At 53.4% G+C, this 140448-nt stretch overlaps 3 protein-coding genes across 5 annotated transcripts; all 3 read left to right on the top strand.

Annotated features, from left to right (window-relative positions):
* Nucleotides 1–22725: 22725 nt before the first annotated feature.
* DTX2 (deltex E3 ubiquitin ligase 2) lies at nucleotides 22726–86767 on the top strand. Of its 3 annotated transcripts, none has more exons than XM_065418101.1 (11): nucleotides 22726–22818; nucleotides 23415–23477; nucleotides 31926–32315; nucleotides 38635–39229; nucleotides 54104–54162; nucleotides 76873–76959; nucleotides 79211–79281; nucleotides 81332–81490; nucleotides 81645–81806; nucleotides 84892–84981; nucleotides 86006–86767. In XM_065418101.1, the coding sequence occupies exons 3-11, from the start codon at nucleotides 32009–32011 to the stop codon at nucleotides 86228–86230; spliced, it is 1755 nt and encodes a 584-aa protein (XP_065274173.1). In that variant the 5' UTR covers nucleotides 22726–22818; nucleotides 23415–23477; nucleotides 31926–32008; the 3' UTR covers nucleotides 86231–86767. The 3 variants fall into 3 exon arrangements, with proteins under 3 accessions (XP_065274173.1, XP_065274172.1, XP_065274174.1); XM_065418100.1 differs by lacking the exon at nucleotides 76873–76959 and adding an exon at nucleotides 63490–63621; XM_065418102.1 differs by lacking the exon at nucleotides 76873–76959.
* Nucleotides 86768–96113: 9346 nt separating this feature from the next.
* On the top strand, nucleotides 96114–105587 carry LOC135891076 (uroplakin-3b-like). The gene is made up of 6 exons (XM_065418566.1): nucleotides 96114–96171; nucleotides 98893–99042; nucleotides 101552–101774; nucleotides 104141–104217; nucleotides 104871–105000; nucleotides 105425–105587. The coding sequence occupies exons 1-6, from the start codon at nucleotides 96114–96116 to the stop codon at nucleotides 105585–105587; spliced, it is 801 nt and encodes a 266-aa protein (XP_065274638.1).
* A 10406-nt stretch (nucleotides 105588–115993) lies between these two features.
* LOC135890685 (uroplakin-3b-like) lies at nucleotides 115994–124235 on the top strand. Its single transcript, XM_065418076.1, has 6 exons — nucleotides 115994–116195; nucleotides 118787–118939; nucleotides 120131–120356; nucleotides 122252–122331; nucleotides 123174–123303; nucleotides 124130–124235. Exons 1-6 carry the CDS (start codon nucleotides 115994–115996, stop codon nucleotides 124233–124235), a joined length of 897 nt encoding a protein of 298 aa, XP_065274148.1.
* Nucleotides 124236–140448: the final 16213 nt, after the last annotated feature.

Here is a 140448-nt window from a genome sequence, read left to right as displayed (position 1 = left end):
CTGCTTTGACAATCCCAGCGCTACCTGGGAAGTTAGAATGGTACAGTAGCACTAGTATAGCTCTCTGTGTGGACACTCCTGTTCCCAAAGAAGAATGGCTTTTCCCAGTTTAGCTTAAACCCCTTCCAAATTAGCATAAGCTAGACAAAAAATAAAAATAAGAACATCCATATAGGGAATACCACTGCTAAATCAATATAAATTCACACTGTAGCAGCTTGTACTAGTATAGTTTTCCTGTGTAGACAAGGCCTTCGTGTTTAGGCTGTGCCCATCATTGTGGTATCTGAGCTGGGTTCAGGTGCACATTTCAGATCTGAATTTTATCTCCTCCCTGCAGAGGCTAGGGCTGTAGGCTGCTGGCCTCTCTCCCTAGCCCAAAAACTCTTATCAATCCCTTCCCTTCAAAGCACGGTTTATTCTTCAAACACAACAGTTCAATGTTAAGTCTATGTATAAACCTAGTCACTCCCCCAACTCAGGTCTTCCGCTAAGGCCTTTCCGCTTGTATCTATGTTCATATCCCAGTCTCCTCCCTGCAGCTCCTCTTTATAACTGAGCCACTGGGTGGCTTTTATAATCACTGGATCAAGCTCAGCTGGGAAACAGCTGATCAGTCATAGGTGAGGCTGGGCCCAACGCCCCTTAAAGGGCCAGACACCACGTGACAGGAAGTGTTTGGATCTTAGTTCTGGACCAGCTGTAACCAAAACCTCTCTTCATCAGTGGTAAAATGCACCCCCTTTGCAGAGGAGCCAGCAGAGATAAGGCCTAGGCACCACTTCAGTCCCACCTGAACCCTTACAAGGTGCCTACGGCTAGCGTAGCCAGGGGGTGAATTTTTATTTTACCCACTGTGAGTTTTTTTCTGAGTTTTTGGGGTGGGTGGGATTCAAACCCCCCAACTCCCTGGGGGAGACCTCCATGTGCCACAGTGAATGGAAACAGGCATATTTCACGCAGCTCTGTGAGGCTGGCAAGCAAATACTAAAAAGAGGAGGACTGAAGATGAAATACAGTGAGCCCCATGGTTCCTGCTGTATTCACTGCAATGCTGGGGGGCAGCAGGGACCCAATCTCAGCCCTGCTGGAGCTGGTGGTGAAACTCCAGCTGACTCAAGTGGCATGAGCTCAAACCCTTTCAGGCCATATCTACACGGGGCATTTTCAGGCATTTCTCCCGCCACCAGACTAACTCCAGTGCAGCTCGCCGGGTGCTAGCAACAATGTAAACCAGGGGACGGTGTTTTTCTCGCCCTGCCCGTCAGCTCCTCCACCACATGAGCGTCAGGAGAACCCCGTTATCTGCTGGATGGGGATGAGAGGTGTTTTATAAAGGGGGGGGGTAAGTCTCATTAGCCTCCCTTTGCAATTGGAGAGACTGAGGCCTGGTCACGCACTGAGTCAATGGCAAAGCCGTGAATAGAATCCAGGTGTCTTGGCTCCCTGTTCAGTGCTCTCCTTCTCTGTGGGTCAGCCAATACACGCACGCACGCACACACACACACACACACACTACAGGGTAGTGACTGGGGTTTACGGAGGAGCAATATCCCCTGGAACAAACGAGCATCTGGCTCCGCAGAGAATCACATCACTCAGAGATGGACGGAATCTAGGTAACTTTCCCTCGGGGGCTGAGCCAGGATTGTTCCCTGCCTCCCTAGCTGTGGGCCAAGCCCTCACCCTGGCTGGACCCCGTGCAAAGAAAGGGCTCACCGCTGGGGCCGAGGAAGAGGAGCAGTGCTGCTGGGAGCAGGAAGGCAGGGAAGACCCAGAGGCCCGGCCTCCACACTCTGAGCTCGGTAGCTGGGCGGGGACCAGTTCTCATCGCTGCTTTACACTCGTCAGCTGGATGATCGTCCGGTTGTCTCTCACGGAAGCAGATGAGAAGCCACACCTGGAAAGTTCAGAGACAAGCATTAGGGATTATTCATTGTTATTATTTCTGCAGTGCCTGGGAGTCCCCGTCGTGGTCCACGAGCTGTTGTGCTAGGCCAGGAAACGGACCAGTAAAATAGTGATAATCTTACATGTATACAGCACTTTATATCCCGCAGGACACAAAACCTACATACCGGAATCAGTTTGCCTAGCTCTGAAATGCAGTCACCTCTGGGGTGGAACCCAGCAGCTGTTGAACAGCAAAGAAGACCAGCTTAGGAGAGGAAGTGAGGAATAGTGTAGCCAGGCGACACTGCAGGAGGAATCTGAGCAGGCAGAACGTAACAACCTCCAGCGAAGTTTCCCTCACTCCCTTGCTGCGGCCAAGATGGGCCAATGCAATGTTTTATGACCCTATGTGGGCGGGACCTTACATCTCACCGGAAAGACAGCAGCTAGCCCCGTGCCGGGACACTGGTTCTGTGCTGACTTATCACCAACATTTCTCCTGCAGCACCCGGCATTTCTCTTGGGAATCTCCCATCCAAGTACTGAGCAGCCTGGACCCTGCTGTGCTCCTGGCACAGGACCAGCACACCCAAGGCAGAATGGAGACTGCCTGAGATGTAGCCAAATGTCAGCTAGTGCGTCCTACAGCATGAACGGCCCAGATTGTCCCCCAGCGCTCTGTGCACGGAGGGATCTTCTCCCCCATGTAGATCTAGATGAATGTGGGCTCAGCTATCTGAACAGCGCATTCCCCGGGTCTCTGCGTGATCCAGTGACCAGGCTGGGGAATGGGAAGGATCTGCCCCAGGGTGGCTGCAGGAAGTTCTGGGTGAACCACATCAGGGGGATCCACCTCCCCTTGACTCTCCTGGCCCCATGGAAATTAGTCAGAAAAGATAATCCAGCCCCAGGTTCCCCACCCCCTGTGTGGAGCATCCGTAGCCTGGAGCCAGCTATCCCGGCAACACGGCTCCAGAGGAGCGCCTTGCCAGGGAGCAGGAGGGATGGAAGGGGCAGAGAGCCAGAGCTGGGGCAAAGGTACAGGGACCCTGTGCTGGTGGCCCAGGCTTCTCCAATGTCCAGGCCTTGGGGTGGGCCCTACAGCCTTTTCTATGGAGAGCAACAGGACAGTGTGGTTGTGGGGGTCCTTTCAGAGATCTCTTCACCCCAGCCCTCTCCCATGGGCTCTTCCACAGGGCAGGCTGACCTGGGCCAGCATCGGTCATTTCTTTGTGCACACTCCACTCAGTAAAATAACTGGCCAGGGAATCCTCAGATAATTGCAGGTATCCAGGGTCCTGCCTCAGCACAGGGCCGGACTAGCTGACCTCTCGCAGTCCCTTCCAGCCCTGCATTTCTATGAGTCCCCGATGTTCCACCTCCTTGGCTCTTCTACCTTCTAGGCCCAGCTTGGCTCTCGCTCCCACCAGCATATGGGCCTGACCCAGACCTCATTGAAGTCAATGAGAGTCTTTCCATTGACTTCAGTGGACTATGGGTCAGGCCTTAAAGTAGTAAGTGACTGAAGTCAATATAGTTGTGTTTGCATAAGAGAATCAAAGCCCACAGCATTCAGCCTCTGGGCGGCCACTCAGCAGCTGCTCGTAGAGGCAAATTCCCCAGGTCTGTGGGCTGTGTGCTAGGGAGGTCATTGACTTATGGGAATATAGGACTGGAAGGGACCTTCAGGTGTAATCCGGTCCACCCCCGCTCCTTCCCAATGCTGAGGACACCATCCCTGACAGGTGTTTGTCCAACCTGGCCTTAGAAACCTCCTGTGACGGGATTCCACCATCTCCCTTGGAAGCCTTTTCCAGAGCTTAACTACCCTGAGAGTCTGAAAGTTCTTCCTAATATCTAACTTCAGTCTCCCTTGGTACAGATTAAGCCCATTGCATCTTGTCCTCCCTTCAGTGGACATGGAGAACAATTGATCACCGTCCTCTTCAGAACAGCAATTAAGATGTGTGAAGACTGTCATAAGCAAACCCCTCATTCTTCTTTTCTCAAGACTAAAAATGCCCAATTCTGTCAACCTTTCCTCATAGGGCAGGCTTTTTAACCCTTCCCTCATTTTTATTGCTCTCCTCTGAATTCTCTTCAATTTGTCCACATCTGTCTTAAAGTGCGGCACCCAAAACTGGACACAATTCTCTAGCTGAGGTCTCAACCAGCGCCAAACAGAGCGGGACAATTGTGTCTTACCTACAAAACTCCTGTTAATACCCCCCAGAATAATTCCCTCTTTCACTACTGCTTCACATTGTTGGCACATATTCAATTTGTGATTCGTTGTCACCCCCAGGCCCTTTTCAGCAGGATTACCGCCTCGCCAGTTAGACCCCATTTTGCGTTTGATTTTTCCTTCCTCGGTGTAGCACTTTGCCCTTGTCTTTGCTGAATTTCACCCTGTTGATTTCACACCAATTCGCCAATTTGTCAAGACCATTTTAATACGGTCTTCCAAAGTGCTTGCAACCCCTCCCAGCTCAGGGTCATCCGCCAACGTTCTGAGGTCTGGAGAGGTGCCCAGGGCGGGGAGGTTGAGCTATCCCCTCCCACACCAATCTGTGGCCTCTACTGCAGTGTAGACACACCCACAGAGTGCAGGGGCTGTGGTTTCCAATGACAGGTTCCACACATCATGGTCTTGCCCTGCTTAACCAATCACGCCACGTCCATTGCATCCACTCCAGGACCTTTCACAGCTGCGGAGGTCGGGTCAGATTTGCCGCTTAGTGAAGCTAGAACAGGGGAAATCTGCAGCTGCCCCCTCAGAAACGTGGACATGAAGTGCAACTGGATAAAGGGGACTCTGACCGAGAACACCCTGTTTGCAAAGAACTCCCTCCTACCGCCAGGATCTTGACATGAAAAGGAACATAAAGATATAGATGCCCAAGCTGGACCAACATCTAAGGAGCTTTCAGTAACCATGGCAAGAGCCGAGGCATGCTCATAGGTTTGAACCTCCTGAGTTTCCCTGTATTGCAGGACAGTGCCCGCTTTATACCCAGCGGGCAGAGTTTGGTGGGTATATAAACCCTGTCTCTACATTTTCTGAGGGCATCAATGGACTAATTCATTGGGTCCTGCATGAAAAGTCTTGGATTGGGTACCTGCTCCCCTTGGGAGCAGATATTAACACATCCCCCCATCTAGGCCCTATGACCTCCTCTCACACGGGCTCCCAGATGCCACGCACCGCGCAGCCCATGCCATGTAACCCGCTGCCCCTCAGCACACGGCTACGATATGCAGCTTTCCCCTGTCTGTGGCGGCCCCTGGAGATAACCCAGAGAGATGCGGACGCAGTCTGAACTCTGACACGGTTGGCTGGGAGACGTCTGAACTCCCCCTGCAAGATCAATGGCTTGTCTCCTTGTCAAACACAACGGCCACGTGACCAGCCAGAGACGACTGGGAAGCACGTGACCATCTTCACCCAAGCTGCCCCCAGAGAGAGACTTACAGCTCCCACTTTATTCTCCTGGCCCATAGATTGGGAAGGGACACCCTGAGGCCTGGCCCCCTCCCCATGATGGGCCCCACTCTACACCATCCTTACAGTGTACTGATCTTATCTTGGTTTATGAGCCACAAGGCCCAGTTCAGCCCTGCTCAGAGCGCCGCTGACTTTCCGTCCATCTAAGGCACTTACGTTGCCCCATCACTGTAATACTTGAGCACCATCTTTAATGTATTTCTCCACACACCATCCCCGCATGGCAGGGCACTGTCATGATCCCCATTTTACTCATGGGGAGATGAGGCTCAGAGAGCCTAAGTGACTTATCCAAGATCACACCGGGAGTCTGTGTCATAGCAAGCACTTGAACCTGGGTTTCCCAATTTCCAGACTAGTCCCCTACCCACCAGTTTTATTGCATCGAAGCCATCAGCAAAGAGCATGGCTGCTGGGGCCACATACCGTTAGATGTCAAAGACCAGCCTGTTTTGGCCGTCAAAGACCACTTCCCCTGTGAAGAGCGTGAGGTAACAAGGGGGAAAAGGGAGCCCATCTGGATACAGCATCAAACAACCTGATGCTTCACGCACAACTCACGCGCAAACCTTCCTTCCCACTTCCATGCTCCACTGTGCTTCCCGGCCTGGTGGGGCTGGAAGAGTGGTAGAGAAATACTGCAAGACAGGCTGGTTTAGTGAGGGCTTGTGGCCCAGCCAGAAGTGACAAGCCCCAAACATCTCACCAGGAAACCAGACTGGGTGAGATCACAAGCCCTATGGAGCCAAGAGGCATTCAGAAAAGCTTCAAATGAGCAACCGAGCTTCCAGACCGACTTTGCTCCTCACTAGTCAAAGATCGATTCAAAACCCCCTCCCCAAACCTGAATTCCATGAGCTGCCTTGGAAAGAAGCCCCGATGTGGTACAACCAAAGCCTGGTGTACGTGTGTCATGGGCGACCTCAGAGCTAGGTGCTGCATTTGCACTGTGGAGCTAAAGCCGCTGGCGACCTACAGACAATAGAGCGAGCGCTTTAGACCTCTCGGCACGACGGAGCAAGCGCCGTAATGTGGCTCTGTAGAAAATGGAGCGAGCGTTGTAACGTCCGGGATGTGCCACCGTGGAGAATTCCCGACTTCCTGCGCTCTCCCTGCCCGGACGCTGCTCCCCGAGCTCGCAGCGGGGACCCGCCAGCAGACAAACGGCTCCGTTATGAAGGGATGAAAAATAATCTAGTCCGCACTGGTGTGGTTTTCAATACTCCATTCATCCCTAATGTGCCAAGGCTCCCTTCCGAATAATGGCGCCTTTTGTCCTGCACGGCCCGCCCCACCCTCAAGCCTAGACTGGCTGAAAGAGGGCCGATGAGGCTCTCCTGGGCCAGTGGCACATACCTGTTCCCTACCAAGGGAGGACGTGCAGCCAGGCTCAAAGGAAACCATCCCAGCCTCCCCCCAACAAGCACAGCTCCCAGTGCCACCCGCCTTCCCTGCCTCCTTTAATGCAGGCAGACAGGGGAGGAGGAGCAGCCGTTCCTAATCGCCTTCGCTACAAATGAGCATCATCGGTGACTTTTGTGAAAGAGCCGGAGAGCGATGGACAGCCCCTGGCAGGGGCACCGGCAGGCTTTAACCATTAAAACGCCACCCTCCGGTTCCCAGCCTGCAGCGGCAACACCCAGCCTGCGCTGTGTTGCTTGTGTGTGTAAAGTGCCCAGCAGTTAATGGATCCCTGCTCCCAATCCCTCTCCACCGGCACCAGCCTCCCAGCCCCCGATTCAGGATTACACCCGCTCATCTTGAAACCCCTTCATGAATCCCCAATGATCGAAAATTAGCTTTAATCCATTATTGGTTACCACAACCCTGCAACAAGCACCCTGTACATCCAGGAGGCTTTTGGAGGCCAATGTGTTATAGAACCATATTTAAAAAACTAGCATGCATTCTACAGCCAGAGTAGATACATTGTCACAACCTGTAGACTCACCGAAATATTGGAGTAACCAACATGCAAAGCAACATTGATATTACACAGGGCATAGAAAGTCCCTGCCCTGTCGTTCCCCAATTTCATAACTATAGTCTCAAACAAACGGAGCTTTAAAATAGCTCATTTAAAAATCCTGCCTTCGGCTTGAATTGGAAATGCATCGGATACAGAAATGAGCCTCTGCTCCATTGTTCTAGGCTTGGATCCATCTCTCTTCGTAGCCATGCCTCTTCTCGAAACTATTTAAACATGCTTATGAAAAACGAAACTCTTTCAAGCTCTGTTTCCCTGCCCGAGCGCTATGTATGGGTAATGATCACACTGATAAAAAAGGAAAAAGGAGTGCCATAAAAATCACATACCTGCTTGGTATTTTCTTTCCAGTGCAGTGATGGTTCTATAAAATCCCACAAATAAATCTCTTCTTTTGAAATAAAGAAAAGAGCTGGCTAGTTAATGAAAGGAACAAACAAAAAAAATACAGAAGTCACTATTCCCCCCACTCTCCGGCACCAGGAAAACAGGAGGAAAAGCAGGAAACTTTGGGGAGAATTTTTTTTGCAAATGAAAAAAAAAGGACGAAGAGGAAAAAAAATGTTTCACCCAGCAACCTACGAGCTCCAATCTGTCATCTCGTTCACCTTTCGGGAATAGATGTTGCTGCTGTTGGACGTGAAGTTGACTTAAAGCTCTATGGTATGGAAATAGCCCTGCATTGATAGTATCACATCCCGGGGTGGGTTTTCTCAAAAGGAAAAGAAAAAGAAGAAGAAGAAGAAGAAAGAGAGAAAGAGGGGGAAAGGGACACGTTTAAAGAGACATAGTGGGGTGGGGAATGACTCGGGTTTCAGGCAGGCAGGCAAGAGATACACTCTTACGTTGGGTTCTAGCTCTGGGTTGCTGATGAAAAGCGGAGGCTGATTTAGCGTCTTGGAGGAGGGGAGACCACATACTGAAGGCATTTCTATTTGTGTGTTTTCTCCTCCTACAAAATGCCTCCACTGGTAGTCTGCGCTAACCGTTCTGCTTCACGCACGTTGGCCGGATCCCTCGGGATGGCCAGCGGCTGTGATGCACCAGCAGGGAAGGGGTCCCAGAGTCAGATGACCCCTTGGTTAGTGGGAACACCGTATGCAGGATTCCTGGCTGAGAACCTTGCACTACTCGGAGTCCAGCCCATTTACGCCGGGTAAAAGGGACAGAGCGGGCATAAAGGAGCCCTAAAAGTCTCCGTTCCAGCTGGGGGAGGATTCCCCTGGTGCAGGGACTGTGGAAGACAGGTTGTCCTCCAAGGAGCCCCTTGTAAGCTCTGCCACAATGGTCGTGCCAGGGGTGAGGATGGGGGCTGCGGGGGCATGAGGAGGATATGGCCACACCACATGGCACAGAGGAGATTGCGGGCAGCACTGGGGCCCATACAGCAGCCTAGGGAGGCTGTTGCCTTCTGAGCTGTCTAAGGCCTGGTCTACACTAAAGAGTTAGGTTCATGCATATTTAAAATCCGCACCCCCCCTGAGCAATGCAGTTAAGCCGACCTACCCCCGGTGTAGACAGTGCTGGACTTCTTCCATCAGCCTGTCTACCGCCTCTCGGGTACCTACACAGACCCACTCTTGTCGCTGTAGGGAGTGGCTACACTTAACACCGCGTCGCTGTCACATTTCAAGTGCAGACAAGCCTGAAGTTACACGGACGACCTCTACAGCCTCCGGAATAGCCCAGTATCAAGAGGGCACAATGGTGACTTAACACCGATTGCTTCTCCCCTTCCGCCCATAGTTCTGCGCTGTACTTCGTCCCCCCGGCTACCGAGCAGGGGGCAGTCAAATTCCTTAGGCGACTGGTTTTCATTTGGCGGCACCAAGTCAGGCATATTCACCGTGTACATTGAAGTGTTACATCCTTTCCTCAGCCACCCCCATTCCATTGCATGCGATATTTCTGCTTTTTCTCCTTAAATGATAGTCGAGGGCCAACTTGCGGAATTAGGAGAATGGGCAGGCATCTAAACTGGTTTCATTCAAGCACAAAGGGGCCAGAAAAATGTGCAAGTGGAGTGTATAGGAACTGGGTCGTATCCCTTTAAATGGCGCGTGAGTCCGCTAGCGGCGCTCACTGTGTTCTGTTGAGGAAGCCGCCCCAGCAGCAGGGCTCTATGTAGCTAGGCCTTGTATATTCGTAGAAAGTTAGGAACCATGGTTATTTGGAACCCAGCTGTGCTACTGTGGTTTCCTCAGGTTCTGAATGGTGTCTAAAGAGCAAAGAGGAATCCTTAATTTCACCCTTACCCCATTGGCTGGCATCCTTGCTATGTCCCTCTCTTGTGGCCCTTCAGTATGCACCTTACAATAGCTTAGACTTCCCTGGACACAAGCACACCCACGTGTCACTTACATGTCACCCTCTGCGGCTGAAGTATTGTCCCCCCGCAGCATCTTCCAAACCAGTGAATAACAGGGAGTGGAATCACTTCCCCTTGACACGCAGCCTATCCAAGCTTCCCGGCTTTAAACCACTTTTGGAAACCAGTTTGGTTGAAAATTTTCTGTCAAAACTGGTTTTGGACAGAAAATTGGGATTTCCATTACATGATTTTGTGTGTGTGTGTCTGTGTGTATGAAAAGTATCTGCCTTCCATGGAAAAATTAGATTTTTAGTTTAAAAAAAAAAAAAGCCTGAAAACCAAAATATTTCATTTTGGAAATGCTGACACTGTGCCCCAGGGGAGTTGTAGTTTAGAGTGCCTAATGCTGCCATTCTCTTCTATGGGGTGGGCTACCCAGCAAGACTACATCTCCCATGATGCACCCACCCAGTGACTCCCATGATGCATCACCCATGCTGTCCAAGAGAGAACCCCGTGGTGCATCATGGGTGATGTAGTCTAACCAGGGAGCCCAGGCTATAGAGGAAAATGGGAGTATGAGGCACCGTGGCAGAATTGCCAAATCGAAATATTTCAGTTTTCAGCTGAAATTTGCTAGTATTCAAATTAAAAAAAAAAATCCATAGGGTTGGGAGAACCCCCCGCATTTTCCAACCAGTGCTATTGAAAACCCATTTATTTCCCAGAGCGTTGCCGATGGATTCATTTTTGGGCCCCTTCTTTAACGGGGCCAATGTGCTTATTTCTCATTTTATATATAATCTTTGAATTCCTACAGCGCTTCTTGAGCATCTTGCTGGGGTGGGAGATGGGGTACGGGCCAGAGAAAATGCTTTACCAACAACACTGTTGTGATTGTGTTACAGATAATGGTCACGTCCAGCCCTGTCCATGTATCTGTGCAACGTGCAAGGATCACGTATGGATGATGCCAACACATGAAACGTGTGTCCTGCATGGAAGGTGTCCTCAGCCAAGCGTGCTCCTGCCACCAACGCTCCAATGACTGATCCCTACGTGCCTTGCACTTTTGTCAAGCTGATATAGAGGAACGACTCCCATTGCCTGCACTGAGAGATGCGCTGCTTTACCCCAGGGCTGAATTTGGTCCATTCTTGTCAAGAAGCCAAAGGGCCAAATCCTGAGCAGTGAGGAAGGTGGGATCGGACGTTCTGAGAAAGATGCAGAATATCTGAAGTACCTGCTCTGTGCACACTCTGAAATACGGATCCTTAAAGGACAGGAGAGGCCCAAGATCTGGGGGATGTTATGAACCCAAACTGACCAGTATCAAACTAGCATATCCTGAGTACAGGCTGTGAACACAGGGTCTGCTCCTAGCCCCAGTGCAGTCCATGGGAATTTTGCCACTGTCTTCAATGACACAGGAGCCATCCCCTAGAGTTCTCTCTTTAAACTCCTTTGTTTTGTTTTCAAGCCGGGCTCCGAATACAAGTGTCACTAATTGCACTGTTAACCATCTGTTATGACTTTCATCGCTGGACTCAGTAATTAGCAATTAGGCATTTAACGGCTCTTTTCCAGTAACATCGGAGTTTTAATTAGGCAGCTGACGCATGCAAAAGCATTGCATTCTAAGTCTAGTTTGCCTCAACTTTGCTACACGCCTGGCCATCCTGGCCCTTTGCCGGGGGCGTCAGGGCTATAAATAGTCTATATCAAAACTGGATCGAGATCCAAATCCCAAGTTTGAACACCCCACACCAACTATCCTTAAATCCAGAATTCAGGGATCAGTCCAGCAGCCCAAAGAAGCCCTGGGCACTAGACTGTTGATCATATAAACTATTGGGGGAGAATTTCAGGATGAATCAAGACTGTACTATTTTTAATCTCTTTACTTCCATGGTGTCGGTGTCACCTTGCTTGGCAGTGCCGGGCCATGCACCAAAGCTGGTCTGGGGACCAGTGAACACCCCCACCCCTATCCTTGCATGCTCAGGGGAGCATGATCAGCAGCTACGTCAGCAACACTATAGATTCCAGGTGGGATAAATGTATTCTGTTCGCTGGAGTAGAGAAAGACCCTCACTTGCTGGAACCTGCTGGCTAGGGAATCACAAGGACTCTGCTAATATTCAGGGCGCTCGCACAGCAAGAGACGTCTCTGGCCTGGCCAGGATTCTGCTGACTGGTCAAGTCCATTCTCACGTCCAGCACAACAGACTAGGGAACGGAGCACCCCACTGTTTCCTCCGGCGGCTCCAGCAGACCACTCCCCTAGTGGTGTGAGTGGGAGCCAGGGCTGCTGTCTTGAGGGGTCTTCTACAGGGGCAGTCCCCACAATGGGGAGGAGGAGCAGTAGAGAACAAGCTCTGGATGCAAAGCTACCAGGAAATAGCATGGTGATTTATCGCAAGGGGATAGCGCAATATAAAGAGCCAGGCAGGTTTTTGCTGAGTGGGGAGGAGGACGCTTACCACGGTGTTCTAATGAGCTCTAGGTTTCCCCTGTTTGCTGAGCTCAGTGATCAGGCGTTTTGGAGTTTATTTCTAGCTGTCATAGGCAGTTTGGAGAGGCTGCGCCTGTAGCGGAAGAGACAGGAAGGGAGCTGCCGTGGAGGGGGGATTGCCTGGCTCTGGCCATTGGTCAATGGCTTAGAGCCATCCCTGGTTCCGACCAAGGCTGAGCCAGCTCCCCTCTGACAGCTGAGTGGCGGCTGCCTGCCATAGTATGAATTAGTTAGTGAACAGCAGAGGGGGGCCTGACCTACATACCCCACCCCAGAGTCTGGGAGCATTTGTAGTGGGGCAGAGGCTTGGTTCAGGCCTTGGGCTAGTGAGGCAGGTAGCCACACCAAAAGCCACCATCACACGGGGACCAAACACCTACAAGCCCAGGGAGTTACCCCAGAGTCCCCAGCTCAGGAACCAGCCGGAACGACTGGGGGAGGAGGACACCTGCACTTACCCAGATGGACCAGGCACCGGCTGCTGGGGTTCCCACTGCAGCAGGCTGGCTCTGACGCCCAGGCGACACTTATCTCAGAGGTTGTCACGGGGTAAGGACTTAGGATCTGTATCTGAGCTGTGGTTCTTTGCCACTGCTTAGCACAGTGGATGGCCCATCGCCATATGGAGTAAAGGACTGATGTTCTTTGAGCTCCTTTTTCGCTTGGGATAGTTTTCCAGTACCTTTAACCCCATCTTTTCGTTTCTGTCCCTTTCGCTTTTCCTGCCCGGAAAGATAAGGCCCAGTTCTCCTTTCACTTGCATTCGTGCGAGAGCAGGATCAGGGCCAGGGCTAGTTATTCTGCCTCTGCACAACGACACTCCACCCAAACAGCCAAACTCCGTCCTTCTTAAGTCCCCTTTGGCAGCTGCTGCTGATTCCCTAGTGTAGGACAATCCTCAGCTGGCACAGGGCGCGTTCTAGGAGTGGAAGGGACAAGGGTGTAGCACAATGCACTCTGGCAATCCTGGCCAGCTGAATAGCTCCTTAGGAACCATTCTCTCCTGGTGCAAGTTAGAGCAGCCCTGAGACTGCTCTAACTTGCACCAGGAACTGATATGTCTCTCAGCAGCTCCAAGATGGAGGGGAAGGGAGCAGAAAGGTGGTGTGAAGCCATCAATGGCCGCCCCCCATTCAGGTTTACCAAGCACTGCCCAGTGCAGCTGAGGGGGCTTTTATTAGATATTTGTGAATAGATTCATTTCCATTTTTTACATGTTTTCAGAAAACTTTGAAGGAAGGAAAAGGGCAGGGGAGAGGAAGGCTGGAGCAGCAGCTGTCGGCTCCGTAACGTGCCCACGAAATGGTGCTGGCAGACAGCTGCACTCAGAAGCATCTCAGTCAAAGGTGCCCATCCCCTTCCTAAACAAAATCACCTTTGTTTGTCCCTGGTAATCTGCTTCCTGCTGCAGAAGCCACCCTGGCCCGGGGAGAAAGAGCAACCCAAGGACGCCTTGTTGAAAAGGGGCTGCCTGGATGGGGCTCCGGGGAGTGCCAAACAAGCCGTGCTACCGACCCACGTGGCTGCCAGACTGTGATCTTGCGTGGGAGCATAGAAACTGCACACCACGGGCTGGAAGGGGACAGGGAGCAGCAAGGGTCCCTTCCCACCTGCCAGGCTGGGGATCAAAGAGGCAGCGCAGCAGGGCCCCGCAGAGGAGAGTCCTTGACATAGGGGGCATTCTGGGGACCCTTCGGCAGCCCTTCTATTCGGCAGGGCTGGGACAGCCCCACAGGTGCTGCCACAGCGGAGTGGAAGTTAGAGCTTCCCCTAAAACTGCTCCAGCCTGTGCCAGCCCCTGGCAGGGCCAGCCTAGGGGAGGTGTGTAGCCTCCCATCTCGGATGCATCAGCACAGGCCTGCATTCATCCGTATCTCCACGGCCCCCCATCGCTGAGCACCGACAGAAGGTCTATCGTTTAAAAGCCCCATTTCCACGGAGAACAGGACAGCTGGTGAAGAGCCAAGCTGCTGCCCCTTACCCATCTCTGCCCTAGCATCCAAGTTAACTCCCGAGGGGCACTAGGGGGGATGGAGCCCCTGCCATACCAGCCGGTGCCAAGGGGGCGTGCCCAGGCCCCACTGCTTTTGCCCCTGTGCAACCTGTCATGATGGCAGGGCTAGTGGCAGCTCTGGCCTCTCTCTGTTCTCTGAGCGCACCGCATCAGGTATCATGCCTTTACTTCTCCATTCTCAGACTGGGCTACAGCACCCTGGGGACTGACCGTTCTGACCCAGCAGGTCCCTTCGGGAGGCTGGGCGGGGTGAACAGGAGCAGACAGCCTTCTGGATACCAGAGTGTCGTTGGTCTGAACCCTCGGAACAAAGCATTTAGAGAAAAAGGATTTTAAAACAACAGTCTACGGATTCTACACCCCTCTGTCTTACCTAGAAGCTTCCCATCCCCTGCTGGCAACCCTCATGTTCAGACACCCCAGCAGGTCCTGTGTGTTGAGACCTGAACAACTCCCCCTCCGAGAGAGCCTGTTCCTTTCCAAACTGCTCCAGCCTTTTGATCGGCTGGGTCCCAGGCCTTGGCCCTGCTCATCAAAACCAGTTCTGTGAGCTGGATGGAACCCAGAGACGGACTCTTCAAAGCAGCTAGTGCAGACGTCATCTATCTCTTCCCAACCTTGGAGGAAGGAAGCAGCAAAGTGGCTCGCCACAGGCTGGCTGGCCCTTGAAGGGGAGCTGGTCTGAGCCTCCCCTGTGATGGATCAGTTACCTCCCAGCTGAGGCTGCTTGGCTAGGGATAGGGGATTAGCAAAGCCGGTGGGGAGAGAGGTCTGGTAGGTGGCTCCCAGGGTCAGGGGAAGGCCTGAGAGGTGGAACTTGTGTTACCAGTTTTACATGGAAGAAATAAAGCTGAAGCTCTAATAGCCGGAACTAGACCATCTATTCAAACAGAAAACGTCCCCAATACCAGGTCAGCCTCCAGCATGAATGAATACAGAGCTGCTGTCACGTACTCCACACCCCCTTAGTGTCGTGGCTGGGCCACAAAGCGAGGCTGATAGCCTGTGGTGTACCTCCCCTCTGAATTCCCCGCCCCAGTGGTCAACGCCGCTCTCATTTCAAGTGAAGCGTGAGGGCTGCAAACTCACCTCCCATGAAGCAAAACCAGGAAAAGGCCCGTGTTTCATCCGGGCCTAACGATAACACCCTGTCCTGCCCCCGCCCACCCCTAGGATCTGCCCTACTCTGCCAACTACTTTTGTGTGGGTTGTTTTTAGCAGCCATGCAGAGCTCTGTACACTAGGTGGCACCTGTTTTCAGGGAGAGCCTGGAAGGGCTCCAGCAGGATTTAGTTTAGGAAGAGGTCCAACCTGAGCTCCACTCCAAGTTGTTCCCGGGCCCTGAGACTGCCAGGCTCCCTGCTCCTGGGACGTGAAAGCAACAGGCAAAGCGTGCATGAGGCAAGCTCAGCAATATCTGCCTTTAGCCGACCACGGAGTAGCAAACGAACAACAAATTAAAACAATAGAGGTGAGGAAACACCCTAGGGAAAAGCCGTTGTGAACTAGAGTGTCACTCCAGAACCACCATCCAGCCCAGGAGAGCTAGAGCACAAAGGAAATTTACCCCAGCTGAGGATCTGCCCTAAAATGCTTAGCTCTAAGATCTTTCCACCCATACATCTCCAAGCACTGTCCAAAGGTGGGGAAACTGAGGCACAGAAGCCCTGGGTTCTATTCTTAGCTCGGCCATTGACTTGATGTGTGACTTTGGCCAAGTCACTTATGCCACAGTAGTCAAATTATGGGGATACCGATTTGGAATGTCTGCGTTTTTAGGCGCCCAACACGACACCCTGGGTAGCTTTTTAATGGTGCTGAGCCCCCTGCAGCTCCCACTGACTTCAGCTGCAGTTGATGGGGCAGGGGGAGGGCTCAGCATCTCTGAAAATCAGGCCCCGGGTGTCTCACGCTCAGCACCCGCAATCCAGGGCCATTTCTGAAATATTTATCCTAGGTGACTCAGCCATCGATTTGGCAGCAGAGCCAGGAAGAGAAGCCAAGAGGGCTGCAGGCTGGCATCTTGCCCACCACAGCACAACAGCCACTTCCCGGGGACAGAGGAGATGTAGCCCTTCTGCAGCAGCAAAAGCATCAGCTGGTTCCTGGGGGCCAGAAGACAAGACCATCTTAGCAAACCCCTGATCCGTCTACTCCAGTATTCTGTCTCTGAGCAGCACCAGAGGTGTCAGGGAAAAGTACAAATGTAATAACCTGCCCACGGGGGAAGTTTCTTCCTAACTCCTATCACTTAGGACTTGTTTGCATGGGAAGTTATGCCAAAATAAGATAGGGTGTGAATTTAAAGTGCTCTAGCTATCCCGGTCAATATCCCTCTACAGCTGGAGGGAGGGATAGCTCAGTGGTTTGAGCATTGGCCTGCTAAACCCACAGTTGTGAGTTCAATCCTTGAGGGGGCCACTTAGGGCTCTGGGACAAAATCAGTACTTGGTCCTGCTAGTGGAGGCAAGGGGCTGGACTTGATGACCTTTCAGGGTCCCTCCCAGCTCTATGAGATAGGTATAGCTCCATATATTATTATAGGCCCTGTGTGATTCATTTCCTCCCTGAAGTATCGACCTAACCCCCCTCACTTAGCAGAGCCTGAAGCATGAGGGTTTATATCCCTTAGTACAGGTCCTTGATTCAATAACACATAGGAGGTGGTCATCCTGGAGAAGTTAACTCAGCCCCTATGGCCCTGCTGCAAAAAAAGAACCTGGGCGAGGACAAATCTTGAGCTAGCCAGTTCCTGTCTACTGACTATGCTAACAACAGACTGTTCCCCGCTGGTGCTTGCAGTCTGCGCTTTGGCATGGTGATTTGGATAGCTGGATATGTGGTATCGGGAAGCGTCCACTCACGGAGCAGCATGGGAGGGAACACTGCGTTGTGCTGGCCATAGGAAGTCTCTGCAGCCCACATCCTCAAAGGTGTTTAGGCACCCATCGCCCACTGAAATCAATGGGAGTGAGGTGCAGATCTGTGCCAGTGCAGCTCTGTGCACTTTACTTCCTCTCTTTCCCTGTGCTGTAAGATTTTGCTCTGAAAATCCCCCCCCACACACACACATGCTCTTCTCCTTTCTCTCAAAAGTTGAGCTGCTCCCTTACCTTATTATTATATGTATTACAATAGCAGTTGCAGGGCCCGACCTGAGACTGGGCCCCATTGTGCTGGTGCTGTACGTACCCATAGTGCTAGACAGTCCCAGCTCCCGAAGAGTTCACCTCCTAAACATCTAAAGGCAATCCCAAAGCAGCATCCGTCTCTCTCCGCTACCTCTCAGCAGGCTGGAAGGCTGGCCTTGTGGTTAAAGCCCTCAACTGAGACGCAGCAGCCTAGCGTTGCTGCAAACCTCCCGGGTGGCCTGGGACAAATCACTTCCCCTCTTTGGCCTGGATCGTCAAAGGCTTTTAGGCTCCCAACTCCCAGTGATTTCACGGACGTTCGGAGCCTAAGTACTTGTCAGGAGCTGGGCCTTTGTGCCTCAGTTTCCCAGCTGTAAAACAAGGATAAAAATCCTGCCTTGTCAATGTAGAGGCTCAGCTCTTTGAGGCAGGGGCTGTCTCTTATTGTGTTTGCACAGCGCCCAGCACCATGGAGACTCGATCTCATCTGGGACCTCTCCGTGCTTCTCTAATACAAAGGCGTCGTTGAGACTCTTGTGCTCCAATACAGTGTTGCTGGCTATTTTACCTCGACAGTGTATGCCCAGGAGTCAACGAAGATGTCTCATGTAAACACCGTCTAGCACTTTGATCGGGCTCGGGTAGCAAGTGCATGTCCCCGCAGCACACAGAAGGGAACCCTGTTTGTACAAAAGCAGATCTCACCCTGCTTCAAACCCGGTTCTGCTGACGACCAAATGCAGAACTTGTTTTCTGGATACGCAACGTAACTTCTTCATCTGTTAAAGGGTGGTTCAAGAAGATTCATTCTAAGGTTTGTGAACATGGCCCTGGTGTGGAGAGCCACACCTTTACAGCTGTTTGGGTGACAAGCTGAACGCTTGGGCTCTGGTTAGTGCAACCCGTCTTTGGAATGCAAATTGTCCTGCCAAAGTTCAGCGGGAGATGCAAAGTGAGACATCACATCCTTATCTGTAGGCCCTGCTGTCAGCAGGCAGCAAGTTGAGGATTATCACCAATGAGCTTCCAGGGTCTTTGTGGACGCACACAAACATAATAGATTAGAGCTTCAAAGAACAGTCTGATGATTTCGCAACAACCACATTTATGATGTCAGAGTGATCTGATATCATTCCATCCAGCCATGTCTTCACAGAGTGGTCAGATAGTGTTACCTGGGCATCTCCGGAGCCTCCAGAAACAGGGCCCAGATTCTCACCTCAGTTACACTGGTGTGAATTGGTGGTAACTGTTCAAGCTGATTGAATCTGGCCCAAGGACAGTTGATCATAACCAAGTCTTTTGTCAGGTCTACTGTTTTGTTCCCTGGGCTTTTCTGGCAGTGGTGGAACAGTAGATATATCCCAGGGTAGATCCTCGGCTGGTATGAATTGTTGGTTCCAATGAGCAGCTGCATTGTGACAGAAATCCACATTAACCCCAGGAGTTCGTAGGTGGTGATATTGTCTCCTATCAGATAGAGAACGCTCGCCAATATTTGACATGCTGTGGACAGTTTAAAAAGATACCTCTTAAATACCAGTCAGGTTTTGAGCCCTTCCGTCTCTTGTAACGGTGTCAACTTCTAGTGGTCCTGTTTCCTAGTCCCAGATATTGCAGGGATGTGAAGTTAGTTGGTTAGATCTCAACAGACATTCATTCCATTAGGCCCAGTATTCAAATTGTATTTGATGGTGTGGCTTTGCTAACAACTAGACAAAGTAGAAGGTCTGTTGAGGGCATTGACTGTTGTTTCACATCAGCAAGTGGCTACAGTAATACATTTAGGACCGGCAGCCAGCAAAATGTTCATACTACTGACACAGTGGATGGATACGTTGTCTGTACAAAATCCACTTTGATATGAAGAGGAGCAGTCCTCCTTGATGGACCAAAACCAGCTTTGACTGCATCACAGAACTTCTCTGTTGGTCTGACTCAGGCCTGGTCTACACTAGGAAATTAGGTTGGTAAACTCCATCGCTCAGGGGTGTGAAAAATCCATACCCTTGAGTGACGCAGTTAAACTGACCTAACCCCTGGTGTAGACAGCACTAGGTCGATATCACCTCTCGGGGAGCTGGAGTGCCTACTCCGATGGTAGTGTCTTCACCAAAGCACTACAGAGGTACCGCTGTAGCATGTTAAGTGTAGACAAGCCCTCAAGGTCTTCTAATAACCCAGCCAATGCATCTTTAGTCTGATCTTTCACAGCCCTGCACCCAGATCTGCTAAGACCTCTCCATCTCCATCTGTAACATCACCCAGGGCTTTTTAGTCCAGAACCCCCTTACCTAGCTCTGCCAATGCACCTCAATGCTGACCCTCTTATTCCAGTCACACCCAACTGTCCTAGACACACAGCTCAGCCAATGCACCTCAGTTTTGACCGACAGCCTCCTTATTATTCCAGCTCTGACCCGTGCAGCCTCTTGAAGCCTGCACAATAATGCCGTAGTATGAATTGAACCTGTACCCTGTGCAGTGTTTATACACCCCCTCTGGCCCCCCGCTGCCCACACCTGGAATACTGTGTGCAGTTCTGGTCGCCTCATCTCCAAAAAGATGTATTAGAATTGGAAATGATATAGAGAAGGGCACCAAAAATGATTAGGGGCATGGAACAACTTCTGTATGAGGAGAGATTAATAAGACGGGAACTGTTCAGCTTAGAAAAGAGATGACTAAGGGGGAAGATATGATAATGGTCTATAAAATCATGAATGATGTGGAGAAAGTTAATAGGGACGCGTTATTTATTCCTTTACATAACACAAGAACCAAAGGTCACCCACTGAAATTAATAAGCAGGAGGTTTAGAACAAACATAAGGAAGTATTTCTGCACACAACACACAGTCAACCTGTGGAACTCATTGCCAGGGGATGTTGTGAAGACCAAAAGTAAAACTGGGTTCAAAAAAAGAATTAGTTAATTTCATGGACAGGTCCATCAGTAGCTATTAGCCCAAGATGGTCAGCTGTCCCTAAACCTCTGACTGCCAGAAGTTGGGACTGGATGAAATTTTCACCTGAAAATTGCCCTGTTCTGTTCATTCCCTGTGTAGCATCTGGCACTGGCCAACGTCAGAGACAGGATACTGGGCTAGATGGAGCATTGGTCGGACCCAGTATGGCCGTTCTTATGTTCTTTATCTTGCAAACTTTTCTAAATGTTTTGTAAACTTGCAGACACATGTGCACGCTTGGTGAATCTGTAAAACATTTAAAACTTCGTCCCCTGTTCCGGAGATCAGAATCTGACCCTCACTAATTCCAAAGAAAAGAGAAACCAAAGCAGTTCAAAAGCATAGAAGAGCGCTAGAGCTATAAATCAATTGCTAAGCAACAGCACCGGTATCTCTCCGGTCACATGCAAGAAGAAGATTTCAACAAAAGGCATCATAATAAAAAACTACCAAAGACTCAGAAGGGGGAAAAGAGCAAAGTCATGTTGGCCACTGCTCCCCCTACCCCTGTAGGACTGTTCCGTGCAAAATACTTTATTTAGTCTTTTATAGCTGACCCTGAATTTTGCAGGGGAGAAAACTGACACACTCCACCCCTCTGCTTTTCCAATTTTTCCTTTGGAGACACAAATCTTTTTCTCTCTTTGCCACTGTTGTCTTCAAGGCTGGGAACAGAAAGATTCTTTAATCCTCCAGGTGATTCTCTTCCTTTGTGCCGCTTCCATAATCCTGCCTTTATCACCCGCAGGCAAAAATGTAACGATTAGTGTTCATCAGATATTGGCGTTGGAGAAGCCCCTGGTTCTCATTCAGTCCTATTAAGCCTGTTTGATGTCAGAGGGCTAAAGAGCTAAGCAGTGCAGAAAATTTAACAGGGATTGGGGATTAATCTGCATAAGTAAATCTTCTGTAAAACACCAAGTGACTGACGACCGATTACAATTTTTTTTAAACTAGATTTTCTGTGCGGGAAGCCCCAGATCATAAAATACCCATCTTTAATCCCATTTTCCAGCCTCACTAGCTGCCTCTGTAACAGGTTGTTTCCGTTAGGCCTTGATAAGACAATAGAATCTGATAACATTTTGTATAGCAGCTTTTATCCAACCTCTCTCTGAAAATGCTGTAGGACAGATGTCATTTCCCTCTCCTTGTGCCAGTAAGAGGTGCAGACAAGGGAAGAGACTCAAAGAAGATTTGAACGAGATGGTGAGTTTACGAGCTGGGGAGATCCAGGGAGGCTATTCCAGGTGGCAGGAGATGCAGAGAAGGCTGTTGCACTAAGAGAAAAAAGGATATGAGAAGGAGCAGGGCTGTGATAATTGAGCAGCAGGGAAATGGAGTGGCATAAAGGTGCCTGGAAGTGGGTAGAAATAGCCCCTATGCAGTATAGACATGATATAAGGGTTCTGCTCTCAACCCCTAGGGTAGGGACCAGAGGTGTAGCCCTAAAGCACTGCACTGCAACTATCTCCGCTTCCCAGATAAGGAGCCATGGAAAGAGAGGTAAGTTAGAGCAGCTGGGAGGCTACGAGTCTCGCAATATTTGTTGCGTTTCTTAAAGCCCCAGCCGCCAGAGTCATGTGATTATGAGAGAATCTCAGCTGTCATTTAAATCAAAAGTGAGTCGCTAGCCTTCCTGGGTGCAGAGAAAAGCTTGAAAAACGGGATCAGCGTGTGACCGGAAGGCAAAGAAATAACCCAAGTCTCATGATTTTTAAACCAATCTTATGATTTGAGGGGGGGGGTCGGGGGTCGGTTCATGGCTTTGGAGCAGCTGGGGTCAGCGACACTGGGCACCTGCCTGTCCTAAGCACAGGAAGGGGTGGCTGAGAACTGGGTCCCGCTTTCATAAGGCGGCAGCCGGGACAGAGTGTGCGGGGCCTGGCCGCATGCGCTCGCCTGAAAGGGGCTTTGAACCGCCTCCCACCTGGGCAGGGATGGGTCTGTCAGCAAACTGCCTGTACACGTGGATTCCAAGGAGGATCAGGCCAATGAATTGGGGGGGACAGCGGGAGGGGGGGTTCAAAGGCCCAGAAGGTGCCAGTTGGGCTGGGGGAGCCCCAGTAAGGCCTCAAAGAAACTATAGGGGGAGGTTGGGTGTGGCACATTAAGGCCCCAAAGCTGTGGCAGTGGGGGGGGGGGGTTGGGGGACCCCCAACAAAATCCCCAAAACTGGGGGGCTGGGGAGCCCCCAAAATGGGGGGCGGAGTGGGGGAGCCCCAATAAAGCCCCCCAAGCTGTGGCGGGACTGGACTGGGGGATCCCCCCCGAGCCCCGGGCAGGTGGCTGCTGCTGCGGCTGGGGCAGGGCGAGCTAGAGGCGGAAGGTGGGGGAAGGCCGATGGCCGCCCCGGACTACAAGTCCCAGGGTGCCCCGCGCGGAGGACGCATGCGCGCTAGGCCCGCTGTCTCGGCTGCGAAGGAAGGCGCTGCCCGCAGCTCTCGCTGCTCCTGCCCAGCGCCGGCCGGAGCGGAGCGGCGCCGGAGTGACGGTGAGGGGCGCCCCGGGCCTCTGAACGGCGCGGGTCGGGAGCGGGTGACTGTGGGGCAGGAGGGAGGTGGGTGCCTGGGGGTCTGGCACCCGGGGGCGGGCGGACAGGCAGGGGGGAGGGGGTCTGGCCCCTGGGGGGGGGAGTAGGTAGGAAGGAGGGCGGGGGGTCTGACCCCTGGGGGGGTAGGTAGGAAGGAGGGCAGGGGGTCTGACCCGGGGGGGGGAGGTAGGAAGGCAGGGGGGTCTGACCCCTGGGGGGGTAGGTAGGAGGGCAGGGGGATGATGGGGGGTGTCTGACCCAGGGGGGGTAAGTAGGAGGGGGGGGTCTGACCCCGGGGGGGGGAGTAGGAGGGCAAGGGGGTGATTGAACCCTGAGGGGGGGGTGGGTAGGTAGGTAGAAGGGCAGGGAGGTGACGGGGGGGGGGTGTCTGACCCCTGGGGGGGCAGACAGGAGGGTGGGGGGGTGAGGTCTGGTCTGTGGTCTGGTCGTTGTGGGGTATCTCTGGGAGGGCAGGGAGGTGATGGGTGGAGTAACTTGGGGTTCCCTTGGTGATTTGAATGGAGGTAACTGATCCCTTCATTTCTTCCTTTCTTTAGTGAGAAGTGCGTCTCTGCGATTCAGGGGATCTGTCTGCGCCTAGCGCTTGAACCGCTCCTCAGGTTTGGTCACGTCTCATTACTCTGGGTGGGCCCTTCACTTACAGCCTCTGTGTGTTCTGGAGATCTTCCTCCCACTTCCCCCTGCCCCCGTCGCCCCATCCCCTCGGCTCTGACCGGGCTTGTCCAGCTCCAGGGGCATGGAGCCCCGGTGCCCACTCTATTACCCCTCTCTATCCCCCTCCCTAGAGGGCTGGGGTGTCTTCCACCTGCAGCCTCCTCCAGCGTGGCACACCCAGCTTTGCAAACAATCTGTCAGTGTTATTCCCCCTTGCAGAGCGTGCACGTCCAGTTCATCATCACTGCTTTCATTTTCGATATCGACTGTCTCCACTCAAATAGGACCCTGGTCTCTGGCAGGTGCTCATGGCAGACTGGGGGGGGAGACTCAGTCCACTCAGTCCATTCCCAAATAACTATACCCCGAGAATGTAAAGTGGCACCAATTAAAGCTAGTCACTTTTAAAAGAATGAGTAATAGTTTCAGATCTCACACCTGCCCAAGTCCGCCTGCCAATATGTGTGGGTTTAAAATCACATGTTCCTATTTTTTAAAATGTTTCTCCCTCCCTCGCCCATTGCTGTGTGCAAAACCCCCACAGGCAACAGGGGAAACTGACTAGACTGGAAACCGTGAAACTGACTATGCCCAAGGTGCTGTCAATGTGAAAGCTGTAAAACTAGAGAGAGGCTTTGTCCTGATTACAGCGTCCCTATAGCTGCACCTGGGCAGACCCCACGGATGGGCAAAGCTGGACAATGTGAGCTGGTGCAGCGTATCATTGGGGCTGGGGTAAGTGGCACTGATGAATGGAGCTAAGGCTGTCGTCTCTCTCATCCTTCCACTATTGTAACATTTGGCCCAGCAATTCCACTGGCTGAACTAAATGAGTTCATCTCCATTGCGAGCTAACTCTCAATCAGCTCCTCATAAGCTGATGTCCACATTGCGAGGCGGAGATGAATTTAGCTTGCAAGGGGTTTGTGCCGACTTAACTAAATCTGTTTAGAAACCCATTTAGTTCAATCAGAGCAATTTGGGTGTGTAGCCCAGCCTTTGCTTGTTCCTTGGGAAAGCACTTTCAGACAGATGCCAAGTTTTTAAACTGATGGGGTTGTAACCCTTTAAGATAGCAATTTATTTTCATTCTCAAAAGTTATGAAATGTCTAGGCCCTAAAGATTTTTTTTAATCTTGCATCTTTTAAAGCAGTTTGCTTAGATACTTAGAAGGAAGTTCTGTGGGAGCTGCCTTTTACAGAAATGAGAGGGGTTAGATTAATTTTGACTTGGGGTTAACTTTTCAAATGCCAAAGGCCCATTTTCACTTAGTTTCAATGAGGAATAGGGCACTTAGGGTACGTCTACACAGCAAGCAGGATCCTGTGGCAGCTCTGAAGACCCCACTCCCTAAGCTTCAGGTACTGAACGTCTACACAACTAGACCCGGGCTCTGAGACTCGCTGCTGCGGGATCCTGCTTGCTGTGTAGATGTGCCCTAAATGCCCAGGTGACTTTTGAAAATGGGACGTAGGCTTGTAAGTCACGTAGGTACTTTTGAAAATGTTACCCTTGTCTTAACTGTAGGACTTTTCTTCCTCGGGGTCTGATCCTGCAAATGCTACCAGTAGTCCCATGGTACTGTTTCCTGGATGAGGCCCTTGGGTCCTGCTCCTGCATTTGGACCCAGTTGTAGGTTCTGGACTTTAGACTGTCACCTATTCCTGGCAATATCTGTGGTATTACATGGCCGTCCATTGCCGTAGTAACTGAGGACTGTGAGGTGTTCAATGTGTGTATCCTCACAACACCCTGTGCTATTCCCATGTTACTGCTGAGAAACAGAATCAGAGGGTTCTTTCCCAGAGTCATACATGAAGTCTGTGGCAGAGAAGAGAATTCAGATCTCCAGATTCCTAGGGTAGGATTCCATCACGTCTCCAGATTCCTAGGGTAGCACCGTAACCACTAGACCACTCTTCCTCACTAACAGTGCTATTTATATGGCTCGACCATATAAATAGTCATTTCTGAGTTTGAGTCTTTAAAAGGACACTGACCACTTCTTAATAATATTTCCAATCAGAATTCCTGCCCCATGTTACGAAGAGCACTTGGGTTTACTAAAATTGAACTAGTGTTGAAAATCTAATTTTCTTTTTGCTGTTCATGCTGATTGTTTATTGTGATTCTCTCAGCCAGGGCAAATAAATATTTGTTGAGATAATATAAACCAAAAAGTGGAAACTTCAGTTTCGCTTTCAGGCTCTCAGTGGAAACCCCGCCCGCAAGAGAATGTGTGCTTAAAAGCAACTGTTTCTTGTTTTGCATTTGAACAGCATCCTAAAATATCTGTATAAAAACCTTTTCCACTGGAATGAAAAGAAATGAATGGCTGCATGTCTGTTGGGTTTGGGATGAACATGTTTATACAGAATCTGAAGTGTTGGCCAGCTTTGAGTTGACATTGTTTCTTGAGTGCAAACCTTCCTGATGAAAGGTCTGATCCTGGGAGGTGCTGAGTGCTTTCAGCTCCCCTTGGCTTCAGTAGTAGTTGAGAGAATTTCGTCTTTTGCAGGCTGGTCTCTGGACTGGTATGATCTGAGGGAGCGCTCTGTATTAAGTATGTCTACACTATGAGCGTGATTCCCCTGCTCATGTACACACACTGAAACCCATGAGTGTGTACTCAGCTGTGGCTCTGCTGCTGCTGTCCGTGCTACCGTGGCTACATTGCTAGTAACACGTGTGATAGCTCTTATTGAACACTGCAAGTATGGGTGTGACGGGGTCCCCCCAGGGTGCCACCTGGAACTGGGGTACCACTGAGCCCTCTGATTCACCAGCCTGGGCTCCCTCTCATACTGTACTGCTGTCAGAAGCTGCACTCATGCTACCGGTCCTACGCTTCCACCAGCAGTCACACAGGTAGGGACACACCCAGCTGCAGTAACACGTGGGCTGACCAGCCACTGCATGAACCAACAAGAGAGAGGCTACAGCCAAATAACCACCAGCTTCTCAGCTTAGGATCCCAGAGCTGTACCGTCCTCCCCTGGTCCAAACCCCAGTTCGCCTCCCCCTCAATGTGGAGAGGAAATGCCCCTGCCCCTTGAGCTAAGATTCCCAAGCACTTCATTCAAACTCACTGGTTTCGATGAAAACATAAAATAAGTTTATTAATTACAAAAAAGATAGATTTTCCGTGATTATAAGGGATAGCAAACAGATCCCAGCAGATTACCTACTAAATAAACAAAAACGCAAACTAAGCCTAAGATACTAGAAAGGTCGGATATAAACTAGCAAATTCTCACCCGGGCTGATGATACAAGCAGGCTTGCTAATTCTTAAGGGACAAGTTGCACTTGCTTTGCAGCTTGGGATTCCCGCCCCCGTTCCAAGTCCTTTTCTTTAGGAGCTTCTCTTAGGAGTTCAGCTGGGGGGGAGTGAAGAACAACCAGTGAGGTCACACTCGGCCTTGTATAGCTTTAGCATATGGCAGGAACCCTTGGTCCCAAACTCAGTTCGTGGAACAACACTGGTATCCGAGCTGGAGTTCCGTGTCAGGTAGCCTGGCCACATACCTTGCTGGATTATAGCAGCCATTACTTACCAGGTGTGCCTACAGATACATAGTCAATAGTCATAACTTCAGATAAAAAAATGATACATGCATACAAATAACATAATCGTATTCTGCAAAATCATAACGTTTCCAATGACACCTCCTTGTACAAAATGCATCATAATTATGCCGTGATCATATAATAATATCACTGAAGAATATGGGGTACAATGGGCACATGAGCACGGGACTCAAACCCCAGCTCGCAGTGTGTGTAGCCTTAGTGTCTGTTGAGCTTGGTTGAGGCCTCTTCTGTAAATACTAACGATTCATGATGATGGTGAAAAGGCTCTGGAGCTAAAAAGTCATTCCGATGTCCTTGAATCAGGTTGCAGTCTTAATTTTGTAATTGTTGTGAAAGCGCTATCATTGCATAGCGTGGAGAACTAGCGTACAGTTCAGTTCTCTCTTGTCTGATTTCCTTCTCTACGTTCGCTAATAATACTTTCTCTAGTATCCAGGTGGGTCTGCATTTCTACCTCGGAAACTCCCTTTGGTATTACAGCTGGAGATTAGCTCTGAAAGGAACCTTGAGGGTAGCGAATTATCGACGGATGATTGTAAATGCCCAGTGGTATTTATGCAAGTGGATATGAGCAATGCGGTGTTCATCTCTTCCGATGCTCGAGTGTCGCTGATGGCCAAGAGAAATGTAGACACAAATGCTACCCTAGAATTGACCAAAATCCTTCTATCTCGTCTTCTATCCTCTTTGCTCAGGGTCTCTCACCCCTCGTTCTGGCTAATCACTTTACTGGTTCTGTTTGCCTGTTGTGCTAGGTACTGGACAGAAACAATAAGGCGCTTATAGTCTAAGCAGACAAAGGGTGGGAGGGGAAACAGAGGCACAGAGAGGTAATGAGTTGATCAAGGTCACACTAGAGGTCAGTGGCAGAGCTGGGAATAGAACCCAGGTCTCCTGATTCCTAAGCAAGAGCTATAGTCATTTCTCGCCCATGAATCCCAGGTCAAGTTGGGGGTACAGGCCATAGCATTCCCTGAACTCCAGAGCCCGGGTTGGATATCTTTCTGCAAGATATACCGTAGCCCACATAGAAGTTAAGGGTTTGATGCAAAAATCACTGGATGAGGGTCCCTGGCGAGTGTTATGCAGGAGGTCAGACCAGGTGATCAGAATTCTGGCCTTAAACTCTATGAATAAAACGGATATGATCCTAGTAAATTTCACCGGGCTGCTCCAGGTGGGATCAGGCTGGGCCGGATTTGGCCTGCAGTGCCCAGGAACAGCGCAAGTACCTGAGATTTCTCTACAGCTGTGGAGACTCCTGTTTCTTTCCCAGTATCTCCCCCGGCACCCACAGAGAGCCCTGAACAATGGCTGATGGTCATGGTAGTGCCTCTCTTGCTTCTGTAAATTCACAGCAGAATGAAACTAAAATTTCAGTTGATTTGCTGTGGGGCTTGGCAAGCACCACATGTAGCAGCCGGGCTGTTAGTTTGATCTTCCCTTTGGGGTTTCCGAATGGCAGGGGGTATGGGCCGCCTGCAGTCCTGTAACAAACGCGCCCTCCTGATGCTGAGTTGTAAGCCCGTTGCAGACCCCTGGCTTAGTGTAACCTAGACACCTAGGAATCTTTTAATTCAAATATAATCCATTCACTGTGACGATATGTAGTCGCTTGTTTGCAGACCTCGCGTTTCCTAAGTGTGGTGTTAGTGATCCTTGCAAATCTTTCCTGGGCATTGTCCTGTTCGAATAACATGCTGAAGAGCCCTGTGCTTTAAAAGAATCCCACTCTGTCGGCACTTGAAAACTGCCTACGTCCACAGCACAGATCTAGGGCTCCCTGGCCTTTTCTTTTCCACTTGTGAGGCAGGCTACATTGTCATTGAGGTTTTATTACCACTGATGAGTTCAATCCAGACATTTTAAAGGCACATTGTCAGCTGGATTGTAGAGCCAAAGTTCAGATTTTTATGTATTTAAAAAGGCTTTTACACAACTGAATAGTTGTTGGGTTTGTTTGTTTTTCTCCAGCTTTTGTTTTAAATTTCAGTGGAAACAGACTTTTGGCTTGAAGGCTGCATGGTAATGCTGTGAACCCAGCTCTGCTGCTCTCTCCTAGGGCTTGAGAAGCAGGAAGTGACTGTGAAGAAGAAAAAAATGGAAACTTACCAAACTTCTTTTGTTGTCAGAGTCCCCAGTCCTCCAGTCAAATCCAGGTGGGTGGATCCTTACATGGGGCTCTGCCCCAGAGGCAGAGATCCACCCGTGCGGGTCAGATTGCTGGATGGGAGCCCAAGTTAATAATCAAGTAGTATAAATGGTGAAAAATACACTAGAAACTTACAATCTAGAGTGCTGTTAACAGGGGAGAAGGTATTTTTTAAAACTAAAAGCAAACTTGTCGGTGCTAAATCTCACAGCAGAACATGTAGCAGCTACTAGATTTGGGCCTGCAGATCTCTGAAGAGCTGGACCATTGAATTTAGTAGCTGACACAATAGGCATGTGGGTTTGTGGGAGATCTGTGGTAGATATGTTCATACAAAACCACAGCCGTATTCTTCACTGTTCCATGACTCTACAGGTCAGTGACACACATGCAGTGGATGTTAGATACCAGACTGAGAAGTTCATAAAGTCCTTATCACAATTTACCTCAAACTGTTTCCATCTTACACGCAATAATGGTAGATATGCAAGGGGTGAGGATCACAGTTCAGGGTGTGGGTGACCTTAACTTTGGATTTCCAGGCTTTCTAAAATTTGTGTGTCACTGTTTGGGGGGGGGGAGGGGGTGGATTGAGTGTAGAGTTGAGTGTTTTGTTTTAATGAAAACAAAAAGGAAACTACAGATTTCTCTTAGGAATCCCCTACCCCGATACCCTTCAGTAACTAATAGAAACATACAGCCTTAACTTCAAGTTGCCAAAGCGCTTTGCCCAAGACGTGGAACTTGCGTTTGTTATTTCACAATCCTTGCAAACAGCTGTAGGCCAGAATTCCATTTAGGTGCATAAACTGGGAAGCCCCCACCCCTTTAGATTGTCAGTTTTCTGATCCAGGAAACAGTATCACTTACCTACTAGGAAGTGAATTTTCATTTAGACTGAACTCACTTGGAGCCAATCAGGATGTCCTGATTTGCATATTTAGTGTTGATTGGCAGCTGCTGCTCCTCAGGATAGCTAAGTGTTGTTGACCTCCTTGGAGGTCAACAGTAGACCGTTTGTTACATGACCCTTTTCAGCCAATCATGACCCAGGATTTCATTGTACAGTAGGTAAGGAGGACGTCTACCCCCACCTGGGTTTTGAGGCTGTAGTGCTTTGGGGGAAAGCTACCACGTAAGATAAAGTGTTAATAGATCTATTTCTGCTGTGATCTTTTTTTTTTTTTTTTCCTTCTGCTGCCACTACATTTTAAAAGGAGCACAAACCAATTGTGTGACCCCCTCCAAAGCAGCGCCTCCCCCTGATGGCCTGCTTTGCTGATGGGCATCCAGGCCACTGTATATTTGGAAAGGCAGGAGCCCTTTATGTACGGGGGTCCCTTTCCTGTGGGGTGCAGCATACCCCCTGCTTGCAAACGTTGTGCACCAGATGGGATAGAAAACTCTGCAGCAGAGCTCTGAACTGAGATGATCCAAGCTGAGCTCGGCAATGCTGAGTAGTAGTGTGTGAAATCCAACGTAAAAATAGCGCACGAGGCAGGTGTCGAGATTTTGCACCTGGGGTTTGTTGAAGTGACTTGTAATTCCAAGCTGTAAAATAACCACCCCTGGGGCATTGGGGGGTGCTAAGTGATAGCAGCAAATGTCTCAAGATTCTTCTTCTTTTTTTTTTTTTTGTAATCAAATGATCGGGGGGGGGGTCTCATTTGCCGGGGGCGTTGGGTAGAACTGCACAGGAATGACTCATTAGCTATCGTTTTCTTTAAAATGCATCGCTCTCCTCTTGTGAACGCAGCCATCTGGGTGTCCATGCTTTATTCCATATGGATGAGTTGGAAATAACAAACCACAGCACCCACCCCTCAGGGAGCCTGGGCTGCCCTACATCCCAAATTGCTCTGCAGAGCCTGTGTACACCAGTGGACGCTCCGTTGCTACCTGCATCTCACCGGATACATGCCTCTGATTGTGATGGAAGAAACCTTCCAGCCGACTGATGGCTGCTCTGTTGGTTAAGTTGTGCCCTGCTCTTGAGCTCTTCAGGTCCCATGTTGTTTTAAGAAGGCTGTTAGCATACCGTGTGATACACAGATTGACCCTTTGACTGCGGCACTGGGGGGAGGGTAGCGATTGGTTTTTGGTTGTGTGCGCGCACGTGCAGAGCCTGGCTAATGGGGGTCTGATCCCAGATCAGGGCCTCTAGATCTATTGCAACACCCATAACGAATAACACTGGAACTCCTGGGTTCCTGTTACGCCCCATGTTGGCCTGCTTGTCAGTGCTGACGACATGTGCTTGGGGTCTAACACTGAGAGTCTTTGCCCCCAAACGCTTACGCTGTCGGTTTGATTGTAAACCCCCCAATGTTGGCAGCAGGATTCAGGCCTGGGTAGGACCCCAAACTACATTTAACCTGCTGGTTTTGAAATTGATTTGCTTCTGAGTTACCACTGCCCCGTGAATTGTTCAGCGATTTCACCTCCCAGTTATCTTTCATGGAGAGACACATGCATTTCCTCCCCCCGGGTGCGTAGACTTTGCCACCTACCTGCAGGATTGCCTGCTGTTAGCTCAGGGCTGTCATTCTTCGCTCTAACAACGAGGAGTCCTGGTGGCACCTTAGAGACCAACAAATGTATTTATTAGCTCTGTATGTCTTGTCTCTCTCTCTCTCTCTCTTTGCAGGCCTGACATCCGCCCTTGAAGAGGATGGTTTGAAGGTGGGTGAACAACGCGCTCTGACTTGGCTTGCTTTCAGACCTTGGAAAATGGCAGCAGCGCTGGGTGCTGGAAGCGGTTCTGCTGGGCCACCTGGGCTCCCCAATTCCGTGCCAGGGCATGCCGCCCTGCCCGCAGTGGCTGTATGGGAATGGCAGGACGAGTTCGGCAGGTGGAGGCCATACAGAGGGAGCGTATGCAGCTTTATCGAACAGGCTCTCCAGGCCCCTGCGCAGAAGGGGAGACGATCGGGAACCGGGCTGGCCAGCAGCAGTATCCCGTTGGGGCAGGCAGATGCCACGCTCGCCCCTTATGTCATCGACATACCAAGCCTGATGCAGTTCCGACAGGACACAGGTAAGAACCCTCTTTCCCGGCTGTATTCAGATCACTGTGCACTTAAAGCTTCACTGGGATCACTCGTGCTTAAAATTGCACGTGTGCTTAAATGCTTTGCAAGGTTGGGATCTTAGAACCGTATGCCCTCTTCCCCCCCCGCCCCCCCCAGGATGACCAGATGTCCCGATTTTATCGGGACTGTCCCAATATTCACTGGACAAACAAGCAATTTTGCCCTCTGCTCCGGTGCACAGGCGGAGCCCGGAGGGGCTCACGCGCTCCCCCCACCCACCCCGACTCCGCCCCCTCCTTCCCCCATTGGATCCCTCCCCAAATCCCCGCCCTGGCCTGCCTCAAGCCCCGCCCCCTCACTGCCCCATTGGATCCCTCCCCAAATCCCCACCCTGGCCCTGCCTCTTCCCCAAGCACGCCGCATTCCTCCTCCCTCCCAGGCTTGCTCTGATCAGCTGTATGGCAGTGCAAGTGCTGGAGGGAGGGGCACCCAGCACTCCCCCTGCGAACTGCTCCAGCTTCTCCAGGAAGGTGAGGATGGCCCGACAGAGATCCCGCAGTGGCTCCCTCCACCCGAGCCCCCGGTAGAAGGCGAGGCAGGCCTGGGCCTCCTGCGCCGCGCCCATGGCTCACGAAGCGGCCCGGCCCGGGCGGGGAGGGCGTCTGGGAAGCGAGCCAGGCTGCCCCGGGGATCTAGTGCAGCACATGGGCTTGGCAGCTCCAGGCCGGGGCGCGCTCAGCTGTTGCGGCCACCATAGAGTCGGGTGGAGACGGGGCTGTGCCGCCTGGCGGCGGCCGTCACAAAAAGACTCTGCCCTGCAGGCGCGCCAGCCCCCCATCTAGTGCTGCAGGGGGTCTAGCCGGGCTGCAGGGAGCTGCCGCTGCTCGCCCGGCCCAGCTCAGCTCCCCCCAGCCCGGCTCCCACCCACTGCAGCCACCGCTGGAGAATTCCGTGGGCGCAGCTCCGCTGCTGGGACCCCGTTTCTGCTCCTCTTTGCACTGCTCGGCTGTGGTCCCCGTCATGCCTGTCCCTTGCTGGGCTCCCCTGACACCTGCGGTGCGGTTGGAGGGGCTGGCTGAACTTGTCATCTGGTCACCCTACCCCCCCCCCCCCCCTTCCTGTGCACATCCCTTCAGAGGAGTTGCATAAAAAGGCCTTTTTGTGATTAAAACACTCATGTTTGATTCCCTTGTCCCCCCCTTCCCCGGCTGCAGCACCAGCCGCTCTGGCTTGGCCTAGCGCCCTGTGGACGCTGCTGAGCTAATACCTGCAATCCCCACAGAAGGACGTAGGGCAGTGCTAGAACACTGCCCCTTCACATTGGTTTTCCTTTCCTGCTTTTTTTCCCCCTTTCTTCCAGGGAGGAGGGAGGTTGGCTTTTGAGGGCAAGGTGCAGGATTAGTTGCCAGAAAATCTGGGTTCTGTTCCCGCCTTTGCTCCTGACTCACTGCACAACCCACGGAGGTCACTCAGGCCAACAGTTTAGTGGCCATTACATCTGGATGATCACCTTTAGCACCTAGGGGCTGACTTTTTTCCCCCACTGGAAGTAGTGAGCACCTACAGCTTCGATGGGGTTTTTGTGTGCTCATCACCTCTGGAAAATCAGGCCTGGGTGTCTCAAAGTGGACAGCCAACATTTGTGGCGCCTTCTGAAAGCACAAGCCTATCTGTGCCTCAGTTTACCCATCTGTAAAATGGAGCGAACACCTGCCTCCCGAGATGTGGCAAGGCTTGGTTCGCTCTGAGGGCCTTAGAGAAGGGCAGAAGTGTTCAGATTTCTTGAATATAGTAAATCAGCTGTGTTCGCAGAGCGTGAGGGGTGATAAGATGATTCCTAAATGACAGGACTGTAAGCAAGGACGGACATGGCCTTCTTGATCATGTTCCCGGCTCATATTCCTACTTTCTTGCTCTAATGTTAGGGTGAGTAGCACACAGCTGGGCTGGGCACCGCTCTGGAGGGAAGGACCTGGAGCTTTGAAACCTGGCTAGGAAGGTGTCCCGGGTGAGAGATTTCATCAGCAAGATGAGTGTGTTTGGGAGTGTTTGTCACTGGCTTAGCACTAGTAGCTTTGAATATTCTTTAGGCACCCAGCAGCCTTGTTTGGATGGGGCTCATAATTCTCTGAAACCTGCCGTGGAGATCACCAAGCAGGCACCAGGACTGCCTCTTTCCATCCTGCTCAGTGACCAGGCTGTGAGTAGAACCCAGAAGTCCTAACTCTCAGGCCTGGCTCTCCGCAATAGTCAGGGGTCCCCTCTCTCTAGGCCCCCCCATTTACTCTCGGAAATTGGCCCTTTTTCTGACAAGGGCTACAGCAGGGTGATTGAATCAGTAAAAGTGATGGGCTTTGTCCCAGCTATGTGATGAGTTAGAATGGTCTCGGCACTCAGCAGTGGATCTGGTTCTTAGTGTAGGTGGAATCTTGTGAGCAGCTGGGGTGGAGGACCACCTAGGGAGCACCATTCTGTCCTAATGGCCAAACTGTGAATGGAATATCCTCCCCCTGGAGAGGGGCAATCTCTCTGAATGCAGCTACTGATGCTCTATATTATCTTGCGTCTCTTTAGTCCCTTTCACTGGAAAAGGTTCCACAGCGCTTCACAAATTATATTCATGCCAGCTCTGGGGTGGAGGGAGGGGAGCTGCTAGGGTGGCGGAGTGAACGTTTTAGCAAAGGACCCTGGGGTCAAACCTCTACTCATATGAAACTATAATGGAACCTTTAATGTTGGGGCTGCTGACTCAGTTTTGAGGATCTTATCTGAAAGTCCCCTCCCCGTGAGTGCATGGGGCTCAGTAAATTGATCTTGAAGGGGTGATGGACCGAGATGGCCTGGCTGGGATTTGGATCTGTTGCTGCAGGGACCGCAGACACGTTGCCACCTGTTCAGTTTGCATTTCAGTATGATCCTTTAAAACTCTCTTGTCCCCACTCCCTCCCCTTCTGCTGGTGCAGTTATATTCAAAGCTCCCCCGTTTGAGCAAGGCTCCCTGCCTTTAGACATGAACGTTTTGTAAATGATCAGCCAGCTGACCTTTGTAATGCGCTAGAGATAAAATAAACGCCGCAGGAAACGTTCCTATGAAAATCTTTAAACAGAGCGAAAAAGAGGCCACTGCATTCTCCCTGCTGCTATTAGACAGACAAGCAGGCTCTTCAAAGGAAGCGAGGAAGAATAACAGGAAGCCAGTGTTAACAGGTCTAACATCCCCATAGAAGGGGAGCGACAGCTGCAAAGGCGGATCTCAGGCGCTGGATTAGAAGCGAGCCTCAGCTGCTGGTCAGCGCAGCGTAGCTAGAAGTAAATATCGGGCGGCTTCAGGAACCGTCCTAAAGCTACCACTGTCTGTGTGGCCAAGATAAGAACGGCCAATGCCCCGCCCGCTGGGTATCCCAGGGCGGTACCACCTCACACTGTATGTTGAGCCCCAAAAGCCACCTCTTCCCACAGCTGGGGGTAGTGGGTGCTGCGGTTGCGTGCTCTGAAACCCTTGTGCTGCTTTTATCCTGCAGTCTGCTAGGACAGTCGGATGTCCCTGCTGGCTTTGAACGCTAGCCCCCAGCTGAGCATCTGTCTCCCACCATCGTTTTCCCACAGTGTCCATGTCCCCCCCCACGCATTCCTTCACCTGTGTGTCTCGCTGCGGATCCAGGTGTGCTGTAAGGTAACACCCCCTCCTTCGCTTCGTTTTCAGGGAGCAGGTCCTGGAACTTGCTTTGGGGCACGTACTCGAATTTCCCATCCCAGAGCCGGCTCCTCAGCTCGTGGACGTCAGCCTATCCCTTGATGTCAGCGATACACTGATTTACACCGACTGAGAATCTGACCCACTAGGACAGGGGTCCCCAACGCGATGCCCGCGGGCGCCATGGCATCTAAGTGCGCCTGCGTACTGGCCGGCAGATGAGCATCCGCCGAAATGCCGCCGAATTTCGGCGACGACGCCTCTGGATGACGCCGCTTGTCGGCGGCATTTCAGCGGATGCTCGTCCGCCGCCACAGTCCTCCGTGGCTCGTCTGGCACCCGCCAGACAAAAAAGGTTGGGGACCACTGCACTAGGATTTCCAAGCCTGATGTTTGAGCTACAAGGGCTCAGCCTGGATCTGAGGATAGCCCTGGGGAAGATACTAGAGCTCCTTTGCTTTCAGTAGCTCTTAAGTAGCGTTGGTCACGTGTTTTCTCTTGTCATGGGTCAGTATTCTGCTGCTACAGCAGAGTAAACCAAGAGCAGTCAGTGCTCTTGTACGGAGCAGGTCACTTGCTGAGCTAACCTCTAAAGCAATGATCTGTAACTTTCTAAGCCCCCAGAGCCACATAACCAATTTCCGTAATATGCTGGAGGACCACAAAACAGCCATTATATGAGATACTGAGGTCGTATTAATTGGAGATGGTGCTTTACAGTAATTATGAAACTCTTCTTTTCATGTGGACACATGTCATGGGGTATGTGAGGGGCCATGTTGTTCAGTGGTTGAGTGAGGACTCCTGGGTTCTTTTCCTGTCTAGTCCTGTCATTGACTCACTGGATGGCTTTGGGCAAGTCACTTTGACACCGTGCCTTAGTTTCCCCATCATAAAATGGGTACCTCACAGGGTCATGAGGCTTAGTGTTTGCAAAGCGTCTGGGCATTCGTGGATGACAGGTTCTTGTAAATCAGGGAAGTCCCCACCCCACTCTCTCTGCAGCACTCTCAATAGATTATGCTCCATAATCTTTCTTTATTTTTAACTTATGTAATAGAACCCTGAGGCAGGACTGCACTTACAGACATAAGCCTTCGCTTGAGCCATCTGTTCCTAGGGATGTTCCTTGACCTGCCTGACTCTTTTACCTTGAAGGAATTCTCAGCCTATTCTGCGTCGGAGTTGGAGCTAATGAGACCCTCCTGATCTGGTTGCCATAGTGAGTCACTAGAACAGCTCTGCCCCTTTACAAAGGGTCTTGAAGTCAGACGCCTGAAAGTCAGATCCCTACAGCCCAATACTGGTCACAGTGCCGTACCCAAAGAGCACAAAATATGATTAACCAAACACATTATACCAGAATCCAAACCAAACCCACAGAGTAATGTAGGAAGAGGCTGACTCCAGGGGAGTTCCCAGGAGACTAAAATGTTCAAATGCATCTAAGTGACTTAGGCTCCTGAGTCCCATTTTCCAAAGTGACATAGGCACTTAGGAGGCAGTGAAAGTCATTGGGACCGAGGCTCCGATGTGCCTGCGTCACTTAGGCTTGTGAGCCACTTGGGTGCTTTTGCAGCAAAGAGTCCTGTGGCACCTTATAGATGTATTGGAGCAGGAGCTTTCGTGGGTGAATACCCACTTCGTAAGAAGCATGTGACGTCTGCGTCTGACGAAGTGGGTATTCACCCACGAAAGCTCATGCTCCAATACGTCTGTTAGTCTATAAGGTGCCACAGGACTCTTTGCTGCTTTTACAGATCCAGACTAACACAGCTACCCCTCTGATACTTGGGTGCTTTTGAACATTTTCCCCTGTACAAGCTCTGTAGCTGCAGAAAAGTCTTCCGTGAAGGTTTGCTCATGCCTCCCTGGTCCTCCCCCTTAGGTGTGCATCCCCAAAGACACTAGCACCATGGAGGAGCGGAGTTCTGGGGGCCCCTCTGATGCTGCCGGTGCCTGGGCTGGTTCAGTCCCTGCTGGGGGAAGACATTTTTGCTGACTTTTAATTTCCCCTTTTATTGGTTGGTTTCTATCCTCCTTGAGCAGGTTTTAATAAAAATAACCAGGGGAAATGTGCTTCTCAGATCACTTTGCTGCTGGGAAGCAGAGCCTTTGATATGTGAGCAGGCTTTAGCTCCTGCTGCTGGTCTAGAATAACCCTTGAACCAGCAACTCTGCTGTGGTTTTGTTCCCCTTCCCTCTGTATGAACAGCTGCTCTCTCTAGACTTTTCAAACTGCTTTCCCAGCTTTGCCTCTGCCTTTCCTCCGGACTGTTGCACACACGTGTGTATGTGTGGGTGCGGTACCTGGCAAAGTGGCCATTTCAAAGCATCTCCCAGGATTGTTCAATCTCCGAAAGACCCACATTTACTAAGCAACCAGACCTGGGTGGTTGGCCCTTTGGTGGTCACTTCAGAAAAGTTCCACTGTCCCTTTTGCGTGTGATTTCCTACAGTGCCCTAAGGAAGTGGATGCAGAATTCCCATGGAAAGTCAAAGGGAGTTGGGTGCTTGACTCCCATAAGCACTTTTAAAGCACCCTAGGGTGCCGCTTCTCCATAGATACTGCATTGCCATGTTTTTGCGTGGTTTTGACTGACGTCCAGTGTCTGTTTCTCTTGAACCAGGAACCATGCGATCCGTCCGCAGACACCTCTTCGCTCAAGACTCCGCGGCCGGGCAGGGCATCGTGTGGGAGTGGCAGAATGACGAAGGCGGGTGGTCTCCATATGAGATGAAGGTCTGTGTGTTCCTGGAGCAAGCCTTCACGCATGGCCTTCGGCATGTAGACCTGAGCTCCTTGGGCTACAACTACGACATTGATTTTGTATCGCTGGTCCAGACCAACAAGACCTCCAGGTTCCGACGAGGTATTCAGAGGCGCATGGACACCCCGTATCCGGTGACCACGGCCACGGGGCCCCTTCACACGGCAGTGGCTTGTTCTTGTCAACAGTGCTTGTTGAATAGTGGAACTGGCCCCATCACTACGCGCTATCGGCACTCCATGATAAACCTCCCCAGTTCATCGGCCGTGCCGCAGGTTTCCAGTCGGACAGCTGCACTAAGCTCTTCTGGTCTCAGCTTTGTGCCCTATAACAAACCAACCTTGTCTGGAGCCAGGTCAGCGCCGAGACTCAATACACAGAGTGCATGGGCGCTGCCTCAGCCTGTGGGAGCCGGAGCCCCGAGCCCAGGACTGTCGGCGTCGAACGGAGTCAGGTACAGAAACCGATTGCATTTAGGGCCTTCGAGAGAACATAGTCTAACCTGCTAGAATTTGCCATGTAGCAGGCATTTGAATCCAGACCCACATAACAGTGGTTGGATATGATAAAGGAAAGAAAAAAATGGAGTTTGTTCCCTGTCTGGCTGCTTTGTGATGGATAAAGGCGGCCTGGAAGGAAGCTATTGCGTTCTCCTTCCCCTCTTGTTTTTTCACATTAGAAATCCAGGCCAGGTCTTCTCTAGAAGTCTCTATGGGCTCCTGGAGAACGTGGTCGGATTCTGATGTGGCGCATTCCAGGAAGGGGGAGGTGGTTAATGGAAGGGACAGGGTTTTATTCAGGCAGTTTAAAACTGAGTTAACACAGAAGCCCCCCCAAACCAGCCAGCTGTAAAAAGTTCAGAACCCCGTCCCTTCAACGAAGGGCCGAGAGTGCTCCCGGCATGCATCTGAGACTGACAGTAAGTCATCCAGGAAGGTCCCTCCTTGACAGCTCTAAGTTTAGTTTTTATGAATCAAAAGACCTTCCAAGATTTTTTTTAATCAGCACAAAGAATTTTTAAAAAAACGGAAACAGCATAAATCCAGCATTGTTTTTCTTGTGCTGCTCGCCTTTGAAGGCACCGAGCCAGATTCACCTCTGGCGTATCTGAAGTCAGTGGAGTGATGCCACTGCCGAATTTGACCCATTCTATTGGACAGAGCCTCCAGCTTTATAAGGTTAAATGCTGAGGTGTGGCTGGATAATCGGAGACGCAGTTCGTTCTCCATGTGCTCTCATGCCGTGAGTAAGGCCAAGATTTTGTCACGGAGGTCACGGAATCCATAACTTCGAGACTTCTGTGACATTTTCCGCTGGAGGTGTCAGCTGGCAGGGGCCCAGCAGCTCTCAGCTGCCAGGAAGCAAGGGACCCCACAGCTCCCAGCCGCCGTGGGTAGCGGGGAGACCTTGCAGCTCCGAACCAATGCAGGCAGCAGAGAGCCCTCCCTGCAGCTCCCAGCCACCACCAGCGGCAGGGGGTGGGGCTTGCACCAAGGGGTCCCCCTGCCGCTCCCAGCTGCCTTGGGCAGCAAGGGGGACCCCGCAGCTCCCAGCTGGCAGTGGCAGTGGGGGGACCCAGAAGCCCCAGCGGCCGTGGGTACTGGACCCTCCTCACTTCCCATTTTGTCATAGTTATTTCTAATAAAAGTCAGGACCAGGTCACGTGGATTTTTGGTCATTGCCCATGACCTGTCTGTGACTTCTACTAAAAAATAACCATGACAAAATCTTAGCCTTAGCCATGAGCAGCGTCTGTCTGACGTGGCAGGACTGAAAGCACAGCAAAAACGTCATTTTTTGCAAACACAGTCGGAGGCTTGCCTCGTGAAGGCTGGCTGCTTGGGGCTTCTGTTTTCTCCCCTTTCCACTGAGGTCACTTTCTGGTGGGGGCTTTTGGGCAGCTTCCGAATGTTTTCAAGGGAGTAGCCGAGGTGGAGCAGAAGTGCTGCACTTGGTCCCTTGTTCTATCAAGGGATTTGGCCTCTCTTGATTCTGCTTCACCCCGTTGTAGAATTCTGTTCATGCTACAGCCATCACTTGTTTGGCTGTTCCCTGACACAGGTGAGACAGGTTTCCATCTTGTGGTGTAAGTGGGCTCTTAGCTGTGTCTCCTGAACTGGGCTACAGCCCGACAAAGAGCAAAGGGATCCGTGTGGGGGACATGTTTGGTTCCTGCCTACGCTACAAGAGAAGTGTTTCAATGAGTGTTGCGGCTATGTTGGGGAGGGGGCGACTGTGTTGTAACGGTGCAGAGGTGGGTGCAGGAGTTCTTATGGATCATTTCATTGTTCTGCCTTTAACAGCTGCCCCACTTCTGTGTCGTGGTGTTACATTTCTTGGAGTGGCTCAGCTGGTCGTGTTCATGGCCCTTCCCCAGGAAAGCAATGAAGCTGAGGTGCTCTAGGGAGGATACTCCAGTGTGTACCTGACCTGATAAGGCTCTGTAAACTGCCAAGCCCATGTGCACCTCTCAGCCCTGTTCTCCTTCTGGGTTTTAGTTTGATACGGCTCTTTTGTGCCACATCCCGTTTTTGCTCCCTCCCAGCAGCAGAAGTGTCAACCTGACTCAGTTCCACAAGTGGAACAAGCTGATGTCCAAAAAACATTCCAACCTGCACAGGATTCTGTCCCTTTACAAATATTCACAAGGGTAGCAGCAGTAATAGGTGGATTGTTAGTTGTAAAGCACCCTTCATTCAAAGTGTTTTGCAAACAGCGAAGAGCTAAGACCGCAAACCCCTCCCACCCAGGAGGTAGATGTACGTTCCATTTTACAAATGGGGAAACCGAGGCACAGATGGGCCTTCTCCAGGGTCACACAGCGAGTCAGCCACAAGAGTCAGGAATACACTCTAGGGGTTTATCAACACTTGAAGAGAGGGGGCGGGGGGGGGGGGGCGGGAAGCCTGCAGTAGCGAGACTCATCTCAGAGCCCCAGTTGTCTATCGGGCTAAAAATAACAGGGTAGACGTTGGACCCCGGGCTCTGAAACCCAGTGAGCAGGGTGGGTCTCCGAGCCCAGGCTCCAGTCCAAGCCTGAATATCTACAATGCTATTTTTAGCCCAGCAAGCCCTAGTCAGTGGATCCAGGCTCTGAGACTGTACCACCAGTTGTGTGTGTTGTTTTGGGGCTGGCGTGGTTTTTTGTTGTTGTTTTTTTGCAGTGTAGACAAACCCTGAGACGCGCTGGCTGGGGGCATATTTTTCCAGTGTAGAGGTACTCCAGATCTCCTGACTGCTGTTGCTCTTGTATGTAGCTTGTGTGCCGCCTTTATGGTTCATGATACTTCAGGTCCATCAACAAATAACATCTCCCATCCTCTCTCAAACTACAGAACAAATGAAGCGTTGAAAGTGGGAATGATTCCCTAATTCTCTACACAAAGCTATTCCTGATGGACAATCAAATTGAGTTGAAAGGAAAACTCCAATGTAATGTGGTCACTGCATCAAACTGCAGAGCTCAGTTGATCACTAAATAATGTTTCTTTAAAGCAGGGGTCGACAACCTTTCAGAAGTGGTGTGCCGAGTCTTCATTTATTCACTCTAATGTAAGGTTTCGCGTGCCAGTCATACATTTTAATGTTTTTAGAAGGTCTCTTTCTATAAGTCTGTAATATATAACTAAATTATTGTTGTATGTAAAGTAAATAAGGTTTTTAAAATGTTTAAGAAGCTTCATTTAAAATTAAATTAAAATGCAGAGCCCCCCGGACTGGTGGTCTTGACCCGGGTAGCGTGAGTGCCACTGAAAATCAGCTCGCGTGCCATAGGTTGCCTACTCCTGCTTTAAAGTCTCCGAGGTGCAATTAACACTCCTAGAGGAAACTGCTGTCTCAGCAGCCTTGTTGTGGTGCAAAATCGGATTGAGAGAATTCATGTCCCATTGGAAAGCATTCGGAAGTCAGCGGGCTCATTTCCCAGCTGTTCTGATCTTGGAATTGTTCTGGTTTCTCTGCTTTCTAAAGAGCTGAATTTTCTCAGTCCTACTATGCATCATTTGGCCGGGCCTCATGCGGAGAAGTGCAGTGTGGTATCATGCGCACTCCCCAGTAGTGGAGAGGACGGCTGAATAGAGATCCCAAAATAACGGCAGGCAGTGATTTCTGAAAACTGTTTCAGAAATTCAGCTGTTTCTTATCTGTCCAGCTATTTTGGGCATTGCCCAGAAACCTCTGCAGGTTTGCCGTTTACAAGTTGTCATGTATCTATTGTATAGCCAACAATTCATTTTTTACATAAAGACTTGTATGTCATTTTTTTACATGGTTTGTACACTTTGCTGCAAGGACTACTTCAATTCATAGGCCAGTTTGTTACCGTTGCATTCCATCTCTCCGCACTGCTTGCTTTCTGCTCAATAAAACCGAAGACACCTGCTTGGCCTGCTCAGTCAGTTTCAGATGCTTGAAAGGTGCAGTCTGCATGGTCTGCCGATCACAATGCCAGGACCCAGGCAATGACTCCAAAGGGATCTCTTTGGCTATCTGGGTGCTTTCTTTCCTTTCTCTGCAACTCCCCTGCCCCCAGCAGAATACAAAGAACTCCTTTGGGACTGGGTTGGAAGTCAAGAGACTTTGGGTCTTTCCCCAGTTCTGCCATTGAGTTTCTGTGTGGCCTTGGGAAGTCACCGCTCCACACCGTGCCTCAGTTTCCCCATTTTCCGGGTGGGGATAATATTGACCTTCCTCTGTAAAACGCTTGGAGATATAGAAATGAAAAGCACTAATTATTGTTGGCTCTTAGATTTGTGGTTTAAAAAGGACATTACCAGAACTAGGACTAATGGAAATGTTTTTGTGACTGTTTTTGTCTGATTTCCAGTGACAACAATTCCCTGTTGCGGATTGAAACCTCCCCTAGCAGTATTTGCAAAGCTGTTTGTGGTTTATCTATGGGCCCGTGATTTATCTATGGGCCTGATCCTGCAAAGTATTACTCATGTAGCTGTTACTCATGTGAGTGGCCTCCTGGAGAGAAAGTGGGAGAACTTCATCCAGTGAAAGTTTGCCTGAGCCCATGTGTTTGTAAAGTGCTGTGTACGTCTACAGAGCTAGGTGTGTTTCACTGTAATAACCCAGACATTGGAACATCGTATGTGTGCAGGAGAAGCTGAACACGAACTTGCTAGTTTAATTGTCCAGGCTGATCCAGTGTAAAAATATAAACAACATGAAGGTTGAATAGTCTATAGGACTTTTAAAGTGCTTTGTATTGTTAATACAAGAGGATGGTAGTAAGGGGAATATGAATGTTTTTTAAAATTATTTTTGAGCCTCAGTGTCCTGATTTTAAAAAGAAACATTTACTCTGATTTCTAATAGTGCAGTATTCTAATTTACATTCAGACGAGACACTTACAGGTGAAGCCCTGTCTGAACATTAAATATCTCTAGCATTTTGCATACGAGGAAAAGATTCTTCCTGTCCCAAATTCCCCTTCTCTTTCCAAACTACTACACAGAGCTCTAGGCTATTGGCCTAGTTGGCTGCTGACTTTCCTCCCCAGAGGTGGCTGCGTTTCAGTGGTGCATTTATATATATATCGTTTGCGAAGTGCGTACTGATCCTTGTGGAAGGAGGCTTTAGGAATGACCAGAGAGGTACTGCAGACATCACCTGAAGACAGACCTTCCCTAAGACTAGGTTAGGTACTAACAGTAGGGTGGTCAAGTATCAGGGGGTAGCCATGTTAGTCTGTATCCACAAAAACAACAAGGAGTCCGGTGGCACCTTAAAGACTAACAGATTTATCTGGGCGTAAGCAGGGGGTTGGACTAGATGATCTCCTGAGGTCCCTTCCAACCCTAATAATCTATGATAAGCTTTCGTGAGTAAAACCCCTCACTTTTACAGAACTCCATGCATCTGAAGCTTTCACTCCATGCATCTGAAGAAGTGAGTTTTTTTACCAACAAAAGCTTATGCCCAGATAAATCTGTTAGTCAGTAGGGTGGTGTGAGCTCTTTGTGGGATAAGGGCTGCCGTGAAATCAAGGAGGGGGAGTAACTGATTCCAGATCAGCCTCATTTCTGCTACCTCTGTGGATTTGTGCAAGCAGAAGACAGGCATTCCTCTGGAAGAATACAACCCCTCTCATATGTCTCGTGGGCTACTGTTTCCTGTACTAAACACACAGCCGGTTTGGAAACACTGGTTCACAAACAGAACCAAACTGTTCTGTCATCTCAGGAGCATTAAGGGATGCTCAGATAAGCTCGCTCCTAACTAATGTGCTTTGTCACTGATGCTGGACTGGATTGATTCTTAATCCACACCTAGCAGCATAGTACCAGAGCGCCCTAAGAGCCATTGCATTGCCTTCTCTTGCCCATGTGGACTAAGCTTTTGGGACCGAGTGGGCAGTTTTCAATAGGGCCCTGGTTAGGATTTGGACTGAGAGTCCCACATTCCTGGAGGGCCCAAGGGCTGTGAGCTGTTAGTATATTGAAGGTGACTTTGGAGGAAGCTGGTCCGTAGCTTGGCAGACGAGGGTGCCCATCAGTGAAGTCATGAAACTTGCTGACTTTGCTTGCAGACAGTGTGGTGCCCACTACATTCACAGAAATCCATGGCCCATTAAGCCTTTTAGAGGCTGCGGAGGGGTTACTTGATCAGGCATCTGCTGGGAACAATGCAACACCACAGGGAATATGGCTTATACTCAGGGTCATTGGAGGGGTGTGGGAGAGACTAGACACACCTGCAAATGGTGAGACAGGAGTGGTCCTACGTGCAGACTATGAAATCTGCCTTTGTGGCTTGACCCTCCTGGCTGCTAGCTCCATTCCAGATCACCGTCTGGCTGTTAGAGTCAGTGCATGGCGCAGGAGAGAGCCACTTGACATTGCTGTGGGGAGATTGTCAGACTAACTTTCTGGGGGACTGGAACTTGGTTTGGAAGGTGAGAGTTTTGTTGGCTTCCTTTACCCTGTGAGCATCTGGCTGTGGAGGTTTCTGCCTTAGCTGTGGGGTTTTTTTGGGGGGTGGGGAGGGCAATATCTAATATTAGCCTGTATCCTAGCCATACCCTTGTCATTTGTTTCCGGTGCACTCCATGCGAAAAGCTATTCCTTTATTTGATGCTGGCAGATGTCTATCAGTAGAGCTGGGGGAGACTTTGGGGAGGGGTCCAGAGACCATGCTCTTGCACTGATGGGGGGAGGACTGTAGCATTGGAGGAGCAAGCTCATACCCCGTGATTCAGGCAAGGATGGGCAGTGCAACTCTTTGTCAGAGGATGTTTCTGGAAGCCTTGTGGCATCCTCCTAACTCTGGATTTTGAATCTCTGTGGGGTTTTCTTGTATTCCCCCTCCCCCGTCTGACCCTACACGCAGGGATTCAGAGGGAAGGGGGACAGTGAGGGTAATTTGGGCCTCAAATAGCAGCAAATGGAAAAGGGACAATTTCACCCCAAGCAGACAGCCCTGGATGGCTTTTCCCTTTCTTTCCACATGATGGACTTGAGTCGGAAGCCCAGTTAATTATTCCTGTCTGGGGTTCTGTTCTCCGGCTTGTGAAATTCCATTTTCCAACAGAAAATATTCTAATACCCATGTATTAGAGGAAACCTGAGCAGCCGACTCTCACAATGTGTTTCATTTTACTTCTAGCTGTGACATTCCTGGGTTACTTTATACACTAGATTCCCCCTCCTCCCCTTTCCCTCCTCAGCTAGGGTTTGTTTCTGCAAAATGTTTCTTCTTTTCTTCCCTCACAGTCCATATGCGTCTCCTCCTTTTGTCGCTTGTACATTTCAGGGAAATGTTAGTGTTTGTGGCTGATTCAGTGTCCGTGAACATAAGGGACTAATTACCCTGGCAAGAGCTGGGTGTCTGTGTGAGCTTCCAACACAGAGCTCTGCTGATGCATCTCCGTTGTGACGTACCCTTGCCAGTTTTGTGGTCCAGGCTCAGAGCCCCGACTGTTCTGAGGCTGGGTTTTGTGACACTGACCTGTGTGTACAAGGGGCAGTGAAGAGATTTCGGTCTGCAGAGCAGCCACCCAATGAACAGCTTTGCCCCCCTTTCATCTCTGGGTATTTCCTGTCCAAAGACTTGTCTACACAAGGAGAGGGGGGCCCTCAGGAAAGTTAATGCGAGTGAACGAAAGTGGATTAGTTAAATCGCATTAAACCCCTGTGTGGATGCTCATATTCAGAATTAAAGTGGCCACAGATCAGTGTAGCTTTAATTGAATGTAACTGAATTAAGGAATAGGCAGGGCTGCAACCGTGCATCACCCCCGGAGGATACCTAGGTCTGAAACACAATTATAACGTGTATTTCTCTCTACACTGGCAAGAACATGCCAGGTTATAATATGGTTTGAACATGGGGTCTGCTCTTTTGCAGCAGCGGAAGCAGTTGAACGAAATGCATTAATTTTACATTTATCCCGGGCAGGGCAGGGGGGGGGAGGGATAGCTCAGTGGTTTGAGCATTGGTCTGCTAAACCCAGGGTTGTGAGTTCAATCCTTGAGCGGGCCACTTAGGGATCTGGGGCAAAAATCAGTTCTTGGTCCTGCTAGTGAAGGCAGGGGGCTGGACTCGATGACCTTTCAAGGTCCCTTCCAGTTCTAGGAGATAGGATATCTCCATTAATTTAAATTTAAAACACATTTTTCAAAGGTCGGTTAAATTCCGGATTCCCTTGAATCATTGATAGATCAAGGTAATTACAGAGAGGAGCAGGAAACAGTGTGGCCCAATGGGTAGGGCACTGAATTGGAACTCGGGGCGGGGGGGGAGTCGATTCTTGGCCCTGCCACTACCCCGCTGGGTTGACTTTGGGAGTCATTTCGTTTCTCTGTGCCTTACTTTCCATCTGTAACATGGGGGTGGGGACGCCAACCTTCTTTTGCAAAGCACTCTCCGTAAGAACGGTGTATTTATTATTCCCACTGCCAGCTGGATGTGTAGCAGAGAGAAACTACAGTGAAGTCAGCACCTTACAATTGCTGGTGCCATGGGCCTGTTGTGAGCTTAGCTGCTTTCTGAAGATAACACCAGGAGTGGGAAGGGGTGGATTTCTAAAGCGATGGGAACCGCAGCGTAGTAATGCTCTTTGCATCACTCTAGTTAATTACAGAGAGGGATAAATCGCTGAAGTTTGGTAAGAAGTGTCTTTGATGTAATAAAGGCAGATCTAACACTGCTGCAGGAAGCTGCTCGACAATGTAATAATTATAAAGCGGACCAACGTAATCCCTGGTGTAACTCCATTAACGTGACTGAAATTAAACCAAGGATAGCTCTGGCCCCAAATGTTCAGTTCAGCCGCATGTGGTGGCAGGAGGCTTTCATAGCTGTAAGCTAGTTTCTGTGTGTTTAAAAATCAAAGGGGGGTGAGTTTACAGTGGTTTGACATACACCGTATTTGCAGATTATGGGTGTGGTGCCGAATACCCACAGTTTGCATTGACTTCCCTGGACGTGGGCAGATGTTCAGCATTTGTCAGGATGGAGCACTATGTGAGAAGCAGCAGGGCCTAGTGGCTAGGGCAAGGAGGAGGGAATGAGGGCTGAGTTCTAGTCCTGCTCTGCAACGTCCTCTTTTTCCCCTCCCACCGTTCACCTGTCTTGTCTGTAGACAAGGAGGTAAACTCTTTAGGGCAGGAACTTTCTCGCTGTTTTTGTATAGCACGGTGAAGCCCTGAGCTCAGCTGAGATACAACGAATAACAAACCACTTTCTGTTGTTTCCCATTGTGTTAAAAAAAAAAAAAAAAAAAACCCTAAAGAAATCTAGCTAGTGTGATGTTAACTTGGTGAAATGGGAGTCCAGAATTTTCAACATACCCTGCCGTGGCGCCTCACATGGGCAGGTGATTTTACTCCTGATGTTGCTCAGGATTAACTGCTCACAATCCAGGGGTGCAGCTGGGAGGTTTGATTCGCTCAAGCTCGCCTGCCGAAAACAGCAGTGTGGCCGTTGCGGCATGCGCAGTCTCGGGCTAGCCACCTGCGTTCAGACCCAGTGGGCTGGGCAGGCTTTGACTTGGGCGGCAATCCACGCTGCTGTTTTCAGGGCGCTAGTTTGAGCGCAGCTAGTGCGAATCTGTCTCCCCGGGCTGGGGCGCACGCCTCCCAGCTGGAGTGTAGACATCCCCATGCGGCCGGGTATCACAACGCAAAATGTCTCTCTTGAGTGAGATCTGATTTAGACTGCTGTGTCCTCTGTTAAAAACACAAGTAACGGCGAGTTTGGGCCAGTCTGAAGCAGGAAATGTATTTTTGGGCCTGGGTTTGTAGTGCTCCGTCTGGCTTCTTTTGTTCTTTGAGGAAGTGCAAGTTTAGAATCAGGTCAGGCATGGCCATTTGCATCCTAATAGATCAATACAGAGTGCTGCAGAGAGAGCCTGGGCAACCTTTAAAACATTGGTGGAAAGAGGAACAGATCTTCTGTAGAAACAGAGTTTTCCCAAGCCCAGTGTTTAAGGCTGTGATTCTGTCCTGCTGTTGCTTCCTTATTCACATCGGCAGCTTTAGCTCTAGTTATTCAGAGCATGGATGGAAGACCAACTGGGTGGGTACATGAGGAGTTTTCTCAGGCTACTAAGGGGTGGGTGGGAAGAGTTTTCATTAGAGCCCATTGATAAATTATAGCCACTGCACCACCTTGCTAGCCACACAAGTCAAAGCTTGCCCAGCCCCCGGGGTTTGAGCTTAGGTGGCTAGCTTGAGTGAGTCAAACCTCTCCCAGCTTCAGTGTACTTACAGCATAGCAGTGTGGCCTAGTGGATGGAGCACTGGACTAGGACTCAGGAGACCTTGGTTCTATTCCTGGCTCTGCTACTGGCCTGCTGGGTGACCTTGGGCAAATCACTTTGCTGCTCCGTGCCTCAGTTTCCCCATCTGTAAAATGGGGATAATGCTATTGACCTCCTTTGAATAGTGCTTGGAGATGTACTGCTGAAAAGAGCTAGGTATTACGGTTACCATTAAAACCATGCTTCATGTCATGTCCCCATTATAGCCAAGGCACTTTAAGGTAAATTGTTGCAGTGAATCCTTCCTGTTTGTGCCCCAGCTGTTCAGGCTTCTCCTTGACAGGCCTCCGCCATCACTCTATGAGCAGCTGTTTGTTCGGGCAGGTGGTACAAAATGATCGTGCATCTGCAAAACATAAGAGAACTATTGTACTTCGAAGGCCTTGGAGTTATTTGACTTTGGGGTTTGAATCCAAGCTTTCAACTTTACTGTTCCCCAGCTTGGCACTGTTTTGGTTAGAAACATGTGGGTCAAATTCCAGGGGAGTGTAGACCTTGCCTACACCAACAGGAGGGGGTCTCCCATTGGCGTCAGTAATCCACCTCCCGGAGAGGCGATAGCTGGGTTCATGGAACAATTCTGTCCTAATGCTCTTTAGGGAAGTGTCTGTGTCCTGAACCTTAGCAAGGGCTGCCTCAGTGAGGGGAGTTGACCCACCTTTTCCCCTCCCTGGGAACGTGCCCTGTTTCCCAGGGATACTATGAGGATTGCTGCGTTAAAGACCGGGAGAGGCTCAGCTGCTGTGGTGATGGGGTCTGCGGTACTTTGGCTGGATAGGGGGTGATACAAACCCTGAGCTTTAGGCGTGTTAGTGGGAGTTGCCCAACTTTTGCATGTAGCCTTTTGCCCAGAGTCTTTTCCACTCTGGTGTCATGGGAGTAAAATCCACTCTGTCCTAAACGGGCAACTGCAGACCTTTCCATTTAGAAATGGATGTCAAAGACCATCTGATTTCTTCCCCGGTGCCTCTGTCCCTGCAAGGAAGGAGAAGCAGTGTTGTCATGTCTGCCTTTTTCTCTTTGAGCATGTATGTATGACAGGTGCTTTACTCGTTCAGAACTACTTAGTTTGGGTCAAACCCAGTCAGCTCTTCCTGTGCCAAGGTAGAGAGAGAGGCTTTAACATAAGGGCTCTTAAAACAAAGATGCCGCTTACATAACCGCGAGTAATCTCACGCCAAGGCCTCTCTTTCTCGTGCAGCTTCAGACAAGTGTCTGGGGAGACGTATCGGTGAGCGGGCATCTGTTGGAGACATGGATCAAGGGAAATACTGCTCCATGGGCTTGACTATATCAGCAGATGAGAGGAGTCTTTGAGGGGCGTTTTCTGCCCCCCAAAATATTACTTCTGCTGTAGCAACGGCAGGCGTCTCAGGCTCTGCTCCGGGCAGATCCATCCCGCTCCCCTTTGCCCAACTCCTTAACATCTTGTGTAGCCGAATGAGACACTGCTCCCAATTCATTTCACTGCACCCTGGCAGCTTGGCCAGCTGGCCTGCCCTGTGGTTCGCAGATCTAGGGTCAGTCTTTGGTGAGTGACTCATTGGCATAACAAAACTTTATACCCAGCACTGTGGCTTTGAATATACCCGCAAAACCATAGAGTGAGGAGTCTCCCCAGCAAGAGGAATCCATCACTTCCCTCCATTTCACCAGGCTTGGGTCTGTGACCCTAACGAAAAAATACGTACTAGGCACAGGAGATTGTGTTCTTCCCGCTGTGAAATCCCAAGGTCACTTGTCGTTTCACGAGGGCCCTGACTCCTGCAGTGGTCGAGCAGTACGAGAAACGTCCCTGCCTACTCTCACAAAGCATGGTTTGTCTAGGCTCCTGGCTTGTCCTGGTGGGCGTCCAGCACACGTTTTGAGCCCAGATTACCCAATGTTCCACCCTTCTATGTACTGTAGCAGTGACAGGAAACCTCGATATGTTTGTTCCACTTGAGGGATTTTGCCTCTGCTTTGCAGGGGGCAGTGGTGCTTTCGCCAGTTCAGCTACTCCGGCGATGCGGGCGTACAAGTACTTAGTGGATGCCTGGTATCTGCATTACTTGATCTTTCCTTAGCTGGCAAAAATGGGACGTGCAGTTCACCGCCAGTGCCCACGAGTGCAGGGTGGTAAAAACACCTGAGCCCTGCTACTCTTGAGCTTCCAGTGTTGGTACCATCATTGAATTACGAGGAATTACAGATGAGGCACCTCTGCTGCTCTCTCTCCTCTGTAGAGGCCTCTCTGGAGCTTTTTAGTACTCTTGCAAACGGGGAGGAGACCTATGCCGTTCTTGTGTCATTCTCTGGAGACGCACCTTGTAAGAGCCTCACTTATCCACCCACCTTCCCTGCTGAGCCCAGGATTTGGTTGCATTCTTTAATCTTTTCTGCCATCCACAAGAAGGAAAAAAAGGGAAGTGATAACACTAGAGTCTGCAACTCGCCACTCAGCACGGGGGATGAACCAGGCTAGGGGTGTGTGTGTGTGTGTGTGATGACATGGAGGTGCGGTGGAGCGGGCAGTCACGTGATAGGATCACGGACCCAAAGCTTAGAACTTGAGAGAACAGCTCTTCCGGGTGGGACGTCCCCCTGTCCTGTGCGGTGTTCGGGAGGGAGGAGGCGAGCCGTTTTGGTTCAGGGTTGTCAGCTCATTGACGTTGGTAGAGCGATCCTCAAATTCGCCTTCCCTCATTGAGCCTCGAAAAACGTTCATTGTCCGCGTTTGGAGGGCGAGACGCATCTTCGCTGTGGCTCTGCTCCTGAGAGGTGACCGAGGAGGGTGGTGGTGGAGGGTAGAAATGGGGCGTGGGAAGAGATCGGGCTAGAGAGGAAAGGGAGGAAAAAAACACCAAGAAGAGAACTGCTGGGAAGAGGCCAAATCAGAAGAGAAATATTGTGAAGAATGAAATGGATTTTAGGGTCTAATCCAAGCCCTTGGCGATCCCTTGGGGCCTTTCCAGGGACTTGGGTGGGCTTTGGATCACGCCCTTAGCGAGAGCAGCGAAGTGATGTGTCACTTGAAAAGATTGCGACATTCCGGACAGCTTAGTGTGAGGGGGGAAAACCCAGCCACTGAAATAGCCGGATGGGAAAACCACCATGATGCAGATTTGTAGGGCCAGAAGAAACCATTATAATCCTCTCCTCTGACTGCCCGCAAAACACCAGCTATAGCACCTCAGCCAGTGGATTCCTGCCTCGAGCCCATAACCTCTGTTTGAGTTACAGTGGTTACGTCTCAAGGCATGTAAGGTAGGAGGAGCAATGGGGGGAGAAAACAGGAAAGTGGGTTTTGAAAGTTATTTAATAGAGATCCTGCTTTGTGCAATATTTGGAATCTGATTTTTAATGCCGGTCGATCGCATTTCTTTTGGCCTAGAAACAGAAGCTTCTCTTGGCCTTGTCAGGTTCTTTTGAGGTGACAGGCACTGGGTAAGTGTAAAACATGATTCTTCCTATCGTACATTGAGTGAATTGGGATTGACTGACTATCTCACTGATGCAGAGCATGGCTGCCTGTCCTCCTTGGCTAATGCTCCATCCTAGACTGAAGTGGTCTCACAACCCCAGTACCTGAAACATCAGAGTTGGATGTTCCCTTTCCATTTATACAGGCCTTGTCTACATGGGATGCTACCACGCAGCAAGCCAGGGTGTGAATCTACTGTGCTATAGCAGGGTCCACACGGGACGTGACTACGTGGCCAGCTAGCGTGCTGTAGATTCACACCCTGGCTTGTTGTCCTTGTAGACAAGCCCTTGGTCTCCTTTCCCCGCTCCACATAACCCGGACCCTCTTCCTCCTGCTGTGACCTCTTGTCTCGGTGTGTTTTCAATCTGCTGCCCTCCCTCTCCTTCCTAATCGTTGTTGTCGGCAGAACACGCTTCTGCGGCCCATGCCCAGGTATTCCAAATTCACCTTGGTTTGAAATTCCGTCCCCTTGCAGGCCACTGGAACCCCTCCTCCCCCACCAAATTCCTAAAGAAGCTAGGCTGGGATTTCCAAGCGGGGTGGTCAGACTCAAGGGAAATTGGACACCTCACTCCTTTAGGTCTCTCAGGCCTCCCATTGCGTTCCCATTCCCATGTCCCAGTGCGGTCCAGTGGATAGGGCGCTTGGACTGGGATTCCCATCAGACTTCTGCTGCGACTTTCACCTCCCTGTGTTTCATTTTCCCCCATCTGTAAAGTGGTGCTCATCTCCATTGCAAAGTGCTTTGAGATCTACGGCTGCAAGTCACTATATGAGAGTAGGTGGTGGTGGTGTTATGCAGTGAGATTGCTTTTATTTTCACTAGCATCAACAACCAGTGCAGCAAGTCACCTGGAAAGTCTAATGCCTTTCTGCCTTTGCTGTATCTCCAGCTGTACTTTGGTATGTATTCGAGACCTAATTCTGCAGTGATTGACTTGGCTAGGTACGATGGGAAAATGTAACGAACACAAGCACAGTACTCTCAGTGGCCGTTGGACAGAATGCCACGTGCCGCTGAATTGCCCCATCTTGTCTGTCATCCATGCGGTGTTGTTAAACATTTTGTTTTGTTGTTTTTTCTCCCCAGTGTCCCAAATCTGCCGGTCGAGATGCCCAAGCCCAGCAAAGTGAACCAAGCTTTGGCAGGTAATGACTCCTCCTTGATTACTTGTTTTCTCCCTAGGTTTTTTCCTTTCCTTTGTAACTTGCTTCCTCATGTAGCCTCTGATAAGAATCTAGAGTGTCCTGTCATGTAGACAGGGCCCGGCACGGGATAGAGAATAAAGCTAGTGTGTTTGAAAATGTATAGAAAGTGCACACACCAGTAGCTGGTTGGCTTTTCTCAACCACATTGCGGTAAGTACCTACTTGGTTTTGTATTGCTGTCCTTGCTTTGGTAATAGGGTGGGAACGGTCCCACCCTTGTCTTTCTACAATGCCACAGTGTGTAGACTTGTTGCCTATAAGGGCAAAGGCTGACAGAGAGGGGAAGTCAGGCACTGTAGCCTAGGGGGTGGAGTCAAGCATTTGGAACTTGGTTAGCAATTCTATGGATGAAGCATGAGTTCTCCTGTAACTGCGGGAGTAAGTAGGAGGAGCTTACGTTTGCCGTTAAAGTCTGCAGCTCTGACTCTGAATACTCCCAGGGAGCAGATCTGTTAGGGAAGGAGGAATCCATTTGTACATAGTTGCTTTTCAGAGTAGAATTGCACCCTGCGACTCTATGGCATTGTCTGGATAATGATCCCACACCCATGTGGTTTGCAATGTAACTGCTAGTCTGTGTCCCAGAGGGTGGGAAGCTTGCCGGTATGTTTGCCATCTCTTAATTCAGCTAGTGCACAGCAACTGGGATTCTAGTTTGGTGGCATCTTCTGAAACTGGATGCTCTACTGATCACATGATGTCTTCTGCATACTAATGCAGTCCATGCACTTTAATAGTAGCACAATACCGTGTCACTGTCCCGGGACAGAACGGCCACAAGGCCCATATGGTGTTGTCCAATATTGCCCTTGCATGGCAGGACATCTTTGAGTACATAACAGAACATCCTCCGTTCCTCTCCCCGACTCCCATCCTTTGTATTCTGTCTGTTTGGACTGTAAGCTCTTCTGCAGCGTACCGAGGCGAATACTCCACAACCTGGGTGTGTCCGTCCTCCAGCACTGGGGGCATGTTTGTAGTCGTGTCCTTGTCTTGTACATCTAGAAAGCGCCTAGTGCACAATTGGTGCTGTCCAGTTAGTCGTAGCAATTACATATTGGAAATCCTCAAAATGTTCAGCCAATCCGATCCCTCCCTCTGCTAAAAATTCTCAAACCTACTTAATGGACATGAGCCGTTGGGCCAGACTCAGACCTGGTGTGAGTGGCTGACCTCAGTGGCGTTTCACCTTTTATACATGCTCTGAATTTGGCTCATTACTATATGCAGCGACATGTCAAATGGACCCATTCTATAGGCACCGTTACAAAGGAAACGTCTGGGTTAACCATATCGGTCTAGATTCAACCAATCTGAATCAGAGCTATATTAATAACTGGCTGCTGGTATGTTCCATATACGGGTCATCCAGTCTCAGTTTGGAAGAGGCAATTGGACTTGATCAAATTGTTCATCTGATGGCATGCTTTAATATAGAGGAACTCCAGGAGGTAACCGGTCAATAGCACCAGCCTTTTACCACCCCCTGGGTTTAAAAAGTCACTTTTGCAATCAATTCTTCTACTCTTGTTGGAGGCAGGGGATGCAGGAACGAGAATTTAAAAACTTTTTAAATCTCTTTAGTTTAAAAATGAGGCCAAGGTCTGTGAGATCATATGTAAATCAGCTGACAAGATGCACTCTGCACGACTGGAGTCCAGAAATGCTCAGACTAGGGCGTGATCGATGGGCAAATGCTAGCTTCTAAAAGGCAAACGCTCTTCTTGTTTAGATCTGAATCTTTACAGGGCCCGCCTTTGACTGGAGCGGAGGGTGGTCATCTTTAACGGAAGCACCATGTTGCCTTTTGTTCAGGGTAGCAGCCTTTAAAAGGTCTGAGGGAGCTACAACAGGACACAATTTTTCTTTTTCAGCAGAAAATCTATTTAGAACGTGACTGTAAAAGAAGTCACAGAGGAAAGGTGTGGGTAGCTTAACTAGTCTATGTAAGGAAAGGAAATGCCCAGGAACATCTATGAAGAACCGCAGGCAGTGGAGTTTTGGGGACAAGAATACTGAGTTTCATCAAGGCTTTACTTGGCACGGCCTTTAATTGGTGACCTCTCTTTCCCATCTTATTTGGCTACTGTGTCTTTGGTAACTTCAGGACCTCTCTTCGGAAACTTGAAACGCCTCTGTTGATCTTGATTCCCCAACTTTTCATGCTTCAGATGACTTAATAAGGCAAAGATCCTCCTTGGACACCTTCTGAGCTCCACTGCGCAGTTCTCAAACTATTTTGTTCTGTGGATCAGCGGGAAGGGCTGTGCGGGTCACTGGAGCTCCATAGAGCCATGTGAGAACCTCACTGAGGCAGTTCAGTGATGGTCTATACCACCACTCTTAATAGTCTGCTCATCGTTGGCTGTGCAGAGAGAGGCCCTTCTGGGGGGAAACAAACAGGCACAAAACTGAGCTGTAGAGTAATAAATCTATTGCTGTGCTGGATTCTCTCTCGTTTTGTCCATTCATTAGGAAACTAGTTCTATTCTGGGATGAATGGACTCGTGTCTCAGGAGCTTTGGCTACCAGTCAGAGATGCTCCTCAACATGTTTGAAACGGGCCTTGTAACTAAAAGTACACTTTGGGGGTCTTTGTATTTACCTTCTGGTTTTTGATACGTTAAGGTGCACATGGCCCCTGGTTTCCAACTTTAAATCTCCATAACCATGGAGGTCAGGAATGATCTTTTTTTTAAAATGCAAGCTGAGAGTCTCATGTATTCACATGATTCCAGGGGCTGGAGCTTTGAAAAAAAACAAACCCTCAATATCACAAGATCAATATCAGTCTAACATTGTGAGAGTTGGCAATACTGCGTAGGATCTCCATTGTTATTCAAAGGAAAGTTCTGGTCCCCGTGCAAGTCTTAACTCTAAAGTACATTTGAACAAAAACTGGCAGCCGGACAAAGTGACGTGTTCTAGCTTGCTCACGTATCCAGCCTGTATGCACACACCCTGCCACACTCTTATTTATGGGTGCTCCCCATCCTCAGTCCTTGCACAGCACAGAACAGTAAGAATTTCTTTGAATGGGAGACCAGTTAGATCCTTGATTGCTGTGACCATTGCCAGAGTAAGACTAACCTGGCTTACAACACATGTGTAGTTTCTATGCACAAACAACATGCTAAGATCTGCACTGCACTGGAGGTAGATTTTCAAATTCCAACACCGATCCAATAACAGCAGCCAAATTCTCTGCTGGAGTCAGTGGCGTTATGTCAGTTTGGCTCTGACACTTTGGGCTGGTCTACACTAGGGGGGGGATCGATCTAAGATACGCAACTTCAGCTATGTGAATAGCGTAGCTGAAGTCGAAGTATCTTAAATCGACTTACCTTGGGTCCTCACGGCGTGGGATCGACGGCCGCGGCTCCCCCGTCGACTCCGCTATCGCCGCTCGCTCTGGTGGAGTTCCGGAGTCGACGGGGAGCGCGTTCGGGGATCGATATATCGCATCTTAACGAGACGCGATATATCGATCCCCGATAAATCGATCGCTACCCGCCGATACGGCGGGTAGTCTGGACATACCCTAAGGGTTGGTCTAAGCTACAGAGTCTATGTTGGGATATAGCCACTCCCTTTCCGGGAGGGGGAGTATATGCATTGGTGCCGCTGCAGTGCTGTATGTGTTGCATGGCTAACCCGCTGCGTAGCTCTGAAAATACAAACCCGTCCTGTCCCTAGACAAAAGCTTAGTCCTCATTTGTCGCTCTCCTGCAGTGGGAAATCTGCATTCCTTAAAAAGCTCTTGCCACTCACTAGCCAACTTTAAGGAAGACGTAGTTTAAATCACGAGACATCCTCGTGTGCTGTTTCTTCTGTTTCATCCCCACGTAGATCATCGTGGTCATAGAAAGAGTCAGAAATATCTTCTTTGAGCCTTGTAATATGTGCCCTGGTTCTAAGGAGCTGAGCACATGCCTATAAATACTTGTCATTAATGGATACAAACGTAATTGGCTCCCTCGTCTTGTTAAATTGATGCCAAGAGCCCCAGTGATGAGACAGAGTTAATGCACTGGGTTGACCGGTGTTGCAATCAGAGGGCTGCTCGGGTAGGCGTACTTGCGCTCGCTTTAATCCGCCCAGCACAGCTAAAAATAGGCAGGAGCCCACCGCGGCATGGACTTGAGCTAGGAATGTGGTTACGTACCCTGGGTTCCAGGTGGGCTGGTACAGTCTGGGCTGCTGCTTCCCTGCTATTTTTAGCTGTGCAAGCTAAATTTAAGCTAGCATGGGTTTGTCTACCCAACCTCTGATTGCAGTGTGGACGTACCCAGTGATTTCCGGGTGCTGAAGAGGAGTCAAGCATGATAAGCCACAGTTTCAACAGCAAAGCCGGCTTATCTGCATAAGGAAGCATCACAAGTCATTTTTACCATCAGGCTCTACAAGGGTTGATTGCTGAGTGCTGAGATTTCCTGTGTTACATTAGAAGCTTAAGGGAAAAACAGCTGCTGGCTACGCAAATGATTCAAATGTGAGTGAGCCCAAACAGTGATGCACCAAGTGACTGGCCCCTTGCTCAGTGATTCCTTGGTTTCAGGAAGTATGTGCTTTGTCACTGTTGCGCACTTCAGTTCGTGCTGCGTTTGATTCCACTTCCACGTGTCTTCCCCAAAGACAACAGACAGTAGAGGAGAAGGACAGCCCAGTAGTTCATCTTCCTGCCTTCATTATAGATGCTCCGAGGAGGAATCGCTCGTGATGTCATGTGATCATTGCTGTCTATGTTGAATAGTAGATATGGTTTCACCTCCTGACGTGCTGTGTGGGTATAAAGTTCATGTCATACATTTCTATTTTATTTATGATGATTCATCACCTCTAATATGCGTTGTTAGTGTATTGTCCCAGATGCGCACTGGTAAAGATTAACTAATGAAACTGATATATTCTATGGCCTGTTTTCTACAGGAGGTCAGACTAGATTATCCTAATGGTCCCTTGTGGCCGTAAAAATCTGTTAACTCCGTTTTTTCAGATGCTCAGTTCTGCAGCTCCTGTGCTTTCTAATGGCATACGCACAATATTTCCGTGATCTTCTCTAGAGCAGTTAAGCTTAGATCATTAATTCACTTCTCAGTTGCGTATCAGTTGTGTACATTTGAAGATGATCCTGTGTAGCACTTTGTTCAAAGTTCCTTACAAACTTTAGCTGATTAATTAACATAATCAAATTGTCCAGTTAAGAGGAGCTTTATCATTTCTCCTTCTGTGGCAAGCGGAAGAACTGTGTTTACATCCCTGCCTGATCAGAAACTTGTAGGCTGATTTATTATTTATCAGAAGCAATTTTGCCTAGTGGCTAGAACACTGGACTGGGGCTCAAAAGACCTGGGTTCTATTCCTGGCTCTGCCACTGGCCTGTAGAGTAGCCATGGACAAGTCATTTCCCCACACCTTGCCTCAGTTTCGCCATCTGTAAAATGGGGATAATGACACTGATCTCCTTTATAAAGTGCTTTGAGATCTACAGATGAAAAGCTCTGTATTGAGAGCTAGTATAAGTACCATAGCACCTAGGACCCTAGTTATGGATCAAGATCCCATTGCGCTAGGAGCTGTACGAACACAGAACAAAAAGATAGATTGTAAGCTCTTTGGGGCAGGGACTAAATATGACAAGAGGCAAATGGATTCAGACCAATAGGGAAGTACAGGGAAGCAATGAAGCGCTCTTGGTGACAGGCAGTGGACTCAGCACACCAGCACTCCAACGGTTGTCAAGTGTAGGCTTCATGGCAAAGGGGAGTTTTGAGGAGGGATTTGAAGGAGGCTAATGAGGTAGCTTTGCAGACCTTTGCAGGGAGCTCCTCCCAAGAGCCAGGGGCAGCATGGGGAGACAGTGCGAAGGGCTTGTTCGAAAATTTAACCAGTAGATGCCTTGGTACTACAGAGAACAAAATATCTTGACTTCTTCTGAATACGAAAGTGTATTATTCCTAGGGCTAATATTCCAGTGTGGATTTGTGAATCTTCCTGCCTTAGTACCATTTTGACAGTCTAGAGAGGCACAAATCACTTCCGTTTTTGTAGCCCAAATCCTTAATAAACGTGGTAAAGCAAATTGAATGCTGTTCTGGGTCCATACCCACCAGTGCTAAGGATGAATTTGTTCGCCCTTCAGCCAATGAAAAGTGGCCGGTGGAACGTATGGGCAGCCAGTCGGTAATAGCGTGGTTGCAATGGCTGAGGTTAAGGAGGCTGGAATAAAAATGATCCACGTATTCGCCATTAACGAAAAGAAGGCCGTGTCCCATTGCTGTGGAAATGGTTAGGATGTTGCAAAAGGATTTCAGGTCTAGTCCCGCTCGGTGCTTCCTGGAAATTGAGGAGTACCCTCAGCTTGCACTGGAAATCAAGGGTGCACAGCAGTCTTGCAGGAACCAGGTTTTTAGTCCAGGATTAAAAAGAAATTCGGTTCTGACTGGCATTTTTCATTGGTGAGCTTATGGGCCTGATTCTTAGCTTTGTGTAAACTGTTACATTGATTTCTAACCGCTGAGAACCTAGCTCTGCTATCGTTACCAGGACAAAAGGTTAATAGCTTAATGTTTTCACCCACTAAAAATCAAGAGTCTCCCTTTGTCAACACCCCACAGCTGCTGGGGACTCTCTGCATTTCCTGTCCCACTGCTGCTGCGTAAGGAGTGCGTGTGTGTTGTGGTGTCACAGTCCACCACGGTGGAAGCTGTTTGGAGATCCGGAGTGCTGGCCTCCAGCACGGTGTGTGGCAGAGGCCCTTAGCTGGTGAGAAGGCAGAGAGCTTCCGTTTTCTCATGTCTCTTGGTAAGCAGGAGTGATGTGAAAGGAAACCCAGAGATTGACATTCCTCAGAGATTTCGTTAAAAATGATCTTTCATGTCTGTTGGAGTGTGGCTTGTAGTTTATCCATGTACTCTGTGTCTAGATCTCTTTGATAGAACTTCATTCATCTCCTACAATCCTTTCCCTCTTCTCTCTTCTATCCTTTTTTCCTCTTCCCTTTATTTTTCTCTCATTTTCCCCCCTTCAATCTTCCATTTCAAAGGGGTTGCCTTTGAAATCATCTCTGTTTTAGTCTGACACGCAGTTCTAAAATGCCCATCACCATAATACTTGCCTGTCAGAGTAACAATTTGTGATAGCTTTTGCAATGCTGTAGAAAGGATACAAATATCAGGCCCAGTTCTTCACTGCCTTGCACCTCTGGTAGTCACTTGTTAGAGAGGAAGGATGATCTTGTTGTTAAGATGATGGACTGTGGCTTGGGAGATCTCGGTTTAATTCCCAGCTCTGCCATAGGTGTTGCAGGTGACCTTGGGCAAGTCACTTAATCTCTGTGCCCCACTTCCCCATCTATAAAAGGGTTTAATAATCTTTCCTGTCTCCCACCTTCCGTGGGCTTTGGATCAGACCCTAAGGTTGTCAGGTCTTAGTCAGGGGCTGTCCGTAGCTGTATAAGAAGGAACCCTAGGAGTTACTGTAAGGTGTTGTAAAGTGTGTACAGAATGCGGTCCTTGCTGTGAGTGGAGAATTCTTATTGGACGGCATTTCGCCCTGACCTTGCACAGGGGTGTTTGACTCTGCAAAGTCCATAGATGCTCTTAGTGAGTTTTATATTTTAGGCCGAGCTGATAGTGTCCCCCTGTACTTAAGGTTTCTTGAGATGTCCCATGCCAATACCCTGTTTTCAGTTGCTTATAGCTTGTGTGCATGTATCTGATATTTTATTGTACTAGTTAAAGAACGATTTCATTTTGTGCATCTTTTATGCTGCCTTTCCTTCCCCAACCGAACAAGGGTTTGAAAAACAAAATACTTAAAATATCAGCTAACAGAGTTATAAGCCATTGGTTAACAACACTCCCCATGTAGGGGAAACCCTAATAGGGAAATACACATTGCTACATCTCATGTACTACCCTGGTGGGTAACTCTTGCTAAATGTTGACCACTGTCAAGAGCTGCATTTAAAAGGGATTTTCTAAATATCCTGGTGTCTGTCAGGGTAGAATACTCTTCTGTTGGGGAGTGAGGTAGGCAGGCGGTTCCTTGAATATATCCGCATTCGGGCAGTTTTATTACATTAGATTGCATTACAGGATTGCAACTGGCCTGTATTTCAGTAGTGAATGTTGCAGCATTAGATCAATAGAGTCAACCCTGAAGTTCTGTCTGTGCCAATTTCCCTTTAGGGAACAGGTGTCCTTTTAAGAGGAATAATTAACCGAATTCAACAAATCCGTCGTAGGACAGTGCTTTCCTGTGGCTTTGATTAGCAAAGCCCCGAAGAGATCCGGCTGAAGTCAATGGGGTGCTGTAATGCTTGAAGCTAAGCATGTGCTTAAGTGTTTTAATGAATCGGGGTCAATGTGCAGACGACGTGTCCCAGGCTGTATGAGGCCTAGAACATGACAGTGAGCCCAATTCTGCTGTTGCACTGGTGTGAATCCAGTGTAACTCCATTGAAACCAGTTGAGCCACTCCAGGTTTACACCAGCATAAATGAAAGCAGGGCCCTCAGTCTCAGCCCCAAGGAGTTTACAATCTAAGGGTACGTCTATACTTACCTCCGGGTCCGGCGGTAAGCAATCGATCTTCTGGGATCGATTTATCGCGTCTTGTCTAGACGCGATAAATCGATCCCGGAAGTGCTCGCCGTCGATGCCGGTACTCCTGCTCCGCGAGAGGAGTACGCGGAGTTGACAGGGGAGCCTGCCTGCCGTGTCTGGACCCTCAGTAAGTTCGAACTAAGGTACTTCGACTTCAGCTACGTTGTTGCGTATCTTAGTTCGAAGTGGGGGGTTAGTGTGGACCAGGCCTAAGGAACAGATTTGGAAAGTGCTGAACGTCTTAATGTGGAGTCAAAAGTACTCACCACCTTGCAGAGCTGAGCCTTAGAGGCACTTACCATCTAACTAGCGGAGTCCTACATCTACGCTAATCCATAGGCTCCAAGTCCGAGGTGAAGACAGGCCTTCTGTTAAAGCAGCGGCTTCAGGTAGCATTTATCAGATTCATTAACATATTCCACCGCTTTAATTTACCATCCAAGCCGTTCCTCCTCTGGAGTCTCCAGTTCCTGTCCTTGCACTGAAATCAAACTGAATCACCTTTCCCATTTATTTGCTTTACAAATACTTTGTGTTCTTTGAATCAAGGTTTTTTTTTTATTTTCTTTGAAAAATTTGTTCCTTTTCCCCCCCCCCTTTAAATAAATTTATTTCCGCATTGTTTCCTTCCTGCATGTTGACCTCGTGTCCCCTGTAGGCATGACGGCTATGCTGATGTCAGCCACTGGACTTCCTGTGCGTCTGACCTGTGCGCCACAACCTGCCAGCACCCGTAGAGCCACTAAAAAAAACAGCTCAGTTAAGGAAGGGAGGAAAGTGTCCAAGAAAGGTAGTTGCTGCTCAAACTCTCTGGTATTTGCTTCAATCTCCTTCTCTTTATCTCTGCGCTCACTGTTCGTTTCCCCCCCTTGGCCTGCCTGTCTAAATTGCCGTGATTGGTGCACTCATTTCATAAAGAGGAGCAGGGCTCGTCTCCCTTGCGCTAAACGCTCCTTGACACATCGGAAAATAAGCTTGTAAAAATAGACCATGCCTCTAACTAACCCAGCCCCTTTCAACCGGTAATTAACATATTGAATAACCCTGCAGCCAGACACTTAGTTCAGACCTGTCCCACCGGGATCCTCTATCCCTGACAACCAGGGCTTGCTGGGCACTCTGAAGGTCAGTGATTACCATCTATTATTTGTATTACTGTAGCACCAAAGAGAGTCATGGCCCAGGACTCAGCGTGCTGGGGTCCCTTGCTGATCAGGGAGCTGGTGAGTTCCAGAGTTGGGGGCCCCTTGTGGAATACATCCTTCAGCTGCTCTCCAGTGGGTCTTCAGCTTGGGTGGCCCTGCTGGTCATCCCTGAGCACAGGGAAAGAGGTGCCTTTCAGACAACTCAGTCCCTGGCCATTTAGGGCTTTGCTGGATGAAAGGTGTTAAACCCACTTCCTACAGCTCAGCATTGGGTTGAGCGGGTGGAACGGGGCCGGCTGCATGTTGGTTTCCAGTATCTCTACCCAGCAGTAGCAGCTACCGGGGCCCTGTTGCAAGGCTTAGTCATCTCCCCAGTGGTTTCTCTGCTTCCTGCTCTTCCCCATCTCCCAAGCCGTGCAGCCGCAGCTTTGTGGTGGTCATTGTTTCACAAGCCACCGGAGAGCCGGGCCTGCGTGTTTGTGTGTGCCAGCCCAGCCCCGGGCTCTACCATGGGGAAAGGCCAACGGCAGAGCTAAGGTGGAAATCTCGGTTATTCCATCCTGGCAGTAGTGTGCTGACTCTGCTTGCCAGCCCACCACTGGGATAGTTTCCCTTCCCGGCCCAAGCTAAGCCGCTCGGCCTGGGTGAAGCTGCTGGGCTCAGGTTTCTGCCTGAAGAGGGCACTTGGCGTGGAACTACACTACCAGAAAGAACGGGTCTTGTACCCAAAGCTGCAGCCTGAGCTGCAAGGGAGTGTCATAGGGATGGGCCACTTCTGCCTGGCCACGCCTCCCATCAGAGTGCCCCCCCCCCTTCTGCACTTTGGGCTGTTTGCAAATGGGTGAGGAGGGCTGAGAGAGGCAACACAGTAGGTTTAAGCAGCATAGACTCATAGAAATGTCAGACTGGAGGGGACCTGGAGAGGTCATCTAGTCCAGCCCCCTGCGCTGAGGCAGGGCCAAGTACACCTAGACCTTCCCTGACAGGTGTTTGTCCAACCATGTGCCACTGGCGACCCCTCCTATGTGGAAACCCAAATGGGGTCACTAAAGGGGCAGAGGGAAAAGGTTCTATGAATACGTTGGGGGGGGGGAGATACGGGAGATCTTGGCAGTCAATGGAGGGAAGGAGGAAGTGGGTTGCAGGGAGGTGGGGAGAGAAAGGTGAAGATCAGGGGACCCTAGAGGGAAGACTAGAGAGGGAGATGGAATGGGCATACACCACCCCAGGAGGAGAGTGATGCTGGGGGAGTAATGAAAGGAGGGCAACAGAAGAGAAGGGAAAGGGGACAGAGAGACCAGGCTGCGAAGCAGAAGAGTAGAGGACGGAAGGGAGGGTGAGCAAGGAGTGGGGGACACCCGACTTCGGAATGGGCAGGAGGAACAAGAGAGAAGAGGTGGAGAAGAGACGTAGCGTGGAAATGGAGAGCAGTGACGAAGAGCCGAGCTGGGTGAAGAGCTCCGCCCTGGCAGTGTGGGCATTGAGCTCCTGGCATTAATTATTACAAAATGTGGATGATTGAAACAGGTGCCTGGCAATTCTCACCCATATACAGAGAGGGGTGCCTGTGCCAACGTGCTTCTGATCTAATTGGGGGGCGGGAATATGCCCTCAAAGTGACTGAGGACCAGATCCTCACAGGTATTTAGGCACCGAATTGATTTCAATAGGAGTTGGGGGCCGAAATTCCTGTGAGGATCTGGGCCCACAAGCTTAAATTGGGCTCCCTGGGTCCCAGATTGACTTGTTTAGGACTCTGAATTATTCTGCTTCAGTTCGAGCTGCATTAAAGGCCGAGGAGGGCAAGTTGCAGCTGGAGGAATTGAAGAGGGAGTGAGGTTGCTTGGCCTGCTGGAGCTTTCCCACAGACAGGGAGCAGCATGAAGGAACAGGGCGGAGGAGAGCACCAGGCGGGGCTGAAACAGGCCGAGCACAATGAACGGGGGTGGTGGGTGTAATGGGTGATTAGGTCTAGACTCTGGTCATAGCCCCATTGACTTCAATGGAGCTGTTCTCCTTTACTCCAGCTGAGGATCCGGCCCTAGACAGATCCTCCTAGCTTGGTCCAACTGTAAGTTCTGTGGGGCAGCGATGGTAGGTTTGTACAGCGCCTAGCGCAAGGGGAGCCTCTAAGCACCATCGCACTATGAGTGACTGACTGGTTGTGAAGCAGGAGCTCGGTGGACGTCACGCTGCAGGACGGGACGGGTGGTAATGGGGCCAGGACAGTGGGCTGGAGACAGTGCTGTGCCGGACTCGGAAAAGGGCCCGGGAGATTCAAGGTGATGGGGAATGAGCCAGGAAACTGACAGAAGGGCCAGAGGAAGGGGGAGGAGGGTGTCAGTCCCCGGGAGAATGGAGGGGTCAGGGGAATAGCTGGGGGCTTTCTGACATTGCATGGAGACTACACACGCTCAGCTGAATCCTCCTGCCCCAGTCTGCCTGCTGGGACTTGCCAATTGCCTGCCAGCCGGACAGTGCCTGCCAGCCCATTGTTTTTTTCATTGTTATTTTAGTGGCTCGCACATGGACATACTTCCCTAGCCAGGCCTTTTCCAGCACAGTTGTCCCATATTAATCCACAACGGTTGGGTGTCTCCCCACTGGAAGAGGAGAGTGACTTATTCCATTAACCGTTTTGTTTGCTCATAGAGGTTCGTTTGCTTTATGTGGTGTGGGCCCAACCCTGCAAGGTTCTGAGCATTCAGCTGCCTGGGAGTAAAGGGTACTCAGCACCTCCCAGGATCAGGCCCTCTAAAGTATTCTGTCCCTGCTAGTATTAAAGGCCTCTGTCCCTGCTGTAGATCCTTAGCCATTACTGCCATGGAAATAAACAAGGGCTACTTGAAGGGTGTTTCATTGTAATTATTCTTTTGCCCAGTCATTCTTTGTAGACCTGGTAGCTGTAAAGCTCAGAAATGACAGTTTTATCCTGTTATGCTTCATAAGTTGTTGTATCACAAACACACACATTCTTGTATCCCGGAGAGATTTGTAAACTGATGCATCCTTGCGTGAAGGCATCAGTAAACCGTGTAAATAATTCGAATCTCTCTGTTGAGGCACCTAGAGGCGTGGTAGTGGGATGCTTTCTGAACCTAAACATCAGTCGCTTCTAGCATCCTAGAACCCAGGAGGCTGAACTTTGTCAATTTCTCTGATAGCTGGTTTTAAGTCCTACATCAGCCACCCCGAATGCCTGTGTTGTGGCAGTTTGTTTCCATAGCAGCACTGCGGGATTTCACAGCTGATCACACAGAGCGTTTTAATGAAGAGATCAGGTCTGTGCATCAGCAATTCCAAGTTACATGCTGTTTAAAAGAAAGAGTTGAAGAAACCCAAACTATTGGATTATGGTGCTCTTCTGCAAATGCCCAGCCTGTATTGACTGAGGAAGATAATTAGTGGATACCCTGTTGTTCTCTCAGTTCTGCAGCTGATTTTCTGGTAGAGATGAATCATACAGCTAGTGCATTTCAAGTTGCCTCAGCATTTCTACCTTATGTAAAACAGAGAACACAACATTTTTACCTAGGTATAAAGCTACAGCACTAATTCTGCAAGAGAATCGGAATCCATCAATGCAAAGGGGAAAGTAATACAGTGAGTACCTCGAGATTAGGTCCACCCCAGCATTTCTTGTTCCTGGTTGTCTCAGAACCAACCACCTAGGTTGGCTCAATGGAGAAAACCGGTGCAGCAGCCCACATAGGGTAGATTAAATTGAATGCTCATCCTTCCCTGGGGGAAGAGACGAGAGGACACAGCCAAGGTTATGGTAGAGTACAGCACAACCAAAACGTCTTGTAGCACAAGGTTCGCTAGCTAGCACTCAGCCATAGCTTCCCTGCTTGTCCCCCTTCTCTTGAGGGGGGTTTTTGGGGGGCAGGAGCAGGGTGGGGTTGCACTATCTCTGTGCCTCATGTTCCCAGTTGCAGGCCTGTGTTTCCATGGGGGCATGGCTAATCCATCGCCTGTCATAGTCCAGCAACTCACCCACGCCAGCTCTCAGGCGGGTGTAAGCATTTGCCTGTTGTCCTTCGGCGGGCAGAAAGCTGCAGACCGTGGCAGTGATGAACTAAAGGAAAGTGTACCTCCTTCTGTACGTGGTTCATTTCACACTCACGCCACTGAATGGGGGCGCGGGGGCTCAAAACTCCTTCTTAAAGGGACCGAGCACCCTGTTACAATGGGGAAGGATTCCTCCACCAAGGGTCCCGTGCCTCGTTGGTCTTCTAGCTTCTCCCGATTGCCTCAAGGGATGTCCTTCCTCTGAGGTCACTAGAGACATGGGATTAGCAAGAGGAAAATAAAATAAAAACTCCACTCAAGGAATCATCCATGCCAAAGAACAGGAAAAACCGACTGCCCTAAAGCACGTCCAACACTTCAGGAAATGTCAGGCCCAGCCGGGTTCTTTGGTGGAGGGCGAGTCTACGCTAGAAACGCTCCATCTGTAGTGCAGACGCTCTATGGCGCCGGGAGAGAGCTGTCCCGTCAGCACAACAAATCCACCTCCGCGAGGGGCGGGTGGCGGCAGGAGAAGCTCTTCTGCCACCATAGTGCTGTCCCCACCTGCGCTTAGGTCGGTATAAGTGACGTCACTCAGGGAGGGGGCTTATTCACACCCGAGTGACGTGTGCAAGCCCTCAGTGTAGCTGACGCTTAAACCCCTGGCTTCAAAAACAGGAGAACGCTGTGCAAAAATATTTGGGGGAGGGGAGAAATCACTTTCCCTGACTTTAATTAGAAATAACGTCTCCATGTGTCGTGTGTGAAATAATAGCTGCTGCAAACCATATGGCTCCTTTTAATCTCCAGAAGGAGGTGCGTTATTGCTGTAAGCCTCCAAAACACAGCTGCTAAATGTTATCCCTGGAAAGTCCTCATTTTATAAACCTCCTACTCGCGCCAGCAACTGGGCAGCGTTAGGAAAATAATTTATCCTCACGCCTCTAAACGAAGGAACAATGAACCTTTCTTCCCTTCCCAAATGATCAGTAAAGAAACAAAGGACCGGTGGGAGACAGACAACATTATTAGATTATGCTGTAGTATTTTTCAACCCAGTGTTGACTCCAAAGAGCCATGGAAGAGTGTTTAGGGGGGAGGGATAGCTCAGTGGTTTGAGCATTGGCCTGCTAAACCCAGGATTGTGAGTTCAATCCTTGAGGGGGCCACTTAGGGATCTGGGGCAAAAAACTGTCTGGGGATTGGTCCTGCTTTGAGTAGGGGGTTGGACTAGATGACCACCTAAGGTCCCTTCCAACCCTGATATTCTATGATTCTATGAACCAGGGTGGGGATAGATTAAAGAAGATTTGGACGAAGGCCTCGAAGCAAATATCCTTAAGGTACAGATTGGGGTAATATAAGGTGGTACATCTATTGAATCAAATGTGGTTGTTCTCCGCTTGTGTCTTGACCTCTTGGTAGGTATCATCATTGCCTAGGTCTCTGCTTTTAGCTCTCTTTCAAAATTCCCAAATGCTCAGCACCCACTATTGGGGCTGAATTTTCAAAAGCGCTGAGCAGCTGGCCTGCACGAGGCACACTAATATCTCCTGGAGAACCTGGTCACCTACCGTGGTGCCTATATGGGGGCAGAGAGCTTTGAAAACCTGTCTCCAGCTGCCTTGAACCCGATGCTCTAGCTTTGCAGGGAGCTTCTCAGGGCTTGACAGGGCTCTTGTAGCTTCTCATGGGAATTATTGGCATAATACTAATGGATGGGGATATTGTGCCAAAATCTGGTGCCTCTTTGGTAGAAAACCAGCCAGTCCTCTAGTGAATGAATCCATCCTGCTCAGAGCAGGAGACAGAACTTATGGGAGGCGCCTTGCTCTCAAACACTCCCCTGTTGGCATCTTCCTCTTGGTGCTGTGGGTTGGCGCAGTGCTAGAGGGGATTGCCTAGAGTGACCCAAGCCGCTCCTCCCTATGGACACTAGGTTACATCCTGCCAAATTGTGATGCCTTTTTACATACCCGTTCCTACGGGGCCCTCAGGTCTGTGCAGCATTGTGGCCAGCAAAAACCCTGCTTCCCTCCATCGGCGCAGAGCTGCAAAGCGAAAAGAGCCGGCGGGAGGCTACGAATTCAGCTGGTGTCATTTGTAGCAACAGGCGTCAGAGGGCCAGCAGCACAGGAGTGTATGATCATTTTATACCCCAGGCTCAGAGGAGTCACCATAGGAACTAGCCTCCAGCTTGTGAGATGGCAAAACCATCAGTATTCTGAGGTGGGGGTCCCAGCCACTGTCACCAGCAAGACACATCCTAGCTTTCGAAGTCTCTGCATGACCCCATTGTCCTAGCCCCTCTCTGTAGCGTTTGCCTCCTCTTCCTGTCCTCGTTTTAACAGAGACTGGGGGTTCTTCTGGGCGGGGAATCTCTCCTTATTTGCTCTGTAAAAGCCCACTCTCCGGTGTGGTGCTCCATAAATCATTCGGGAGAACCCAGGGTTTATGCGTCTGGGCAGCGGAAGGTTTGAGCAAGGAGCGTCCTCAGTATTTCCGCACTTGGGTGAATCTCACAAACAGCTTTCATTTGTCTTATGCTGTAGAAAGGGACACACTGGGCGATGGTGTTATGGTGCCTCCTAAGCAGACCTCGCTGCTGGCGTAACTCCAGCCATCTGCTTCCCTCTGTCCTTTTGCCGCCTCCTCCGTGTCGGCCTCCTTTCCCTCTCCAGCTCCCAGCCCAGAGGACAAGAAGAATCTTAAAAGGGAACAGCCCAGAAGGAAACGTTCCAGGGTGAGGTATCTGGTGCCTGATCCCGCAGTCAGAGCTCAAGATCCCAGCCACGGGCCTGAGCCTGGCGTTGACGTGCTAACAGACTGGGCCACCTTGGAAGAAGTGGGCGGTGTTGAGCATCGCCTGCAGCCAGGCACGTAGCTGATCTACTGCTTAGGGCTCAGCCTGTGCTCTCCAGCCATAGATCTCAAAGCGCTTCCCAAGCCTGTGGGCCGGTTGTCTGCCTCCAGGCCGGCCCAGAACCTGCAGCGCAGGCTTGTTTCCCTGCAAGGAAAGCTGGAGCCGCTGTCTTCGCAGCGACCACAACCACCTGAGAGATTTACTGCCCTTGCTCGGCTGGTCCCACCTGCCAGCTGTGCATGGAACCCAATGCCCTCCCCAGCTCCTCCAGCCCCTGCATTCCACAGCTGTTAGGCTAAAGTGGCAGTTGCCTTCTAAGAACATCCTCTCCCCCCTTCCCCCCCCCCGGGGATCTTCTGGCAGGGTAAGTGCTGGGTAGGGGGAACTGGGACCCCTCTCTTCACCCTGGGACTGGCAGAGGGGACTGACAGCACATGCCATAGCGAGCGCTGCTCGGCTCCGGGTCTCCCCCTTCTGGCACCAAAGAGAGTCAGCCTGTTCCGGGTGCAGGCGCTGCCCCTGTGAATTGGGGGGGCGGGGGTTGCTTGGAAACACTCCTTGACCCACGCAGGGTAACTCAACCTTCCCGCTCCTGCCAGCTGGTACCAAGCAGCTGGAACCACGCCCCCCCCACCCCCAGCATCTCCCCCTTGCTGAAGCTGAGATTTTCCTGCCGCCCGAGGGCCCACGGACCTCCCTTTGGCTCCGAGAGGCTAGACTCCATCATGTCCCTGGGGCTAGACCAGTCCAGATGTGCAGGGGGATGGTTTTGACAGCATGGCTGGGCAGAGTTCCTTCCCCTTCCCCATCCCATCAGTCCTGCTGGGAGCTTGTCTTAGCCCTGGCGAGGTGTCGCTTGGTTGGGGGAAGAACCCAAGTCTACAGCCATCAAATAAGCTGCTGGGTAAGATTTTCACAGTGCTCCTGGTGCCAGGAGCCCAGCACCCCCTACCTCTATCTCCTCTGGACAAGCGCAAGGCTACGAACGTTCAGAGGGCAGCAGAATCGCAGCGAAGGCTCCCGTGAATGGTGCCGTCTTGCTCTCACGTTTGGTGGGAGCTAGAAAGTAAAGGAGAGTCTCAGCTTCCATAGAGGCGACTACGCCCTCTCTAGGACGGCAGGAGCACAAGCAGCCGGATCTAATCTCAGCGGGCTGGAAAGAGAAACCTGAAGATACACGCGCTGCTTTACCAGTCCGTTGGGCATGGGGTAGATCCTCTCGCTGACCCCTTCCGAGTCCCCTAGGCTTACACTTGCTGTGTATGTCACCCCACCTACGGTTAAAGGGCTGGAGCTCAGGCCCACCGGAAGAGCCGAGGCACGACCCTTCCCTAAAGAACCGAGCTGTAGTGGAGAAGACTGAGAAACATCAGGGCCTCGTCCTTGCCTGCATCTCTGTCTCCTCTCTCTCTCTCCATGCTCTGTCCCAGGACACGGCCAGGATAAACCTCACAGTCCACCAACACTTGGGGTCAGGGCCATCCTGCACAGGAATATCCAGACCCTGAACAGTGATCCTTCATACCGAGAGAGCCGTTCAGCCCGGAGAGCCCAAACGTCCGCGGGAGGGGGGAGGAGTTAGGGACTCAGAGAATGAGCTAGGAACTTGCCTAGAGTCACACAGATGAGCCTGTGGTGGAGCTGGGAATAGACACAAGGTCGGTACCTTAAGGATTACTTTTGTTTGCTTCATTTGAAGGATGTGTATTCGCCCCTCTCCACCTAGCCAAGTGATTGGCAGCTGGTCACTTGTATCCCCCACCTTTGGGTTGGCGTCTTTAGGAGCTTCATTAAGATCCCGACTGATCAACTCCATGAGGAAGGAACACATCTTTCCTCCACCACACAACCTTCCCTGAGCCAGTCCAGCCCCTGGCTCCCCTCAACAAGGCTGAATACAAGAGTGGTGTTATCAATTAAGACAAGGAGAGTGTTTACTCTCTGAGTAACCCTGGTCTGCTCCCCCAAACACACTCCTCCCTATAATCTCCCATGGCTCCTCCCCAATCAGGGATGGCCTCTCCCACAGGTGAATCTTCTTCCTCTTAATAGCTCCCTCAAAGGGCGGTGCAAGCAGCTTCCTTTCAGAAATTGGGTCCAGCTGCGATCTACGGGAGGGGGCAGAGCCTTCTTTCAAAAGGGCTCCTTAACGCAGGCAGGCTTCTGGTGAGGCGCCTCTGAACTATTTGTATTGAAATCATCTGAAGTGTCTGTTTCACAGGCTCCTGATGCCATCTCAGGTATGGACCTGCCTAGAGAGGGGACCTTGGTATCAGTTTGTGTTGCGGTGGGTTTCTGATTCCTCTAGGCCCAGCTGATAAGTGCGAGCTCCTAGAGCTGCTTTCCTCAATGAGGATCTTTGAGGGTTCTGTGGGGTGTCTCAGTCTTCTAGGAGCGTGAGCTTTAGCCTGGCCACCGAGGCTTCCCTATGTAGTCATGGTGGCTTGGCTTGTTGAGACAGGCAGTTAGCCCCACAGCTGGAGGGGGGAATTCCTGGGATTCCCCTGTTCTTGTGGCTGTGCCAAGCCGGTACTTCCTGTCCATGGGACTGTCTGTGCTCCCCTAGAGAGGGGTGCGAAGTTTGCCAAGGTCTAATTCTGGGATGAGCCCAGAAACTGCCCAGCTAGATCGCATCTGTACTGGCCAAGCAGAGATGCTAAGCATCTTCGCCAGACCCTTTAAGCCATTCTCTGAGTGGGGTCCTTGGGAACAGCCTCCTGCTACCTCCTACTGTTCTGAGGGTAAGAAGCAAACTGAGGCAGGGCCCTTGCCATCTGCTCAGTCCCAGGCTGGCTCTGGCCATTATGGGTTTCTGTAGGGTTACCATCCGTCCGTATTTCCCCTGACATGTCCGGCTTTTGTGTCTTTAAATAGCGGTCCGGGAGCAATTGGTAACAAGGTTAAAAGGTCTGGGATTTTTCTCCCTCCCTCCCTTCCATGCAGATTGCGGCGTGGTGATTGGGCGGCTGGGCCTGGTTGCGCCGCTCCCATTGGCCTCCAGCAGCCAGAGCCCCTCCCCTGCCCCCCCCCCCCACCTGCCATGCAACTACACAAACAGCCCCACCTGCCGCGTGTTTTGCCTACACGTGGAACTGGCATGGGTATGGTAAGGGGAGTCCCGGGGGCAGTCAGGGAGTAGCGGGAGGGGTGGATGGGCCTGTCTGGGGGTCGGGGGGTGAATATGGGGTGGGGGGGGTGGTGGGTTATATTCTTTTGTGGTGCCCGAGCTCCAGCAATCTCCAGGGCCGGGGGCCCTGCTCCAGCAATATTTGGAGCTGGGTCTCTCCCCCAGCCCTGCCTGGAGTGGGCACCGGCCTCCACCTGCCACCCCCACCCCCCCTGCGGGTCCCCCCCGTCCCTGGCCGAAAGAAAGCAGTGGGCCCCTCTCCCCTGCCTGCTTGTGCACATTTCTACCCTGCTCCATGCAGCAACTGCTGTCTGCTGCCCCCGGGTCCTAGTGCCCCCCATCCACTAATGGCAAGGCAGGCTGCCCTTACCCTGCCCTTCCACCCTAGCCCTGAGCCTCTCCAAAGCCCCAAACCCCTCAGCCCTCATCCCCCCCACACCCTAATCCTCTGCTCCATCCGTGAGCCCCCTCCTGCATCATGAACCCCTCATCCTCAGACCCACAGCCCTCACCCCTGCACCCTCTCCTATCCCCAAACTCCGTCCCAAACCCCCTCCCCCTTCCCACACACCCCTCCTGCCCTCAAGCTCCCTCCCAAAGCCTGCACCCCCTCCCTTTGCACAGCCTCCCACCCCCAAACTCCATCCCAGAGCCTGCACCCCTCACCCCCTCCTGCACACCCACCCCCTGCCCCAGCCTGGAGCCTGCACCCAGCACCCAAACTCTATCCCAGAGCCTGCACCCTGCACCCCTCCTGCACCCTAATCCCCAGCCCAGGACCTGCACCCCAGACTTCCTCCCCCCACCCAACCCCCCTCCCAGAGCCTTAGGCAGGTGGGGGGGGGGGCGGGTTCTGGGCACCACCAAAATTTCTACAAACCTGCCACCCATGGGCAGTCAGGGGTCAGGTAGGGTCCTAGGGGGGCAGTTAGGGTGGGGGGTTCTCAGGAGGGGGCAGTCAGGGGACAAGAAGCGGGGTGGGTTGGGGATTCTGAGGGGGGAAGTCAGGGGGTGGGAAGTGGGAGGGAGTGGATGGGGGCTAGGGCGGGGCTCCCCCCGTGTCCTCTTTTTTGATTGTTGAAATATGGTAACCCTATTTTCTGGCCCTGAGCCTGCTTGTCAGGAAGATCTCCCCCACTTCTTCTCTTCCCCCCCCCCCCCCACCCTGAGCATTCCACTTCAGGGAATCTGATGGCTGGCAGCATGAGGATGGGATTTCTTGGCACAGGCCTGAGCTCCTGGTCCCCAATCCCGTCTCACAACGTGCAGTGGGGTTTCCTTAAGACCAGGCTCCTCATGGACTAGCACTGTGGGGGTGTAAACAGCAGCCATTCGTGCTAGTGGGGATCCTGAGCCTGGCTGGACCTTAGTTTCTTGTGCTTATTCCTTCATGTCCGAAGTTATGGGCTTGCTGCAGTTATCACTGTGTGAGGTTCTCCGTGCTGTGCTCTTCAGGAGGTCAGACGAGAGGGTCATCATGGCCCCTTGTGGCCTTTAAAATCTAGGAATCTCTGTTCCAGACCATCAGCTAGAAACTTTGTTGCTAGCATAACTCTGCTGCGGGGGGGGGGGGGGGGGGTCTCTTGTCTTGATGGGGCTGGTTTCCCTGGAGCTACAGGCCTTGGGCTTTATCTTGGTTCCTTTGATATTGGTGGGAGTTTAGCCATTGACTTCAATGCAAGTCAGAATTAGCCCTCAGAAAGCAGCCTTTCAATTGCTCTTTCTTAATCCCGGAAGGCAGATGCAATGGAATCGTTACACGTTGATCTTTCCTACCAGACAAGGTAGCTTTTCATCTCCCCTCTCACTGTCCAGAAGGGTTATTCATTCATGCTTTCCTATTCGTCAGTATGTAGCCTTGAATCTGGCCACGTCTTCTGGGTGAAAGCTGTCCTGGCTGTCGAGCGCCCCTGGAGTTCTTGGTGACCCAAAACCAGGTCTTCAAGAACTGAAGAGACCAATTTGTCTGACATCCGGAGCGAAGGGAGGGACCTGAGGCAGCAGAACCTTTGCCCACTTGATCAAGGAATGTCACCTTTGCATAAAAGTGGATGGTCCTTTCTATCCACTTCCTAAAACTACTTTCTACTCTGAAAAGTGACTCTGCAGGAATGGTGCCCGTCAGACCCAATCCCTGTGTAACCACAACTGCTCTCTTCAGTGACCAAAATAAGTTGTATCTCCTGTGTTTTCCTGCTAGCGTTTCCGAGCTGTCGGGGAGAGTGCTGGAACCTAGTCTGGCCTGTTCATCGGCGGTAGGGTTGTTTGAGTTGCCTTTAGAGATACTGCTCTTGGCCACACCTGAGCCCAAGAGCCGGCATCCCGCTCCACAGTGGTGGGGTTAACAGGGTGGTAGAATTGGAAGAAGACCGGGTCACCCAGGTGGAACTGCCGTATTGAGCCTTCACTCTTGGGGATCCTGCAGGAGGTGCACAGGGCATGTTTGCGGTGCTTAGGGAAATGCCTTTTGGAGTAGTAAACTGAGGAAACCTGACCCGGGGACGCTCAGAGCCAGCCAACGTAGATCCCCAGAGTCCCCTTCCAGGGACACTGAGAACGTGGTGTCCTCTTGGGTGGAGGGGCCTGGAGCGTCAGCCACTGAAACTCCTCTGCCTGGTGGTAGGCCTGAGTTCCCCACTGAAGGCTGCCTTTGCCCGGTCCTGTGGGCCCCTGTAGCTTTGCTGGCTGGGATGGAGGAAGAGGAGAAGGGGCAAGGAAGAATTACTTACTGGTAATAGCATTTGTCATGGCACTCCTCTTCCCCCACCCTGCACCCCTCCAGCCCCTCTCTCGTCCGTAGGTCTGTTCGGCTTTACAGAAGGGCTGAGTGGGGAGGGAGTGGCCGAGGGCTCTAGACCAGCTGAGTGACTAGCCCTCTCTTTTGCCCTCTGCTAGGTGGAGTCATAACGTCGATTGTGCAAATGTTTCCCTTTACAGGCTGGTGGAAGAGCCTGATCGCGTCTATGATGGACACGGTTACTGGTAAGGAGCTTTGTTGCCCTGCCGTCGGGTCGCTGGCACCTGGTGATAGCGCGAGGGGCACCGGCCCACGTTCCCCTGGCTTGTGGGACCCATCACAGGTTCTTGGCTCCCAGCTGTGTGGTGGGGGCTTCCTGAGCGCCCCCGTCCCGCAAGGAGCGATCCCAGTCTAACCCGTTTGGGAGGCAAGCGAGCTGCTTAATGGAGCCCCCTTGTCCTTTATGGCCCCCTGAGTGCTGCATCGCAGGGTCAAGGTGTCTGCTAGAGCAGGTGATCCCTTGAGCTGCATTTCAGTGGATGCCCCGAGGTCCCTCTGCCAAACCCATTCAGCAGGCAGCTCACGGGGTGGTCTGCGAAATGCCCCCTGAGCTTTGTGTGCGTGTTTGGGGGGGGGGGCATTGCCATTGGGGGAGAGGGTGGTTCATCCCATTTCCTGGGTTCAAAGGGAGGAGTTCATTCTCTTCCTACACATGGGCTGGGTCAGGACCATGACTTGGGATTCTTCCTCCTTCTCCCCATGGGGAGGGATAGCTCAGTGGTTTGAGCATTGGCCTGCTAAACCCAGGGTTATGAGTTCAATCCTTGAGGGGGCCACTTAGGGAATCTGGGGCAAAATCAGTACTTGGTCCTGCTAGTGAAGGCAGGGGGCTGGACTCAATGACCTTTCAGGGTCCCTTCCAGTTCTAGGAGATAGATATATCTCCATATATTTTTATTATTATTTTATTATGATGTTTCAGGGCAGGGGTGGGGGAGCCTCCCGGGGGGTCTTCACCTGTGGGAAGGAGTGTGGTGAAATGCCACCATATCCATGCTGGTCTGGAGTGGCTGGCCCCACGGCCCACGCCGGGAATGGCAAGAAGCTGGTCTTTGACAGCTGTTTGATGTCCTACCTGAGGGGAGCTAGAAGTCTCCATTCAGAGCCTCATGGACCAGTGCCCACCATTGTGGCACTATGTGTTCTTTGCCACGTAGGTGAGCTCAGTGAAGAGTGCTGGACCACCCCAGCCCCGGGGTGGTCCCAGACCAGAGTCCGGGTAGGGCGGTGGGTGGGGAGGGAGGGATGCCCTGAGGTACCAGCAGGGAGGAAATCCATTCCTGTGCTGAAGGGCAAGCCCTGGGACCGCAGTGGGGCATACGCGCTTGCACCGGCTCTCGGCTTGGGGAGAACTCCGGTCAATATAAGGATTTCAGGCCCTGATCCTCAAAGGTACCTGGGCACAACTTACATGGAATCGGTGGGATGCCTCAGTACCTTTGTGGATCTGGACCTCTGCCCAGTTAATAATTCTGGAGACTTGCGTTCATTTTATTCAGAAACCCGCTTATTTTAGAAACCCCAGTGACTTGTGTTCCATGGGAGGTGCCGGCCAAGATCAGCCATGAGACGTTCACAAGAAAGGCCCTTTCCTTTCCGAAGAAGGGTTTGCTTTCCTGCTAGGAATGCAATCTCCAGCAGTGATGCTTATTACGCTCTTGTGCTGCTTCGTGGCATAAGGAGAACACCTTGACAATTGCTGGATCTGACCTTGGTTGTGTCTTCACTTAAGATTTTTGCCTGGCTCTCTTTGGTATGAGAGCCCTAGTGCATATAGATAATGGTTTTCAGACTAAATATGTACTATCTATATAGTATGTGTCCGTGTGCTGCTTTTTTTTTAATGATGTAGGATCCATGACACTCTGCCACCATTGCAGTGTGTATGGTCCTTGAGACACAGGGCAGCAAAATACTGGTATTTGAAAGGAGCCAGTGTCTAGTATGAGGGGAGAGCATAGGACAGCAAAGTATCGGCAGACTAGAGAGGATCCTGAGGTCTGCTTCAGATTGACTGAGCATCCGCAGCTCCCATTGACTTCAGATGGAGCAGCGGCTGTTCGCCCCGTGCAGTGGTAGCTTTTACAACCCGATTCTTTATCTCTTTGGCATTTACCGGGTGACATTTTCTGGCCTGTGTTTTGCAGGACGTCTGACTATGTGAGCACTAGTCCCTTGTTTTGGCCTTAAGATCGACACATTTCCTGCACCCGTAGCATCTGAGCCCTCAGTAGAGTAGCGCTGACCAGTCAGAATGGCCCCTGCTGAACTAACTTGCTCCAACTCTAACCCTTAACCGTTTTCCTCGGCAGGCCGGCCTGCCACTGCTTCGCTTTCCTCCCTCCTCAGCCGTCTCTCGCTCATGTTGTACCTCCTGGAATCTTTATTTCCCTATGGGCTTTTTTTTTTTTTTTTTTCTTCCCTCCCCTTCTTCAGTGACCCCCAGCGAGCCTGAGCAGGTGGTGAGGAAATACTTGGAAGAGCTGAGAGGAGCCCCCGCTGATGAGGTGAGTGCGAGGAATCACAGGAGTCTCTGACCACAGCGTTTTCCCCCAAAGGGGGGAAGAACGGAAGAAACGAAAGCAGTTGTGGGCTGGATAAGAGGCCGCCTTACTGCATATTGGGAAAGGCTCGTGTGAAACCTACACAGTTCTTTAGACTGTTCGCCAGATCCTCAGCTGGTCACGTCACGGACACTACGCTCACACACACCAGCTGAGGAACTGGCCCATAGATGACTTCCCAATGGACCCCCTGTTAACAGTCTTGTCAACAATAAAGGCCTGTTGGTTGGAATATCTTGTATCTGCAAGGCCTGTACGCTGCCTTGAGCTCTCAGACAGTACCGAACAACGCATGTGAGTGACACTCCAGGGTCCCTGTTCCTACCCTGGGACACCACTGCTCTCTGCCTTTCTGTGGTGTGTGTGTGAACTGGAACTTCTCCAGACTCCACCACAGCCAGAGTTTGAAGCAGCCCAAACTTCCCTGTCTGTTAGGAAGCACCCAAACGAATGGGAGGCAGTGATGGATGCTCACTTGGGACTTTAGACTGGTAAAAGTGCCCCAAAATGCTGGGACATTTATTTAGAGGATCCCGTGTGCAGACTCTAATGCTCAGAGGAGACAGCTGCAATGGGACCTCTCTGCAGAATATTTGCATCTCAAATGCATGTTGCCTGCAGAGATCTCATGGGGAAAACTGCCTTGCTCAGCAGCTAACAAAATACATTTCAGTGCCCCCGAGTCCGCTTTGGCTCCAGGAGCTCTGAGGAGGGATACACACTGCTTCTTGAGATAGGAAGTTATACAAGGCTGCCTCCTTATTTAGCCTAATACTCAAGTACGGAGAGGTTTGGCTTCTTTTAATCTGTAAAAGAGTAGGCTGCTCATGGACAGAGACCAACTAGCAAACCCCGCTCCCAGATTGGACTGGCCCAGCTTTCCAGGGCGCTCTCATCCCGTAGCTACGAAAACAGTCTCGTCCCCCCACCTCCACCTTTCACCAACAACTCCAGGGTGTAACCTTTCGATGCTAGCCCCGCTTGGGCTGGGCACTCGTTAGTTGGTAGGATTTCAGGGTGTATGTACGGTAACTCCTCACTTAACATTGTAGTTCTGTTCCTGAAAATGCGACTTTAAGCAAAACGATGTTAAGTGAATCCAATTTCCCCATAAGAATTAATGTAAATGGGGGGGGGGGGGGAACGGTAGGTTCCAGGGACATTTTTTTGGTCAGACAAAAGGCATTATATACATTTTAAACACGCAATTTAAAACCAGTATTAAATCGGCTGGCAGCCCCCCCTACCAGCTCCCCTACGTCCCCCCTCCTCCCCGCGCCTCCCGCCTGCCAGCGGACCCCGCAGATCAGCGCCTTCCCCCTCCTCCCCCCACCTCCTGCATGCAGCAATCAGCTGTCTTGTGGCGTTCAGGAGGCTGGGGGGAGGAGCAAGGACGCGGTGCGCAGCCTCCCCCCTCCCTCCCCTGCCTCCTGAACGCCGCAAACTAGCTGATTGCCGCGGGCAGGAGGCGGGGGGAGGAGGGGGAAGGCGCTGATCCACGGGGTCTGCTGGCAGGCGGGAGGTGCTGGGGGTCGAGGGCGTAGGGGAGCTGATGGGGGGGGGGGGGGGGGAGCTGCCAGCCGTGGACAAAGCACAACTTTCAACAAGCATGTTCTGTAATGGAGCAGGGACATAACATCGAAACAACGTTAAGCAAGAGGACGTTAAGTGGGGAGTTACTGTATAGGACTTTGGGATCCTTCAGGATGGGAGGAGTTGTAGAAATACTTTTATTATTAGATTATAGGGACTGGCCTCTAGAGATCACACTGATAGACAAGTCAAATAAACTAGAAGAATCAGTGTTTTCACAACAGGTAAAAGCTTGGGGGGGGGGGGGGCAGGGACTTCCTCAGACTTCAAAGTGGGGTTTTAATGCCACTGAAGATAATTTCTAAATGGTCTCTGTGGCAAGCTGATGCATCAACAAAGCTAATGTTCGATGCAGCCCGATGCTGACGGTAAATGGCGTCTTCTCTTGCTCTGTTTCAAGGACTGTATCATCTGTATGGAAAAGCTGGCGTCGCCCTCTGGCTACAGTGATGCCTGTGAGTGCAAGACAATCCAGCCGGAAGCGGTGGGGCAACTGACCAAATGCCAGCACGCTTTCCACCTGCTGTGTGTGCTGGCCATGTACGCCAACGGGAACAAGGTACTGCACCGGCCCGGCCCACTCTTCCCTACGAGACCTAGCACGGCGGGGTCCTGACCCATGAGTAGGGCCCAGGACGGCAATACAGATACTAGTGCCAGTGTCCTCACGACTGTCGTGAAATCCCGCTCACGGGGCCCTTTTTCACCCACAGGATGGCAGCCTGCAGTGCCCCTCCTGTAAAACCATCTATGGCGAAAAGACCGGCACTCAGCCGAAAGGGAAGATGGAGGTTTCAACTTTCACTCAGTCCCTTCCCGGCCACCAGGACTGTGGGATGATACAGATCGTGTACTCCATTAGCAGGGGAATTCAGGTACGTGGGCAGCTGTAAGCTACGGTTCTGTCTGTACAGGCCCTGCTCCTTGGCTGAGACACCTAGGTTCTGTCGTCATGCGCCTAACAAACAGAACCATGAGCTAAAGCTAATGTCTGCCGCGGTGGAACTCGTGTCACAACGCTTGTTTAAAAAAAAAAAAAGAGAGAGAGAGAGAGAGAGATTGGATTGGGCTCCAAAGGATTAGACCAGAGGTGGGCAAACTACAGCCCGTGGGCCACATCCGGCCAACGGGACCGTCCTGCCCGGTCTTTGAGCTCCCGGCCAGGGAGGCTAGCCCCAGCCCCTCCCCTGCTGTCCCCCCTCCCCTGCAGCCTCAGCTCACCGTGCCGCCAGCACTCTGGGCGGCCGGGCTGCGAGCTCCTACCAGGCAGTGAGGCTGCGAGAGCCGCCGACCCGCCCCAGTGCTCTAGACTGTGCGGCGGCGTGGCTGGCTCCAGCCAGGTGGCGTGGCTGCCAGCCCTGGCGCTCTGAGCAGCATGGTAAGGGGGCGGGGAGCGGGGGGTATTGGATATGGGGTAGGAGGTCCCGGGGCGCCTGTCATGGGGCGGGGCAGTCAGGGGACAGGGAGAAGGGGGGGTTGGATGGGGGTGGGGTCCCGGGAGGGCGGTTAGGGGCAGGGGGTCCCAGGAGGGGGCGATCAGGGGACAAGGAGCAGGGGAGTTGGATGGGTTCTGAGGGGGGCATTCAGGGGGTGGAAAGTGGGAAGGGGGTGGATAGGGGGTGGGGGCCAGGCTGTTTGGGGAGACACAGCCTTCCCTACCCGGCCCTCCATACAGTTTTGGAACCCCGATGTGACCCTCAGGCCAAAAAGTTTGCCCACCCCTGGATTAGACCGCTTCAGATCCTCATGGACCACAGGGAGGGAGGAGGAGAGAGATTGAAGCTAGAGGAGCAAATGGGGATAAACTGAACATGACTAAGCTTAGGGTGGAAATTAGGAGGTTTTGAACCATCGGAGGAGTGAGGTTCTGGAACAGCCTCCCTGTAGGATTAGTGGAGGCCAGAAACAGAACTAATTTTAAGATGGATCTTGATAAATTTCTGCCTGGGATTATATGATGGGGGTTGGTAGCAGGAGACTAGCCTCTGACCCAGGAGGTCCCTTCTAGTCCTATGTCCTTAACTCCTCTTACCTACCCCAATTTTGGGTTTATCTAATGGAAGATCCCAGGGGATCTGGGCGCTACGTTTTTTCCAAAGAGCTTGTTAACACACTTGTAAATCCATCTATGTACTAACTACCTCTGTGCTGTGTGGGGCATTCGATTCATACACCTATGGTTAAGAATGCACTGACCAGGCTGGCTTCATCACTCGGACTCCCATAATGATCCGTTGAGAGACTATACCTTGTGGGGGCTGCTTAGCCTGGTTGACATGTGGCATTTGTGTAGCCAGGAACTATTTTCACCTGTCTTGCGTCCTGCCCTAAGCAGCAGCATTGGGCTTTTACACCTTGAAAAGGGAGAAACACCGGAGATTCCATGAAGTCCACCGGAGACTTAGCCATCGCTGCTAATTTAGGTGCTCAGATATTACGGTGATGAGTGAGAATAGAAATTCCCTCAATGGAAGGATGTTGAGAAGAGATGAACCCTTCTTTCCCAGATGGGGAAACTGAGGCATGGCTTGCCCAAGGTCACGTAGCTGAGCAAGTAACCAAGCTTGGCTGGACCCAGGTCTCCCAGGTGGTCAGCCTGTGCTCTCACTCGCAGCAGAGAGGCCACCTGGTGTGCTGAGCCGTTGACGCTGTACAGATGAGACACCCGCAAACCGGTGTTTTGGCTGGCGGGCCTGAATAACCAGGTGGCCAATGGAAACTCTTAATGTCGTGCAAACGGCATTGTGGGGCGGCTTCGTAAGCTGCCTATCTTGGACTTAAATTCCCCCCCCCCCCCAATGGATCTCCAGGCAAGGCCTTCTCCTCCCCCCTTGCCCCCCAACTGCCTTTCCCCTTATGTAGCCATTAACGTCTGTGCAAAATAGCCTTTCCTCCCACTCTGCACAGGTGTGACTGCTTTCCCAAGGGTCATGCTGGGGAGAATCGATCCCTGCGCACACTTCAGGTGGTTCGGTTTGTAAACCAGACCTGGCCGAGCTGCAACGGTTGGATTCAGATCCTTAGGGCTTGTCTTCACCGGTCCCTAATGCGGACTACAGGGACGTGATCTCTAAAGCACGTTGCACGTTAGCTGGTCCATGTAGATCCTGCTGGTGCGCACTACAAGCTACGGGAACTTTGTAGTGCACTCCAGCGGGGTCTGCATGGACTAATGCGCAACACGTTATCGGGCATTAGAAATCCCACTCCCGGAATCGTCCAAAATGTAGCCAAGCCCCTATTTTTCCCCAAGCAGCGGTGTGTTGAGGTCAGAGTGACCCAAGTCTCCTGGTATGTCAGGGAGACTCCTGTTTCCAACTCAAATAACTCCAGCCCCTGATTTCATAATACTATCTCCTGCCTGAAAACTGCAGTGCCCAGAATCCACCCCTCTCTCGCTGTGAGTCGCCGAGTGAGCCCGACGTGTGGCTGGTGCACAGATCCTGGGAATGTAGTTGCCCTCTGCTCTGCCAGTGGGAGTGCCAGAGCGGTGCGGCTGGCCGGTCGGCAGCCAACGGCAGGGTGCGGGGGTAGATTTGAAGTGCAGGGCCAAGGTGGCAGGGTAGCATAAGGCAGGTGGAGATGGGGGATAGGCACTGGTCAGTATGTCAGGGAGGGGCTCATGCCCCATTCTCCTCCAAGCCTGGGAAGAGGGTGGATGCGGGAAAACAGCCCCATTCATCCCAGGACTCAGAGCAGCAAGAGGGACTTGGGGGATCAGGTGGGGAGGTGGGGGTTATGCTCCATTTTCCCCAAGTCTTGGGGGTGCAACAGGAGGAGGATCGTGGTGGGGGTAAACCCCCCCCTCCTCTCCCAGGACTTGGTGCAGCAGGGAGGGGGCGGGTCTACACAGTTCTGTTCTCCTGCACACACCCTGTTGGAAAAATCAGTCAGTGCGGTCAGCCTGTGAAAGGAGCCGGCATTGGTACAGAATTGATTGATTGCCTTTATCTGTTGCAGGGGCCGGAGCACCCCAATCCAGGGATGCCATACACAGCCAGAGGCTTTCCCCGGTACTGTTACCTTCCTGATAACGAGAAGGGCAGAAAGGTAATGCAAGTCCTGATCCAAGCGGTGTCTTGGCCAGTAACCGGCACTTGACCGGAGTCTGGCCTTTTTCCAGTGGGGCTGAATGGACTTAATTCAAGTCTTACAAGAGCCATGCCCTCACTCCCTGTCGGTGCAGTAACTGAATTCACGTGGTGGCTCTTAAGTTTGCAAACCACAAGTGACTTGCAATCTTAGTCCGTGGCTGGTCCTGATCGTGGCAGGCATGAAGTGTTTTCTGCAAGGGGCTGAGTGCCTTGGACTTCCACTGAGTTAAATGGGTGTTGGCGCACAGTACCTGGCAGGGTGGGTCCCGTTGGTAACTGCAAGGACAGTTGGGTAAAGGGAGCAGTTTGATAAGGGAGGCGCTGGAATCTCCACGTCTCCTTGGTTAATACCCTGGTGCTAGCTTGTACCCATACCGGGGATGGACTAGGAGCATCCCTTCCAACCTGAATACCCGGGGTTCCCTCGTGGGACTGCAGGGCTCCAGCCAGTTAGATTTTAACCGGCTATGTCACTGGAGAAATCTGCCCCCTGGAGTTCATCCGGACGCCGCCCCCTCCTTGTGTCTTCTCTACGGGTAACTGTTAAGGATTGACACATGTCTAGAAATGGAGGATATTGCATAGATCCAGAGGGAGCAGGGCTTGCGTCTCCTATCTCTCTGGGAGGGAAGGAAGTCGGCCTGCTGGTGCTGCGGGTCATTAATACTGATACTTACCCACCTTTGCAGAGTGCTTTGAGATCCTCAGGCGAAAGGGGTTAAGTGTCATTTCCCCGCATTGTACAGCCAGGGAACTCAGGACCAGAGAGGGGACATGATCTGCGCCAGCTAGGTCAGGAATAGAGCCCAGGGCTCCTGACTCGCAGCCTGGTGCCCCAACCACTAGGCCATGCTGCCTTCACCACTTGGGCAGCGCTCCCACCATGTGGCCGTAGAGCCTGGGAAAGGAGGGAACTGCAGGGAGGGAAATGGGCCCTGGACTTGGGTGGATAATCGAGCTTTCCCCTTTGCCGTCTCTAGGTCCTGGATCTATTGAGGGTGGCCTGGAAGAGGCGTCTGATTTTCACTGTGGGCACTTCCAGCACGACCGGCGAGAGCAACACGGTGGTGTGGAACGAGATCCACCACAAGACTGAGATGGACACCAACCTCAGCGGCCACGGCTACCCCGACCCCAACTACCTGGACAACGTGCTGGCGGAGCTGGCGGCTCAGGGCGTCACCGAGGCCTGCTTGAGACAGTAACTCGCCTCTGTCCCGGCTCCGCGTCCCGTCTGTGCAATGCACGGCGAATGCCCACTCAGGCCTCTGGCGGGTGGCTAGTGCACTTATTCCTGTTGCCTTAAGTTCCTGTCTCTAATCACTTGTCGTGTTCTGAGCAATAACATTGGATTTGGGGGTCACGTGCTCTGTACAGTCTGTTTTCTGGAGAGCAGGTTATTTTTGTATAAGCAAAGGGTCCTGATGCTGGGGTCTCGGGCGTGACGCCGGAGCGCTCCTGCTGCAGCCAGGGCATGCTCGGGATGTGTTCCCTAGGTGGCTGATCAACTCGCTTTCGAAGCACTTGGGCAGTCCCAGTCCTGCTCCCTCGCTGCGTAGAGGGACGGCTTGCTGGCTCTGGATCAGCAACGAGTGGCCAGAAATGTCCGTCCTCCTCTGGCTAATGCACCGAGGCTCTGCTCGGACACTTCCGAGTGTGTCCTTTCTCCCCCACGTCCCCGGGTAGCTGATTTAATACGTGTGCTGTGCTCCTAATAAACGCTGCATTGCTATGGAGAGTTGTCATTAGCCTTGAAGGAATCTCTTGTGTCTGATGCTTTAGTCTTTTTTGTTCTGATACGTGGTCCTTCACTGGAGTTTGGCTAACGCTGGAGAGAGCCAGGCCTACTGTTCTTCTGCTAAAGATGGTGGTGGCTACCTGTCCTGCTACAGCAGGGCTTTCTTCATCAGCTGCGAGCCAGTGTGGCAGGGATACCGCAGAAGCAATCCTGCCAAGGGGAAGGACAGTTCCTGGAGTCCGTGGATGGGCTCTATGTCCCTGGTCATTGGGACCTCCCTTTCATGGTGCTGTTGTCTAATTCGGAGTAGCGAGGTTGTCTGCTGCACAATGCAAGCTGTGTCTTTCCTGGTGGAGGCTTTGCAGATAGTGCCGCAGGTCTCGAGGAAAGAGAGGGGCGTGTCATTCCCCAGCAGCAGAGTCTAGGAGCTATGGTCAATTCCCCACCCTCCTCAGATCTGTTTAGATTTGTGCCATCCTACAGCATTACAGAGCTGTCCAACAGGAGCGGAGACCCAGCAGCAGCAGTCTCCAGGTGAGACAGGGTAGCATGTGACAGCCAGAAAACCCCTCCCCAACTGCAGCTTCTGGTTGAACAAAACCAGGGGCCCTGCCCCTGCATAAGGAACGTAGCAGGCTCTAAACTTGGGTAGGAAGGGAGGTATGAAGCTAAACACAGCTTGAGCCTTCGGGGAGTGATGCAGTGACCTGAACGCTGGCTTGAAGTGGTTTGGCCCACCAGACTAGGTGAAACACTCAACAGTGATCAAAAGAAGGGAAGTGCTGGTGCCTAGGGGGGTATTACTACAGCATGCTCTCCTGTAGTTAGCCCTCCCAGCATCCTCCCTTCAACTCCAGCAATGGGGCCGGGCAGGCATTAACGTGTTAATTGAGGAGGAGTAAATTAGAATCATAGAAGATTAGGATTGGAAGAGACCTCAGGAGGTCATCTAGTCCAACCCCCTGCTCAAAGCAGGACAAACACCAACTAAATCATCCCAGCCAGGGCTTAGTCAAGTTAGTAAGGCTAAGTTCTGGTCTACACAAGGCAGCTTACATCAACCTAACTATGTCTACACTAAAATGTCACTTGCCCCCTTAATAACTCCACTTGCCCCCTTAATAACTCCACTTGCCCGAGAGGCGTGGAGACCAGGTCGATGCAGTGTCCGTGTGGACACGGCCTTGCTTATGTTAACTGGTGCTAGCTTTCAGATGCCGTCCCACATAGTTCAATCGGTGCAAGGACACACGTGGCCAACACAAGGGGCGAAGTGTGGATGCACAGAAGCGATGTAATTACTGCGGCGGCTGTATGTTAGGTCGACTTAATTTTGTAGTGGTGTTGACATGCCCTATGTCTACACTTCAGCTGCTACCCGGTGCTGTACTTAACCCCCTTCCCCCAGAGGCAGTAACTAGGTCTATGGAAGAATTCTTCTGTCTCCACTGGGGGTTCGGGCGGCAGAGGTGTGGATTTTTCACAGACACAGCTGTGCCGCTGTACGTTTCCAGTGTAGACCAAAGCTCTAATTGTGCCTTATGTAACCCAGGGTCTCAGGGTCTTGTCGAGCATGAAAGGCCCCATCTGTGCAGCCGGTGGCCATCAACCCTGTCTCTGCAGTTCCCTAAGCACTATGGGAATCGTTTGTCTGAGGTCAGCACCTGTAGTGGTGCCCAGGACTTCAGTGTAGCAGGCTCCTAGATGAACCATTCGGAAAAGCGCAGAAAAATGCAGATGGTTGAATTGTTTCTTCAACCCTCAAAAGCCCTGAATGCCCTGAAGAGAGCTGGAGCACTTCTTAAGCATCCAAGCAAGCTCATGTCCTAACATGGACGCCCCTTCCCTCTCGGCCATTAGCCCTGCTCTAGCTGGAGCAGAGAAGACTCCAACTACTATGAAGCCTCCTCCAGGATGTTCACCCAAGAAGAGCAGTAAAGCTGCAGGAAATTAAGCCTGCTCTGGGACCAGGCACTTGGGTTTGCTTCTCCTTGAAACTGCGTGGGCACTGGTGACGTCCTTACACAGCGTGGGCCTTCAGAGCGGCTCCCCGCTGAGAAGGCTGCCTGGCATTGCTCTCTCTGGTGCTGCGAGAAGTAGAGCTGTGAGTGGGCATTGAATCAAGTGTGAACAAGTCTGATTTCTCACTCGTAGGGAGCTGGGCTGGTGCTTGTCCAAGCTGCTGAATCATGAATCCGTTGGAGACATCGATTCAATACTTCACGAGCCTGGAAGAAGCAGTGGGTGGCTCAGTAGGATACACACTGCCTGGCTTTTGGGGAGCTGGGTTGAGTCCAGACCATGGTTATAACTGACCTAAAGTTACGGCCTTGTGTCTGGGCGGGAGCCTGTGCACGGCCTCGTCCACACCCAAAAGTTGTACCAATCTAACTACATTGGTTTAGAAACCACTGTAACTAAATCCAGGCCACCCCCTAGTGCGGATGGCCCAGATACTCAAAGAGATTTAGATGCCTCGCTCCCGTTGCAATCAACGGGTCCAGGCGTCTAGCTACCTCTGTGGAGCTGGGCCATTGGTCTTAGCTCGGTTTGAATTTCAGCAGAGACCAGTTTGGAGGAATGTGGCGAAAGGATGCCAGGGAGAGAGAAGCAGCAAACCAGCAACGGCCTGGTGGCTAAAGGTAAACCAGGGCCAGGCACCAGGGTGGCCCGTTTCGGTATAAACACGCTGGGGGCGTTTTAAAAGGTCAGTGCGAGGGAACAAGGAACTAACGAAGCAGCAAGTTCACCAAGTGCTGCGTGTGTTGTTCCAACCTCCTGTCCCCGTAGCGGCGTCAGGATGCAGCCAAGCGAGGGCTGGCATACATCCTCTGAGAGCAGCAGGCTCTGCGCAGCTCCAGGCAATTGTTTGCACAAATGATGCGGGGGTGGAGGAGGCAGGGGACGATAAGCTCTTTGCTCTGTGTTTGTACAGGGCCTAGCACCGTCCATGACTAGGCCTCCTCACTGCTACCGCAATGCAACTGACGTCTCCTCCCAGCTGATGGCTCCTAGATTCCATGAGAGTTGGGGATAGGCCCAGGGCAGCTCAGCTCAGAGGTGATCCAGCTCTTAACCTGTTTCCTCCTGGCTTGGCGAGTACCCCACGCCTGCCGCCGTGCCTGTGCTTACCCTGGAGTGATCCCAGACGGGAGAGCGGGCGAGATGGACCACTGGTCTGAGCCAGTTACGGGACAACTCCTGAGCTCGGCTGAGCATGTGTGTAAGTGGTTGCAGGACCGGGGCTTCAGATTTACTGAGGCCAAGGGTCTTGCTCACATCCTGCCTCGTTCTTGGGTTAACTGGGTGAGAGAACCTATGTTAACCCTCAGAGCCCTGCCCCCTCCTTGCACCATCACGACTGGATTATGAGGGAGCTGCTAGGGGGGCGTTGTGGGGAAGGGATTTGTGGGGGGAAGAGGGAATGATAGCTGGAGCCAGCCCTGTCCCTCCTTCCCCCCCTACCACGTTCCTCCTTCCTGGCTCCCTGCCCTCCTCTGGGGACCAGTATGGGACGGGCAGAACAGAGATGAAACCAGTGTTATTCCCTGGCACGTGCTCCACCTCCGTGCTGGAGAGATCGGTGGCAGCAGAGACCGGGGGCAGGGGGTGACTTGGCAGTGGGGCTCCTGAAGGTTGTCACAGGGGTTGAGGGGCAGCTGCTAGGGACCGAGTCAAGGGAGGAGAGCGACTGGAGTCCGTTCTGAGCTTGGACAAGTCTGCTGAGATGGGATAAGGCCAGGGTAAAATCTTTCTCAAGGGGTGGAAGTCCTCAGCTGGAAGAGGGAGGGGGAACAGAACAGCACAGCAGGGGCCTGTCCCGATCCCCCGAGGACAGTGACGCTATGTGGCATTTCTCACCCGTAGATCTCAAAGCACTTTACAGAGGAGGGCGCTAGCGTCCTCTCTGCTTTACAGCTGGGGAAACTAAGGCACGGACCAGGGACAGCGACTTGCCCACGGTCGCAGAGCAGGTCCGTGGCCACAGGGGAATAGCCCCCAGCACGCTAAAGAACGGAAACCCGGGCAGAGTTCATCCAGCCGCAGCACCTCCGGGCAAGGTGACGATCCCCGTAGACGATGCTTTCCTGACTCACTGGGTTGTGAGACCAGCTGGGTCAATAATTACCGTGGGGACGGCATCTTGTGCTTCCAGCCATGCTCTGGGCTATTGTGCATGAATGCGACAGTATTTAGCGTGTGTGGAACAGCCTGGGGGCTCTCCCCCACCCGCTCAGCGTGGGGCTGGCCTCCACTGGACATTGTGCAGCCAGGCGCTAGTGACCAGCACTGGCTGCAAACCACCAAGGGCTGCGTGCGGGAGGGTAGGGGGAGCCCATGTGAAAGGCTCAGGTGCTGAGCGCCGATGCTACAGCAGCCTTCGCTCAGGGCTGGACCAACACGAACGGAGCTGCTCGGGGATGGGTTTGCGGTTAGATCCCGGCACCGGGCAATCAGCAGCCCTGGCCTGCCCCGGATTTGCTGGGAGGTCTTTGGGCAAATCACTGCTTAGCCTGATGCTCCGGTTTCCCCTGTCTGTAAAATGGGGACCCTGCCCTGCCGCCGAATGGGAGATGAGGACGGCCAGGCACTCGTGTAATGCCGCAGGACAGGTCTGAGCTAGGGAGCCCAACGCGGGCGGGGGGAGATAAGATAGATTAACTCCCACAGTGTAGGTCTGAGCTGGAGGGGGGGCAAAGCAGAGAAACTCCTCCAATGCTGCTGTACCTGTCTGAGCTGAAAGCAGACGCATGGCCAGAGGGCGAGGGGTGAGGAGAGCGGAGCAGCTCTTGTAATGCGGCAGGACAGGCCTGACCGAAACCTCCATTGTCTTTTGTCTGGCCCTGGCAGAGTCCCTCTTGCTCACCCCCACCCGCTGCATTTCCTTTCGCCCTGGGCTTCCTCCTTTGCACGTCGCTCGCGTTGTTGTCTTTGAACGGAACACGTGGGGGTTAGTGGCAGGAGTGGTTCTGCAGGTGCCTGCTGGGAATCGGGGCCCAATGCTCGAGCCCAGAGGCCTTATGATGCTGGTTACAAGGGGGCGGAACTGGCGGAGGAGAGATTTTGTTTCTTTAGTGCTGGAGGTGACTCGTTTTTATTGATGATTGGTGTATCGGCAGCGCCTCAGGCCCCGGCCCCCTTGGGCCACGTGCTGTACGTACCCAGAACCGAGGACAGTCTCTGCCCTGAGGCGCTTACAGTCGAAAAGACCAGCCAGACCCCTGCTGAAGCTGAGGGATCTGAGCCTTGGGCAGTGAGGGGCCAATTTATAACAGCACAGGCCGTGTTTTCAAATACAATGCGATCTTCTCCTACAGCCGCAGCAGCCTTTCGGAGCCCTGCGCATCCAGAGCCCACCCGAGGGGGCAAGAGGCAGCTTGAATACAATAAGAACTGACCCCAAACCTTCCCTGCAAAGCTGGGGAGACTGATGATAGCAGGGAATGATGCAAGTCATTAGCATGGTGCATTGGCAGGCCTGGATGGGGGCCCAGGACTGGAGCAGCACCACTGGCAGGGAAAGGGGGGTTGGACGCCTGTACAGCTTGCAGCTGGACCCGGCCGGCGCTGGGAGCCCTTTCCGGTGAGCCTGGTATTAGCTGGACTGGCCGTGCGGCAGAGAATCCAGGTTCTCTCCAATTATCTATAGTGCCTAGGCCAGGGCCAATGGTTGGTTTGTTATTAGCTGGGGACTGACCCTGTAAATATGTCAGCCAAGCCTCTGAACGGCGCTCAGGGGTCCTTCAACCAGTGACTCGTGGCACACAAATGTATCACGTGGCGAAGGCGGGCCACCGCCTAATGCCAGCAAGCTCACTGGCAGAGCTCCCCCGGCCTTGCCTGGGAGCAGCCCTTGACAGCAGGACACTGCGCTGCTGAGTCCCACCAAGTCCGCGGTGCTCCACGCCGGAGGGTCCTTCTGCTGCGCTGTGATGATGAATAGCAGAGGACGCCGTGGTCGCCCCGTGCAGCCGTCCGGCATGCCCTAGCTATGCCCCCAACCAGGCTGTGTACGACCCACAGCTCTTTATTGTTTCCTATGGGAAATGGGTCTTAGAGCTGCTGGTAGAGCTGATTCTTCCCTACATCTCCTGCCATCACCTTGCTGCTTAGCTCTGCCTGACTGCCCCCGCCCGGTTAGTGCTTGGGGTGGGGGGGTGTTGGCTGAGGGGGTTATGGTTGTGAATGGGGGAGCCCAGCATGTACATAGAATCATAGACTATCAGGGTTGGAAGGGACCTCAGGAGGTCATCTAGTCATCTAGTCCAACCCCCTGCTCAAAGCAGGACCAATTCCCAACTAAATCATCCCAGCCAGGGCTTTGTCAAGCCTGACCTTAAAAACCTCTAAGGAAGGAGATTCCACCACCTCCCTAGGGAACCCATTCCAGTGCTTCACCACCCTCCTAGTGAAATAGTGTTTCCTAATATCCAACCTAGACCTCCCCCACTGCAACTTGAGACCATTGCTCCTTGTTCTGTCATCTGCCACCACTGAGAACAGCCGAGCTCATCCTCTTTGGAACCCCCCTTCAGGTAGTTGAAGGCTGCTATCAGATGTTTCTAGGTGGACGCCAGCCTGTGGTCTGAGGCTGGAGCTAACCCAGCAACCATTACTATAGAGAGCAGACGGGACCCAGCGTTCTGTTAGGAAAACAGCTGGTCCTAGACAACCAGTGTGGGAGCTGTAGCGTGGGAGCTGGCCTCATGCACGCTGCATGGGTCTGCTAGCCTATGTGCTTCTCCTGGGGCTAAGGTAACAGGAATCCAAGTTACCCCTAGATCCCAAATGGAGGCAGGGGGCCAGATGATCACTTGGTGTAAATCACCATATTGAAGCTGTGCTGATTTTCACCTTCCTCCCGCACAGAGTCCCACTGCCTGATTGTGATAATAGCACCGAGCTCTCAGCTAGCACTTTCCATCAGTAGAGCCCAAAGCACCTTCCAAAGGCGGGCGGTAGCATTAGCCCCATTTTACAGCGGAAGTCAATGGGGGCAGAGCCCACTGCCAATTGGGCCCTGCAGTCCCGTAACGAGGAACAGCAAAGAACGAGGTACAGTTTGTAAGCTGGAGGCAAATCTAACGGCAAGAAAGGTGAATTTGGGGGACAAAAAATGGAAACCCGCTGGAGATCTTAAAGTTGCTTATTGGAATTAAGGACTAAGTGGTTTAGCGTGTTGAAATGACATTTCAGTGGAAATAGAGACGTGTCAAGAGATCTGGCTTTGCTGTCTGGAAACCTGCTGTCTATATTGAGTGCATTCATGTCTTATTGCATGGGCAGTGTGCATCTGCCCGGGTTCTGCGCACAAGGGGCAAGGCCTGGCTTCTAGCCACTGTAGTTATTGAATGAACAGTGCAAGGACGGGGCCTTCTAAAGAGAGGCGCAGATACTGGTTCCTTTGGCCCCATAAATCTCTCTCTCTGACAAAAATGCTCCCAAAAAACCCCACCCAAAATATCTGGGATTAAATGAGTGGCCCCAATTTATACATCTAGGGTGAAATCCTGGCCCCATTGAAATCGGGCAAAATTCCCAAAGATCTCTGTGGGGCAGGATTTTCCTTAGGGAACATTTTGATGTCATCGGAAACCCCGCCCCCAGCCCCGCTTTACTCTCCAGTCACTGAAAATGCAGTCCGGCCCAGAGAGCTTCCTTTCCCTGGTGATTTGTACACTCCTCGCTCCTAATTACCCTTGAAACAGATCCACCTGTCTCTAGGTAATCACCTCAGAGCCGGAACTGGGGGCAGTGGCCCTCACACCGCGTTCTGGAGGAGTGATTTCTGCGCTCTCTGGAATGGCAGGAATGCTGTGTGGAAGCTGAGGGGGGAGGCGTGTTTCCAGCCCCGCAGGCCCAGAAGGGAGTGGGACAAGATAGGCCTTTAAATGTAGGTGCCTCCAATTTGGGGTCCCAGTGTTGGACACGTAGAGGGCCTGGCTTGCAGAGGTGCCCACTCGAAGCCATGAGGCTCAAATACTGAGCCACTCAGAATTAGAGCCCACTTTGGGAATGTCAGCTCTGGAAGGCTCTGTGCCTCAGTTTCCCCATCTATAAAATGGGCATAATGCTGTTGACCCATCTGTGTAAAACACTGTGAAATGCATGAATAAAGAGCGCTCTCCATCCACTAATCACCCTGGTTCTGTTTATAATCAGAGGCCTGAGGCATAACGCTCGGAGCTGGAGTTGAACCGGACCTGGTGTGGAAGGATGGGTGGGTTTGGGTCTGTCCACTCTAGAGATTAACCCCAATCGAATAAGGCTGAAGCTGGAGTGGGTTCAGGACAGGTGGCCTGGCAGCCCAGACGTTGGACTGGGACTCGGGAGATGCGCGTTCAACGTCTAGCTCCGTAGCCATCCTGCTGGGTGACGGAGGAAAAGGCACCTGGGCGCAGACGTTCACGCCCCCGCAATGGGCTAGGGGTTCAAAGAGCCCCGCTCCACTGCAGGCACCTAACGAGGGGACAGATGTCGGAAAGGTCTGAGCAGCCGATGGGCTGAAAATCTGGCCCGGGGGTGGGTGCTGAGCCCTTCTGACCATGCTGGTCCTACACCTCCCTGTGTCTCCACCAGCGATACCCTCCTACCGCCGAGGGTCATTTAATGGGTGTGAGCGGACGGGGGGCTATGAAGACACTGCCAAACCCCCCTCAACTTCAGGGCTTTTAAGACCAGACGGGGCCATTGTGATGCTCCCACAGAACAAAGGCCAGGGATCCTTGCCCGGAGCTCGGCCTCTTGCCTTCCCAGGTGAGTGGGGTTCGGATCCAGGCCCCTGGGGAGCAACAACAAGAACCTGGGAGTCAGCTCAGCAGCTGAGGGCCGGGTGGAGCAAGGCAACGTGCAAGGAAACCCGGCCATGGGGACGTTCATTCCACTCTTGCGAGCCTGACTGGGCTTGAACGGAAGGTTACAGGCCCTGGGCGAGCCCAGCCCAGCCTCCAGAGGGGCACGGCCGCGAGTCTTGGGCTCTCTCCACCCCGGTCAGAGGGAATTGTCCTCATTCCCAGCTCAGCGACTGCATTTTCATTGCCAGCCTTCGGGACCCTGGAGCTTTGCTGAAGAACCGGCCCGACCTGTTTGCTATCTGGGCCTCGATCCCCCAGCGAGGAATGCAGGTGGCTGGGAACTGGAGGGCGGAGGGCACAGCAGAGACCCTGGGGGCAGGGACATATCTGAACTGGGGGGGGGGGGGGGCAGGGAAGTGGTAGGGGGAGATCTTTCCCCTCTGCCATCCTCTTCACAGTAGTGCCCAGGACAGAGAGCGAGGCACAGGGGACCTCGCTGTCCCAGCTGTATGCTCCAGATCAGGCCAAGACACACCCAGGCTGTCCTCTGCTGCGATGGAGCTGCCGCTGCTGCTGCTGGTGCTGACTGGGATCTGCGCGGGCAGGGTCCTAGGTGAATTTTTGACTATAACAGCCGATAGTGGTCTGGTGGTGCTGGCCGCTGGGGAGGGGCAGAGCTGTGGGTGGATGGGGAGGGAAGGGAGAGCGATGGGGTGGGTGGAGGGAGAGGGACGCTACGGGGTGGTTGGGGGGGGACGCTATGAAGTGAATGGGCAGAGAAGGGGAGGTTTGGGGATGGATGGGTGAGGAAGGACGCTGTGGGGTCAGGAGAAGAAGGGAGAAGCTGTGGGGTGAATGGGCTGAGGGGATCCTATAGGGCACGTGGATGGGGAGGGATGCTATGGGGTGGGTGGATGGGGAGGGACGCTATGGGGTGGGGAGAGGAAGGGAGAAGCTGTGGGGTGAATGGGCTGAGAGGGGGATCCTATGGGGTGGGTGGATGGGGAGGGACGCTATGGGGTGGGGAGAGGAAGGGAGAAGCTGTGGGGTGAATGGGCTGAGAGGGGGATCCTATGGGGTGGGTGGATGGGGAGGGACGCTATGGGGTGGGGAGAGGAAGGGAGAAGCTGTGGGGTGAATGGGCTGAGAGGGGGATCCTATGGGGTGGGTGGATGGGGAGGGACGCTATGGGGTGGGGAGAGGAAGGGAGAAGCCGTGGGGTGAATGGGTGAGGAGAGGAAAGCTGTGGAGTCGAAGGGTCTTTTCCCCTAAATACTTAGCAGAGGGAGAGAATCTGGGGGACTTTCCTTCCCCAGAAGGTCTTTGCCGGGGGACTCCAACCCCCTGCGTGTATTGGGAGCTGTTAAACCCCTGCTCAGACTGGTGTTGGGAAGCAGTTTGGGGCCTGAGCCGAAGCCCACTGGGGGGCCCCCTTGACCTCCAAGGCATTTGGCGCAATCAGACACTCGGCGAGTTCGTTAGCTCCAGTCTGGGCAGTTTCCCCGCTGGGGAAGGCAGCTCCGGCTTCAGGATGGCCCCAGGCTGGCTTCCACCAGGGCTTTCCCTTGGCGAGGGGGGCAGGGGCCTTGTCCCAGGCACGGTCCCTCAGCCTAGCCTGGGCAGGAGGTGGGTCTCTAGTGCTTGGATGGCGATGGGGATACAGAGCCTTGCACCTCAGGCACGTGGCTTCTGAGCCAGCCCATTGTGGGAACGGCTGACAGCGGCTGCCTCGGGCGGCGATTTGGTGCCTGCCTGCAGACTCGGTCCAGTTCCCCGCTGCCCCCGTCACCAAATAGCCCTTTGTGGTCAGCCGCAGCAGAGAGGCCACAGGGCTGGCTGGGTTGTGGAGGCCGAACTGCCCTCTCAGGCCCCTCCACGCCCGAGGGGAGCACATGATCCCAGAAGTTGGCGCTGCCCATGTCGTGCCAGAGCAGGTGAGCTCCGTGGGGCAGCGGGGCTCCCAGGCACTACCACACCCACAGCACCACCAGGGGATGTGGGGTCCAGGTGGCCAGCCCAGCGCGGAGGTCCTAGGCCCAGAGCCCGCAGTGTGCTGAGCACGTCAGCAGGGACGGCGCTCCGGCGAGGGTTTGTGTTTGCCCAGCAGGGCACAGTGACCCGCTGGTGCTATTGTGTTGCTGCGTCATAACGCAGCTGGGTTCGAGTCACAACATCACAGCGGGTCGGGACGACATTGCCCCCCCAGGGACAGGCAGGGTACTGATGCCACACGACATCACCAGCTGCCGGGCCCATGACAACGGGGACTCCCCTGGGCCTTGCAGGATGGCAGCCGCGGGGTCCCACCCTGTCCCTCCAGCTCAGCAGCACGCGTAGCGGGGGCCCCGGTTCTCCCCGACAGGCTGCTCTAATTTCATATGGGGGGGGTGAACTTTGCTCAGCTACACCAGTGCGAATCTGGCTTGACTCCGGATTCCCACTGCTCTAAGGGACTGAGCGTAGCTGGTCTGCAGGAAGCTCTTTCCAGCGCTGGAGTGGGGGGTCATCCGTCACATTGGATGCTGAGGGCCAGATCCTCAGCTGGTGTAAATCGGGGTTGCTCCAGGGAAGTCAATGGAGCAATGCCCGTTTACCCCAGTAGCCAAATGACGCCAGCTGAAGAGCAGGCCCCAAATGCCAGTAGGGTCCATTTCAGTGAATCCGGCTTGTGATCAGAGGCCCAGGTTTGTGCCCAGAAGCTCCAAGCCTTAGATCCCTCAGCATTATGGATGATAACGCTGGATCTGCTTGTGATCCGGAGCCACGTCCAATCCCTTTGCGACTCGTGCTAAGGCACACGCTAGGGTGCTGGTCGTGCACGACTGAGCCTCTCGTATCTCGGCCACGGATTCAGGTCTGCTCCAGGTCAGCAGAGAACTGAACTGATAAGAGCCATCAGCCCGTTGGTCGCCTGTGTGAAATGGGCACGAGGACTGGCACTATTAACGAGCGCCCTGGTGGGTGGTCTCTGCTCGGAGACCGAGGGCCAGATTTGGCTCTGTTACACCGCTTCAAAGCGTTGGTGTATTTGGGTGGTGGTGCCCCAGGCATGGATCAGCTAGGAGCTGTACGGACCTGCAACAAAGCGTTGGCCCCTGCCACAAAGAGGGGCAGTCGGTGTGTGAGAGGAGAGACCGAGGGGAGCCCAATGGAAGCTGTCACAGCTCACCGGCTGCCACGCACTCATGGTCACCGCTGCCGTGGGCCCGTCAGCCCGGTGACAATGCTGCGTTCAGCAGGAAATGAGAAGCGTTGGGTTCCCCGCCCCCCTCTCTGCTGGGCCCCATATCCACCTCCAGCCTCGCGGCCTCACTCTGTGCGTTTGTTTCTCCAGAGACGGTCCCCTACACGCCCCAGATCACTGCCAAGTCGCTGGAAGGGAAGCTCACCGCGACCACCTTCACGCTGGACCAGCCCATCTGCATCTTCGATCAGTACGTGAACAGCACCGATGACATCTGGCTGGTCGTTGCCTTCACTAACGGTACGTGTGGCTCCAGACCCCGCCAGGCACCTTTCCCTGTGCCTACAACAGCCTTTGCCAGCCCCGATATGGCACTGTCTGAGGAGGAAGTTCACAGGCACCTCTATTCCCCTTCTGGCTTTTCCTTCCTCTGTCTCACTTGAGAGATTGTAGGGCTGTGTCTCCTCTCTAAGGGGTTACTCCCTGCCCTAGTAAAGGCAACGGGGTCAGAGCACGGCACTAGGACGCCTGTGTTTTAGTCCTGGCTCTGCAACTGACTCACTCTGCGGCCTTGGGCTAGTCACGGAGGCTCACATTTTCAAAAGCAACCTCTGAACTTGGCTGCCTCAACTCGTGGAGGCCTGAGCTAGCGGGAAGTTAAATAAGATCCTCTGTCCAGGCCCGAGTCAGGCAGGGTGGAAAGCTGCCATCCAAATGAGCTGCACTGTGCCCAGCCAAGCGGTAGAGGGAGCCAAAGGACACCCTGGCCCCTAATTTAAATGAGTTCAGTGAAATACGTGTTTGCATGAAATTTTCGGCTGGGCTCTAGAGATTCCTAGGAATGTGGGGTTTGCCACACCGGATCAGGCCGCTGGTCCTTCAGGTTTGGTATCTTGCCTCTAGCTGTGGCTTCAGGAGCACACCTGCTCCATTATGCACCTAGCCAATTGCACAATACTGTGAATGGAGGGGAAACACCCCTGCAGCCCTCACCTTACGCCCTGGAGCGGGACTTTGGATTGCTCATATCTGAGCATGGGGACGACAGCTCTTTACAACTGGATCGCTTTGTCCAGCCCTTTGAAAAAAGCCCGCAGCAGATCGAGACGCTAACCGCCTGCCGGCATTCCTAGGGGAGCAAGAATCCTCTGGATGCTTAACCCAGCGAGCCTGGCAGTGATCTCACATTCATTACCCACTGCCCTGTTTCCGCAGAGGGCGCTCTGCCTTTGTAGAATAAAGCCCGGTCCGCCCTTAAAACGGATCCCGCCTAGCTGTGCTGGCTCTGTGGAAAAACCACGGTTCCTGGGCCAATGCAGTGTAGACGCAGCTATGCTGACAGAAGAGTGCTCTGCAGTGTGGACGCAGCGTCTTGCGTCCTGGCTCCATTCCCCAGCACTGGGAAAGCACAAACATCCTGTGCATTTCAACCAGGCAGAGCGTGTGTGTCTGCTGCAGCCGGCGCCGATTTGCAGTGTTAGCCCGTTCTCCGTGCCCGCTGCGACGCACCGCTCTCTGTCCCGGCGTGGCAGCTCCCTCGCTGGGACCCGCCGGCTTCGGGCACAAGCGTTTCACTGCACACGGCCTGGCGATGCGCCATCCATGGGCCACTCTCGCGATTTTGGTTCCTAGTGTGCACGGGGCGGAATTATTGCCGGGGCAGGCGCTCGCAGCAGGAGAATACCCACCCGTGGGCCATCCCTCGTGCTTCCGTTCACACTGCAACACGTACACTTAGGCCTGAGGCGCTGGCCGTTGGAGTCATTGGCAAGACAGTCGGTAATGCAGCAGCTGGGCTGGACACGGTCCCCACCCACCGAGCAGATGGTCAGATCTAGGGAAGGTCTTTGCTGCAGAGTTAACTCAGGTGATCAGCCCCTGGATCTGAGCACCCGGGTTAGTCTCACCCGGGTGTCAGCAGCCCTGCTGCAAAGTAACTTCGGGGGGCCCGTCCCATGGTTCGTAGTGCTGCAGTGAGCTGAGCGGCTCTGATTGCGGCCCAGTGAATTGGGGAGAACATGTCTGTCCTCCTGGGCGCACGGGGTGAATCGTGGGAAGGCAGCACAGTTATCAGCACTGGCGTGGTTCAGCCTGTGTCCCCACTTGAAAATGGACAGGTGGTTTGCCTGAGGGAAAGCCTCCCCCGGGTTTGAGCCTATACCCCCGGCTGGGTCAGTTAGTCGGGTTGAAAAACACCACTCAATTGGGGTGAGAGGGTTTGGTATGTGGACGGGAGGAGGGCTAGGGGCAGCCCATGAGTAAAAGCCAGAGTTAACTCTGCAGTGAAGACAGATCCCCGTTCAGGTCACAAGCCCTAACACTGCCCTAGCTAATGCAGATCCTATGTTGGCCCAAGGAGTAGCAGCTTGTGCTTTCAGTGCAGATAAACCCAAGCTCCATCCTTACTCACAGCCACAGGGGGATGCTGAGTTTGCTCAAGCAATGACCATAACAGTCAGGGGTCTGCCCTGAAACGATCCCCATTCCGAACCTGTGCCTTTCTATACTTATGGGGCTTGGGGTGCAGGTTTTTTCAATGTATTTAGGGGCTTTTCTAGGCTCCCTATCTCCACAGCACCTGTGCCACTCAGCACCAATGGATTTAGCTTCCCAGCACCTCTGTGACATGATGAACGATTTAAATATGGGGAAACTGAGGCACTGTGGGATTAAGTGACTTGCCCAGGGTCAGCCTGGAAGTCAGTGGCAGAGCTGGGAATGGAACAACCATCTCCCAAGTCAAGTACCTTGACCACCAGCCCAGCCTTCCCACCTAATCCGGTAACACTCTCTTCTTTTTCATCCGCAGTCACATCCCATTTCAAAAATCCAACCTCAAAGACCCAAATCCCTCCCTACCAGAAGCTATCGACCGCTCTCCATTACATGACGCTGAAGACTTCCATAGCCTTCTACCCATGTGCTGAAAACAGGGCCCCTAGCGTGCTCCGGGTTGGCAGTGACACGTCCTGCAAAGACGACCGCAGCCTGGAGTACTGCAACGGACCCCTGCCTCATCCCGGGCCTTACAGGTACGACAGTTTGAACCCAGGCAGCCCAGCAGATAGGGGCCTGGCTGTCCTCTCCCTCACACAGCGGAAATCAGGAGTAACTCCCGGGTAGGCAGCGGACTCAGTCCCATATAGTTAGAGATTAGAGATCACCTGTATTTGCAGTAGCACCTAGGAACCGCTGTCCTGAACCAGGGCCCCGCTGTGCAAGGCGCTGTACACACACAGGTTAGACAGATGGTCCCTGCCCCAAGGAGATTCCTGATAACAAATTCAACCTCTTTAATGTTAACTCCCCTTGTCCCTCCATTCCCACCCTCTCTGGCTTTCTGTCTCCTCCGATCGGTGCAGCACCCCCGGCAATCTTCACACCATCAAAGCTTGCTCTTTCCCAGTCTAGAACTCACGCGCGCACAGAATCCAGCACGTGCATTTGCTAAGGAGGTTCCTGGTGCTTTTTAACCCACTCTTTGTGGCTGGGTTGGCTGGGTGCAAGGAAGTTTAAGGAGCCTGCTAGATCCTGGCTCCTAGATCACAGGGCTGGCTCTGCCACCTCTTCCCACTCCAGCCACTCAGTTGCCTTTTGTAATTAACTGGCTCTTTAATGATAAGTGCCCCAGTGTGGTCATTTCTGCCGTCCTCTCAGTCCTGATGCAAGAGGCACCTGCTCTTCCTCACCTGCCGCTCAGGAAAAGGGCATTCCTTCTCTCTTCTCACTGTTCTTCCATTCTCCCCTTACTCCCCAGCCCCCGTCTTAAGACACCAACTAACTCCTGAGCATGGCGAGCGGAGTGGTTTGCAGATATCTAATCCCACATGGTGCTGGGGAAAGGGGCATCACCAGGGAAGCAACCAGAGAAGACCCCCGTGCTGGCTATCTGAGCGGAGAATTGGGTTAGATTCTGCCTTTAGTATACATCCTTCCAGCCCGTTGACTTTAGTGGGGTTGTGCAGGTGTATCTCAGGGCAGGATCTCACCCAGGAAATTTGCTGGCACCAGGGGGCTTTGCATTTTGGAGGTTTCTACGTACACAGAAAGATAGAGAACAAACCTCTCTTCTACTTCAGAACTACAGTTCCTCGTGCTGTGTGAGGATAGGTTCCTTGTGGAATAACATTCAGCCACTAGATGTCTCCCTGTGCTCCATACACTTGCAGGCAGGGCGTGGTCCCTGGTAAACAAGGGTAACCATGCTGGAATTTGAGCTGCGTGGCAACCTGTTTGTGTCTCTAGTCAGTAGCTGTATTCTTTAACAAATACCTCCCGCTTAAGGAGGACTTTGATTCCATAGACCGTGACTAAGGTTAAGATTTTGTCACTGTTATTTTTAGTAAATGTCACGGGCAATAAACAAAAATTCACTGGAGCCATAAGGTGGGGAAGAGGGGGCTGGGGACAGGGGAATGACAGCTGGACCCTGTGGGTGGAGGGGTCTAAGAGCCCGAGCCCCACCCCAGGGGGCAGGGGGACTGACAGCCCAAGTCCCACCACCATGGGGGAGGGGCATACAGCTCCAGCCCTGGCTGCAGTGGGGTGGGGGGCGTAAAGCCCCAGCTCTGTCCCCACTGCTGACAGCTGAAGCCAAAGTCATGGAGGTCCGGTAAAGTCACAGAATCTGTGACTAAATCGTATCCTTAACCACGGCAGTCTGAGTGTCCCTCTTAGCATACACTGCACCTGCCGATCACTGTCGTACCTAGGTCCTGATATACCAAAGGCTGATAATACTGGACATCTGCTTTGGGGGTCTTTAATCTAGAGGAGAAAGTCAGAATAAGATCCACTGTCTGGGAGCTGAGACTCAACAAATTCAGATTAGGAATAAGGCATAAGTATTTAATAGTGAAGGTAATTAACCACTGGACCAACCGACCTTGCGACCCAGGGCAGTCTCCATCTCCTGAAGTCTCTAAGGCCAGAGCAGATGGCTTTCTAACAAGTATGCTATGGCACAAGTAGGAGTTAGGGGCTCGACCCGGGAATGAGTGGGGAAGGTTCTGCAGGAGGTCCAGGTACATGATCAGAATGGGCCCTTCCAGCCTTAAAGAACTAGGAGTCGGGGTAAAGGTGATGGCAAGGAGAAAGAGCCAGATCCTCTACTGGTGTCATTCACCATAGCTCCATTGAATTCAGTCGAGCTGCATCGAGATGTACCAGCAGAGGATCCAATCGATGGTGTCTTGGGCCAGCTGTCTGGAGACAGCCTATGGACAGACAGACCCAGGATTTGTCGGTGACAAGTTGGGTCAGTTTTGCTCTCCAAGCGTGAGAGGTCTACGTGGCTTTGCCGTTTGCACCTGCATCCCTGATGCTCCAACGTGGGCTGGGCTGGAGCCCTGCCAAATGTCACTGACCTTCTCTCTTCTTTTCTCGCCGGCTCTTTCAGAGTGAAATTTCTCATCCTGGATACCAATGGGTCCAAGGCAGAGACAAGATGGTCCCAACAAATTATACTGAAGCAAGGTAACCCTGGAAGAACAGGGAAGGGGCGTCTTGCGTTGTAAGCATCTTGGGGGAGGGTTCTTGTCTCCTTTAAGCCTTGTAAAGGGGGATGATCCCACCCCCACTCTCAAGGCAGCACATAGGGACTTGGGTTCCTGACTCACCCTCTGCACGCTTCCTCGGGCTTGTTAGGATGGTATGTACCAGCCAGAGCTGGCAGATCCCAGGGTGTCTCCTTGCAGGCCCCCTGTCCCGCCTTGCTCAGAGATACTCAGTCTTTTAAGCTCCTGAGTTGTAGTTAATTGGGCCCGCCTGGTCTAGTTGCCCGGGTGAGTCAGCAGAACAGCTCTGCACCTCCTATAGGCCCTTACAGCCTGATACTCGGTCAGAAGCCTTGAGTGACCAGGCTACGTTACAGCTCCCTATGGGAATCCGACACTGAGCTGCCGGGGCACCGTGCCACCCATACAAACCTGGGAGAGGGAAGTGACTGTCTGAGCAGCACTAAGGGAGCTGGCCCTAAATGATCGCAGCTTCCGCCATCCTCCTCCCTATTTCCTCTCCTCCCTTCCCTGCTGGATCCCTTCAGTCCCCACCACCATCCCCTCCGGCTCCTTGCCCTCCCCGAGCCCCTCCATGCCCGCGGTGAAAGCTTCCCCTGCCGTGTGCCCCAGGTCGCAAGGCGCGCTCCATCGACACCTGGCCCGGGAGGCGCAGCGGCACCATGGTCGTCATCACTTCCATCCTCTCCAGCTTCATCGGCGTCCTGGTGATCTTGTTCCTGTGCACAGTCGCCTACGAGTGGTGAGTGCCGACGCCCAGAGGGAGGCGCAGCCCGGCTGCGCCTTGGAGCAGAGACTGGCTCGACCTGGGGGGGCGGGAATCTGTGAGCCCAGGCCAGTGGGAAGGCTCTGGATGTGCTTTCTTTGGGGAATGGCGAGTGAGCTGTCCTCCCCACCTGGCACTCATGCAGCACCCACCCTCTCTGCTCAGCACCCTGGGGTCAGAGGTCAGCAGCCTGGGTGGGGCCGGTGTGCCCCGGCCACGCTCCCCCCCCCCCCCCCCCCCCCCCAGCACTGGGCTATGAGAGTAGACGCAGGGCCGCCCCCAGCAGCCACTCGGCCTGGCGCTGCGGGAGAAGGGTTGGGTGCTGGGCCCGCCGAGCTGCTGCTTTGGTGCTACGTGGTCCGTGCTGCTCACCAGCTGCGTGTCTGTGGGTTGTTTACAGCTTTAAGCTTTGGCGGCGAGAGGAGCCCGCGGTCCCGGAGGAGCCACGCGCCGGGTCCTTCAGAGAGAGGGAGTACGATACCCACCACATCCCCCCGTCGCAGGCTCCACCCCAGCCCCCCAGCGACGTGCCCCGGCCTCACTCGCCAGCCGCCTCCCCATAGGAGCCCAGAGCTTCCCGCAGGCCATCGTCCTGGGCTCAGCGGTCAGCACGCGGGCATCCCCTGAAACCTCACCTCCCATGTACGCACCCCGTGCCCTCGCCATCACGCACCCTGCTGCCGGCCTCCCCTATATACCCCACCCCCAGTGTCCCCCTACGCACCCCGGGCCCCAGCATCCCCATCATGCACCCTGCTGCCCGGCATCCCCTATATACCCCAGCCCCAGTGTCCCCTCCACTCCCCATGCCCTCGCCATCACGCACCCTGCTGCCAGCCTCCCCTATATACCCCAGCCCCAGTGTTCCCTGCACTCCCCATGCCCTCGCCATCACGCACCCTGCTGCCCGGCATCTCCTATAACCCCGACCCCAGTGTCCCCTACGCACCCCAGGCCCCAGCGTCCCCATCACGCACCCTGCTGCCCAGCCTCCCCTGTATACCCCACCCCCAGTGTCCCTTTCGCACCCTGGGCCCCAGCATCCCCATCACACGTCCTGCTGCCCGGCATCTCCTATATACCCCAGCCCCAGTGTCCCCTACGCTCCCCAACCTCCAACATCTCCATCACGCACCCTGCTGCCCGGCATCCCCTATATACCCCAGCCCCAGTGTCCCCTAGGCTCCCCAACCTCCAACATCTCCATCACGCATCCTGCTCCCCGGCATCTCCTATATACCCCAGCCCCAGTGTCCCCTATGCTCCCCAACCTCCAACATCTCCATCACGCACCCTGCTGCCCGGCATCCCCTATAACCCCGACCCGAGTGTCCCCTACGCACCCCAGGCCCCAGCGTCCCCATCACGCACCCTGCTGCCCAGCCTCCCCTGTATACCCCACCCCCAGTGTCCCTTTCGCACCCCGGGCCCCAGCATCCCCATCATGCACCCTGCTGCCCGGCATCCCCTATATACCCCAGCCCCAGTGTCCCCTACACTCCCCATGCCCTCGCCATCACGCACCCTGCTGCCCGGCATCCCCTATATACCCCAGCCCCAGTATCCTCTACACACCCCATGCCCTCCCCATCACGCACCCTGCTGCCCAGAATCCCCTATATACCCCAGCCCCAGTGTCCCCTATGCACCCCGGGCCCCAGCATCCCCATCACACGTCCTGCTGCCCGGCATCTCCTATATACCCCAGCCCCAGTGTCCCCTACGCTCCCCAACCTCCAACATCTCCATCACGCACCCTGCTGCCCGGCATCCCCTATATACCCCAGCTCCAGTGTCCCCTACGCTCCCCAACCTCCAACATCTCCATCACGCATCCTGCTGCCTGGCATCTCCTATATACCCCAGCCCCAGTGTCCCCTATGCTCCCCAACCTCCAACATCTCCATCACGCACCCTGCTGCCCGGCATCCCCTATATACCCCAGCCCTAGTGTCCCCTACACTCCCCGAACCCCAATGTCCCCATCGCACACCCTGCTGCCCGGCATCCCCTACGCATCCCAAAACCCAGCATCCCTGTCACACGCCCCAGGCCCCAGCCTCCCACATGCTCACCCTGGTGCTCTAGGATCACCAGCCCTGGGAGAGGAGAGGCTCCATGCTCCCCATCTGGGGTATCCAGCCCGGCCTGCCCTGCCCTGCTTCTTCCCACTTCCCTGTGGCTGACTTTACAGGACACAGAGCAACAGCTGGAGAAGGGGAGCACAAGCCACACCCTCTGCTCCTGCCAATCAAAGGGTCGTTTCTATTGACTCCAATAGGCAGCTGCCTGGTGCATGGGGCTGGGCACTGGTGACACTCAGGGCACCTCGGTCATTTGTTTCTCGCAGGCTTTATTCACCTCCTGCAACGATTTATGAGGCCAAAATAACTGGAGGAGCGAGTGGCAGGGCAATCCCATGATGAGACCCGAGCTCCATTTACCGAGCCGGAGGGATTAAAAAGCCCTTGAGAAACAAAGACTATCCCCTCCCTGGCTAATGGGCCCCCTGCTTTGATCCCATTTCTTTACCCCCAGCGTAGGGAACAGGGCCCGTCTGTCCTATCAGCGGGAACGTGATGGTGGTGTTCCCGGCCCGTCTGCACTGCAGCTGCGGCTCCAGGTTCACGTGGGTGCAGGGCTGGGCCCCGAGCCACGCTCCTCCTGAGCGCTGGGGAAGTTTGGGTCTGGATCTAGAATTCCAGCCCAGGGTGGAGTCGGCTGATTGGCACCTGAATACACAATGACCCTCGGCACCCCGCCCTCCCCACCACCTGCAATTGACGCAGGAGCCTTCGGGCTAGAATGACAGCCCTGCCCTTGCCGGGCTAAGGTGAGCCCTGGCACACCTGTGCTTTAATGCGCTGGGAGGCCGGAGCCCAGGGAACTGTGCACAATGCCTGCTGACATCAGCGTGGCCTCAGGGCTCTCGAGTGGTCGGGAGGGAGGTGCCTCATCTCTGACGGGGGGGCCCTTCCCAAAGTCTGCAGGCCTGCAACAGAGCCAGCCCCTGGCCCCCTCGGACCAACAAGTGCCGAGGAAAGAGGTCAAGCCAACCCCCCTCGCCCTTCCCAGCTCTGTCCCTGGAGTCTGAGATTCCAGCCCCGCAGGACCCCAGCCAGGCCCAAGGGGAGGAGCAGGGACTCACCCCAACACCCATGGGAGTCACTGGGCTTTGGAGCAGGCCCCCAGCTCAGCAGGCTGCAGGATGGAGCGGTCCCCCCAGGACATGGAGCAGCCCAGCAGCGGTGCGGCTTTAGGTGCTTCCCCCTCCAGCCCTTAGAACTTGATTAAAGGACCAGGGCCCAATCTCTCTCCCCTCCACACTGGAAGCCTTCCTCAGGGACCAACCGGCCAGCCGATGTGAGAGGTTCAGCTTCTGTGGTTATTGTATATCCTGCTGGGGGAAGATGGGTTTCTCTTTTCAACTCATCGGTGCCCGGCCAAGTAAACTGTAGTTTGCATTTTTGACCCGCTGCCTCGCTGTCATCCTTTGCGCCCTCCGCAGCGGTCCCAGTCCAGGGACTCCCAGTCCTTGGGCCGCAAGAGGGAGCTATTCTACAGAACCGCTGATGAGACACCACAGGCCCAGAGGGTCCACGCAGCTCGCGCGCCAGCCTTGCTGGGCTTTACCAGCCCAGCCAGACCCCATCAGGAATGCCAGGCAGCACACCGTGCCATCTTGTGGCTGAACAGTGTAACTGCAAGTAAACGTACCGTTCCCGTGGGCGCAGCCAGCGATGCCTTTTCATGCTCTTGCACTTATGTGGTGCCTTTCATCCAAAGGGACGGTGCAGTGGGCATTGGCATCAGCCTGCACAGCGCTGTTTAATGGGGCCCAGCGTGCTCATGTACAACAGGACGGTGCCTGTTCTCCCCCAGCCTCAGAGGTGCCCATGCCAGCTGTCCCACTACCAGCGTGTGTCTCATGAAGTCCTGGCCCCGTTCTGTAAGGAAGGGAGGGTTGTCGTGGACAGGAACGGGGCAGTGTGCCTTTCCTAGTGTCTGCTGGGGTGGAAGCCACCAGCCCCTAACACAGCAGCAGTGTGTCCCTAGGCCTTGTACATTTGTAGCTAGGACCTAGTTAGTAACACACTGATCTGGAACTCAACCGTGCCCATGTGGTTTCCTCTAAATCTTATATGTTCGAGGGACATCGGTGTGGCCTGGCTCCCCCCTCGGTACAACGGGGGTAACAGTGCTGCCCTCCCTCACAAAAGGCTGTCAGATCTGCTGGTGGACAGAGCTGGGGGGTGTTATTAGTGGTGTAGCAAGAGCGGAGTTGGATGAGGGGTTTGTGGGGCCCTGAGCCAGAGAGGGGGCCCCTCCCCACCCCTTCCGCCTGCAGGCGCCCCCCCCCCCCCCACCTCCCCTCCCAGCGCTCCTGACGGAGAGTGGGGTCGGGGCTTCCCCCATGCCACAGTGGGTGGGCGGAGCGGGACAAGCCCCTGCTCCCCGGCAGGAGCACTGGGCGGGTCAGGGCACGGGGGTGCCCCAATTGGCTGGGCGTTGGCCCAGTGGCTAATCCGTCACTGGGCAAGAGCAGTAACACACCAAGCGTCTCAGCCACAGGAACTCAGTGTTATTCAATGGCCTTTTCCCCGCAGGGCAGAGGGCATGGAACGGCTGCATGGCCTTTATAGCAAAGCCTTCACCTCTGCTTCCCTCTTGGACAATGGCCCTGAGATTCTGAGCCTCTTGACTCCGCTGATCAGGTCCTGGCACAAACACCTCCCTCCTCCCCCAGCTGCCATTACTGCTGGGGCGGGGACGGGGGAGATGAGATGGGAGTGGAGAGGAAGGAAGGGTGTGTGAAAGAGGAGGGCAGAGGGGGAGAACAGCTCGGACATTTTGAGGGACAGGCGGGGTTGGCTGTTGCAGACTAGAGAAGGGAAGGAATTGTAATCATCCAGGTGTGCCCCAGAGAGCAGCAGGAGGGTGGGGAGCGGGTGGCGGGGGGAGCGACAGCTCGGCATGGTTCTGTGCAACACTCAATACAGCACATCGGGGGGGGGGCGGGAGAGGAGCTCTCAGAACAGAACAAACATGGGGGCGGTCGGGGCGTGGCCCGCGGCACAGGGCAGAGCAGGAGGCAGCAGTGGTGTGCAGTGGGTAGAGCATGGTCAGGAGATGGGGTCATGGCTCCCTCTGGGACAGTGGCAAGTTCCTTCCCCTCTGTTTTCCCATCAGTAAAACCAGGTCAATGACCCCAGCCTGATGCGAGCAGTCGCTTCCGTTTTCTTCCTGAGCCGCAGAGAGGGGGAAGGGAGCTGCCCGTCCTGTGAGCAGAGGCTCCATGGGACTGGGGCGTGGCTGCACGGCCTGGCCCCTTTGGGCCTGGGGTTTGATCACGTCACAAGTGGGGCTTACCCAAGCACCGAGAAATTCTTCAGCTTCTTACACACACATCCATGCACAGACACACACACAATGCATGGACACACTCACACCTGGACACACACCAAACCCACGCACATACACACATTTGGCTGGGATGATTTAGTTGGGGATTAGTCCTGCTTTGAGCAGGGGGCTGGACTAGATGACCTCCTGAGGTCCCTTCCAACCCTGATATTCTATGATTTGCATCTGGCCTGTAGCCCTAACCAGCAATCCTCTAATAAATCCAGCTATCCTAGGCCAGCAGCCCCCCTATTGACCCTACGCGCCCCCCGCGAGTATATATCTCTAGCTGCTTTCTGCTCTTTCGCCTGTTAGTCGGTGACCAGTTACTCTAAGCAGCCAGGTACACCGTGCCACTAGTCACATGGGTAGGCCAGAGCAGAATTCAATCTGCATTTTGTTATCATTTCAGCAGATACGCTCAATGTTTATCTTCAAGCATTTTTTTTTTTCAACTTGATCGATTCAAATTTTCCCAGTTGCAGGAAATTAGGGGACAAGGATCAGGCAAGGGGGGCGGGAGGGCGCGTTCCAGACAATAATGATTTAGCGGCCGCAGCCGCTGAGATGCTAAAGCGTTTATAACCCTTAAAACACAATTGGTCGGCATCACGTGTGGAAAGACATAAAGTCAACAGCCTTAAACGGAGCTCCAAGAAGGTCTCCAGCAGCAGGTGTCTGACTGCCTGGCCGCACGTTTCGCTTAGTAGCACCGGAAACCTTTTCTCCTCGGTTTGTGTGTGACCGATACAAACCTGATCCTTCCCAGGGCCGGAGAACTGCTCCAGTCCTGTGAGCCCAGGGGGAGGCGCTGCTTCCCTCCACCCCAGCGCTGGAGCAAGCCCGGAGTGTAGCAGAGATGGGAGCAGCCACCGGGCTCCCCTCCCAGGGGCGGGAGAGCAGGGCGCCGGTGCTGTCACATGCCGTCCCTAAGTAGCTCTGCCCCACCAGGGTATGACGGCAGTTGAGTCAGGCACAGTTGGAGCGGCCCAGGTGTACTCATGGTCAGGTGTGTCCCTCACCCCTCCAGCACTGTGCGGATTCTCCATGGGCTGGGAAGGGAGATGCCTGTCAGCTTTGCTCACGCGCTCAGTGACCCGAGCAGGGGAATGCACGGGGGGGGGGGGGGGGGGGTGGAACTACCACACCCACCTTGTCTGCTTGAGTTCAGTGCTAATGCCTTTTATTGGCTCAGCGTCTGCTGGTGAGAGAGACACGTTGTGGAGTTTACACAGCGCTCTTCAGGGCCGTCCGGAGCTAAAGGCAGGGGCTGCTCGTATGAGCTGGGACGGCTACAGGCTCAGATCCCCTGCGGCCCAGGCACAGAGCGGGACCCCAACACACAGCAGTGGGTCACACAAGCACTGGTAGAGCCTGTGACGAAGTGGGAATGTTCTTACTGTTTTCTCTGAATACTGTGTGGGTGCCTCAGTTTCCCCTGTGCCTTTCTTAAGTATCTAGGGGCTGGGATAAGGGGGTGTGATTGTTGCAGAGCAGAGGGCCAGTGTGATGCTGTCTGCACAGAGAATGGCCGACACCCTGTCTCCTGGCAACTGATGGCCTGGGCCCCTCCCCTGCAAGGTGCAAGCTGAAGGTGTTGGAGAACAAAGAGATCAGGTGCCCCCCTGGCCCAGGAAAGGGACAAGGCTGGAGGAGGAGCCAGGGGGCGTGGCTGGGGGGAGACTGATGGAGGGGGTCAGTTTGAAGCTGGCGGAAATGGAGGGAGACCCAGACGGGGGACTGGTCTCCCTACCCCCCGCACCCCAAGATGGACCTGACTGAGGGGTCCTGTTTCCTGTCCCTACAAGCTCTGTTTTGGACTGTGTTCCTGTCGTCTAATAAACCTGTGTTACTGACTGGCTGAGAGTCCCGGTGAATCGCAGGAAGTGGGGAGTGCAGGGCCCTGACTCCCCCACACTCCGTGACAGAGCGTGAGGGGCCTTATTTCATCACGGAGATGGCTGCTGGTTAATACCGGAGTTCCTGTGGCTGAAAGCCCTCCCGCATGTTTTCTGTACAGTCAGCGTATCCCTTCGGTGACGTGAACAGCGAGGAGACACCGCTCTACCCTAGAAACCGTGCTGGCAATCGGCTGAAAACAGGCTTTGGTACCAGATTTCCAGCTCGGCCAATGAGGCCCTAAGAACATCCTTCCTCCTGGTTAGCTGGAGCCAGGAAACCCGGAGGCACATGGAGGAAAAGGGTCTGAAGCTTTGGGTGCAGATCTGGCCTGGCTCCCCTCTCACCCGGCCACACCCTAAGCTCGAGTGCGTGACAATGAGGGAAGGAGCCATAGCCATTAGCCGCCATCCTCGCCGGCCACAGCGCGGGCTGCCCTGACTCGGCCGAGCCCAGGCTGGGCTGTTCAGACTTGTCTCCTCCCGCACAGGTGTCTGGTTCCCAGTGTTTGCTTTCACCCCCTTTCTGCAGAGGGGTGGGCCTGGCGCAGGTCCAGGCTGTTTTCTTCTAAATCCCTCCAACGCGGGCAGGGAGTTTTCTGACTCTGCTCCTGGTGAGGTCAGTTACAAAGGCTTGGACTGCGGGGGTTTATCACTTGGCCATCAGTTCGGCCCTCTGCTATAGCGTAACCAGCCCCTTTCAGAGGTAATGGGTCCAGCCCCACCTGCCCCTCACTCAGCGCTCCTCCCCAGATGGGGCGCATCATCACAGCCAGGGCATGTGGCTAAATCAGGCCCAGGCCTAGTGATGTGAAAGAAGCCTGCAGCAAGCCAGAGGGAGAGAGGGTGAGCAGACAGGGGGCTGCCCGGAGGGGAAGGAGAGAATTCAAAGGGAGCCAGCTCAGAGACGCTGATCAAGGGCTACAGCCTGCCTCTGAGAAGGGGGACCACACCCAGAGAGGCATATAGGCCCAGAGGGAGGGCTGTGGGACCCCGACCGGAGAAGGGGGACCACACCCAGAGCGGCCCATAGACCCGGAGGGAGGGCTGTGGGACCCCGATCGGAGAAGGGGGACCACACCCAGAGCGGCACACAGGCCCAGAGGGAGGGCTGTGGGACCCCAACCAGAGAAGGGGGACCACACCCAGAGAGGCACATAGACCCAGAGGGAGGGCTGTGGGACCCTGACCGGAGAAGGGGGACCACACCCAGCGGCACACAGGCCCAGAGGGAGGGCTGTGAGACCCTGACCGGAGAAGGAGGACCACACCCAGAGCGGCACATAGACCCAGAAGGAGGGCTGTGGGACCCCGACCGGAGAAGGGGGACCACACCCAGAGCGGCACACAGGCCCAGAGGGAGGGCTGTGGGACCCCGACCGGAGAAGGGGGACCACACCCAGAGAGGCATATAGGCCCAGAGGGAGGGCTGTGGGACCCCGACCGGAGAAGGGGGACCACACCCAGAGCGGCCCATAGACCCGGAGGGAGGGCTGTGGGACCCCGACCGGAGAAGGGGGACCACACCCAGAGCAGCACATAGACCCGGAGGGAGGGCTGTGGGACCCCGACCGGAGAAGGGGACCACACCCAGAGCGGCACATAGACCCGGAGGGAGGGCTGTGGGACCCCGACCGGAGAAGGGGGACCACACCCAGAGCGGCACATAGACCCGGAGGGAGGGCTGTGGGACCCCGACCGGAGAAGGGGGACTACACCCAGAGCGGCACATAGGCCCGGAGGGAGGGCTGTGGGACCCCGACCGGAGAAGGGGACCACACCCAGAGCGGCATATAGGCCCAGAGGGAGGGCTGTGAGACCCTGACCAGAGAAGGGGGACCACACCCAGAGAGGCACACAGGCCCAAAGCGAGGGCTGTGGGACCGTGGAATTCAGGGGGAGTGCAAGGGGCTAAAGACTAATCGCTCTATTTAGCAAATGAGGAATTCACAGGGGGAATCTCAGGTTAAAGCCGTCTGGCCTGGGAGTGGCTTCTTACAAGAACCAGACCAGGGGGAGCAGAGGACAGCGGCCGTGCAGAAGGGGCATCTGGAAGGACTGTTGCCTGTCACAACTTCCAAGTGCCTTCAAGGCAGTGGGAACTGGGGGACTCAGCACCTTATCCTCAGGACGTACAGTAAGTCCATGGGATGTCCTCTGTGCTGAGAGCGCTCCGCCTGGGCCCTGCTGGGCAGCTGGGAACCCCAGCCTCTCTCTGAGCCTTAGGTGGCGACATCTCCAAAGTTCTTCCCGCGTCCTGCCTCCGACAGTCACCAGCAGCAGCCGCTTCAGAGGGCTGTGCAAGAAACCCTACAACTACGGGGCAACCTGCCACCAGGGAAAGACTCCGGGCACCTGGGATTGGACTGCAGGGGCCACTGTCGGAGGACAGGATACTGGAAGGGATGGACCTTAGGTCTGACCCAGTAGGGCCGTTCTTATGGAGTGACCGATCCCACATCAGGTAGCTGTGACTCACCCACTAGCTTTTCTCTTCCAATCAATCACAGTTTCTTTTGTCAGCCACTCCTCTTGACTTGATTGTGTTCAATCCAGAGTTACCCCCTGAGCTGCCTTCCTCCCCACCAGTCCTGCTTCCCGCTCCTGCGGATTCCCTGTCCGCCATGCCTGGTGTAATCACCCCCATGCCAATGGCCCATTAAGGAAGGGTGAAGCCCCATCGTGTGCCAGGCCAGTGCATGGCGACCCAACGGTCTCATGACGCTAGTGATGCCGGGCAGACGTTGAGTGGGGAATACAATGCAACCTGACTTCGCATCTATCATGCAAACGGTGTCCCCTCAATTCTGCTCTGCAGTAAATATAATAAGAGCAGAGGAATTAAGAGGTGCAGACATATTGGGATCGAATCTGATCTCACTTACCCAGTTCTACGCCGGCTGCCGTGGATTTACCCGGGGTAAGGGAGATCAGAGTCTGGTTCTGTGCGCTGCTGCTCGCAGGCCCGGTGGACCCAGCTGTGTCGCTCAGGAGTGTGAAAAACCCACAGCCCTGAGCGCTGGAGTTAAGCCGACCTAACCCCTGGTGCAGACAGGGCTAGGTTGACGGAAGAATTCTTCCATTGACCTCGCGACCGCCTCTCGGGGAGGGGGATTATCTACGCCAAGGGGAGGTAGTGTTTACGCTGAAGTGCTACAGCGGCGCAGCTGCAGTGTAGACGAGCCCTCAGTTGCACCAGTTTAAATCCGGAGGGGAGAGAAGTCACTTCATATATGTGCCAGCGTCACAGAGATCAGAATCTGGCCATCTGTGTTTGCAGCTGATGAGCTGGAGAGACAGAAGCCGCAGGGGGTGGGCTCTTGCACCATGTGGGGAGGGGATTGTTTGGAAGGGCAGAGAGGAGGCTGGTGCTACATAACAGGTAGGAAGGGAGAGAGGAGAGAGACATGCTGGAGCAAACCAGGGCCACCTTGAGTACTCCCTGACGCTGGCCTGGTGTTAAAGGGGGAGCCAGGCTCCTATCTCTATGCAATGTCAGATCGGTGCCCCCAGGCAGCTGGCCCAGGGAGGGCGCTACAGGACAGCTCTCTCCAGCGATGCCCCCGTCCCTGGCGCTGCCAAGCCCGGCGCGCACTCATGCACAGCAAACGCGCCCCAAGAAACTGGCCTGACCTGTTTGCTGTCAGCTCTCGGAGGAGAAGAGAGGAATGCAGGTGTCCAGGAGAGGGGAGGGTACAGGCGGGACCCACAGGGGCCGGGACACAGAGACCGTTCAGCCAGCGATCCTCTCGGCACTACCGCGCCAGCTGCCGAGCCGCCGAGAGCCCCGCTCCACCAGTGCCGCCAGGATGCCCCTCCTGCTGGCACTACTCCTGCTGGCCACCGCCACCTGCCCCGTGCGAGGCCAAGGTGAGTCTTGGGGATGCGGCCGGGTGCTGCAGCCTGCTGAGGAGGGCGACGCAGGGGGGATTCTGAATGATGGAGCTGGGAATGCCTTGGAACCAGGCAAGGATCCATTCACGCCGGGCCGGCCTGCGACCCCCGTCAGCAACCAGCCCTCTCCCCAAGGCAGCACCGCTGACGGGAGCCAGGTGCTGGCAAGCAGCAAGGCGACGACTCGGCTTGGGGCGTGTTTACTGAGCGAAATCCTCCCTGAGCCGCGCCGGGCGCTCAGCCGCAGGTCTAATCCCCCCGGCCACGCTGTTAGCAGCTGAACCCGCAGAACGACGCCCGAGCCGTGGACCGGCCGGCCGAGCTCAGACAGATGCAGGCGTCTGACATTGGACCCACGCTGGGAAATCGCAGCATGGGGCAATCGGTTGGGGGGGAAGGGGGGCTATTTGCAGAATATGATGCTAGTGTGAACACGATCAAGTCCACAGTGCATCAGGCACCCACGGGTGCCTCTATACAGATCCGTGTGAGGCTCAAAGTTCTGCCGTATTGGAAGCAAATCGCCCCCTGGCTGGGGAGGTGGGATGGGGGTTTCTGCGGGAGAGAGCAGGTCTAGGGTGACCAGATATCCCAGTTTTATAGGGACGGTCCCGATATTTGGGGCTTTGTCTTACATAGGCACCTATTAACCCCACCCCATCCCGATTTTTCACACTTGCTGTCTGGTCACCCTCAGCGCGTTCCTCCTGCTCATTAACGATAAGGTCATGACCCACAGCATTGGTCATGGCCAGAACTCTGTGATTAGCCCTCCCCACATGCCCAGAGGTGGCTGGTTCTATCCCCATGCTACTGATGGGGAATCTGACGCCAAGAGGTCACGCGGCTCGATCTAGCTGCCTCTCTGGGTGTGTGCATGACCTAGAGTGACCAGATGTCCCAATGTTATAGGGACAGTCCTGATATTTGGGGCTTTGTTTTATATAGGCGCCTATTACTCCCCACCCCTTGTCCCGATTTTTCACACTTGCTGTCTGGTCACCCTAGCATGGTCCCAGCCCGCAGTACATGTGCCCCTCCTGAGCTCAGGTGTCCTGCCTCGTAGTCCCCCAGCATTGGCAGCGAGATGCCAGGTGCTGTACAAACACCAAACAAAAAGGTGGTCCCTGCCCCAGAGTTTACAATCTAAGTAATTGAGCTTGATAGTGTTTTCCCTTGCATCAGCTGAATGCCACCAGCTTCATTGCAGTTACTGCTGATTCCATCCAGCTGGAGAGCGGGATTTCTACCTTCGTAACCCGTCTCCATTTCGTTCTTGCTGCTGCAGTCAGTCAAACTAGCAGGGGGGAAATATATATAAAATTGGGTTGTACTGTCCCAAGCTCCACCCACAAGCCAAACTCCACCTACTAATGGTGCCAAATGAGACCCCCCACTCCCAGTAGGATGCTCGTGATTTCATTAGGCTTCAGAGTGAACAGCACATTGGAATTAATAGAGACCGTCTGCATCTCTCTCAGAGCCACTGTTTCAGGCTGATGTCAAACTCAGGCCTGGGCAACACAAGTTGCACCAATTCCACTAAATTGGTTTCTAAACTGGCTTGTTTCCACGTGAAGCTATATCAATAATAGTCACTCTTCATCCAGGTTAAGAGGAGTGTCAGTGTTTTAATTCAACTGATTTAGAAACCACTCTAGGTGCAGTTTGTGTGTGTGTGTGGCCCAGGTAGGGTGACCAGACAGCAAATATGAAAAATCGGGACGGGGGTGGGGGGTAATAGGAGCCTATATAAGAAAAAGACCCAAAAATCGGGACTGTCCCTATAAAATTGGGACATCTGGTCACCCTAGACCGCTCTCCCCCACAGAAACCCCCATCCCACCTCCCCAGCCAGGGGGCGATTTGCTTCGGGAAATCGGGACTGTCCCTATAAAATCGGGACATCTGGTCACCCTAGACCGCTCTCCCCCACAGAAACCCCCATCCCACCTCCCCAGCCAGGGGGCGATTTGCTTCGGGAAATCGGGACTGTCCCTATAAAATCGGGACATCTGGTCACCCTAAGCCCAGGCCTTGGGCAGGCAGCAGTGCGTCACTGTATGTCTGGGTCACAGCTGGAAGGTTTTCTGTGCAACTGGAGGGCCTGAAGACTTTGTTTGCTTTTTTTTTTTTAAGCAAATTTTTAGCTCCTGGAGCACATATTGCAGCCACCAAGGGAAAGTCATCATTACACCTTCCCCTCATCCAGCACGTCGCATCCCTAGACCTCAAAGCGCTTTACAGAGGAGTTCAGTGTCCTCAGCCCCAGTTGGCAGATGGGGAAAGTGAGGCACAGAGAGGGGAAGTGACTGCCCAAGGTCAGAGCTGGGAATAGAATCCAGCTCTCCTCAGTTCCAGCGCTCTGTTCACTAGGCCATGCTCTCTCCCCCTTGCTGTCATCAGCTTGCCAGCCCAGTTCACCTGCAGCCTGAGTTTCAGAGGCATCGTGAGGTTTGCTCCTGCATTTCTGCCCCCACAGTGACCGGCCAGCTCAGAGAGTAGAAGGTAAGTGGCTGTCTACCAGCCTGCTCCGACTCATGGTCTATCTCCCTGGCTTTCTGCAGTCGCCACCATTGAGTATGAGCCTGCAATCACTGCCCTGGCGCTAGAAGGGAACATCACTTCTTCCACCTTCGTGCTGGAGCAGCCCCGCTGTGTCTTCAACGAGACTGTTAGCGACACCGATGAGATCTGGTTGGTGGTTTCCCTCAGTAGCGGTAGGTGTCGTTCCTGCGCACGGGATGCGCTTGGCTCAGCAGAAGGGTCTGGGATTGCCGGGGCTACTGACATGGCCCCGGGGGCTTTGTACTGAGTGTACGCTGGGTATCAGGCCCCCACTCCACAGCTCAGCCGAGGCACTGGGAAGCCTGGCCCTGCCCGGGAGCCCTGACTGGCTGGCGATGGGCAGACAGGAACGGGCCTCTCCACCCTGCCCCGCAGAGCCCTTGTTGGCTAGAGATCCTGCCCGTACTCCTGCTGCCAGCTCCCTCTGATTGGAGACTGGGGATGTCCCTGGAGAAGGCTGCAGGGGAAGGCAAGTGCTGGCCTGCAGAGATGCAGCAGGCCCAGACAGAGACAGACGGGTGGGGCACAGGCCCACGGAGCTGCCTGTGGCGTGTTCCCTGTGAGCACTGCATGGAAGAATCAGCCACTCCCTAAGGGAAAACAGTGCCTTGATCCAGGGGCGAGGAGCCAAGGTGGCTGGAGGCGCAGCCAAGACTCTGGCTGATGGAAGGAGAGCTCCTTTTTGGCCTCTGACTGCTCTTAGCAATGCGACAGATCTGTGCATTGGAGCCATTCCCTGCCAGAGCCAGTCGCTTCAGAACAGGCACTTAATTGTGCAATATCATCGAGCTGGGAGAGCAGGCGCTTTCTCTCCATGTGTCACCCTCCTTAGAGTCCCTATGGGTGCCAATTTTTGCCCCAGCCTTACTGGGCTCTCTGCCTCAATAATTTCCTGTGGCAATGAGTTCCACAGATAAGTTATGTTGTGTAAAAAAGAAAATGTCCTTTCCATGCAATAAGTGTGCCATTCTCGGGGATGGATGGCTCAGGGGGTTAGAAGACTGAAGCTTTTGCCTTAAACCCACTGGGACAAGTCCCACCACAGTGGGAAGTGGCTGAAAGTCCTTGCCACCTGGCTAGATGTTGAGTGGCCTACAGGGTGGGATGGCTCATGAATCTGGGCCAGGCAGGGAACAGGGGCTCCTCTCCTACTGCCACTCCTCCAACCCTTTGGAGCCCAGTTTGATCCGTATTGTTTCCGTAACTCTGGAGAGAGTCCATTGGTGTCCAAAGACTTCATTCTCCTCTAGCTTACACGGGTGTCACTCCATTGAAGTCTCTTCTCCCACTGTTGTAAATCAGGAGTAAAGCGTTTCACTTGCTTTTCACCGTTGTCCCTGCAGCGATATCCAGTTTCACCAGACCCACCTCCCTGCAAAGCCTCCCTTCCTTCCAGAAGTTCCCAGAGAACCCCCAGTACATGACCATGGGCACCTCCTCCTTCAACTACCCATGTGAAAAGAGCTCGGGCCAGATCACGGTGCTGCGCGTCGGGAACGAAATCGGGTGCGTTTCGGACACATCAAGACCAGATTGCAACGGCCCCCTGCCTGGCCCGGGGCCCTACAGGTGAGCAGCACTGGCTGGGCTGCCGTGTTCATGTGCTAATCCCGGGGCAGCACAAGAGATCTAGGTACGCTTCATCCTGCCTCAGAGCCAGGGGGTGGCCTGGATGTGACCCCTTGAGGCCCCTTCCAGCCCCACATTTGACACATGACCCCACATTGACAGGGTAACACGCCTTGTGGATGGGGGGAAGCGGTAGATGTGGTATATCTTGACTTTAGTAAAGCTTTTGATACTGTCTCGCATGATTGTCTCATAAACAAACTAGGAAAATATAACCTAGATAGAGCTCCTGTAAGGTGGGTTCATAAATGGTTGAAAAACTGTTCCCAGAGAGTAGTTAACAGTGGTTCACAGTCATGCTGGAAGGGCATACCGAGTGGGGTCCCGCAGGGATCAGTTCTGGTTCTGGTTCTGTTCAATATCTTCATCAATGATTTAGATAACGACATAGAGATACACTTATAAAGTTTGCAGACGATACCAAGCTGGGAGGGGTTGCACGTGCTTTGGAGGATAGGATTAAAATTCAAAATGATCTGGACAAACTGGAGAAATGGTCTGAAGTAAACAGGATGAAATTCAATAAGGACAAATGCAAAGTACTCCCCTTAGGTAGGAACACTCAGTTGCACACATACAAAATGGGAAATGGCTGCCTAGGAAGGAGTACTGCAGAAAGGGATCTGGGGGTCATAGTGGATCACAAGCTAAATATGAGTCAACAGTGTAACACTTGCAAAAAAAGCGAACATCATTCTGGGATGTATTAGCAGGAGTGTTGTAAGCAAGACACGAGAAATAATTCTTCTGTTCTACTCCGCACTGATTAGGCCTCATCTATAGTATTGTGTCCAGTTCTGGGTGCCACATTTCAGGAAAGATGTGGACAAATTGGAGAAAGTCCAGAGAAGAGCAACAAAAATTATTAAAGGTCTAGGAAACATGACCTCTGAGGGAAGATTGAAAGAATTGGGTTTGTTTAGTCTGGAGAAGAGAAGACTGAGAGGGGACATGATAACAGTTTTCAAGTACATAAAAGGTTGTTACAAGGAGGAGGGAGAAAAATTATTTTTCTTAACCTCTGAGGATAGGACAAGAAGCAATGGGCTTAAATTGCACCAAGGGCGGTTTAGGTTGGACATTAGGAAAAACTTCCTGTCAGGGTGGTTAAGCACTGGAATAAATTGCCTAGGGAGATTGTGGAATCTCCATCATTGGGGATTTTTAAGAACAGGTTGGACAAACACCTGTCAGGGATGGTCTAGATAATACATAGTCCTGCCTTGAGTGCAGGGGGCTGGACTGGATGACCTCTCGAGGTCCCTTCCAGTTCTGTGATTTCTATGGGTCTGTGCTGTCCGTATTGCAGTGAAATCCCATAGAGTCTCCCGTCCAGCGAGGGGGCGAGGGGAGATCCCCCTCTGCACAGAGCCAGCCCAGAGCCCATCTGTCACTTCCGCGCTATTTGGAGGGCATCAGTGGTGCCTAGACCTCGTAAATTTCATGTCTGCCACCATGTGTTCCTGTTGATTTACCTCTTAGGCCCGTTGTGTTCCCAAGGTATTCCTCCATCTACCTCTCCTCGTTGTCCACAGGGATGGGTGATGATCCTCATGGGGTACAAGGGCAGATCTGGAGCTGGTGCAAACTGGGGTAACCCCAGTGACTTTGAGAGAGCGATGCCAGTTTGTGCCAGCTAAGAATCAGGCCTCTTAACTCATTTCCCGCCCCGCCCTATCTCTTGATTTTTGCAGGCTTGGGGTTGGCGCTGCTGGGAACAGAGCCTGCCACAGGCTCACCCCTTCCCTCTCCCCTGCTGCTTCCTGCGCCCCCTTGTGACCTTGAGCCCCCAGCCTGTGCATTTCCATGTCCTCTTCCCTTTTCTCTCTTCCCAGAGTGAAGTTCCTTGCGATGAGTCCTGCAACTGGCCCCAAGGCCGAGACAAAGTGGTCAGCCCCGATCACGCTGAAAACAGGTAACTGCCCGTACAGCTCAGCCACCGGGAGACGCAGGGGGCGCCGGGTTCGGACTGCCCCAGGCCGGCAGGGAAAGGAGAGGGTCACGCCGCATGCGGCCGAGGAGGTGAAGCATTAGCAGGTTCCGGTGGGAGGCACGTTTGGCCCGGGCAATCGGCCAGGCCAGAGAGGTTTTGTGGGAAGCGGGTGGAGTGGGACGGCCACACAAAAAGAGGAGGAGCGTCTGGAGCGGGGGAAGAATGGTGGCTTGGCGAGCTGGGCTCAGTTCCTAGCTCTGCCGCAGGCTCCATGTGTGACCTCGGGCAAGTCACTCAGCCTCTCTGAGCCCCAGTCCCCACCTGAACTCTGGGGATAATCGCCCTGCCCTGCCGCACAGGGGTGTTGTGAGTGTCAGGGGCTCAGACACCGCTGTGAGTGGGGCCAGGGAAGAGTCTAAATGGCTAGAACGGGACATGTCTGCGTTCATCTCTATGGCCCTGGTCCGGGGACTTATAATGCCCCTCTTGTCTAGTGCTTTTCCCCACCAGATCTTAAAGCCCTGCACAAAGGAGGCTAGTGTCCTTCTCCTACAGATGGGGAAACTGAGGCACAGGGTGGTGAAATGACTTGCCTAAGGTCACCCAGCAGGTCAGTGATGGAGCTGGGACTAGAACTCTCCTGAGTCCCAGCCCTGTGCTTTATCCACTAGGCCACCCTGCCACCTTCTTAACTTTAAGCACGACTGGTCCCATGACACCCACGAGATTAGGGGAGTTATTCATGTGCTCGGAGTTCTCTCCCCTCCTGCCCGGGGGGGGTCCCTGCCAGTGACTGTTTCCCCTCCCCCCACTCTCTTTTCCAGGGAAGGACCCTGCCCGCATTGACACCTGGCCCAGAAGGCGCAGCGCTGGTATGATCGTCATCACCACCATCCTCTCCATCCTCCTGGCCGTCCTGCTTGCCTGCTTCATCGCCGCGCTGGTCTACGGATGGTGAGCTCCACATCCAGGGGGCGGATGGGCAGGGCCTGGGTGCTGATCAGAACCCTTCCTGTCTCTCAGTCCCACCCGATCCTTCCCCTAACCCCCTCCAGCCCTACACTCCCATAGCAGGGGAAGGTCACCAGCTGGGACCCTCCCGGTGGTAGATGCGGGAACTAAGTCCTGCCAGGAATTATCCAGGGTTCCCGTCAGGTTCGCACACCCTGCGCTGAACCTTGTGCTGCTGGGACATTGTTTCTCCAGGACCTGAGCTAAGTCCGTTAAAGCTGGCTCGGGAAAATCACCCCCCGGGACTGCAGGCTAGACGCACCCTGCGGGGGAGATGCGTCTGCCGTGGTTCGCACGGCCAGCGTGGCTCTGATTTCAGCACACCTGGCTCCGGATCCCCAGCTCATTAATTCCTCTCCTGCCCCAGAATAGTGCAGGCTGCAGGGGCTCGGGAGAGGTACCGGGGCTCAGATGGGATGTTAAAGCCAGGTGCTCTCGTGAAGATTCAAACCTGGACTGAATTCACTGTAAGGGGAGAAGCCTGTGAAGGTCGTCCCATGTGCTGTGTTTATTCACCTCTGGGCCTGTGCGGAGATACCCTGAGTCCCAGTCCTTGAGGTCCGCGAAGGAGCCCAGCCCACTGAGGGGTAACTGGGGATAACTGGAAGGGTCGGGGGGAGAGAAACTGACTTGTAACGGAGTCGCTCACAGCAACAATGGGCAGAGCTCTGACTGTATCTGACCCAGGGGGTTAGGTTTGCCCCGCCCCACTCCTCAGAGCACCCCGCATGGAGCCCCCCTGAGCCGCTGTCCACCCTTCCTTCGGCAGTTCGGACATTTCCGAGAGCGCAGAGATAATGGATAAGCAGGACCCGGTGACAGTGAAGAGGTACAACACCCACCATATCTACGACCAGCCTGCGTTCAAGAACTGAGGCCCTCCCGCGAGACAGCCGCCCCCTGCTACAACCCCGTCCCATCACGCGGGAGCTCCTCGGCCAACTCTCCGGCACAGCCTGTGTGCGCCGGGAACAGCACTGGGAGAGGAGGGGACCCAGGGGCAGTGATCCGGGGTGGAACTCCCCCACTTCTCCGCAGTACTAGTGCCAGTAGCACCCTTCCCCCTGCTCCCTCCCCTCCTCTCTCTGCTGCATTCGTGAGCCAAGCTGAGTCCCAAGGCCCAGACCCAAATACTCCAGTCCCAAGCTGTAGACTCGGAACCAGGTCCTCCTCGTAGTGCTGATCCTCCGATCACCCCTGACCTTCCAGGGGAGATTTGACGTTGGCGTCTGTCTCTTGGGCTCGGGCGCTGTGTCAAGGACCCAGTAGCCTGGGGCCAGTGTTATTTCCAAGCATGCGGTACTTGAACCCAGGAGGCAGTGGCCGCCTGTGGGTCTCTCTGGCTGCTAGGGTGACCAGATGTCCCGATTTGATAGGGACAGTCCTGATATTTGGGGCTTTTTCTTATATAGGCTCCTATTACCCCCCACCCCCGTCCCGATTTTTCACACTCGCTGTCTGGTCACCCTACTGGCTGCAGAGGGCTCATCCTCCGAGCTGGAAGCCACTCCTAATCCCCTGCTTGCTGCCCATGTCTGAATCCAGCCGGCCACGTTCCCTGGCTGCCCCGATGTCTGCTGGGGACCACGTCCGTGCCACCAATTTTGGTGCACCATTTCCCAGAGCGCTAGCCCGCCTGGACTGGGTATGGTCCTGTGTGATCAGACAGGCTCAGCCCAGACAATAAGGATCCCCTTGCAGAGTCCACTCCAGCCAGGCATGGAAATCCAGACCGGGAGATAACGGGGGCTCCCACAGCTGAGGCGCATTAACTCCCCCAAGTAAGCGTTAGCCTTAAAGTGGGGAGGCTTCCCCCGGTTGCGGAGCCTCTGGGAATAACGGAGAAGCTGGACTGGATTTCCACGTGCTGTGGGAATGGATTCTACCTGCCGTTTGTAGGATCCTCAGCCAGGTACCTTAACCCCCACTTTAAAAGGGTTTGGGGGGTGGAGGGGTAGCCTCCCTGCACCCTGGAATTTCACTGGGTCTCGGGCCCCTCACTCCCCTCTGTGCTTTCGGAAATCCCAGCCAGCGTTCCCAGGGAGGCAGAGGCCAGGCCCGTGCAGCAGGGCCAGTCCCCGTTTGCTTTTTCAAATGAACAATTAAAACCGATTGTCACGAAGACAAGTTTCGCTGTGAGTCGTTGATGACTGAGTGCAATCAGCCTCCGATCCATCTGAGCCCAGGCCGGCCGCCCCCACTTTGTGCTCCGCAGAGAGCATCCGCCACCAGTCACACGAGTGGGCGCAGAGCTGGACGGATAGGGGCTGCTGAATGTCCTAGGAGCCCCAAGCTGTAGCCCAGACTAATACGGTACATGGCAAAAAGGCTCAGGGCTCGCCAGGGGAGGAGAGCTGTGCGGGACCAACACTGAACAGTTTTGTTTGACTCAAACCCCCAGACCTGATCTCTTCCTCTGTGACGAGGCAGTGTCATGACCCCAATTCTACAGGCGTCACGAGCCAGCCGGCACATGCACAACCCATGCAAAGTCAGCATGGCTCTTTGTCCCCCTTTAGTGGCTAGCCTGCACATAACCGTTTATGCGCCTGCCCCTGCCTTAGAGCAGTAGAGGCTCATATTCTAGATCTCCTGGGTTCAAGCCCCACTGATACCCTGCCTAGGGGTGTCATTACAAGTGCTGACTCATACAGGGAATGGGAACTGTTGTGAAGCCTGAAACAAGTGTCCTTGGCTCCGAGGGAGAAGTATCGTGAGCCCAGGTGTAGGGTTCCAGATGATGCTGGTCTGTGCAAGGAGCGGCAGCATTTCTGATGTAGGGTTTTAGCATCGTGGTGGGTGTTTCGCCTTGCAGGGGGAGGTTACAAGTTTGGCATCTGACTCATGGTGAAAACAATCTGTCCCTTTGAGGCAGAAAAGCTGCACCTAATGTGTCTCATCCGGAAGTTATTTCAGGGGGTAATTATAAATAGCAGAGCTGGCCAAAGAGATTCAGGGGGAAAATCTTAATCGGAAAACTGGGTTTCATCAAAAAATGAATTGTTAGTAGAAAAATTTCATTTCTGAATCATGTTTTAATTTTTTTTTCCAAAATGTAAAACCAAAATCATATTTTTACCACCCCAATATTTTTCTAATCGTGTTTCTTTTTTTCTCCTACTTTCCTGTAGTTTTCCAACTGGCAAAATTTGTGAAAGAGTAGCACAGCGGGAGATAACCTACGGTCATCTCTTTTCTTGTAAACAGAAAAGAAAATTGGGAAAAGGAGGGTTTTTTCCACATTTTCTCACGCATTCTTACTCTTTCCCAAATTTTGCCCGTTGGAAAACAATATAAAGTTGTGGAAAGTAGATGTATTCCATTTTCTCACACCTTTTCCCCTCCTTTTTCTAGTAGCTAGAAAGTGCCCACGGAACCTTAATCCAGTCCCCTTGTGCATATTCATTCTGATACAGCGTTTCATTGCATGGTCCCATGCTATTTTTCCCCCACGAGGCACATTCCTGGCCCCAGGCTGACCCCCCTGCCAAATTTCAAGCCCCTTGATGGTTCTAGAGCTTCTCACTGAAACTGTTTCAAGACTTTTTCACCAGGGGAGTACAACGTTCTTGGAAAGGGCTGAACTGTTTTTGCTGAAGCTTTCCGACGCCCGGCATGGAAAATTCCAGCCCGAATGGTTAAAGTTTGGCAAAGTTATAAGCCACTGAAAAGAGGGTTTTATAATGGACATGGCAGGTGACTTTAGCAAGAGGCGTCACTCCCAGCTCTGCCTAGACTTCTTAGCTTGTCTAATGACGATTACTTTTATTCGGGTGCATGGGGGCATTCATCTGCTTCCTGAGGTCCAGGGAAGGTGGGTGGATGTACCTCTGTGCTGAGCTTTCCCAGCAGGCCGGTACAAACACACCCTTTATCCTTTCCAGGCTTCTGATGAAGTTGGCCACTAGATGGTGAAGTTGTACAGTTTTTGGTGCACTATAACTGAGAATGACCATTGGCTTCACTGTAACCCTATAGCTCTGGGTCAGTCTGCAGAGAACTCTCCCCACCCCCCATTTATCATAATCAATAAATGCACAAACCGAACTGTTCACCATGTGCCTGAAGAGCAAGCAGTTAAAAGCTACAGGGCCCCATGGTTACAGGCCCCAGGCTAGCTGTGGGCCCTGCAGAGTTTTCTTGGTTCCCCTTGGAGGGAAGGCTGTGTGGACAGAAGGGTGTGAAGAGGTTTTTTTAGTCCCAAAGCCAAGAGCCTTAGGGCACGATACACAGATCATGCCCAGATGCCATGGTGATGGGGAGCTGTAAATGCCAAGCCAATTCTCCACCAGCATCCCAGCATCTCTTCCCCACCAGGGGGCATCTCTGTCACCCATTCACTGAACGGCACAAGGGGCTTCAGGCAGATTCGCTCTCCCATCCTTTCCCTGATGTTTCCCATCTGCACTCTTTGGTGTAGCCAGCACTCCTGCAGCACGGACCCACCTTGCCCTCAGGTTCCACTGCAGGCCGGCTCCCCCTGGCGGGGAAAGGGCAGGACACCGTAGCCTGGCAAGCGAGAGTGGGGTTAACCTCCCAGACGCGGCTGCTGGCTCTGCCACGTGCTGCCTGGGAAGGTCAGATAAAGCCAGGCTGTGTGGCCAGTGATCGGAGCTGAGAAGGGAGCTTGGCATCCGTTAGACCACACTGCCTCTGTACACAACCGTTTATTATCATTACTTGTATTGCGGTAGTGCCTACCAGCCCCGTCACGGGTGAGGGGCCCCTGGTGCTAGGCGCTGTACAAACACAGCACAAAGATACAGCTTCCAATGGAACCTGGCCTGTGTCTATCATTTATATTCGGGGACTGACGCCCATGTTATCTTGGGTGTGCTGGGCTGTGATTGGTGGAGAGTTGGGTCCTTTGCTGATCATTTGAACCAATCGGTGGCAGCAGGTGTGGAAAAGGAGGCGGGACGTTTCCCAGGTGGCAGGTAGCGGATGGGGAGCTGGTAAAGAGAAGGGGCTCTGGCCAATGAGGCAGGCGCTACTGGGAAGAGCCGAGCAACGTTTCCGCCCCAGACTGAAGAGGGAGGTGATTAGCTCCCGCCCCCCCACACCCACATGCGGAGCCTAGCCGTGCCCCCGTTAGCCAAAGCCCCTCGTTTTCCGGCAATGTAGTTGATTCTTTGCCAATCAGTACGGTAATTGGTACCAGGCGCAATGTGCTACGCACAGCACTGCAGACCGGGCAGCAGGTGCAGTAACGGATGCCATGCCAGGAAGCCGATAAGAGCCAGCCAGGACTTGTCATCGGGGCAAAATTGATCAGCCGGGTTGGAGGGGTGGGTCGAGCAGGTGTGTGGTGGGGGGAGGCACTGGCCTGCTTTGAAGCTGCTGCTGGAGATGGGATGCTAGAAATGAGAGGCCTGCGGCCTGAGCTGGTGTGGTAGGCGAACCAGGTCGGGGAATTCATGGTTTGGTCCAGAGTGGCTGCAGGCAGCGTGTCGGGGGGGTCTCGGGCAGCAGGTACCCCAGCGTGGTGGGGGTTCTGGTGCAGCGGGGGTCCCAGGCTCTACGTGGGTCACTGTTCTGATCCTCTCTGACTAACCCCGTGTTCTGGAACGTGCTTTGCTGCGACGACTCCGCCTTTCTGTTGCGGGGGCCAGTCCGTCCCCTCCCACGCTGTAACGAACTCCCTGCTGGGATGGGCGAGCAAGCAGCTTAGCAGAGCGGGCTCCTCCTTCAGCGCGAACGTTGGCAGTATCTGCGCAAGGAGTGAGTCAGGCATGCGGCAATCAGTGCGCGCTCCCAGGCGGCAGGCCCTCAAATTGCTGCCGTTAAGTCTTTTCGGTGGTGGGGCCCATGTGTGGGCTGGCCGGAGGGGGGTCTCTGGAGGAGCCCGTATGCCGGTCCAGCCCTGGAAATAGCTGCGAGGCGATAAATCTCAATGACTCGCTAGGGGCTTTGAAACAGAAACCCAAAGCTGCCGAGTGCAACCAGCTGCAGAGAGGCCCATCCGATAACACCGCTCTGCTGACAGCTGCAATGACGCCAGGCCTATAATGCAGGGGAAGGGGGGAAAACAAAGAGATTGAAACCAGCCAAATCCCAGCGATGAGCATTTCGTGGCACTCAGCAGCACCTGGGAGTTGGCGGCTAGCGGCTGCTGAGTGCTGGGTGGTCACGGTCCAGCCACATGGAGAAGGCTTTGCCCAGCAGTCCCATGGGACTGAAAAGCTAGGGACATATCGCACCCTGCTGGCGGCACAGGGTATAACCCCACCTTATCTGCAAGGGTCTCCCCAGCACAGCAGAGGGTAGATGCATCCTACAATGATGAATGGGGCTACCCTGCAACTCGTGCAACCCCCATCCCTACAGTGCAACATCTGCTGAGTGTGGGTGGGACATGCTAGCCAGCCGCAGACTCAAATCCTATACACAGGTGACTTGCAAAGACTTTGCCCCAACCCCGGTTTGGATCCCTCTCCAGCTGTCCCCATCGGATGTCTGATTGGCCATTCACTCTTGGCTGACCAGGTTTAGAAAGGGCACCAGTCCCAGCCGGACTCCTTTGAGGTGGCAAAGAGACCGTTCCAAGCTGCTACCCTCGTTGGACGTGCATCTCCCTAATACACACGTCCTGGGACCTTGTAGGGCACCGTGGACGTGGGAGCTTTGCAATTGTTCTGTGGCCTGCAGGGTAGAAGGCGGCTTGGAAGCTAGACGGAAATCGCTCATTTCAGCAGCAGCGTGGGCTGTACAATCTACCAGCACACCAGCCATAGATCATGTCGAAGCCTGGGGGATGCGGGGGGAGAGATGGAGCCATGTCAAAGCAGTAGGAGCAGTATCCAAGCAGCAAAGGCTCTGGCCTCTGAGGTCGTAAAAGGGGAGTGGGGAATGTCAGAGCAGACACGGGGCATTCAGCCGGCCCAGTAAATCACAGCCTCTTTTCACTCTGCCAGAGCGTGCCGCCTTTAAAGTGCCCTGGTTACTTCCATGAGTGATCAGCCCACCAGACAAGTCCCTGGACCGACCGTTGTCCTCCGGCGTAGAGAGGCATCATTGTCAGAGCGACGGAGACAACCTGGCTAAGCGGAAAGGGAACGTGGGGAAATCCAGCTGGCTGGGGGACCGCGGAGCACAGCTCATCACCCCGCTTCAAGCCACCCACCTCTTCGACGTGGCTGGCCGGAGCTCTGGCCAAGTCCACGGTAAGTCAACGCTTTCCTGGGGTCACTGGGACGCTCGCTCAGTGGCAGGTGGGCACACTGCACCGGAAGCTGCTCTCTGTGCACCCCGCAGGGAAACAGGTGTGGATAACGGCGGGCTAGATGCCGAGCCCTGGGTAGCTTTCCCCCCCACCGGGAAGGGCGCATGGAGGCCCATGGAAGGAGAAGTAAGCAAACGGAATGGAGGCTGTACCGTAAGGGAAATCAGGTGGAATCCGGGGGCCAGGATTTCATTGCTGTGTTAATGGTGCTGTCCGGGTCCGTTGTGGATAGTTGGGTGAGGAGACACGAGTGACCATGTCAGTGCCAATGGCCAGGAGCAGGGCATTACGGCTACAGATTAGCCTCTGCTGTGGTCTCCAGAGGGGAGCGGTGGAACCTGTTGCTGGAGCTGAGAAAGGGGCATTGCTTTGCAGGTTGAGCAAGGGGCTGGAAGCCCTGGCGCTCAGTTGCCTTGAACAAGTCACTTAACCCTCTCTGTTCCTCAGTTTCCCCAATGGGGCCAATAATGCCTAGCTCGCTGGGGGTGAGGGGGGCGGGTTCTTTCATGCCAGTAAGGAGCTTGGCTGGATGTGCCAAGTGAGGCCAGTGAGGGGGGAGAGCTTCCTCACCTGTCTTTTCCGCGGGCCACCGGATAAGGGGCCAGGCGCCCCCTGATCAGTGGGGGACACCCCCTCAGCACCCGGCAGGACCAGCCTTCCAGGCTGGACAGCAGGAGGACAGCAAAGCACTAGCCACGTGGCAGATTTCCTTATTCCCCTTTGCTGTAGGGTCAAGTGCTCAGTCGGCCCCACAGCCAGGACTGGATTTCCCCCCAGAGCCCAGTGCATCAAGTAAATGGGCCATTCCCAGGCCAGCTCTCCCAGCCAAAGCTAGAAGTGGGGTAAATCAGGGTGTTTTAATGGAAGCTAGTTACCCCCTGCACTACTGCCTCTGCATAATGCCCCTGGGAACTCTCCGCGTCCGTTGGATGGGGCAAAAAGCAGCTGGGAATGTCACAAGAACCACCTTCCACTGCTCCTGGCCGCCGCTCCAGCGCATGGATGAGTGTTTCAGTAGCACAGCAGCCCCTCTGTCCCCGGGTTTTTTTCTCCTACTCTGACCTGCAACTTTGAGCTGCTTGAAAATGGAAAATAATTCTCTCTCTAGACATGTAACTGTACTCCCGCAAACCTCAGAGGTCTTGCTGGGGAGCTCCAATCACAGTGGGTTGGTTCCAGGACTTTGGGACAATCCAAGTACAGGATGTCCCCCGAAAGTCCAGCCGAGGGTGCGGGGCTGAGCCCGTCACACTGGGACAGGGCTTTGGGCACAGCTGGGGCCGCGCAGTCTGTAACCCACGGGGGAAGTGCTACCGGTCCCCACTGTGCCGATCCACAGAGCACAGGAGCTGTTAACGCCTCATCCAGCCACGGAGCTTTAACTCCAGCTGTAACCGCGCCTGCTTTTAGCTTTGGAGGTCGCTGGGTCAGCCCCTAGTCGGCCCTGCTAAGACAGGGGGCTGTCATACAGACCCAACGAGTGAAGCCCAAGCTACGTACATTGCTCACACAGCCTCAATCTAGGAACTCGGGATACAGCTGGTCTCGCAAACCCCACTAATAACACTGGGCCGGATCTCAGCTGGCGTTAACTGGCGCCATCCCAGTGAAGTCAGCAGAGCTGTGCTGATATAGACCAAAGAGGGACCTGGCCCCATCTTTCTTGTTATAAATTCAAGGGGGACTTTCATGCATCCGACGAAGTGGGCATTCACCCACGAAAGCTCATGCTCCAATACGTCTGTTAGTCTATAAGGTGCCACAGGACTCTTTGCTGCTTTTACAGATCCAGACTAACACGGCTACCCCTCTGATACTTTTCAGGCAGTAGAACAGGGGCAGCGAGATTGATCACCACAGTCCCCCCTTGTAGAGGTGCAGCAGATTTCTTCTGTCCTAGGCACAGACGGATGCCTGTGTCCAGGGTGCAGGCCGCAGAGATAAGCTCTCCTGGCCCGGGGGCGGTGCGGAGATAGGGCCTGAGTGATGGGGCCCCTCCGAGGAGCTGACGTATTGCACAAAGGGAGCGAGGAAGGATGGCACAAAAGCTGCAGGGCTTGATTTGCCTGCCTGTCTGGGCACCACGGTGTGTACACAGCCTGTTAAGAGAGGACAATGGATGAAAGGAACCCACCAAAGGCCGCAGAGAGACAAAAGGGCTGGAGGCTCAAGCTGGCTAACAGCAAGGGAGGAGGAGGGGAGTGACTGCCGGAGGAAGCATTGTCTAGTGGTTAAAGCCCAGGGCTGGGCTGCAGGAGATCTGGGTTTGAAATTAATGGAGATATCCATCTCCTAGAACTGGAAGGGACCTTGAAAGGTCATCGAGTCCAGCCCCCTGCCTTCACTAGCAGGACCAAATACCGATTTTGCCCCAGATCCCCAAGCGGCCCCCTCAAGGATTGAACTCACAACCCTGGGTTTAGCAGGCCAATGCTCAAACCACTGAGCTATCCCTCCCCCCCCTAGCTCAGCAGACTTGCTGCGGGACCTTGGATTGTTAGCGGGTGCCTAGAAACCCCGCCCTAAAGAGCTAAGGAGGGAGGTGGCTTATCCACTGGGGCGGGGCGATCGGAAGGCTCTGTTGACTTGAATGGAGCCATGGCCATTTTCCCCAGCTGAGGGTCTCTGTCCAGCTAAGTGACTTGCCCTAGGTTATGCAGGAAGTCCGTGGCAGAGCAGAGACTGCCCCCCCGGTCTCTCCAGTTGCAGGCTAGCACCCTGCGCCAGCCTTCCCCGAGCCTTACGCCTGCCTGCGGGGGCTGAGCGGGAAGCCGTGCAGCAAAGCTGCAGCCCGGGAACCCTACTCACACTTCTTTCTTTCTAAATTAGCAGGGACCGAACAGAAGAGCCTGAGGGACCAACCCCAGAGACAGCGCCAGGCGCAACGCTCGACTCTCCCTCCATCCCGCCTGCCACAGCCAGAGCTCCCCGAGCCAGCCCGGCCGCCCCACGTCAGACGGGCAGCGCTGACCGCGGCACCCACAGGCAGCTGCTTCCTTGTGTCCCTGCTCGGCAATGATCCGAAAGAAAGGCGGTCCCGGGCCTGTCGCCAGGCTCCTGCGGGAGGCTCAGAGAGCTCTGGCGTACTTCTTAGTGATGTACACGCTCTTGCTGGGCGGGCTCCTGTGCGCTGGGTTGATATTACAATACCTCGCACCGCTGTGAGCGGAGACACCACCGCAGGCCCAGCCTGGGTCCCACGAGACCTGGGTCCTCGTCCTGGCTCTGCTGGTGACCTCGGACAAGCGACGTCCCTGCTCTGTGCTTCAGTGTCCCCACCTATAGTATGGGGGACAATGCTGCTGGCTGCCGGTGCGAAGTGCTTTGAGATCTACTGAGGAAAAGCGCTAGAGCAGAGCTAGCTCTTGTGATGATGCAGGGAAGGATTAAAGCTGTCTCACGAGCCACATGGATTTTAAAAGCGTGTGTAATCCACACCTACTCAGCGTGGCGTTCTGGTCCCCTTTTGTGGGGCCGGGGCCACCCGCAGAGAGGCTGATGAACCTGCTACAGCTGTAGCGAATGGCGGTGGCTATGTTAGCTCAGGCAGTAGTAGAGGCTTATGCTTTAAAGATCTCCAGGTTCAATTCCCACTCCCACCCCTGGCAGTGTTGTGTAACACATTCAGTTACTGCCAACGGCGGCTCCATGCACCAGCGCTCCAAGCGCGTGCCTGGGGCGGCAAGCCGCGGGGGGCGCCCTGCCAGTCCCTGCGAGGACGGCAGTCAGGCAGGCTTCGGCAGCATGCCTGCGGGAGGTCCACCAGTCCCGCGGATTTGGCGGCAATTCGGCAGCGGGTATGCCGAAGCCGCGGGACCGGCGGACCTCCCGCAGGCGCGCCGCCGAATCCGCGGGACCAGGGACCTCACGCAGGCATGCCACCGAAGGCAGCCTGCCTGCCGTGCTTGGGGCAGCAAAAAAGCTAGAGCTGCCCCTGTTTACTGCTGCTCACGTGTGCCGAGAGGGTGCTCCTCCGCCGGGGGAAGTGGGCCCACAGGGAAGATGCATAATGGACCCTCAGCAGTGGGATGCACAGCGGGGCCCTGATCTTGGCTGGAACGTCTGTGTGTGCAATAGGCTATTAATAATAATCATGTCGACCATGGAAGTTGTTTGTATTTGCCAAAGCTGTGTCAGCCTATAGAGCGTTGCGTGTGATTAGATCCTGTCCTGCAAAGCCAGAGGTGGCCAAAAAGTGGGATCCATAATGGAGCGTATAGACCTATAAAAATCGAGGAGGGAACTACCCCCGGGCCTCCTAGCAAATGACGCCCCTGAGAGCAGTTGCCCCCCCTTGTGTCCAGGCTGTGCGTGACGCTGCCTTCCATTTAATGCTGGCATTTCCGGGGACCCAGGGCGGGGTGCGGAGAGGGAGAGATACAGCCTGTCGGACTCCATCCCTCGCCATGCGTCAGCCCCTCACTCCCACTCGTGGGGACCCTTCCTTGTTTCTGCGGGACCCTTTGCGGTGGAAGAAAATGCTCCTTTGAAAGCGGTTCCTACGGGGTGGGGACGAGCCCTCGCTCCCTGCTAACTGCCGCGCCGGCTCCGAGCGCGTTATGGACACGGCGGGGCATTAGGCTGGTCCCTGCCGTGCCCACGGGAGCGGTGCTGGTAATGCTCTGAGATGGACTAGGTTTGAAAGCCGCCCCCTCTTGTTCCTTCTCGCTGCCTTTCTACAGCCGTTTCCGCCTCCCTTTCCACGGAGGGCACAGCACCCGTTCTCGGCTCTCGTCATGTCCCCGTCCCAAGAGCATGAAGCCTGCTACTCCTGCCGTTTGCTCCCCTTGCCAGGGACAGCCCTGGAAAACGCAGGCCTCTTTAGCCAAAGAGCCGGTGCAGGCCAGCAGCAGCCACGCCCGCTTTTCCATCCTGCCCTGTGCCCTGGGACCGCCCCGAGCGGGGGGCGCTTTCTCCACGCCCAGCCCAGCCATCACCCAGCAGTCTGACCCCCCCTTCCCCCCGAGGCCTGTAAAGTTGGGCTCAAGGGCGACTGGAAGCCCTCCCTGGGCATGGAGGGAAGATAATCTCTACCCATAGACCTCTCCCCCTCTGCGCCTGCTCCCTTACTCATGGGGCCCTGGGTGCAAAGGGGTGTGAGCGAGTGGAGGGCGGGCATGGCCAAGGTGACGATGCGCCAGCCCCAGCCTGCCAGCGAGCCTCTGTGCCACACGCTCCCCTGGAAGGCCTCACGCCAGCCCCGGGGCAGCAGCGAGATCTGGGTCTGCGGAGCTGCCTGTCTGGCTCACGCCCTTCTCCCTCGGGCTGATAAGTGCAACACTCAAACCCATCCCCCCCACAGGCCACCTGCTCTTGAATGGGGGTCTCGGCCCCTCCCGTTGGATTACTATAGAGTTGTACGACGGTGGCACAGAAACAACCCGTCCAGAATCAGGACCCCACCGGCCAGGCTCTGCACCGCCGCAGCATAACAGTCCCTGCCCCAGAGAGCTGATGGTCTAGGCCAGTGGTCTCCAAAGTGGGGTGCGCGCAGGAGGATCCTGGGGGGTGCGCGGCAGGAGGAGCGCTTTTTTTGCTTCGTCAGGCGGGAATCCAAGTGGCTTTTTTTTTTTTTTTTTTTTGCTTCGGCGCGGCAGGCGGTGCGTGCTCAAAATTTTTTTACTGATAGGGGTGCGCGATCAAAAAAGTTTGGAAACCGCTGGTCTAGGCAATGGGAGAGTCCTGGTCACCAGTCAACCCAGTCTGCCTTCATCCCAGTTATCTAGAGGGGAAAGGCTCGCTCCGGGCCTGCAAAGCCCACTGAAGTCGAGGGCAAGACATCCCTTGGCTCCAGTGAGCATTGGCTCAGGGCCCATCCCATCCTCTGAGCCATCTGCTCCCTCTCGCCTGCTTTTCTAAACTGTGGGACCGGACAGCAAAAACAACTGCAAAAATAGCCCCATGGTCCTTCATGTCTCCATTCGCCCTGCGCCCTGTCCCATTGCTAATACGGTCTGCGCTGCGGAACCGTTACTGCAAAAATCTACATTTAGTCTCTTAAAGAATGAGATGATTTTCAGACGTGCTGTGCACCAACTGTTCCCGTTTCAGTCCATTCACGTAGGTGTTCTCAGTAATTCTGGAGGTAGGTGTCTGACCATAGGCTCCCCAGGCTTGGTTCTCTGCTGAGCTGAGAGGCACATTGCCTAGTGGCTAGGGCAGTAGGTGACCTGTATTCCCAGCTCTGCCACTGACCTGCTCGGTGACCTTGGTCAAGTCACCTCCTCTCTGCGGCCCTGTTTCGCTTCCCACCTGCTGGCTGTCTTGTCTATTTAGATTAGAATCTCTTCGATTCCCCCCTGCCTGCCAGAGGGGGGACGATGGGTTTGAACGGGGGGATCTGCCACCCCTCTGGCGAGTGCTCTAACTAGTGGGCTATGGGGTATCCTGAGGGGGGTGGCTCCCCCAGTTTCTCTGTTGAAGCTGTTCCACTGTGGCTAAATAACAAACCAGGGACTTTAGCCAGGGTCTCCCCCACCGGTGTCTAAGCCCTGGACCGCAGCGTCAGTCTCACCCTCTCTCTGGCCCAACCACTGCACGTATTTAGCCACGGGGCCAGTCGGAGAGCAGCAGAGGTCTTGTGGATCACAACGGCGCCAAACCTGGGTGCCTAAACCTGAATCCTTGGTGCTAAAACTGGGGCTTAGGGGCCTAATTGCCTGTGTGGATCTGGGCCTTTCCCTCAGTGGGCCTCTGTTTCCCCTCCCCCCCCTTGGTCTGGAAACTCCTCAGGGCAAGGACTAGGATAACGGGCGCTGGGCTCAGCCCGGGCCTCTGGGTGTTGCCCTGACGCACAGAAAAGGTTAAAATGGGGCCACCCTGGGCACGCCTGGCAGTTAATAAAAGCATCCCGCAGCCTGGCGGCCCCCACGCCAGGGCACAGCCGCAGCTGGAAGGGTAATTGGGGTAATTGCATTGGCCTCAGTGGACAGTGATTTATACCAGCTGAGGATCGAGCCCACGTTGCATTGCAGTCTGATTAACAGCCTCCGGGCAGGGCTCCCCAGCGCCTTCCCCTCTTGCTCTCAGCCTGCCTCGGACTCCTATGCAGCCATTGAGGGAACACTCTGGAGAAACCCGCCCGGTGGCGAGCCCAGATAACATGGGAGAAGCAGCGGCACGAGCTGACGTCCGAACAAACCGACCTTTCCCGGAGCCTGATCAGAGCTCCCTCCGCCTGCGCCTCCCCCACCTCTGGCCTGCTGCATGCCACGGCCGGGGCTCTGAAATGCACAGCCCACCACAGCAGGCGAGGAGTCCAGCTCCACGGGATGACAGCCGGATCCGTCCTCCACAGGTAAGCAATCAGTCGAGGCGTTTCTGGGCATTCTCCAGTCACGGCCCAGCCCCGGTTCACAACAGCGGCTCTGCCGCTCCCTGTGCTGCTGTCCATGCTGGAGATGACCCTCGCACGTAGGAGCCCCGCGGGGCGAGGTGCTGCACAAATGTAGGAAGGGACCGTCCGTGCCCCTAAAAAGACAAGCCAGACACTCGAAGGCTCATTGTCCCCATTTTGCAGACAGGGGGCCTGCGGCCAAGAGCGATCAAGGGCCAGATTTTCAGCGCGCCTAGAGCTGCAGATAGGATTTTCCAGGAGCAGGTGGGACCCAAGTATGTTTGAAAGTCTGGCCCTGAGGAACGTGCCCTTTCACACAGGAATGCTGAGGCAGAGGTAGGCCTCAGAGGCAGAGGTAGGCCTCAAAGCCAGACCCCTGAGCCACAGGTTACTGTCTTCACCACCCAACCAGCCCTCCGTTCCCAGGGCTGCTCTAGATCTTCTTCAGTCAGGGTATTCCCACATCCCCTTCAGGCGGCTCCTTCACATGGGGGCTGAGGCACTTTGCCGGACAATGTGGGAACCGTCTCAGGCGCTTGGGCTCTGCATCTGGCCCCTAAATCGGCTTTACAAATGCTACACTCCAACTCCCGGTAAGTGTTTTGCCTGGCGCCCTCCCCAGCTTCCCTCTAGGTAAAACCCGGCGTCCCTGGGGCCTTCCGTGAACCGGCTGCCTCCCGCTGGCTGCGTGCAGTCCCGGCCCAGGGTTTTAGCCCCAGGTGATGATGCACGTTGTGCTGGCGGCAGCCTTATCCCCGGCTGAGCTGGCATCCGAGTGAAGCAGCATCTCATGGAGAGGCAGCCGCGTGCTCTGCAAATCAAAGACCGTTTTAATGTAGTGCCGGGGGAAGCAATGCTCAGTCTGTCCTGAAATCCTGTGTGGGATGAGTCACAAAGCTGGAAACCCGCTGCAGGGAGCTTTCCTGAGCCGACTTACTGAGCTGCTCCTTCTGGCTAGAGGAGATGGGGCTTCGCACAGACAGGGCCCTGGACTCTTCACAAGGCTGGGAGAGCAGCTCTGGGGGGGAAGGTGTCCTGGGGGAAGGCAGCGATTTAATGGTACACATGGCAGTCTGGATGCTCTCTCAAAGGGGGTGGCGTTCCCCAAGCCAGGGGCTTTCTTCCAGAAAGGTCACCGCTCAGGGAAGGAAATGGCAGGAACAAAGGGAACCATTAGTCTCCGGCCGCTAATGAGCTGTCCTCCCAGCCCTGATGGAATTAATGGTCTCTGTTATCTCCGCTCTGCAGCCTGGTGCCTGCTTTGTGATGCCAACCTGCGGGGAGAGAGAGAGAGAGAGAGAAAGATCAGAAAGGAAACAATGCCTAAGTTCTGTATAACAGGCTGTCACTGTCTGCAAAGCTTTAGCAGCTGCCCTGGGGAGCTAATCGGGGTGGGCGGGGGAAGAGGAGGTTTACCATTAGGTTTAGAGAGTTTGACAGCCAGGTGCAATTCTAATCAGTTGAGGATATCATACAGGCCCAGAGGAGGTGTCAGCAGAGTATTTCTGTTCTGCGCAGCTTGGGGGCAGGACGAGTCTGCTGGGAATGGGCAGTTTTACGCCACCACAACCGTGCCCACATGTCCATAATGCTTACCAACCTGTGGGTCCAGAGAGCTACTTGCTCCGAGCAGGTAGCCCTGCCTGTGACCTTGTCTCAAGGGATGCAGGATTGGGAGTCCAGGAATGGAGGTTGTTCGTAACTCTGAAATGTTCATAACTCGGAACAAAACGCTATGGCTGTTCTTTCAAAAGTTCACAAAGGAACATTGACGTCATACAGCTTTGAAATTTTACTATGCAGAAGAAAAATGCCGCTTTCCCTTTATTTATTTATTTGTAGTAGTCTACGTTTAACGCAATACTGTACTGTTCTGTAGTTGATTTTGTGCGTGTGTGTGTCTCTGCTGCTGTCAGATTGCTTTCGGTTCCAAATGAGGTATGCGATGGACAGGTTAGTTCATAACTCTGGTGTTCGTAACTCTGAGGTTCTACTGTCGCTAGTATTGGGTGGGAGAGCGCCAAGGAAAGCCCAGGGTGCCGCCAGAAGCGGTGGTGGTGAGTCAATAGGTGGCGCTCTTCCCTCTGGGTCAGCGCTGAGCCAGTGCTGATGGGATGCTTTGGGGAATCTAGGTGCAACTTCAGAATTCTGGTTGATCTTTATGAAATTGCTGTGTAAGGGAATTCGCTGGTGTACGTGGGCTCCACCCTCATCTCTCCCAGAGCAGAGACAATGGAGAGTCGTTAACCTGAATGGCTCCCATTCATATGGGAGCACCCTGAAATGAGGAGGGTCAGTTTTCTCTAACTTCTGTGTAGGGGGCTGGGGTGTAGGGCACTGGGCACCAGAGACAGGGTGAGGAGGGGGCTCCCAGGAAAATCAAAGGATTTTGGAGAGAGAGGGGACGTCTTGGACTGCGGGGGCCGACCAAGGCCAAAGGGAATTGGCAGGAGAAAAGAGAGAGATTCCATGATTCAGAGAAGCCATGAGCTGCAGGGGGGAGGGACCCTGAATTCCTTAAAAGACTCTG

The sequence above is a fragment of the Emys orbicularis genome, chromosome 17 (genome assembly GCF_028017835.1).
Source record: "Emys orbicularis isolate rEmyOrb1 chromosome 17, rEmyOrb1.hap1, whole genome shotgun sequence".
NCBI classification, from domain to species: Eukaryota; Metazoa; Chordata; order Testudines; family Emydidae; genus Emys; species Emys orbicularis.
This window is presented reverse-complemented; position numbering and strand designations above follow the sequence as displayed.

What these genes read in the sequence shown, in the direction of transcription:
- LOC135890685 (XM_065418076.1), top strand. Translation starts at nt 115,994, where the DNA reads ATGCAGGTGTCCAGGAGAGGGGAGGGTACAGGCGGGACCCACAGGGGC. An exon ending in CCTGGCCCGGGGCCCTACAG is followed by an intron (nt 120,357 to 122,251) that starts GTGAGCAGCACT and finishes CTCTCTTCCCAG; the next exon opens with AGTGAAGTTCCTTGCGATGA. An exon ending in GCCGCGCTGGTCTACGGATG is followed by an intron (nt 123,304 to 124,129) that starts GTGAGCTCCACA and finishes TTCCTTCGGCAG; the next exon opens with TTCGGACATTTCCGAGAGCG.
- DTX2 (XM_065418100.1), top strand. Translation starts at nt 32,009, where the DNA reads ATGGCAGCAGCGCTGGGTGCTGGAAGCGGTTCTGCTGGGCCACCTGGG. An exon ending in AGTGAACCAAGCTTTGGCAG is followed by an intron (nt 54,163 to 63,489) that starts GTAATGACTCCT and finishes TGTCCCCTGTAG; the next exon opens with GCATGACGGCTATGCTGATG. An exon ending in ATAACGAGAAGGGCAGAAAG is followed by an intron (nt 84,982 to 86,005) that starts GTAATGCAAGTC and finishes TGCCGTCTCTAG; the next exon opens with GTCCTGGATCTATTGAGGGT.
- LOC135891076 (XM_065418566.1), top strand. Translation starts at nt 96,114, where the DNA reads ATGGAGCTGCCGCTGCTGCTGCTGGTGCTGACTGGGATCTGCGCGGGC. An exon ending in CCTCATCCCGGGCCTTACAG is followed by an intron (nt 101,775 to 104,140) that starts GTACGACAGTTT and finishes CGGCTCTTTCAG; the next exon opens with AGTGAAATTTCTCATCCTGG. An exon ending in ACAAATTATACTGAAGCAAG is followed by an intron (nt 104,218 to 104,870) that starts GTAACCCTGGAA and finishes CGTGTGCCCCAG; the next exon opens with GTCGCAAGGCGCGCTCCATC.